The sequence below is a fragment of the Silurus aristotelis genome, assembly GCF_946808225.1.
Source record: "Silurus aristotelis genome assembly, chromosome: 1".
NCBI lineage: Eukaryota > Metazoa > Chordata > Actinopteri > Siluriformes > Siluridae > Silurus > Silurus aristotelis.
Window position 1 is genome coordinate 6,047,456 of NC_139574.1, and position 144,179 is coordinate 6,191,634.

The 144,179-nt window shown below is 38.8% G+C and overlaps 1 protein-coding gene across 1 annotated transcript; it reads left to right on the forward strand.

Annotated features, from left to right (window-relative positions):
- The first annotated feature begins 7,216 nt into the window (after nucleotides 1-7,216).
- dipk2ab (divergent protein kinase domain 2Ab) lies at nucleotides 7,217-61,204 on the forward strand. Its single transcript, XM_083547529.1, has 4 exons — nucleotides 7,217-7,755; nucleotides 20,113-20,992; nucleotides 50,964-51,267; nucleotides 59,150-61,204. Exons 2-4 carry the CDS (start codon nucleotides 20,339-20,341, stop codon nucleotides 59,479-59,481), a joined length of 1,290 nt encoding a protein of 429 aa, XP_083403655.1. The 5' UTR covers nucleotides 7,217-7,755; nucleotides 20,113-20,338; the 3' UTR covers nucleotides 59,482-61,204.
- The last annotated feature ends 82,975 nt before the right edge of the window (nucleotides 61,205-144,179 follow it).

A 144,179-nucleotide genomic window follows, 5' to 3' on the forward strand; every position in this document is an offset into this window, starting at 1 on the left:
TAAATGAGGCATCAGATGCACACATCTTATTACACCTATAAAGCTGTATCAAACCACCTTGTCCCATCACCCAGCAATGAAAATACCCATTTGTATTTCTATAAGTGTTTCTGGGATATTGTTTGAAAGTACCTCCGGGGGAAGTGAAGAGCATAGACGAATTCACAAAGAGCAAAGCCTTCCTTCTGAGAGTTTGTTCTATCAGGCATGCAAATTGCATCTGCTGCCAAAGCCCTTAATGGATCATATGATCATGTGAATGTTATTCACTTCAGCACAAATGACTTCCCGTTCTTGCATAAATCTGCATAGCAGGAGCACTTTTATGTTCGCTTCCTTTTCACCTTTCCACAAAACCTGCAAACCTCATAAAGACAGATTAACCCCAGAAAAGTGTAAGAAATACGTAAGTCTGCAGTTTAATTTGTATAACTACACATGATAAGGTGTAAGGAGAGACACCATGTGCTTTTGATTCTAATTATGTTTTCCAATGGAGCGATTTCAAATTTAATCAGAAAACACATTTCGGTTCTTTAACTGCTTCAACAGCTGGAGTACAGTGAACTTGCTAATGCTCATCTCAACCTGCTAGAACCTGCATGCACACAGTGTAAAGACCTGAAATTATCTTTTAAACAGAAGAGCCCTAAAAGCCTTATTTGTTGTCCTTGGTTATTAATTAAGTAGCAGGCCAGCTGTTCGTATGCACTGCAATAAAGCGATCCTATTAACAAATGTTCTGGAGAACAAACTAGGTTCATTGTTCAGCAGCGATGTCCTCATACGTGCCTGCAAAACACCAAATGGGGCGTGATAATGAACACAGAGGTTACAGACACAGAAAAGAAATGAACAGACCCTGTTTATAGATGTGATGTAACAGATCAGCTGTGAAAAAAAGAATCCAAAATACAGCACAATGTCTATTCAGAGTTCAGCTAGACGTCAGACAACACTAAACTCTATACTCACTAAGCATTTCTTGTGTACTTGACCTTGAACTTAAGTCTGGTTTGTCTTGCACAGTAATGAGCAGTGCAGTTTGAACATTTCTGCTAGTCTCAATTATATACTTTCTGCATGTAAACACACTCAAGAAATCTAAACCTAAAATGCGTATTATGTGCTGTAATAAGGCAGGTCATTGCTTCTTTGACAGATTCATACACGAAGGGTGAAAGAGAGCAAAAACGAGTTATTATACCTTAAGGCTACTTACAGTAAATTTCTTCTCACCAACAGCCTTATAGTTTATTGCAGCCTGGAAAAATATTATATTAGTCATGTTTATTACTGTTCAAAGTCATGTTTATTACTGTACTATTTGTTACCAGCTTTTCAGGCAAAGCAGTGTATTACAGACAGGATAAACAAATAATTACTCTTCAATAAAAAGAGGATTATGTTTTATGCAAACCCACCAGTCCACAATCACAATCTACCCCATCAATTCAATTCAATTCAATTCAAACCATTTTTATTTCTATAGCACTTTTATCAAAGTCTCAACGCTGTTTCACAGAGATAATATGGTGATAATTGAATGTATCATTGTGTTTCTTATAATTGTACACTTATCCCTAATGAGTGAGCTAGTGCCACCTGTGGCAATGAAAACTCCCTGAGATGGCATTAGAAAGAAAGGTTAAAAGGCACCAGAGATGCACAGCCTCTTGGCATGGCGTAAGATTGTGTTAAATACCCATTTTCAATGTGTGTTAATCTTTGCTCCCATTAAAACACAGATTCTCACAGATCTCCCACAGACACCCAAAAATTGTCAAAGATCACTCAGTGTCCATCAGCACAATGCCAAGGGCTTTAAAAAAGAAATGCTGAAGAGTCGTGGCTCACATTTTGTTGGATAAAAATATTTTGTGCATGACCTTGCTGTGTCTAGCCCTTTGATCTATGGTTCTTTGACCCTTGGTTTCTGACCAGATTGTGTATTGGGTATTGAATTTATTTGTTTGCTGTCTAAGAATGTTTTTTGACCCTGATTTGTTTGCCATTTGACTTAAGCATATGGGTTTCGAGAGCCCTTTTTATCATGTTTATCTTTATATTTGTTATCATGTTTATCTTTACCATTTTACATTTATAGCATTTGGCAAAAACCCTTATCCAGAGTGACTTACAACTGAGCACTTGAGGGTTAAGGGCCTTGCTCAAAGGCCCAGCATTGGCAGCTGGGTGGTGGATGGGATCTGAACTTGTGACCTTCCGATGCAGAGTCCAATGCCTAAACCATTGATCTACCACCTAGAGTTAAATACAGTTAGTATAGAAGTTATATATTTTTTTTATTAATCCTATCACTTGGTAAGGAAAAGAACCAACGTTTAAGACATGGACTAAAACAACAAATAACAATTTGTTATTTGCAGTTGAACTCAGTTCCATCACTTGAGTTCAAAGTCTAATGTCACTAATTAAACTTTACTTTTTTTCTAAACAATAATGTATTTTCCATTTCAAGGTACATTTAATAATAGGACTTACTGGAATGTCTTGACTTTCACTCCAATTCACACCAAGTGGCCATTAACCCTCAGCTACTCCACTGATTTAATGAGACAATGATAAGTACATTTTATAAAATTTTATCAGATTTAATTTCGTTTAGAAATGTTTGCAGGACATGATTCAACAGATAAGCTCCTGTAGATGAAAATGTTGAAGACGTAATGCTGTTTTTGCAGTAAAAAGCAGACAAACACAATATTATGCAGGTGGTCATAATGTTATTCCTGATCGGGAGACAAAACATTATTCCTCATTGGTGTAAATGACTATATAGTAATATAGACATATTAGGGAAGCCAGATTTTCCGTGTGGTCTTAAAACTATCACATGTGGTGTTAGCTGATGCTGGATCTGTGATGATCACAAATGTTGAGCTCAGGAGCTCCTACTTTTATACCAAAGACTGTTGAAAGAACATTTACTTATAATCTTATACTCCAGTGCTTATGTTAGTTCTCACTCTCCAGTGTTCTGTATTGTTGAAAGATTTATGATCAAACTCTTGATGTCACCCAAATGAGGATGGGTTCCCCTTTTGAGTCTGGTTCCTCTCAAGGTTTCTTCCTCATTACATCTAAGGGAGTTTTTCCTTGCCACAGTCGCCATGGCTGCTCATCAGGGATAAATACACACCATTCACCGTGACTGTTGATTTCTGTAAAGCTGCTTTGAGACAATGTCTGTTGTGAAAAGCGCTATAGAAATAAACTTGACTTGACTTGACTTGACTGGTGTTTATATAAAACCATCTCAGTGTAACATATTGGGCATTTAGATGAAGTATATTTTGAGTCCTGGAAATTTATTTAATTTCTCATTGTCCAAGAACAACCAGAAATGAGTTGATAATGAATCATTGCTATGGAAACAATTATGTATTAGACACAGTGCATTAATACTAACCCGTGGTTTGTAGCTGCACTACTGTCATAGTTGCTGCTTTTGAGAAATCATCAAAAAAAATTCCATTAGAAATGAAGTTTTGCATAATGTTAATAACTATCTGATATTTCTTTCTTAAACCTCAAATGAGAACGAAGAGAAGGAGATACGCTTCTTTCAATAATATCAAGTTCAGTAAAAGAGGTGATTGGACACAGGCCAAGGCCACAGACACAAAATCAATTGAAATTGTCCAGAGAGGCACCTCTGTGGAAAATAGATAAGAAAGAAGTAGTGACCCTACCCAGGAGAACAAAAAGATGGGACTTGGTATGGAAGAGAAACGAAATCGTTTCGACTTACCAAGGACGGAGTGCTGCAATGTTAGAGAGGGGGAAAAATACTTTATGGCTTTCTGTAATTTCGTCTGTAAATTTAATAAATATATAAAAAAAATAAAGCACAGAAAATAAAGTGCTGTTCCAGATATTGGGTTTGTATCAACAACAACAAAAAGTAAACTTTTTGGGAACCAAATGAGTCAACTGTTGTGATTCATTAAATATTTTTTCTTATTTAAGCAACGATCTGGGAGATTGTGACCAGAGTCAGGATTCTTTCTGACCATAACATTTTAAGGTGATCGGCGAAGGATCATGGGAGTTTAAATTTTTGTTTGAATTTTTGTTTGCGGAGTTTGTCCTGGGAACACGTGCCGGGTGTAAGTTGGGAAAACACGCTAAATAAGCACCATCTATACACACATTACTACTTAAAGCAATTTTGTGTAATTTGTGCACCTATTTAGACGTAGGGGGAAAACCAGAGACCAGGCAACCTTGCAGAAAACACTGAAACACAACATCAACAGCAATCAAAAACGTGAATCTAGAACAATGGAGCTTTGGGGCTAACTTGCTTTTTAATGGAATTTGTAAAATGTTTCTTCTATACTTACTACCTGCTATAATCATTATACTAGTAAAACAGTATTTAAATGAAATTGAACTGAAATGGATCGGACTGAATTATGACAAATCTTTTTAGAAGCATCATATGGTTTGTAGCATAGGACCAAATTATGTCTGAGGATCACCACAAAATCATAGCCTTTTATATAATCATAATTGTTTTATAATTTTGTTTTTCATAATTCTTTATATAGATTCTTTAACTTTTCATAATTCTTCATACACATATCATAAACGTATCGTACAGTTATACTGTGCACTTGGACGATGTACTTCAGTCAAACCCAAAATATCTCCTGAAAAAAAGAGTGGTCTATAATGAGACAATCAAATAACTATTTAAATGGAAAATAGAATATATTCTCTGAAGAATATTCGGGAATAAACAGAGCAAGGCAATGTTAAAATATTATAAATACTATTATACATTTTATAACTAGTGATGAAGTACTCTGAAAAAAAAAGGTACTAAACTTCTCACTTTTTCTTCTTTTTTTTTTTTACTAGGATATCCACATGTAGTTAAGTGTACTTTAAAATAAAAATTAAACAATAATCTATTTTGTAGAACAATTGTTATGATTTAAGAATTAAATGAATAGCACTGTTTTCCAGATTTAAGAGTAAAACAATGCATACTAACTATACAGAATGCATGTATGATTGGTGTTAAAATATGGTTTATGGATCTAAACTCAACCCTTTTTCCATTAGTGTTTTGGTTAATCATAGAACATATCTCCATACAACCTTTCACAATGTAATGCTTTAAATTTGACATATAAAGCAGTCGTTTGTTCAATAACGACAACGACAGGACATGGTAAAGGAAGTGGTAGCTCAACGGTTAAGACTGTTATTTGCTGATCGGAAGGTTGGGGGTTTAAGCCCCAGCATTGCCACACCTTTGAGCAAGTCCCTTTAACCTTTGTGCTCCAGGGTTGTTGTATCATGGCTGACCCTGTGCTCTGACTCCAGCTTCCTAACATCACAAGATATGTGATGAAAGAATTTCACAGTGCTGTAATGCACATGTGACAAGTTCTTTCTTTCTTTTCTTTCAATAAAAACACGTAGTTTACTTGATTTCCTCAACAAGTGTGCTGGGGAAGCTAAAGTTACAGTGCTCATGAGCAAACACACTTCAACACACACTTCTAACCTGGTGTGATGGAGACGGGCGTGAGTTAGAGAAGAAAAATCACTTCCCTGTATATGATTCAGGGCAAGCAGCAAAACTCATTCATTCATTGATTCATTCATTCATTCATCTTCTCCGCCTTATCCGTAATTCGGGTCGCGGGGGCAGCAGTCTAAGCAGATTCCCCAGACACTTCTCCGTGTCCAGGGATCCGGCTGTCAAGGCCCCCGCCTTCGACTGCTGCCCAATCCTCTCAGCACCGGTCCCTTACGGTCCCTCCTGCAGGTGGTGAGCCCACGGGAAGGCAGCCCCACATCGCTCCGACGTCACGGTCCTTGATTTTATTTTCTCGTAAGGGTCCCCTGGAGCATAGAGGGTTAAGGGCCTTGCGCAAGGGCCCAAGAGTGGCAGCTTGGCGATACCGGTGCTTGAACCCCAGACCTTCCAATTGGTAACCCAGCGCCTTAACCGCTGGAGCCACCACTCCCCCAGCAGCAAAACTGATTTACTGATAACAATGAGAAAAATAATCTCCCACTCCAAATGCAGCACTAGAGGGCAGCATATGCACACATTATACTAAACACACACACACACACACACACACACACACACACACACACACACACACACACAAACACACACACACACACACACACAGGATCAGAGTCACCTTTTAATGGCCAAGTATGCTAAAACATACAAGGCAGTAAAGGCAATACACAGCAATGCAGGTTTGAACAAGACATCGACTACTACAAACATGAGGACACATAACTAAACTATATGTCCAAGCATAGACGACAAAACACATAGAATATGACCAAAATGCTATGATTTTCGATTTGGTTAAAGAAGCATATTGATATACAAGACAAAGACTTATATGACTAGCATGATTACACATAACACATATATTGCACATGGGTTCGACTTTGTACAAAGGAGAGGAGATAGAGGAAGAGGGGAAAACACTCTGGGAGCAAGAGTTTACAAGATTTTCATAATATTTTCCTTGAAGAATGTGATATTATATCCTTTTTTTTACATGATATCCTCAATCTCCTCCATGCACAAAATCAGCCCATAAACACTGATGTGTGACCAACTACATTTTCACACTGATTTTCTTTTAATTCATGACATTGTGCTGTAAATGTGATTTATTGACAGTTTATGTCACATGAGCGGTTGTATTCTGTAAGGATTTTAAAGAATTAAGGAAATTACATGTTTTTTTTTTTAAAGTAGTAATTATTCTGGCAGAATTAAAACAACATTCGCACAGTCAGCTTTTTTTAAATTATTGTTATTATTATTTGTTGTTTAATTCAATTATTAAAATGATGATAGAGTTTACAGTACAGTGTGACTTTGTATCATTTCGCGTCTAAGTGGGCGGGGCTAAGCCCGTCTCTCTACACTACCCGAAGAGATCGACGTCACCATGCCAACTGAGAAACGACAGTTTTGCTCCGCTCATATTTCCCACCCGTTTTCGTAAAACTCCCCCGCCCCTCCCCCTTCCTGCGCTTCTATTGGACAGTCATAACCCTTCTCCGCCTCTAATTGGCTGAAACGTCGCACATCGGTGGGGCGCAGCCAATTATCGTCTAAGAGTTCGGCGGAAAGCAGGTGTGGCCGGGTGACCCAGGGAATCGTTAACGTAAAGCGTGCGGGAGGGTCGAAAAAAAGCCGTCGGACGGTGCTGAAAAAAATAAATAAATAAACAAGAAGAAGGAGCGTCGGTAGGAGAGTAGGAGGGGGAGTTGGCGCTTTTAGGACCCAGGGAGCGGAGAGGCACGGCGCTCTGAAACACCGCCTGTCCGAGCAAATCAGCCTGGAAAAAAAAGGGATATCGGTGCGGACGGCGCTTCTTGCAAGAGATCTTGAGACTCGGGTGTGAATGTGAGCTGCGGGAAATCCGCAGAGAGGAAGAGTGAAAGAAGAAAAGAAAGAGCAGAAAACAAAACCGACGGTGGTGTGTTTATTATTCCAGCCGGCTGGGAGGCTCGCGCTCTTTTTCAACGCTGATCTCCTTTTGAGTGTTAGAGATCCCCCGGTGCAGGTCAGGATGCACACCGTGATGGACTCCGATGTTTATTTGCGTGCATCAAGTAGATAAAGGTTTCATCTGCGGGGAGGAAAGGGGGAAAAAACAAGAAACAAATGATCCAGCGCGCGCGCGTGCGAGATACACTGTTTCAAAACTGAGTGGAGAAAAGTGTCAGGTTGGTATTAACCATTTCTCTCTCTCTCTCTCTCTCTCTCTCTCTCTCTCTCTCTCTCTCTCTCTCTTGCTCTCTTGCTCTCTCGCACATTGTGTCTTTCGTGTCTAAGTCAACATTGCATGCATGCGTTAATGCATTGCATGCAAGGGGATTATTCACTGTTTGTGCACGTGATGAACCCTAAATTTGTTTCTTTTTCTTTTCGAGGTCCAACTTTTTTTTGTTGCAAGATTGCAACCTGTCACTTTCTGCAGCAGCATTAAAAAATATATTTTTGATAGAAAAGTCTAACCTGAATAATCAGTGCAAACCTCCATCAGCCCATCATCATCATCATCATCATCATCATGAGCATCATAAGCACCATGATCAGGATCCATACATGCATGCATCTCAGCAAGAGGATAATTCGGTGCATTTAAGTTCTCTGTAGATTCCTTCAAAAAACAGATTGCTAGCTCAGACCCTAATCACACCTCCTTTGAAGCGATCGAAACCACCAAACCGTGCTCGATTCCTCTGCTGTGAGAAAGGTCACCAGTTCAGACACGGAGATCAGCATTGCATAAAAGCGCCGCACACGTTATTCCTAACCTTTTGCATTCCGAGATGCAAACATGTGCAAATTTATGCCCTCGACTTTCTTTGAAACCTGATTGCTTTGCATGCAATGAAGTCAGACAACACCTTCATGCAGGAGAGGAGCGTGTTGTTGGTTCGACTGTCTGAGATACAGGTTCGTATCTGATGCAGCACACTGACAAAGTACTGCTCATTTCTGCTTCTCTTCTTTATTTACATATAAAGTCATCTAGTGCAGGATTTAAGGTGCATACTTGAAAAAAGTCAGGTTTAAATCTACACTATAGACTCCTTTCTATGTAATACTTTTTCCACACTACTTTTTTTTCCTTCCCCGCAGAGAGGGTAGTATTGGTGAGAACTAAAACTAAGCATGCAGAAACCAGGACAGTAAACGGAAGCCATTAACAAAACTCAGCAGTTCCACACTTCCACTTTTTTTTTATTTTATTAATTAATTAATTAAATTATTATTTAAAGTGCAAACTCGTGCACCCCGCGCTTTTTTGAAAAGCCAGAACGCATTGCTTTGCATGTGAGCAAGAACACAACACAACACACAGAGCATATTAATAACCTTGAGTACATTTTGTCTAAGCATCAGCTTTAAGCTCGTAGGCTCACAAGGGCGAATGTCGAAGTCTCCGAAGTCATTATTCATCTCGGTTTATGCACAACGACGGCTCTGCTCACTTCTGACTTTGCGTCCATATCAATAGTGACACACGAGAACTACAGAAATGTAATTTGTGTGGAAAAAAAGAAAGCTCTTTCATGTGATTGAGCCTAATAATGCTAAAGTGTCCGTTTAATCCCTAATCTGAGTAATTAGACCCTTTCCTTTTTTCCTTTCAGTTCACAATAGAGAGATTGATTTGTCTCTTCTTTCCGTGTGTGTGTGTGTGTGTGTGTGTGGTTGCCACACTGAGACTCCTCAGCCCTGTTTCTGTGGTCTCACATTATTGACTCCCTCAGTCGATAACCTTGGCAACTGCAGCCAAAACACGCTCGGAGGTAACCCCGGACAGCGAACGCTCCGCTATTAAAAAAATAATAAATTCGATCCGGGCGTCTGAGAGCGGCGTCTGAGCTCGAAGTCCAGAATAAACCCTTAGTTACGAATGCACTTCCTCGCAGTTGAGAGCGATTACAGTGGAAATGCTGTTTGAAGATGAAGTAGGTAAAACAGGTCGAGCGAGGCGGCTTTAAAGCCGATGAGATTTTTGGACAGATCGATGAAGAGAAAATCTTCTACACGGCCACGTCGAACCGCTCCATCCTGTCATTTCTGTTTAGAGAACTCCTGTGCTTGAATAGTTTCTCTTTATATGAAATGTGTACTTGCTTACATGCAATCTACCAAATCGATCTCGTGAAGTAAAAGTCTTTTCCGTCATTGTCTTTTCACTCCACTCATCTCCTGACTTTAAATCCTTTTCCATCATCGTCGTATTATTACTCTCATCTCCTGAGGTAAAAGTCCTGTTTATCATTGTCTTTTCACTCCACTAATCTCTGTTCACACAAATACCAGTGTGGAAATAATCACTTACTTCTTCTGTTCTTCCATTCAACTTCTGATGGATGAAATTTCTAATTTCTTGTGTTGTGTTTTTTATTTTTTTATTCATGTACACTTGCAATGATCTCATTCATACAATTGAGCAGTTGAGGCTCTGGGCTTTGCTCAGGAGCCCAGTAGTGGAAGCTTTGTGGTCCTGGGATTGAACTTACAACCCTTCGAGCAGGCGTCTCGACCACTGAGCTATCACTTCCCGAGCCCCCTCAAACCCATCAAATATTGCGAATCATTCAATTATGAAAAAAAGAAACGGCCCCCCGGAGGACGGGTCGTTTTGTCAGCGCAGAACCTCAGATGATGCCGAATTTACTGCTCACTTATTAGGCAAAAGATGAATAAAGAGCGGTTTGGAGGATGAAAGCTGTAAATTGTTTCTGTTCGTCTTTGTAATGTTTTAACGCTGTGCAAGACTTCCAGCACACTGGCCGACGTATGTAAAAGAAAAAAAACTTTAATCACCTCACTGCTATTTTTAGTGTTCTTGATCGTCTGGGAACATATTTCTGTAGAGCTCTTTTTCTTCTTGGTTTTCTCGGTTTTCTCTTAAAGAAAAGGAAGTGGGAGCTCAGTGGTGGTGGTTCAGATGATTTGTACAGTATAGTGCTTTTCTCAATTGACCTTGTCTTTAATGTAAGAACAAGATTCACTTAGATGCAGTATCTCACAAAAGATCCTCAACCACTCCTCCATAATGACATCACGGAGCTGCTGGATATTAGACACCTGGCGCTTCTTCACCTTCCACTTGAGGATGTCCTACAGGTACTCAATAGGGTTTAGATCTGACTGAAGGCAAAACACAATTTTCTTGGTTCTGCTCAACAGGGCATCACACATGCTGAACATCATCTGAGCCCAACAAGTTTATCTTAGTCTCTTCAGTCCACAGGACATGGTTCCAGTAGTTCAAGCTGTTAGACAGGTTGTCTACAGAAAAATTTTTGTGGGCTTTCTTGTGAGTAGCTTCAGATGAGGCTTGCTATAGAAGACTGTAAATACCTTTTCACTTTTACTTCTGTCATTTGCTGGTCATTTCGTCGATGTGCCTTTGCCTTTTGAAGAGTTTTGTGGGCATCGCCGATTGCAAACCAGACGCATTGTACACTTTGTCATTTCTGGATGATCATCGTTCATCGACATGCGCACACAAGTACAAAGATTTTGAAATAACTTAGGAAAGTACTCAAGGCTGGTTTCTAAATACACTGCATACGTTTTTTTTGCTTCGTCCTTTCGTTGGTCTGAAAGGACTTATTGTTGTGCCCATCTTCTGCAGCAGTTCTAATAGTCTGTTGCAGCCATGCAGGTGTTACCCTATGTACAAGATAACAAAAGAACATTGTTGTTCAAAACAGATCATGAAAGTTTGTGTCGTGTTTAGTTTTTTTTCAGCTTCCTTGCACACCGAGCGGCTTTGTCGGATTTATCTGCCCCATCGTGCTGCGTTTATCTCCTGTCTGTGACCTCAGCTCTTTCAATTTGGCCAAGTTTAGATCTCCTGATTTAAAAAGGATAATGATCATGGGAGCGTTGTGTTCCAGGCGCTCTGCGGTAAAGTGTGGACTCAGCGTGAGCCTTTTTCTCTTCGGTCAGCGGCGCCGCGAATGCTCTGAGAGCCCAGGCAGGAGCGGGCTGACCAGCGGTGAGAGATGAGAGCAGCATGGGTAATCGAGCTGTAATTCAAACCAGAAGCAGTGAGCGAGAGAAAATTTCTGGAAATGAAAACCACTAAAAGGAAAGTGGGTGTATTTTGATGGAACACCATGAGCCTGTCAGGCATGGTTTTATTGTTCTGTTTATATACATGTACACAGCAGGGTGAAATGGAGCTTCTCCAGGATCCATGATGCAACACCAAAACTCTAAATCCGAGCCAGGCTGTAAAATTTTCCTGGAGTTATCGGCACAAGTTTGGAATAAAGCACGACATGGCACAGGTTGGTATGGGAAAATAATCAACGATGCAGGAAGTGAAGCTACTGTTTCCACTTGAGGAGGATGATTTTTCTAGAACACCACGCCTCTATAGAATGTGCTATTGCCCTTATACTTTTACAAAGCTAACTCTAAGCAATGTTGTTTTGTTACACATTGAGGCATTGCACTTTTTTTTTTTTTTAAATCCATTTATAGTTGCATTTATAATTGAGTTCATATCAATAAAATTACAGCAAATATAAACATCCAGGAGTCATGGTACAGTGCAGGCGCCACCAAAAATTGGGACCAGTAGCAGACCATGGATCATTTGGTATTGGGTCTCTCAAAAAGAATACAAACTTTGTAAATTAGATTTTTTTTCTATGCGTCGAAAAATTGAGTCCACTGGATCTGTATTATAGTGAGTTATATTAAAAATAAGTTACATATTCATTCTATATGTAAGAATTACATCTTATTATTGAAATAACATAATGTGAATAATAGTAATACAATATGCACATTATTATGTGTAGTTATAAGTGTCCATTGTGCAAAAAAGTTTGGGGACTGCTGTTAGTCTTCAATTCAATTTGAAATTTTATTTGTCACATACAGGTCAATAAGGGATGTGCATTTCCATAATTGAAGGCAATGGGATTCACATCTCAATGCATAACCAATGATGCAATAAAGATACATATGAAGGATCTATTGATACAATACACATCACCCCATTAAGCAGTGCAGTGCGATTCGCTTTTATTACTTTGGTTGACAGACAGCAAATCATACATTTACTTAAGAGCCTTCCGACTACTAACACAGGCCTTTGTAGTACAAAAAAAATAAAAAATAGATGAAATAAAACCAGACGTTTTTTCCTGTTCTGTCTCCAGGAAGATGCAGCTCTACCTCTGCCATGTTAATCTGTATTCTATGTGAATTGGGAGATAGAAGAAATCGAATATCAAATATTGGTCCCAAACTTTCGGTCACTTTCTAAATAATAAAAGTATGGCGCATCTACTAATAATTATATTTTTTTAAAAATGTAACAATGCGAATATGTTAAGAATGATGCATCGTGATACAAACGCCAACTTGAAGCGGTGAATCTTACCATCCCTAATATAAATGTATAACATGCAGTAAAATGCTGTATTATGACTGGTAAAAAATAAAATAAAAAAAAAACTTTTTGGCCAATCAGAGTTGAGAGTTCAGCAGCATTGGGGGGGGGAAAAATAGAGCAAATGTAAAAATAAATACGATTTAACCTCCGGATCTGGAGTCTCATCGTTCTGTTTCAGTCCGAGGTTTCAAATGTGTACAAAAAGCTGTTGTCCAAAATGCTAGTGGTTTTGCAAAACCAGATTTTTGTGCAGAGGCTCTAATCATATCTCAGCTGTTTCCTCAAACCGCAAGTGGTCCAAAATAATAGTCTCATTCCAGTAGTCTCATTCTAAACATCGATACAGCTGCTCGAGAGCCAAAAAAAAAAAAAACTATGCCAAACACAGGAATAAATATGGCCGGGATTGATTCCTATTTGAAAATGAGAACTCTTTAATGCAGTACCGTATAAGGCTGCAGCAACGGATTATTTCTTAAACAAAAAAAAACAAAAAAAAAGGCTATTAACACCCTAAATGTTCCCTACCCATTCAGGATGAGTCACTGTACCTTCCAATTTCAGTCTGTGATCCACCATATTTTTTTTTTTACCCTTTTTTAAACAGGAAATGACATTACACCAATGTTTAAGGCAATGCTTAAGTGCACTTTGTCAGACAGCAGTTTGCATTGCATTGTGCAGGTCTGACATCTTACACCGCTTATAAATGCTTTCACAGCGCAGAATGATAGCAGCATAGCGCTGATTAAACATGGCACACACTTTCACCTTCTGCTTGTTTCAGTTTAATTCCCCTTAGTTTCATCTTTGGTAAAGAAAATATGTAACTCCGGTTACGCTCCCAGATTATTTGACTTGACCAGGCAAGATCGCTGCACTTCATTTACATTTACAGCATCTGGTAGACGCTCTTCTTTCATTTATACAACTGAGCATTTGAGGGTTAAGGGCCTTGCTCACTGGCTCAGGAGTGGCAGCTTGGTGGGGCTGGGATTTGAACAACCTTCTGATCTGAAGTCCAACATCTTAACCACTGAGCTACCACCTCCCCCCAATTGAGCTTTAATTAATATATTCCACATTTTTTCATTAATCTCTTTGTTTATCCCTAATTAGTGAGCCAGCAGTGAAAATTGCAAAGGAAAAACTCCCTGAGATGGTATAAGGAAAAAACCTTAAGAGGAACCAGATTCCAAAAGAAACCCATCCTCATCTGGGTGGCTTCAAATGGCTCAAACGAATGTAAAACTGTTCATGGTGATTGTAGTCCTAAGCCTTTTATAACTGTTTATATTACAGTAATTACAGTCCAAATCCATCTTCATTGTTCTTGGAGTTGAACCCTCCACTTTAACCTCATGGATCTCGATTGTTTATGTGAAACCATCCTCAGAAGCACTGAGTGGTCTCGAATCGAAAAGAACTCCATCCAGACGTAGAGCAACAGGATGAATCATGCAGAAACAAAAAGAAGGGACAGGATCACTGGTTTTGAGCTCCTAGGTTTCTTGTTCTCATTAAAATGTTATTGGTTTGTTTGTTTACTTGTTCGCATAAATGTGCTTCTTATTTGCGCCCAGATTTTGGCCAGACATTGTTAATATCTCTTTTATAGTAAGTTGATAGAAAAAAAAAGTCTAGCTTTTTGTAGCTGTTTGAGTTACTCTATGCAATCTCTTCACTCTCACGACTTTTTGTCTTTGTTTGGGATTATAGAAATTATAGGAATTATAGAATTCTGTAGATGCATAATAAGTGTGTAGTAGTCTTTGTATTGTGGGTATGATCTTTTCAGTTCTATTTTGATAAATCATTCTGTTCTATTAAAATATTCCTCTGCTCTTTTACTTTATTCTATTCGATTCTCGTAGTTCCTTATTGTGAATTCAGTCTTCTAAACTATTCTTAACAAGTAAACCTCTGTCTTATTTAACTCTCTTTCCGTTGTATTCTATTTTGTAATTCATTTTAGATTCAGATAAATCTGTTCTGATAAGTTTTCTGTGTTTGAAATCAGTTCTATTCTGATAAAACTCTGTTCTAAAAGTTTTGTTCTTTTTCACTTGGTGTCTGAATCCAAGGCTGTTCTGTTCTGATAAAACTTTTGTTTCCATCAGATTTGTTTGCAACTAAGAAATTCATGTGATATTTTTACAGCATGTGCCCATAACTTCATATTAGCTACTGAATATTTTCCTCTATAGCCCTGTAGTGGCTGTCCTCTGCTGGTAATGAGATAACGGCATGCTCATGCTAACTGCAGCGAGTCAGTGATTGGCCAATTCGATTGACCCTGAAGTTTTTATTATAATTTTATAATCTTTTCGCATGATGTAATAAGGCGCACGATGGTGTAGCATTTTATTAAATTTTTTATTTTTATTGTTGGAAAAAAAAGTTTTTTTTATTCTAAATACATCCATATAGCAATTTATAAGCCTGTATGCAGCAGTCCTCCTACATTTATTCTGTGGGAGGTGATGGCAATATGTCTCATGTCCAAATGCTAAGAGTTTAATTAAAACATGTCACTACATAGCAGATAGTTACGCCCACATAAGCTTTTTGCTTAAACAGGAGCACAAATTGAACGAAAAGAGCAAGCACATGACAATTTATATTATACACAAAATGCGATTTGATACTATATAACAGTGTCTCAATATGATGTCTTTCAGTACAGCAGTAATGATTGTGGCCTAAAAATGTGGCTTTGTCCTTTGGGAAAAGATGCTAAACGCAGCAGAGTAATTTTGCTCTGTGTGTGTGTGTGGGAGCGATTGTGATCGCGAAAGAGTGCAGTTGCGTGGACATGTTTGTGGTATTTAACACTGGGGAACGATACACTTTTTCAGGAGATCTTCCACTCCAACTCATGCAAAGCATATTTTCATGGAATTGGCTTTGTGCACAGGGGCATTGTCACGCTAGAACATGTTTGGGTCTCCTAGTTCAGTGAAGGAATAATTTCATGCTACTGCATCCAAAGACACCTTTATACAATTGTGTGCTTTCAGCTTTGGGAAAGAACGAAATATGGCTGGGAAAGTCAGGTGTCCCAATACTTTAGTAAAATCTTTGGTAAGATCTTTGACTGCACTTGAACTGGCTGACAAACATGAACTGTAAGTATATTTTAGTTATATAAATCAAAATAAATTAAACATAGTTACATGCGAGTTGCATTACGTGCCACTGGTGATGAGTAGATTTCCACTCGCACATTTCTCACTCTCCTTTTCTTCTCTTCTCCGCACATTAGCACTTACCAGATGGTTAATGCTCGTTGCTTTGCAAGTCGGAGTAAGGCCAGGTTTGCTTTTCCGATTTAAGAATTATATTGGCACTATCAATAAATTTGCCCTGTCTGGGCCAATGAGCATTCACCAGAAGGTTGGTTGGGAATTTTGGAACGCCACGCTTATCAAAAACTTTTGTTCATAGCAGTAAAACTACACAAACTACACATTCAAACTTTACAGAAATATAAACCAGCTTTTCTGGAGTTTGATTGATGAGACTTTAGCTGAATGTAATATTAGACAGGCCTGCTGTTAATTTTTTTTCAGCAGTGTTTCCAAATCTGGACCCCCCCCCAAAAAAAAAAAAAACAAAAACAAAAAGAATTTCTTTGCTCAATGTTAACTTTGTGTGTAATGCATTTCAGGGTCACGCTGAGATCTACAGAGCCACACGTTCCCACTAATGCACAATATCTGCATGTCTCTCTGTAATTATGATTGGTGCTAACAGCTGCTGTTTACTGGACTACACCGAAGCCCCGACTATTTTTATTTTCTGTTGATCCACAGGACTCGGTTGCCTGGTATTTTTTTCCCCTCTCTTCTATTGTTTTGTCAGATAAACTGGCCCATTGTTCTCATCCAGTGAGACTTTGTTGGGAAACCTTTTCAAATTATCCAGCTGCCTGTAGCAATTTACCAATTACTTTGCTTGGTAGAACAGAAATTGCTTCGGAGAACACATCCGTCTTTCCATATATTGGCATAATCAAATTCAGTTTAAAGGATAATTCTAAGGGAAAATAGTAATGTGCATTTGCGCATTCTCAGTGGGAGTAGAGACACCAAGTTTGTTTCTAAGCCCATAAAAAAAAAAGAAAAAATAAATAAAAAAAACGTTTTGTGAAAAAGTCACACTTTTGCCTAGTAAGAGAACATGTTGAGCAAAATAAATGAATGGATTACAACATAATGGGCCTAGTTATCTTGCTCTAACGTTCATAATTCTATGACTTCATCACTCTTTTGTAAACACTGTATCCAGGGAGGGCAGGGCAGTTGGAGTTAGCAGGAATACGGGCTAGGCAATGGGAACACACCCTGGATTGGATGGTCCTAGCTTTATAGTTAAATATATACAGACCTGTTTGAAAACTACCTTTTACGGATTCAGCGTAAAAGAGTTATGGAAGATTTCACTAGTGGAAGAAAACTAGGAAATCCAGAGTCACACAAAACTCCGGATCAAACTGAGGACCTTAGAGCCTTATGGAAGAAATGCATGAGTTTGCATGTGCTTTTGTGTTCAGGGTCCTGGGCCTGGCCTGGGAATTCTTCCTTAGCTTGAGTCGATTGTAGTTGACTGGAGCACTTGCTGACTGACATCCTCTTTGAAGTGGTGCTCCTCATGTATGTCATCACCCTGCACTTCACAGAGGTAGATTAAAATTTGTAGAGAATATCTACATGCTCATTGATCACTGGTCTACTAACAGGCTATCTGAAAGACAGTGCTTTTTATATGCCTGACCTGTCCGAACAAAGTTATTGGAAATCATTTCCCTTTTAGAAAGAAGATAGCGACAGGTTATTGTACGGGTTTGGCTTCAGCAGTTGTTTTTCCGGGGCCACATTGTGTGATTTTTAATAGTCCTTTCTGATTTGTTGCTTGTCAGACTATGAACATGATCTCAATGTCACACTGTAGGATCTCAGTTGTCATAATCACACTGTATGATGTGGTTTCAATTTTTGAGACTAGCTCTGTTAACAAGAAAGTACTCTATATCTCTGTTTACACACAATCACCTTTAAAATAGTCCCCTTGGGTGCGGAAGTGAGATCATGTGAATTGTTCTTCGAGGATCGGCACGCACAAGTTGCCGAATAGTTTCGATAATTTTGAGGGTTAAGCGTGCTGAAGGTCTTCCAGTGATGTTCTTCCGCTCTTGACGCGCGTTTGTCACTCAAAAACACCTCGAAGGACTCTTTGCAGCATCAATGTATGTCAAGCGTATGTCATGTCAAACATCTCTGTGGCAGATTTACCCAGTTTCACAAGTTTGCGTTTTGTTTTAATTCGCTGTCCGATGATTGAACCACGAACGTGGTTTCGAACAATAGCACCATTCAGCACCATAAGTCTTGAAACCTTTTGATACCACCTCGTATAACAGTCTTCTTTCTTTCTTTCTTTCTTTCTTTCTTTCTTTCTTTCTTTCTTTCTTTCTTTCTTTCTTTCTTTCTTTCTTTCTTTCTTTCTTTCTTTCTTTCTTTCTTTCTTTCTTTCGGCTTCTTCATTAGGGGTCGCCACAGCGGATCATCCGCATGTTTTGATTTGGCACATGTTTTTACGCTAAATGCCCTTCCTAACGCAACCCTCCCCATTTATCCGGGCTTGGGACTGGCACTGAGAGTGCACTGGCTTGTGCAACCCTAATGGCTGGGGTTTGGTTCCCTGAACGGGGATTGAACCTGGGCCGCAGCGGTGAGCATGCCGCATCCTAACCACTAGACCACCAGGAAACCTGTATGACAGTCAAAAACTGCAAACACAATTAAACGACTTAATTTTATCCATGACATGCCTTGATAATAAAAACATGATACAAATACTCCTTTTCCCTCCATAACTAAATAAGTTTCTCTTCTTACTGTACTGTCCACCTGACTCGTTTGGCTATTTTCCCTGGGTGATTTGAAGTTGTCGGGCTAATTGCGTGCGTCATCTGGTTCAACGTTCCTATTGGTTCTTGGCTCGATGGTCGTCGTAGAAGTCGTCACACTGCAGGAAAGAGTCTGAAATCTGACGCTGCCAGAATTTAATCTGAGAGAAAAAAAAAAATTTTAACAGCCATTAATCAGCTGTCAGCAATCAAAGACTACAGATTTTAGTGTAGGATTATAGGAATCTTTTGGATTTTTCAAATTTGTCTCAGACAAGCAAATCGTGGCCAGAATCGCACAGTGTGCATCTGGCTTTAGATAGTAGGCCTGCATGAGCTCCCCAAACAGTATTTTTTGTGATTCCTAAAATACAAGTGCTGAGTTCTGCTTTCTCTCCGCAAGTCATTGACCCCATGCATGCATTAGACACATCCGTTTTAAATTGTGCTCGGTTTGGCTTCCCTTGTGACACACAACCGAACCTCTTCATTTCCAATTACAGTAAACTGATTAAAGGAAAAGTACTGCCTTCAGTGCTTTACACTTTGATGCAGGATGAGCGTATGGCAGGTTCTACTGCTGTAACAAAAATGGCTTTCTGATGGATCGTCACCGTCCAGATTTATTAATATCCAAGAGGTTGATGAACTGAAACAGAGTGCAGAGACTATTCTCATTCCTACAAGTGTGCTTCTTTTCGCTTCTTTTTGCTCACTTCGTCCGGCACCACCCTTCACTTACGAACCCGTGCACACGCCCACTGCCGCATACATATATACTGTAAAGTTTATACATTAGGGTCTTTTTAAAAAGCTCTGTTTTGTTAAATTATGTACTGTAATGTGATAATAATAATAATAATCACATTACAGTATACTACCCCATCCTGAAAGCCATCTTTTAAGACTCCTGGGTAAGGTAGGCCATGTCTCTACTTGTGATATTTTGAAGTTACGATGGTGTCACTGGAACGCTCCTCCATTGTAAGTCAGGAACTACCTGTATATGAATATAAATGGATTGCTGTGAATGACTGGCCTCTAATCCTGAGTAAATTCACACTTCTGTGTATAGGCTGTGGATCCACCCCCTGACAAAGTTGCAGCTACTGAAGATAAACGAAGGAATGAATGAAACATGCTTGTTCTGACAGGCTTGCAAATACAAAACTTGGCATCATTTGCTTCGTCTTATCTCTGACTCTGTTGCTTTTTGTTTCTTTACAGGATTGTTGGCATTGTATGGTGCAGTCCTAGCGGGATCCAACAGGATGTCTCCCAGCGTCTTGTCAGCGCTGCCTAAAGGGAGACTTTATCAGCATCCATTTCCTCTCTGGCAACTCTACATGAAGAATCGGCACACAATGATAAAGTACCAGTGATTCCTGCCTTTAGACATTCCTCATCTCCCTACCCCTCTACCTTACACCCCTTCCCAGTCGCAAGCCTGACCATGCTGCGTTTTCTACCCCCCAAACTGGGCCGAGTGTACCGCTGCCTAAAACTGCTCTTCGTTGTGGGACTGTTTGTCGTGCTTTTGATGAACACACACACACTTCTTGCCTCCTTCCAAAAGAACGAGCTAACAGACCGGCGCTTTATCCACCTTAACAAGTGTCCAGCTTGCTTCGGTACCAGTTGGTGTCGCAAGTTCATGAACGGCCAAGTATCCTTCGAGTCATGGGGTCGTCTGCGTTTTCTAGATGTCTTCAATGTAAAGAACGTTTTCTTTGCCCAGTATGGTGAGCCACGTGAAGGCACGCGCCGCATCGTCCTCAAACGCCTCGGCTCCAACCAGGAGCTGGCGGACATTGACCAGAAAATCTGCAAGAGGGCTACTGGTCGTCCTCGTTGTGATCTCACCCAGGCCATGTACAAGACTGAGTTTGCACGGCTTAATGGAGACGTTCGCCTCTTGACCCCTGATGTAGTGGAGGGCTGGTCTGACTTGGTCCATTGCCCCTCACAGAGACTGCTGGACCGGATAGTCAGAAGATATGCTGAGACTAAAGACTCTGGAAGCTTCCTTCTGAAAAATCTTAAAGACACAGAGCGGATGCAGCTTCTGATGACTCTGGCTTTCAACCCTGAGCCTTTGGTTCTGCAGGTGAGTCTTGACCTTAATAGTTGTCGACTCTTTTGTTATAGTTAATTCTGCGATTGTATAGTTCTTTAACTATGCCACTGAAAGGGTCTAATTGATTGTAAATGGTTAAATTAATAGCAATAATATCCTAAGATTAATGTGTAATGGGTGGACAAATCACTGGCCTCATTTCTGGGGACGACTTGCTGATTCTTTGTCAAGGTCCAGTGGTGGACAGTCAGGGAGTAAATGTAATTTGTTACTGTACGTAAGTAGCTTTTTTGCGCATCGGCACTCGATTGAAGCATTTCCATTACTTTAACTTCACTAGATATCTAATTTTCACTATGTTCCTTCTAATTTATAAGTGGATAAAAACGTTACTGGTAAATCAAGCAGCAAGGAAACAACAACATTTATTGTTTTATTGCACTTTATTTGGCAGATATTTGAAACCGATTGGGCAGGAATTTGTACTTGCCCAGTGGGGTAGCTGATCAATTTATGATTTGCCACCCCTGACATTCTATCACATTTGGCCAAACTTTTCAAACCTTCTTAAACATCTTAATTATTCTGTATCTATTTAAGGAATACAAATTATTTTACAAAATGTCCTGAAATATGCTGAGATGTTTATTATCTCAAAACAAAACAATATTTTGGCATTACTCATTACGGGAACATGCTCCGTTCTCGTGAACATCTCCAGGCCATTCTGGCAGAAACCTTTTTATCTGTAAGGTATGAGTTGTGAGGTTACAGGCTAAATCTAATGTTTGTGCTTGAATTGCCCTTGATAAGTCTCAAAGCAGAATGGAACCTGTCAATATGGCAGGGTGCAAATGGGCTCAAAATACATTGCTGCAAATTATAGGCTCTTTTTCCCCCTCATCCCTTTCTACCATTGGCCATAATTCTTGTCTTAGCCACAATTTGTTTTAAGCCCGAAATAGGCTTTCGTCTGTAATCTTAGTTGCTCTCTTTTCAAGGCTTTAATTGCAGCTTCTAACTGCACTTCGATGGGTTTGCCTGTAGCTGTGATGTGTGGGTTTTTTGTTTGTTCAATTATTTAAGCTAATGGTCAGTAGGTCTTGAATTCCAGAAAACTGCATTTATAAACCAGACATCCCAAGAAATAAGGCACAAAACTGAACTAGGAATACTCATCTGCTTTCTCGGGCTTCATGTCTGTCTGGATATTTTCATCCATCATATTGAACGTCTCGTGTCGAAGCGAAGGAAATGGATATTAAAGTCCATTATTGGCCGTGATTTCCCATTCTGATTAGACAATCAATTCCAATTTCAGCCGGCATTGATTGCGGCTCATGAAGATTCAGGACAACAAAAGAACAGCTTTGTGAAGACATTCGGTGTCAGAGCTGACCACTGATCTATCACAGATCCCTCATGCACCTGCAGGCAGTTGGACAGACAAAAGAGAGCTCAGCTCCTCAGAGGGTCCAGTCAATAAATTCTGATTAGTCGTGTGCTCACTCCCTCTCGCTTTCTCTTTTTTTTTTCTTTTCCCTTCGTTCTCTTTCTCATCTCATTTTTTTCATCCTTCGATATATATTTGTTTGCTTTCTTTTTCTTCCGAGATCCAGCAGTTAGCAGAAAATAAATTGGTAATAGTAAAAATAATTTAACTCTAAGGTCGTCGTAACTTTTTGGAATCGTATCAGGGACAGTGTTTAAATAAAACACAGTTTAAATAAAAAAAATCTAATATAATAAAATAGAAAAAAATCTAATGAATGTAATGCAATTTATTATATTGATTAAACTACGTAATCTATTAAATTGTCATTAAATTCATTTAATAAAATAAATACATGGAAAAATTAATAGTTCACATTTGTTAGACCCCAATTGTGTAATTCAGCTGTGTGTGTGTGTGTGTGTGTGTGTGTGTGTGTGTGTGTTTACAGTTAATATCTAATTTTCTAAAGATATAATACAACTTATTTCAGCATACTTTAACAATTTTTTTTTTATGCATACATTATTTATTTATTTTTATCCATTCAATTTATTTATTATAAATGAATGAATTCCTTCCATTATTTAAAAACAAAACAAAGATTGCATTCGGTGCACATGGCGAAAGTCCTGTATCGAAGCAGTTCGGTATGAATGTGTAGTGTTACACCCCCTATGTTTGAGAAGGATCGATCTTCAGTGTGGACCAGTGACCTCAAGTTTGGTTTTGATTCTGGGCGCTATAAATGAGCACTTTTTCATCGCCGACCATTTCACACAACCGGTGGGCTGTACACATGATCATTTACAGACAAAGCACACATACTTCACACTCTTTCACTTGGAGAGATGCCTGCCCAAGCTTGCCTAATCCCTAAATCTTCTAATTCACATGAATTAATGTGAGAGCTGTCTATTATGCAACTTTGTGGCTACAGATACAAGAAATGTTAGTGGAATATCAGTTTTGGACACGCAGGAGCAATCCGTCTGTTCTGTAAAGAGAACCGGAGGTACACCATTAAAGTCTTACTGCGGCTGAGCGTCTCATCGCCGTGCTGCGCTTGAAGTTTTCTGTAGACATCCACGGGTTTTCTTATCCGCCGTCTTGATTAAAGGTCTCGCGACCAGTGCGCCACCTATCAGTAATAGGACACACCAGCCACTACGCATAGTACTGCCACGCTAGCATTCTATTTTCATACCTGTAAAATGAAAAATTCCCGGTTCGACCTGAACTATAATCACGTAAAATAATTGGGCTAAATCACAAAAGCATGAAATGCGTACAGTTTCTAAACGATCACGTAAACGATGCCTCATTATTCTCGCATGCGCCACACAAATTGGATTTTTCTTCGCTTCTCTTTATTATTATTTTTATTTCTCTCGTTTCACTGCCAAAGGCATGGGCTCGGGCCCCCCATAAATAGTTAATTTTGCACTGAACTTGTGAACCTGACTCCTGCTCCTCAGGAGGAAAGTGTGTGGCTATAGATAAGCCTCGTGCTCAGAGCACTTGGCCGGCAGCTGCACCTGAGGCCCCGTCCCCTGCTCCCACTCTTCCGGCCTAAAAAAAAAAAAATGGGAGCGAAGGGAAGGAGGCGGAGTTTTCTATAGCAAAGAAAGTCTCCGAATGAATGCTTTCTGCCTGTGAAACACAGTTTGCATTGTGTGTGTGTGTTTGCAGTGTTTGATTAGTCCTGCTCCTCACACAGCTCCTGTTACCACACAAGGGACCCAACGTCTTACACAGCCGAGTATCCGACCTCAAACAAATTGAGCTGACTTGCTTAGACTAAATTGCAGAGTCTTAGTCAGGAAGCGTCTGCTTTGTTGAGTTGCTGAGCTGTGCGTTCTGCCTTTCGCACTATGGAAATTTGCTTCCTCGCCTTTCTTTTTTTTTTTTTACAGCGGTATTTTTCTCGTTGAAAAGCATAGCAGCAGCACTCCAGACCGGGCGTCCTGCTCCCCCCCAACCCCCCCACGCTCGGCTGTGTGAGAAACCAGACTCCGTCTTTGTCTCAGGAACACAATCCCAAGCGTTGTTACTTGTTTTGGCCCGCAGCAACAACAACGTGCCGTCCCTCTACAAGCCCACTGAAAAATGCAGCTCGCCAACAGCATTCCCACAAACGTGTCGGTCAGTTTGGCTTTATGGAATAAATGTTTTCTGAAGAAAAAAATAGGAGCAACAACACAAACTCTGAGATCTTCGGCTTTCTGTCTCACGCTGCTGGTGACTATTAATATATAATGATTTAAACTTTATGGGAGGTGCAGATATAGACAAATGAACAACAGGTGTGATCCAGTTTTTCTCGCATCTCCTTACGTCACTTCTTGCATCTTCTCTTATTTATCTTCTTATATCTTTACATCTTTTTTTGCATCTTCCCGCTTCTTTTTTCTCTTCTTGCTTTTTTTTCACCTCTTCTTACATCTTCTTTCATCTTCTCGCATCTTCTCATTATGCATCTTTTCTTCTTACATTTTCTCTTCTAGCATCTATTTTTCTTTTTTGTTCTCTCATGCTTTTTTAATCTTTTCTTCTATCTGTTCATATCACATTTTCTCTTCTTGCATCTTTTTTGTCTTCTCACATTTTCTCTTGTCCTGGCTTGTGTTGTTGTTGTTTTTTTTTGCATCTTCTCTTCTCTTCTCTTCTCTTCTCTTCTCTTCTCTTCTCTTCTCTTCTCTTCTCTTCTCTTCTCTTCTCTTATAATAGTGTTTTATTCCTCTTAGCAGTTTGCAGCATAATTAGTTAAGACATCATGCATTATAACTGTTTATAGTTGCATTAAATATTGAACTTGAGTTAATTCTCTCAGATTATAACTGCTATAAACTCTTTACTGTCTTTTAAAATAAATGGAATTGTTTGGTATAAAGACAAAAAACCTGCTCACTGATTCCAGAGACTCCTTCTGAGAAACATCTTAATACATTGTACAATTACACAAGTGTTATTTGTTCACAGTGAATGCAGTAGATTATTGTGTGTAGCCTACCCACCCCCCACGCACACACACACACACACACACACACCTTTACCATGTTAAACGTTCAAGCGTTGTCTTTTGTTTTTCGTTTCCTGCTAATTAGCCTAGCACGGGTTCTTCACATCTACAGGGCAGTAATGCAGTGACCCACATTCCTATCAAAGGTGTTTATTACGCTGCAGCTCAGTGCAGGTCAAAGTGCTCGTCTTTCAGCTTTTCCCCTTCGGAATTTCTCTCCACCTTTCAGCTTGTACTCATGTTTAATAGACTGATGTCCGGTTGGCCTGCCTTCTACTCCATCAGTCTCTGTTAGCCTGGAGCATGTGAGCAGCTATTACACACACACGCACACGCACGCACACACACACACACGTACACGCGTGCACACACACACACACACACACACACACACTGGCACAGGCAACATCTGCTCAGTCATCTAGACAACAGGAGATGACAAGCCTTGAGGTTAACCCAGGAACTGCTCTCATAGCTGCTGTTTCCTCTTTTCTTCTCTTCTCTTCTCTTCCCGCGTCTTCTCGCGTCTTCTCTTCTCGCATCTTCTCGCCTCGCATCTCCTTGCCTCTTCTCGCATCTTCTCTTCTCGCTTCTTCTTGCCTTTTCTCGCATCTTCTCTTCTCTTATCTTCTTATCTTCTCTTCTCTCATCGCATCTTCTTGTATCTTTTCACATTTTCGTCTTCTTGCATCTTCTCTTAACTTCTCTTCTCGAATTTTCTCTTGTCTTCTTGCATCTTGTCTTCCTGCATGACAGCCTTTCACCTATCTTTTCTTTGTCCTCTTGCATTTTCCCTTTTCTCTCATTTCTTCAGTTTTCTTCTCGCGTATTTATGCGCTTTTTCATCCTTATGCATTTTTTTGTGCATCTTCTTGCATTTTCTCTTTTCGAATCATCTCTTTTTGTATTTGCGTGACTCATTTCACATTTTTTTCTTTATCCAACCTTTTTTTTTTGGTGTTTTCACTTCTTACTACTTCTCCTCCTTGTTCATTTTCTTGTTGAAAATTTTTTAGTTTCTTCATTTTTCTTTCTCTTGTTGTGTCTAGCATCTTTTCATCTCTCAGCAAATCTCACTTTTTCCCCCTCATTTCTTTTTTATCCCCCCCCCCCCCTTTGCTGCTCTCATCCTTCTTTTTTTTTTTTTTTTTTTTAAACGCGTCAGGAGCAAGTCATTTATTTATGGAGTAGGTTGCAGAACAAAGGGAAGGAAAGCAAAACTAAAGGGAATGATAGCACCCGGTTGATCCTTTGCTTATCCTATAACTTGTGGGCGGCCAGCCGGAGGAAAAGTACACAGCGGCGAGTGTGTGAGCGAGCGCATGCCAGTGTTTGTTTTAAATGAAGCCTGGGCTGCTGTGTACTGAGTGGCTGACAAAAAGCAAGTCCCATAGCCAGTTAAACTTGTTCACAGACACATTGTTCTGCTCAAAGACTTTTAGTCGTCTGTGGGGTTTTTGTGTGTGTGTGGACAGATTTCGCTATTGTTCTTAAATATTTTGTCTAGAGCAACCTTATGTACTAAGAGAGGAGCATACTGATGTGAACAGAAACACACACTTCCTGTAAACTCCGCCGGCAAATCTTCTCATATTAGATTGAAAAAAAAAACATTATCATTGTAATTCAGCGTTCATCTTGTAGTATTATATATCGTAGGTCGACCGATTGTGGATTTTACCAATAGCTATGTTGGATCAACCTATAACCAATATAGCCTATAGCCAATAACCGATTAATCAACCGATACTAAATAAAAATCAGCATGCGGTGTCTGCGATTCGCCTCTAGGGGCTGCTCTCGTAATGACGGCAGACCTTTTCGGCTGCTCCAGCAACGGACACAAGCCGGAAAAACTATCGGTACAAATCTTTGCTGATTAGTTCCAGCCAACCTCTGATATTTATTTATATGTTTTTGTATTGTTTTCTTTCTCCAGTTTATCCGTTGGACTTTTCCCGGATGCAGCTGCTAAACTGTTTGCTCCTCCTCTTATTCTTCCTGCAAATTAAATGGGGGAAATGCTTGACTTCCTCTCTTGATAATGCAAATGCTTCCAGAAGGTTTTGAAATTGTATTTTTTTCCATTTGATTTTATTTTTATTTCCGGTATCCGTCACGTTATGTGCTTTACCCTTTCATTTGCGCTCTGACGGAGAGTCTGGTTTTCCCATCAGGCTTGCTTCATAGAAACGTTCCCGAGAAAATTTTTTATTTTTTTTTTAACTGGCGGGTCTTCAGTTAGCTCCTTGCTTTTGTTTGGGTCTGTGGATTTTGGGCGTTTTATACACAAGGAAGGCTTAACCCAGCTAAAGCCCTCTCATTGAGCACCTCAGACGCTCTTTCATTACAGTGGAGTAGTCATTGTGTCCAAGCTTCAATCCTGTTAGCGTAGGGCAGAGCAGAGATTTGGGACTCGCCTTCACCGGCTGGCGTCTGTAGATGAAGGGGAGTAAGAGAAGGGTGGCTGTCAGAACGAGGTGTGTGTGTGTGTGTGTGTGTGTGTGTGTGTGTGTGTGTCTCGCACACATTGTTACCCCTGAACAAGCTGGCCACGTGCAACCCTAATCCCCCACCCACGTGCTTCACATAAACAGCAGCTGTGTTTAGTTAAGTAAATGCCCCGTGGTGATTCAGTTCCTCACCAGGTTCCTCGCCCCCACTGCTTCTCGCTGTCATACTCTTGTGCCCACTGTGTTTATAATTTTGTTCTTGGCACACCTGCGCAGAACGCTTCGTCCAACAGGCATGTTAGTGAGCAGTGATTCGTGAACATGGCTGCTTTGGTGGACACGTCAGTGTGGGCTCCCTGTGAGACCAGGAGAATCAGGGATCATCATTTCATCTCCAGTGAGGAGAAATCCATCCACATCAGCCAGAGCAGGAGAACCTGATTTCACAAGACCTGCACATTCTTAAAGATCTTAAAGATTCTTTCTCTCTTTTATTGTCTCTGTATGTCTCTCTCTATCTTTCTGTATCTGTTCCTTTCTCTCTGTATGTATGCTTCTGTCTATTTTTCTTTCTCAATCCTGTCTCATTCTCTCTGTCTAAGTCTTGTTTATTTGCCTTCTCTCTCTCTCTCTCTCTCTCTCTCTCTCTCTCTCTCTCTCTCTCTCTCTCTCCCTCCTTTTCTTTGTGTGTCTCGCTTGTCTCTGTCTCTGCCTCTCTCTCTCTCTCTCTCTCTCTTACACATTGTCTCTGTGTGTCTCTCACTTTCTGTTACTCCTTTCTTTCTTATTCTGTCTATCTGCTCCTCTCTGTATCTCCCTTTTTCACTGTTGTTTCTTTCTCTCTCTCTCTTTCTGTTGCTCATTGTTTTTGTCTTTGTTTCACTTTCTTTCTGTTTCTCTCTGTCTGTCTCACTCACTTTCTCTATTATGCATTTGTCTTTCTTTTTATTCTTTATCTGTTTCACTCTCTCTATCTGCTGCTGTCTGAATCTCTGTTTCTATGTTGCTTCTTTTTCTTTGTCTCTTTCCCTTTGTCTCTACATCTTTCTTTCTTTCTTTCTCTCAAAATCTTGTCTGTCTGTCTGTCTGTCTGTCTGTCTGTCTGTCTGTCTCTCTCTCTCTCTCTCTCTCACACACACACACTCTGTCTCTTAATAGAAAAAATGTTAAACCTTCACTTTCTCAAACTAATGCAAACTGCTGTTCTTGTACACACGTGTGTGTGTGTGTGTGTGTGTGTGTGTGTGTGTGTGTGTGTGTGTGTGTGTGTGTTCGTCTATCCATTTTGATGGTGGCAGTTAATAATCGATTATTATGACCATGTTGTGTTTAGTGTTGTCCTCGGTGCAGCTGTAATGATGTGTGTGTGTGTGTGTGCGCGTGTGTGTGGGACTCCGCGTGACTCTGTCTCTCCCCAGTGAACTGGTTTGCTTTTAAACTTTAATAGGCAGTGAAATGCCAGACGGGCTATTCTCATGTCCCGCTGGGCATGTGTGTGTGTGTGTGTGTGCAGTTCTCTACTCATCTTTTGGTTTATTTGTCTTCTATAGAGACCCCCACTCACTCTGTGCTTTAAAGCAGTCTCTTAGGAGTGTTTGATGGGTTTCAGTGTGTCTGAGTGGACACTTGATCTCTGGGGGGTGTGTGTGTGTGTGTGTGTGTGTGTGTGTGTGTGTGTGTGTGTGTGTGTGTGTGTGTGTAGGTGTGTGTAGGTGTGTGTGTCTGCCTTGCCTGTCTGGACTTGTTCTCAGGAGACCTGAGGACTGGAGCAAGTCGCCACACCCAACTCTGTGCGCGGACACACAGAGAGTGTGTGTGTGTGTGTGTGTGTGTGTGTAAGGTCATCAAATGCTCATTAGCCACTGCTTTATTCTGACAAGTGATTAATAGCCGACAAATGTTATTTGCAAAACACAAACTCTATACAAACTCACAGGTACTGTAAACACTGGCTAGGTTTGCCACACACACACACGCACACACACACTGCATCCCTGAGGAGTGTGTTTGGAAGGACATGGCATTGTGAGCAGATGTGGGGTCGCAGGTGTGTTTTCGTGTGTGTGTGTGTGTGTGTGTGTGTGTGTGTGTGTGTGTGTGTGTGTGTGCGTGTGCATGTGCATGTGTGTTTTCACTTGCTTTATCCTTTCTTTCTCTCTCTCTCTCGCTCTCTCGCTCTCTCTCTCTCTGTAGTGTCTATTTTGTATCTAGAACAACTGTGACTGTTTTGTTTATTTATTTTTTTTTAAAGATCACAATAATCCCCACAGAAAGAAATGTCTTTAAATCTTAATTTATTTGCGTCTCTTGACAAATGATGTGAGATGTTTACTTACCTTTTCATATGTACACCATAAACAAAACAAGAATTCCTGGAACATGTAATGATAATTTTTAGGCTAATCAAAATTTTAATGCAGGGTAGTGCAGGAAAATGGGGATTTGGGAACTAGGAGATGGCAACCATGGGACATAGGTTATTGTTTGGAACTTTTATTAAAATTGTGAAAGTGTAAGGGGAATTCGCCGTCATTATCAAATATGATCGTGTCTCATTGAGATTTTGAAGAAACGTGTCTCGCTGATTTTGGAGAAATGGGTTCAGCCGTAAAAAAACGAAAAGTTCCCAGGTGGTGTTTTGAACGGCCCACACACCAGAGTATATCAAGGATGTTCAAGCCGCCATCGTGAGAAGCCCTCGTCGCATCATCACTGTGTTGAAAACCGTTTCTTTCTAAATGAAGCACACAACCATGACGTCACAATATGACTCCGAAATTCTCTTGACGCAGCATTCGCACTCTCACCATTCTTATGGTTGCAGTTGCCATTAACAGTGCTATTAGAACACAGTGAACAGGTGACAAGCGCAACAATTATGGAGCTGTTTTAAATGGACATTCGGTGGTGATGATGAGGAAGGGTTCAAATTTGAGTCTGGGTCTTCTCAAGGGCTCTCCCTATCTTGGGGGGGGTTTCCGCTGGCTCGGTCATTAGGGATAAACTCATAGAGACTTGTTTATGAATTTCAAATGTATATTTGTAATTCGTTTATTTATATCGAGCTGCTTTGGGACAAGAATTGTCAAAGGTACTAAAGATATCAAGCTGAACATTACTACTATTACTACCTTTACTACTACAACTACCAATCGGTTCATTTCAGCTTTATTTGTAAAGCGCTTTAAACAGTAGACGTTGTCCCTAGCAGCTTTTCAGAGAGCAGCTTTTCAGAGAGATATAGGTTAATTTGGAATGTATACGTTTAGTCCCTAGAAGTTTGTTCCTTTTAGTTTATCCCTAATGAGCAAGTCAGTGGAGACTGTGGAAAGGAAAAACTATTCTAAAAAGACTTCTATTATTATTACTTTCAAGATTTCTTCTTCTGCTATTAATATCATTATTTCTGTCATAACTCTCTCTGGAAGCCCTGGAACAACTCTTATGTAAAACTAACTTCAAATCCACACAGGTATTTTGGCTAATGCTAATGGCTAATGCGGTCTATCTCTCTCTCTCTCTCTCTCTCTCTCTGTCTCTGTCTCTCTGCAGCTTACTCTATCTCCCTGTTTGTGTTGTCTCTTGCTCTCTTTGTCTCTAAATCTTGCCTGTCTGTCTGTCTGTCTGTCTGTCTGTCTGTCTGTCTGTCTGTCTGTCTGTCTGTGTCTCTCTCTCTCTCTCTCTCTCTCTCTCTCTCTCTCTCTCTCTCTCTCTCTCTCTCTCTCTCTCTCTCTCACACTCTGTCTCTTTTAATAGAAAAAAATATAAAATCTTCACTTTCTCATAATCTTCACTTTCTCATAACTATTACTATTTTTACTACACCGGTTACTTCTGGGAAGCCCTGGAATAACTCTTATGGCTACTGCTGGATGTATTTGCACTGCAATGTATTTTTACAGTAGTGATGCTCCTGATAACCAGAAAATAGACACATTCACTGTTTATTTATTATACCTGGTCCAGAGTCCACCTCATCTCCACGTTTCGGAAATAAGTTTTATACAGAAAAAAACAAGGTTCTCACAACACTCACATTTGGACAGGTTGGATTTATTCACGCACATTAAAAATATTTATTAAAAGCTTCTTTTTTTTTTTTACATTTATGTTTACATCATTATCATAATAGGCTGTATATTAACTTCTCTGAAAAAACTGGTAGTTTTATGTGAAATCAGACATTGGGCACCCCCATGTAATCAAAATGGCGCGATCCTCGTTTCATAACACCTCTGCGAAGATTTGACTGCGAGATTGGTAGTCTATTCAGGCTCTTCCTATCGAAGAACCTCTAACACACACACACACACACACACACTCATTTAATCAGGTTTCTTTGGAAAAAAATCCCTCCGAATGATTTCCACTGTCTGGCTCATGCCGTGTTTTCTCCAGGACAGTGTGCTGGACTAACCAACCTGCTTCCCAAATGAATTCAAATCGACTCTTTCATTCTCACGCCGACGCGACACGTTTTTCTATCTCATACGAAGCGCATACAAAAAAGAAGAAGCCCGATTCATTCGCTTTTATCCCTTTCGCTGATAGATCTGCCGTGTTCTGCATTATTACTGTCAGTATTTCCTCAAAGCTGGAGTGAAAGCTATAAAACACTCAGGTCTTGTCTTGCCTGCAGCATCATCCCTTTCAGATGCCTATCTCATGAGATCAGATCGAATTACCCGCAACTCTGAACTGTAACAAAGCATTTGTTCCACGAGGATGAATCCAAAAAAAAGGGGGGGTTTGGGGGAACCACAGTAAATCACAATAAATTGTAGATACTATATTTTTCCGAAGCCTTTAACTCCCTTGTGGGCAATACACTGGATATAAAGTTGCTCCGAGTCTTTCTAGTTTTACTGCAATCGCTCGCTCTAACAGTCCTAAACTCTTGAGACGTACAGCGACTTAAAGAAAAAAGTGTGTGTGAGAGAGAGAGAGAGACAGAGAGAGAGAGGACGGAATGGAAATTTCCCTCAGATCACTTCGAGACGCTGCTTTATCGGTTCACACACTCTCAGCAATTCAGCACCGTGAGCATTTCAAGGAGAAAGAGAGAGGGAAAGAAGGAGACAGATAGAAAGAGTTATAGATTAGATTAGATTAGATTAGATGAGTTTTAATATGTATATACATACGTATTAGGTGCAAAGGTACAGTATATATATCACAAATAATACTGTATGAGGTGCAAATTATCCGCTATGGCGACCCCTAATGGGAGAAGCTGAAAAAGTGTGTGTGTGTGTGTGTATGTATGTGTATATATATATATATATATATATTCTTTCAGACAGACTTTCATCTATCAACCGTAGTCTATGGAGCACGTTCAAGCGTGCCTTCTAATTTATCCCACCACTTGGACGCCTCATCGGCGGCATTAATGACTTCTGCGGGGTTGCTGTTTAAAGTGCACAGTTTGCTAATGCCTTAAATGTAAACGGAACACACAAACACTTGCCATTCCTGCCACTTGTCATGTAACTTCATTTGACCGGAGGATTGCAGTAATACTTCGAAACTCGAGGGCTGCAGAACCTGTTACGTTATGACGACTATAAATGATTCGCATGGAACCCGATACCTGTCTTACGGCAACAGCTGCCTGAAGAGTCGCATAAACAGTGCCATAGCTTTTTCTTTTGTGCTTTCTGTCCAGTTTGAGCCTAAATCATGGGTCCTAAAGAGGTTACAACTAGAGGTTGACTGATTTATTGATATTGATAGCTGGGTTGTATCGTACTTGCCAATAAGCGACTAATTAACCTATAGTTTTAAAATGGATACTGGATAAAAAACAAACACTCCATGTAAAATATTTCTGAACTTTATTACTAAATAAAAAAAAAACAGTACTTAATCATGAAAATGAAATAAATAGAAATATATGAATTAATAAATATAATTATATAATGAATACATTATAAATAGAATATAGCACTCTCCGTGCAGCACGCAGTCTTGTGCAAAAGCAAACAGCACGAAGCATCAGTGATTCGCCGTTTAGAGGCCGCTCTCGTAAAGGCAGCAGACCTTTTTAGCCGCTCCAACTACGAACACTAACCTGTATGGATTTTTTGCCGATAGCCAATCGTTCCAGCAATCAACTGTTGGTGCCGATTAATCAGAAAACCCAGGGAATTGGTCGACCTATACTTACAAATGCTGCTTTGCTCAGCATTTCTGTATTTTAATGATAGTGTGGCTTTGTGAAATCAGGACATTCAAAAGCTACACGAATCTCTTCGTAATGATTGCGGCGGGTGTAAGCTCTGTTTGAATGCCAAGTACAGACTACTGCCACCTGCTGGTATGGGAGAGTTTGTTCTCTCACACAAGCGCAGAGCGTACAGGCTAGTCGGCTGTAGTCTCTCTGGTATGTTGAAGTGCGACATTTTCCCCAGAAACAGTTGATGCAGGTCAACGCCACAGTCATCTTTCCTTAGAGCTACTTCTTTGGCGTCGATTTGGCGTGTCCCTACCTTAAACGTACAAGAGCGCGCTGTTGTTTTTGCAGCACAGAGAGCGTGGAAGTATGCAGATTATGATGAAGATCAATGCATCTTCAGAGTGGGTGTGGATGACAGGAAGAAAAAGCCCGAGCAGTCCCACACATTTGCACTACATAGTTGCCAGCCGTGCATTTTCATATCAATATAATTGCTCGCGTCGTCACGGCTTCAATGTGCACGACTCGAAATGCTTCCCAAGACCTTCATTTATTTTTCTTTTCTTTCCCCTCCGTCTGTAATGAATAATACCCTGTTGTTGTGATGGGTTCACAACAATGTAATTACACATAAAAAAAAAATGGCATAGAAGTGCCTGAAATTTCACAGTCAAGAAATCTGGAAGACATGAATATGCAAATATGGAAATTAGGACCACCGAGGTTCACATGCGATGGAGGTTCATACAGAAGTAAACTTGAGCAAATCTGCTTCGTGTTTATTTATTTTTAATTAAAAAATAAATAATTGTGTGTGTGTGTGTGTGTGTGTGTGTGTGTGTGTGTGTGTGTGTGTGTCAGTCCAGTCCCTTTCAAATCAATTCAAATTTAAATTAAAATTTTATGTCACACACACATTCATACAGAGTATAACATACTGTATAGTCAAACACTTTTTACGATTGTCCGACTTGTAAACATGAAAGAAATACAATATAAGATAAAAAAAATTTATAAAAAAGAATTTGTGACACATTCTGGCTGTAAAAGCCCCTAATGCTTTGGATAAAGAGTGTGTGTTCAGATGTTACATTTATGTTTACATTTGTGGCATTTGGCAGATGCCCTTGTATAGGTATGAAGGAAAGGGAACAGAGGTAAGTGAAGGGAGGAAGAAAAGGGAACAAAGGAAGAGAAAGGGAACGGCTATTGTTTATTGATGTACATTATCGAACAGTAAAATTCTTCTCATATCCCACCTTGTTATAAAGCTAGGGTCAGCCATTATACAGCACCCCTGGAGCACAGAAGGTTACGGGCCCAACAGTGGCAGCTTGGCAATACAGGGTCTTGAACCCCCAACCTTCCAAGCAGTAACCCAGAGCCTTGGCCACTGGGCTGCCATGCTCCATTAACTGTATGAGTATTTAGGAGCTGTGAATGGTCATGAAAACCCTAGGTTATACTGCAAGTATATTTTACTTTATTTTACCGGAGTGACTCACAAACGAGTTTTTAAGTCTCTATCAATAAATACATTATGATACACATTTAAAAGAACACAGATTAAGAATACGATCAGGCTGTAAGATGTTTCGGAGGGAATGTGGTTAGAAAATAAAATTCTATAAGCAGACGTTCTGCTGAAAGACCTAGGTCTTTAAATGCCATTTGTTCGGACATCAAGTAGATTATTGATTGAAATTGATCTCGACCACCTTAGTGCCAGAACAGAGAATACCCTTGAAGCAGGTCTTTCTTGTCCCCTCGGAGATAGTAGGACCAGTCGAGCAGTGGCGGATCAGGAGGGAGGCAGTGTGGTGCAGTGCAGAGCGAGGGAGTTTGAAATATTATATACAACCTGGACTGATGTATAAATGGGTTTAGAAATGAATGCTCAAGGTAGAATTTAGCATTCCTATTGCACAAACATCGAGTTAATAACATCTGGCATTTCGGGTAGCCTGCTCACAATCCTCGACTGCACAATCATTAGGCTCTCAGGCAGGTGGAAAAATGCGACGTTTTCAAAAGTAGACTAACTAATTACCACATTTACACATTTGACAATAACTTTTATTCAAAGAGACAAAATATTTATTGAGAGCTTTTTTCCTGCCATATAGATTGTGTCAGCAGCTTTTCAGACATTTGTTTTGTTTGTTTGTTTGTTGTTTGATGAGGTGCTTGGGAGACTTAAAATCAAGAGTTTTTGTGCTTTCTGAGTGTTAGATCCCAGATCATTTGGGTCCCAGGATGGCAGGCCTTCCTACAAGATATTAGAAGTGTGAGGCCTAAGAATGAAGGAGGAACAGAAGTCTTTTGGGGTGTAGGATGGTTGTTGCAAGAGGATGCATGTGGATACCATGATGGCTGGAGGAGGAATTAGAGTTTACTGTGGCCTTGGGCCAAAAGAGCTCTAACTTGCTGACCTCAGGTTATCAATTACTTTTTGATCTTTGAATTTTAGGAATTTTTAGGATGATTAAAGCAGAGCAAGAGTTTGTAGTCCTCAGGGTGCCAAGAGTAGGAGTTTGTGGGCATCAGGGTGGCAAGATCAGGGGTTTGTGGGCCTCAGAATGGCAAGAGTTGGAGTTTGTGGGCCTAAAGAGTGGCAAGAGCAGGAGTTTGTAGAAAGAGCCAGAGCTTGCTGACCTCAAGGAAATTGGTTTGGTATAGCAGATGCAGAAGGTGTGATTATGGCAAGAGGTAATGGGTCTTGGGAAACCGGCATCTGTATGCTTTCAGAATAATGAATACCGGAGCATGTGGACACTCAGAGCAGGACTGTGTGGAGTTCAGGATGAGCTTAGAGGTCTCCGAATCAGAAAAGGTGCTTGTGGGCATTGTAATGTCAACACTTTGTGGGTCTCAGGAAGATAGTTGAAGGAACTGTGGGTCATAAGTGGCAAGCACTTGTGAGGGAATTAGATGGTAGGTACAATAACATTTTGATCTTTGAATTTTAGGAACTTTTAGGTCTCAGGATGATGAAAGCAGTAGTTTGTGGCCCTATTGGTGGCAAGAGCAAGATGATGTGAGCCTCAGGGTTTCAAAAGGAGGAGTTTGTGAACCTAAGCATGGTAGGATGAGTAGTTTGTGGGCCTCAGAATGCTAAAACGAGTAGTTTCTGGTCCTTCAGGGTGGCAAGAGCAGGAGTTTGTTGGCCTCAAGATGGCAAGAGCGGGAGTTTATGGGCCTCAGGATTGCAAGAGCATGAGGTTGTGAGCCTCAAGATGGCAAGAGCAGGCGTTTGTGAGCCTCAGGATGGCAAGAGCAGGAGGATGTGAGCCTCAGGATGGCAAGAGCAGGCGTTTGTGAGCCTCAGGATGCAAGAAACAGAGTTGGGCCTTTGTAGTCTTTCTTGTATGCTGTTAATTTTCTGTTATTTGTGACTGTTTATCATTAATATTGGTCTCCTGTTGATCCTTGGATGGAAATAGTCAGTAAACAAACAAACAGGGGGAAAAAAATGAATTAATGCTATGCATTTCAGTCAAGTGAGCAGAAGCCTAGAAACCCCCCACCTATTGATCCAGTCCTCCGAGAGAGCACTGACTAATCCCTGCTCACTCACACACTCCCCCTCTCCACACTTTCCCATTCATTCACTTACTCCTCCATCTTCTTCCTTCCTTTGCTTTGCCTCATGCTGATTTCTAATTAATCATGTTACACTGTTCTGAGCTTTTAAGTGTCTCAGAGCTAATTTGGTAGAACTGAACTCTGGGAAAAGCGAGAAAGTGAAACAGAGTTGTGTGCACAGGGTGTCTTGGGTAGTGATGGGGGTTTGTACTCTTTCAATCTTATCTCTGTTTGGCTCCATCCTATTTCAGAGCCCTCAGATAAAGGCTTAAACAGCTGATCTGTCTTGCTTCAGTGCACTTCAGAGACAAAGGGAAGAGACTGAGAGAGACAAGATATTGTTATCTTGTATATAGATCAGTGCTTAAAAATAATATGTTACCCAGTCAATACATGCTGAAAAGCTGAAAATAAAATCCTTATATGAACGTAACATTTACACACATACACATTAGGGGTGTAATGTAACACTAAATTCACGAAATGCAAAACACAAAATTGCTTGTCGTTTTTTTTTTTTTTTTTTTTTTACTAACCTCATTTATTATTATTACAATTTGTAAACATCAACAGTTTGCATATTTTAAAACAATTTTAAATAAAATGGCTGCTTGGCTTAAATAAAATATACACAAATCAAATCAGATCAAATTAATTCAATACTTTTTTTTAATTATATTTATTGAATTAAATAATCAATTAAATAGGCACTAAATAAATTGACTAAATTAAATAAATGGAAACATTTAATTAGTTTACATTTGTTAGACCCTATTTAGCTAATTAGTGTGTGTGTGTGTGTGTGTGTGTGTGTGTGTGTGTGTTACATTGAATATTTAATTTTCTAAAAATATTATCTACTTATGATCTATATATTCAGCATACTTAAACAAATGTCTTTATTTAAGAAACACGTTATTTATTTATCCATTCAATTTATTTCTGCATAAATCATTCTTTTCTTTTATCCTACCTTCATTCATTCACTCCTTCAATATATGGATATTTTAGGATTTTCTCCTTTTAAGAGAAATTCTTGAAGCTGGACATAATATACAAAAGAATCTATGGAGCTGAACTGTTGTTAAAAACGTTAAATATGAAAGGAAGTGGCAGCGATTTCATGCATGCGCAGTACAAATTGTGTTTCCGGTATGGATCGAGTTGCCACGGTGACTTAACTCCGTTCTGCATGGAAAAACATGGATTGCATTCAGTACACATGTGTACCATACTGAAAGTTCTGTAAAAGAAACCATTACACCCTAAGCTAAAAAAAAAGTATAGGTACACCTAACCAGTGATACATGTGAAAAAATATTATTACTATAAAATATTACAGACATATTATTTAGGCACCCGATTGTGAATGTGCTCTGTCTTATTTGCATGAACCTTTTTACTGGACATTTCAATGTAAGGTCTCAAATTTCAAGTGTTTAAATATATGGGTAGGGGTAGCTTAATGGTTAATGTGTTGGACTTTTGGTCATTAGGTTTTGAGTTCAAATCCAACCAATCAGTAAGCTGCCATGACTGGGCCCTTGTGCAAGGCCCTTAACCCTCGACTGCTCGTTTGTATGAATGACATAAGTGGAGCTCTGGATAAGGACGTCCGCAAAATGCCTTAAATGTAAAATGTGAGAAGTGGTAACGGTTTAAGTTCAATTCAGTTTAATTTATCTTTATTTGTATAGCACATTTAACAATGGACATTGTCTCAATGCAGCTTTACATTGATATAGAGGTTTTAAAATTGTATAAAAGATTGTATAAGTTAATTCCTAAGTTTGTTCGTTATAATTGTCTCTAATAAGATAGCCAGTGAAACCTTGAGAGGAAAGGGACCCAAATACAAAAGGGAACCCATTCTTATCTGGGTATCACTAAATCTCCATTTGTTACAGTTCCATCATTGTTGAGGTGTACTGTTCAGTGCTTAAGTGCTGAACTGTTCATGCAAACTGTGGTCCTGAGCCACTGTAGTAGATTGTTAATATTAATTAAAGTCCAAATCCATCCTCAAAGTTCTTGAGTTGCTCAGTAACTTCATGGATCTTTAGTTGAAATGGAAATTGAAGAGAACTCCATCCAGAGGCAGGGTGTCAGGAATACCTGGGCAGAAGAGAAAAAAGGATAGGAACACCGGTCACTGCATTTTTAACTTAACAGAGAGAAAGAGACAGATAGAGAGGATAGAAGAGGGTTGACAGGGAGAGGGATGACAGTTTAAATCCCAGAACTTGCAAGCTTTCACTGCTGGGCCCTTGAGCAAGTTTCTTTACCCTCAACTGTTCAGCTCTATAAATGAGATCATTGTTAGTCACTCCGGATAAAGGCATCGTCCAAATGCTGTCAATGTAAATGTGAAAATATGTGAAATACACTGTATGAATCGGACAAATTATGACACCATATATGAATTGTGTATATATGCGATTGTCGCATTGCTGTGAAACAAATTATTTGATGGTGTGTGTGTGTGTGTGTGTGTGTGTGTGTGTGTGTGTGTGTGTGTATAATATATATAATCACACACACACTGCATTCTTACAGTCTTGTGGCTCCAACATTCAGAAGCTGAAATAAATTTTCCTGTCAGAAATTAGAAATGGAGTTGTGATTTGATTGAATAAAGCTGACCATGTTGCCCGAGGGCTCGCCATTCTGCCAGATTAATGTTGTTTTCCATCTGTTTTGCTCTAATTTGTGGGGCTTTTTTTTCTCATGCATCTAATTGCCTTTGCTCCTTCACATTGAAATCGAGAGCTTAAAAAATACCGAACTGAAATATAATGAAATATAAACACTCAGAGTTCCGGAGGTTCAGCACACTTACTGCAGTTTGTGTATGGGTAATAGGTTTGAGCTGACAGTTTTGAATCCAAAACTTTCCCAATTTCCATTAGAATTTATATTTGCTTCATGACAACAAATATTGCTGCTATAAATCACATGGGGAAATTAGTGCTCAGAATTGTAATTCTAAAATGATCTAGAATGTTCTCAAATATTTATTTATTATTATTATTTTTATTATTTTTTTTTACTGTGATTTGTGAGTTGTGAAGCCATTTTAGGAGGTTTTATTATTTATCATTTGAATTTGAAATATACTTTTATATGACTAATAAGGGTTCAGATCACATCACTGCTCCAGTAATTACATAATCCATGTTTAAAAAAAAAAAAAACAACACTTTCTATACTTTTACCTGATGATCGAAAGTTTCTATAGGTTTATTTTGTTCAGGAATATAAACTAAATGTAATCAAGAAATTTTCTTCGAGATACAACTGTATATTTTTAGTGCCCTTTTAAAGTTGAAGTTATAGTCATGGCTGAAACAGGTTTTCCACTCATGCTGAGTTCTAAGTAAAATGTCAGAAATGTATTTGGCCTGGTCTGGGGTTCAAGCCCCGGTATCGCCAAGCTGCCACTCTTGGGCCCTTGAGCAAGGCCCTTAACCCTCTATGCTCCGGGGGTCCCTTACGAGGGAAATATCAAGGTCCGTGACGTCGGAGTGACGTGGGGCCGCCTTCCTGTGGGCTCACCACCTGCAAGAGGGACCGTAAGGGACGGTGCTGTGAGGATTGGGCAGCAGTCGAAGGCGGGGGCCTGCTTAGACTGCTGCCCCCGCGACCCGAATTACGGATAAGCGGGAGAAAATGAATGAATGAATGAATGTATTTGGCTGAAAGAGATCATGGTTATGTTGGGTAAAATTTCATTTTTGTCATATATCACAATATCTGAGTAAAAGATAACTAACTAATAATAAAACTATTGGTGTTTTTTTTATATTATTATATCTGCTTCTTACAATCTTTGAAAGTAGCAATAAGTTAAATACATACACAAATCTACACAAATCTGTTATTTAGTGCATACTTAATCATACACAGGACAACATGTAGTGAAATGCTTTTAAAAACTGAATAACTAAAATGAAATAAAAATCAATACATAAAATAAAAAAAAATAATTAAAAGAAATTGCAGTGTACAATGAAACACATAGAGAATTACAGACACACAAATGAGGCAAAAATAAATAAATAATTAAATAAAAAAAAATTTTTTTCATTTACAAGTGAAAAGCAAAATGTGATTACGACTTCTTTGCCCCTTAATTTATTTTCAATTGAAGGCAAAAGAAAAGACACACAAAAAGAAACAAATGACTTCTGTATTCTTTTAATCGCACACAAGATCTAACAATAGCAAACATAATCAATAAATGGCACATTAATTTTGATCTAACATTCAATCCTAATCTGGAGGTCAAAGGGAATTTCACTGGTGGGTTTTTTTTTGTTTGTTTTTTGGGAAAAAATGTCCATTCTGTGTCCATTTGTCCAAGTTATTAATAATATAATACAAACTAGGGACGATATTCAGAGATTACAGGTATTCTAGTAGAACGTGGAGTAGGGTTGTTCTGCAATGAGTGTCCTTGGGTTTTGTGTACATGCTGTTAAAAAAAGGACATAGTGCTCCATATGGATCAAAACCAAAATGAGTTTTGGGGAAAATGGAATGTTTGGTGTCAATAGGCAGTTGGATCTCAAAACAGAGGGCAACTTCACTAAATACAGGAAACAGCTAAATACAGACTGTGCCTTCTGTGTATAATCCGTCATCGTTGGACGAAGCCACTGGTAGATGATGACTGATGGTTGATCGGTTATTTTACATCCGGGTTGTTCAAGAAACCCACAAACCCAAATAACTCCTAATAAAATATGTCAAGGAGCTTTTATAGAGCCCTTATTTACATCTTGAGCAAAATAGTTTTTATACATGGTCAAGCTGTGTTGTATGCACAAACCTTACATCATCATGAGAATATTAAATAACAATTTTGTGAAAATATCTTCACTTTTAAGGCCATGGGTTCAAATCCCAACACCAACAAGCAGCCACTGTTAGACTTTTGAGCAAGGCCCTTAACCCTTTATTGCTCAGCTGAATAACTGAGATAACTGTTAGTCGCTTGGGATAAGGGGCTTTGCTAAATGCCGTAAATGCAATGCTATAAAAAATGCATTTGACACACAGTCTTTCTAAAAGATTTCAGTGAGGAGGAAAACGTGAGGGATTTAGAGCTCCACGATGAGAAGGCCTTCCCTCCGTTTATATGAGAGAGTCTTATATCAGAAACAAAATGAGGTGCATGTATGACACGCTTTAACCCTACAAGTCGGCTTTACTAACGTTAATTATTGCCGAATTCGGTTTTTCTTTTCCTTTATCTTCATAATGCACGTTGATTTTCATTTCAACACCCCCCATCCCATCCCATCCCATCCTATCCTCTGAGCCTTTCAGTCTGAAAAGAAATTGGAAATTAGAAAAGCCTAAATCAAACACTGGGGCAGGAAATGATGCACAGAAAACTTAAAATCATGCTGTTTATGTAGCAAAGAAATAGTAATGAGTAATATGTGCATGGTTGAGGGGGGGTTCAAAATGGCAAATTGGAATAGGAAAAGATATGTGAATGACACAGAGGGCAATAGAAAGAGAAAATGGTCATTTCTGATGTGCAATAAAAAATGAGGAAGGAAATCTCAACAGTGAGGTGGATCATAAGTAATATGGTACTGTATAATACTACTTCTTTTAATATTTACCCTACTTTTTTATAAAAACTCAAACATTCAAGAATCTTCTTAGGTTCACATAGCTGCCAAAATACATCAAATGAACAATGATTTGTGCTTTTAGAATATCTCGTTCCACATTCAGTCCATATTTGCTGTTATAAGAACCTCCGCTCTTCTGGGAAAATGTTCCACCAGATTTTGGAGTGTGCTTGTGGAGATTTTGGATTATTCAGACACATTAGAAAAGTCAGGTACTGATGTAGGTGAGGTGAGGAGGCCTGGGCTGCAGTCAGTGTTCACATACATCTGCACATTCAGCAGGGTTGAGGCTCAGAGCTGTGTGGCAGGAGATCTTTCACTGCAACCCATGTAAAGCACATCTTCATGAAGCTGCCATTGTCATGCTGGAACAGGTTTGGGTCTACTAGTGTTCTAAGTGAAGGGAAAATGAAAGTCTTCCACATCCAAAGACGTCCTATACAATTATGCACCTCCAACTTTGTGGTAAGAGTTTGAGGAAGAACCACATACGGGTGGGAAATTCAGGTGTCCCAATACTTTTATCCATGTAGTGTATCTCCTATGCAATCCTTTACTCATCAGTAGACATCCTAGCTGCGTGTCTAGCTGTGTGTACTTTTGTGTACCTGCGTTTCTACCTGCGTCTCTACCTGTTTGTGTACTTGTGTCTTCCTGCGTGTCTACCTGTTTGTGTATTTGAATGTCTACTTGCATGTCTACCTGTTTGTGTACTTGTGTGTCTTCCTGCGTGTCTATGTTTGTGTACTTGTGTGTCTTCCTGCGTGTCTATGTTTGTGTACTTCTGTGTCTTCCTGCGTGTCTGTTTGTGTACTTGTGTGTCTTCCTGCGTGTCTATGTTTGTGTACTTGTGTGTCTTCCTGCGTGTCTGTTTGTGTACTGTGTGTCTTCCTGCGTGTCTACCTGTTTGTGTACTTGTGTGTCTACTTGCGTGTCTATGTTTGTGTACTTGTGTGTCTTCCTGCGTGTCTATGTTTGTGTACTTGTGTGTCTTCCTGCGTGTCTATGTTTGTGTACTGTGTGTCTTCCTGCGTGTCTACCTGTTTGTGTACTTGCGTGTTTACCTGTGTGTACTTGTGTGTCTACTTGCGTGTTTACCTGTGTGTACTTGTGTGTCTACTTGCGTGTTTACCTGTGTACTTGTGTGTATGTGCCTGTATGTCTACTTCCATGTCTACCTGTGTGTGTACATGCGTGTCTACCTGTGTCTACTTGCGTGTGTACCTGTATGTCTACCTGTGTGTGTGTGTGTGTGTGTGTGTGTGTGTGTGTGTGTACCTGTATGTCTACGTGTGTGTGTACCTGTATGCACATGCCTGTCTGTGCGTGTCTGTCTGTGCCTGCACCTCTGTATGTGTGTGTGTGTGTGTGTGTGTGTGGGTGTGGGTGTGGGTGTGTGTGTGTGTGTGTGTGTGTGTGTGTGTGTGTGTGTGTGTGTGTGTGTGTGTGAAAACATTTTGACAAGCTCTCTGTAAATGCTGTTTGTGTGTGAGGTGTGAATGCATGACACATTTTGAAACCCAGTTTGTAGTAATAATAAATCATGTGCTCAGAAAACCTTATTTTGTTCACCTGCAGAGACATTCTGAGAACCTTTTTTTTTTTTTGCTCTGTCCTTAGCCAGGCTCATGGAAATGAGGTTATGTATATTTAATACCTGCCTGTTAGTCATATTATACTACAGAATCATATTAATAAGCTTTCCTACACAGCACTGGTTTATTGCATGATAATTCATCAAATAGATTACAAAAAACATAGCTAACTGACTCGATGGTCATTTCTCGTATTATTAGTAATGTTAGTTTAATAAATGAAACATTGTGCCCTCCATTAATATTGGCACCTTTGGTAAATTGTTTTCATTGTTTAACATTTTGATTGTTTTAAAAAAAAAAACACAACAAAAAAATGTTGGGGTCGGATCTGAATCATTGTAAAATATTTGTGTGCCACAATTATTGGCACCCTTATAAATTCATATTATGTATGTGAATTATAAAGTCGTGTATATTTGAAGATATTTTGTATTTTGTTTAAGTACACCTGGGTGAAGTAAATGTTCAACCATAACGTTTTGCAGGGATATAATTATAAGGTAACATATAACTTAGTCATTCATCATGATGGGTAAGACCGATGTGATATATCAAAAGGTTGTTGAGCTTTAGGAAATAGAAAAAATGGACACCTGAACAGCCTAACGATCCATTAAGTTACTAAGAACCTCAAGAACTTTGAGGATGGATTTGGACTGTAATTAATAGCAACAATCTGCTCCAGTGGCTTAAGACCACAGGTTGCATGAACATTTCTGTGCTTAAGGACTATCACTGAACAGTGCACCTCAAAACTGATGGAACTGTAATAAATGGGCATTCGGTGTTGAGGATGAGGTTCCCTTTTAAATCTGTTTCCTCCCAAGGTTTCTTCATCATATCATCTCAGGGAGTTTTTTTTCTTCACCACCATCATCTCTGGCTCACTCATTAGCAATAAACTAACAGGGACTCATTTATGAATTTAAAATGTTTATTTATAATCTGCTTATTCCTGTAAAGCTGCTTTGGGATAATGTTATGTTAAAGGCGTTCTAGAAATCAGGTTGAATTGAACTGAACACAATCTGAAAATTAATTGAACATGTTTCCCTTACACTAGTTTTGTAATCCGGTATAAAAATAAACATCTTTTTCTGACGTCCTTAGCTTCACTCGTCCGTTCTGCCAAACGGATAAAGCCGTGATCTAGTCGCGTCTTCACTTTCAAAATATTGAGTGTGTTATCAGGGCGACTTTTTCACACACATACCGAACAAAAACATCCCTGCCAGTACAGTTATATAAACAGAGTGTCTGGAAAAATCAGAGAGCAATGATTATATATCTATATATCGAGTTTGCTCAACAAATTTCCATTGCTTTCTGACTTCTTTGCCATCTGTATCTTTATAATGATGTTAATAACTTAAGTTCATAAAAAATGCTGGGTTTTTTTTATTGATGGCTATTTTTCAACAAAAAGTCTTGAAAAACTCTACACTTTTTAACTTTATTTTTGATCATCTTTTGACTTTTTTGCCTGATAAATTTGCTGTAAATAATAAAAAAAAATATATATATATATATATATATATATATATATATATATATATATATATATATATAATATTAGGGATATGCGATATGATTCCTATTAGGATGCAGTGCGATCCAATTTAGATTTTCATTCAGCACACTGCAAAACGATGTGAAATGATGCAATGGAAAAAAAAACGATGCAATGCAATTCAATACGGTACAAATAGTTCGTTTTTATTACTTTGGCCCAGACAGACAGCAAGTCATCAAACAGTTTAACGAGGAGAACTCGATCTGCGTGTTAAATATCGCTCACAAATTATTGTTCACTCTTTAGATAATAAAAGTCAAGAAATGCAAACATGTTAAATATGTTAAAACCGTGCATCGTGATACAAACAACAACTTGTATGTATATATATATATATATATATATATATATATATATATATATTTTTTTTTTTTTTTTTTTTTATGTATTCTGAATAATTCCCTTTTTTTTTTATTCAGTGTCTTTTTGTTGTTGTTGTTGTTGTTAATTATTCCTCACCCTTTTCCTGTTACTGTGAAGCTTTTTTACACTATTTAATTTTAGTAGTGTAGTAGTAGTCCACACACACACACACACACACACACACACACACACACACACACACACACACACATTTTTTCATGTGAGTTTCAGTTTTTATTTTTCAAATCAACAATTTTCTGACTAGTTTTTGACCATTTGACATATTTTGCTTCAATAAAATAGCTGGTTTTAATGATTTCTTTATATTTTCACTGCAAGAGTAGGTGCTCGGCATTGCCGGCCTTGTAATGGGATATTGATAAAAAAAGAAAAACTCATTAAAACATCTACAGCTGATCAGCAACCAGCTACTGGTGTTTTTGTTTATTTACTTATTTATTCCTGCTGTAATGATCAGTTGTACATGCAACACACGTTATTTATATCCGGATTGTTCGGAATCTTTACGCTGTTGTTCGGTTCGGCTGCAGTGTCTGTGTTAACGTACATCTTCAATCATTCATTTATTGATATATTTGATTGTTTGTTTGTTTTACAAGATCAATCTTAAGCCAATTACAGATGTACCCATGTAAAGCATATCTTCATGAAACTCAGGGTTTGCATTGTTTTGTGGTTTGTGTCTAATAGGTGAAGTGAAGGGAAATTGTCATGCTATACAATCCTGTGCCTTCAGCTTCGTGTTTTCTTGGTGAAGAACCACATATAGCTGTAAAAGTCAGTTTGATGTATATTTTTTGTCACCTGACCCATTTGACTCAAAGATCTTGGGTTAATTGCAGCAACAATTTCAAAGCCTCGTCCAACATTTTAAAAAGATTTTTTAAAGAATTGAGTGAGAATATAATTGTTTAAGAGAGAGGGTGTGATTGATTATTGGTGTTAAAAAACAAATTGAAGATTGTAGATTATAGCTAATCACTGTTGTGGATTATTTTCCATTTACTGCACATCCCCAAGTGTTATTCCTCTTCATATTTCTGTTGACATGTTGTTTTTTTCCCCTACATTTGATACTTACCCTGGTTGAAGCTTGTGCAGGTGTTTATCCAAGTAAATTTAGTAAGATTTATATGGAATTGTCTTCGTATTCAGCATATTTTGAAACCGATTTAAACAGGGTCAAGGTGAAATGGTTGATGTTTTTTTTTACATATTTTAGGAAGCTTATTGTAAACCCTTTCCCAAATTGATTACAAAACAAAGTAACACAAAAACAAACAAATAACTGAAAATAAAACTATTTCAAAATAATACATTTGAAAAACCCTGTTTTTGTAGCTTAGTTTGAACGGAGAAAAAACATATATATATATATATATATATATATATATATATATATATATATATATATATATATATATATATATATATATATATATAAATTATTATTATTATTAAACAATTTTCTATTAGGTTTTTTTTATTTTTATTTTTATTTTAGAAAGATAAGCTTCAGTTAAACATCAACAATTCAGATTCTTTGTCTGATAAGTGAAAGAAAATGTGTACATGGCCCATTAGTAGACTGATTAATAAATGTATCTATTTACTCTTTGCTTTCTGTCCGCTCTTTTAATTTTAATAAATATAAAACGTTCTCATCAGTCTAAATCTGGCAACCCTACAAAGCTTTTGAAATAAACGGGACGCTAAGCTGCTCATTGATGCAGGAAAAAGCGGCAGAACTGAAGAGTACAACATTACAGTCGGAGTTCAAAAGCAGGAAGTGCCTTTAATCGATCAGAACGTCATATCATTGTTTTTTTTCTTGTTTCAAACATTTTATTATCCCTCTTTTCTAATGCAAGTCCTAGAAAGTTTGTCTGAAAGCAGCAAGACCCAAATAACGTGTCATGGAGACGATCAGTTTGCGCTACCTGTCACCCTACATGTGTTTGTGTTTAAATGAAGCATGTGGCGTGTGAACAGGACTATGCAGATTTTTGCTGCATCATTCACAAATAGATGACACATTCGACAAGAAATAAAACCTTAAATAGGTAGCAAAAGAAAAGAACTGGTCCACAGGTAAATGAGACGAATCGCACAAAATCATTACAAATATTACAAAAAATTTAAATGTGTTAAGGTAAATTTTTCAAGTTCCTATCTTCTTCAAACTTTATTTACAAATTTAACAAAGATAAATATTCTGAGGATTTGAGGATTTCTTTTTACAGCTCAAGTGATTGTTTTGTTACATCATGCAGATATTTTTGTTAAATAGATAAATAAATTAGAAAAAAAAGTAAGTAACTAAATGCATATAAATGTAAATAAATGTTAATTACGTAGGTTTAAAATGAATATATTCAAATACATTTGAATAATTCCAATACCTAAAAAGTAAAATAAATAATTACATTAAAATATTGATTTAATGAAATAGGTTAAAATAAATGGTATAGATTAAAATAGAAATGAATTAATACAAATAACATAATTTTAAACGAATAAATCAATGAATTTAATATATTAAGATTAATTCATTTTAATAGTTCAAAATAAATAAGTATATAAATGAATTCATATATGTACATTGAAATTAAGTTCGCTAATTAGAATAACGAGTAAAAATAATTGTTTTTCTATTTTAATTAATGAATTAAATACTTTAAATTAAATGCATAAATCAATAACCGAATTAAAATAAATTTGTCGATGAATAAGGACGATAAATAAGATGGATATTTCTGTATAATTTGTGAACGAGTCCGCATCAGGCCCGAGGTTTATTTGCTGAAAGAGCTGGACAGGGGGAGTGACCGCTCCGGGGCTGAGGCATGGGGCATCTGTAGCAGGTGCGACCACACACATTTAAACGGTTCAAGATGTTCTTTACGATCGTGTTCACATCCAAGAATTGTGCCCTTGAGTACAGCAATTAACCTCCGTGTGTTTCCCTTCGGCTGGCCATATGTTCAGCTACATCTTCAGCGTTTTTTACTCAGACGTTAACCAGTGCCCCTTTATTTCATCTTTATTCCACAGCTTCGTTCAAGCCTTCTTTTTTCTACAACTGTAGCTCTGATGTTAACACAGACTCAAATTATGTTAATCCTTTCTGTTGAGAAACGATAACATTTCCATAGTAACTATTATACAAGGACCTGTAAATTTAGGACTAATAATAAACAGATTCATTTAAACCTGTTGAACGAAATACAGCATGTAATTGTGTATTTTCTAACAGTCAGCAGTGTTTTCAGAAATGAGTGCTGTTTGAAGTTTCCATGTAACCTGACATGCCGTGTTGTGTGGAGTTTTTTGTTTGTTTTTTTTTATATTATGATCTTTATGTGAAAGAGAAAACGCCTGAGAACAGGATCTTGTATCGTGGGATATTCAGCGAAATTAAATTGAACTATAAACAGATAAAAATTAGAATGTGTCGTCGAAAAGGTCAAAAGTACTAAACATTAGCTTGCTTCTTGTTTACTATAGAAATACACTGCAGTGTATTAAGAAAATATGGATCTTAAAAGCCGTATGTGGTTCTTCTCCAAACTGTTGCTCCAAAGTTGAAGGCACACAAATGATGCAGTAGCATGATTTTATTACCCAAACCTGTTCAAGCAGAACAGTGCCCCTGATAGTTTTATGAAGATCTGCTTTACATGAACTGGAGTGGAAGATCTCCTGCTATAGAGCTCTGGATCCTATTGAACACATTTAGGAGGAATGTAAACGCTGACTGCACTACAGGCCTCCTCACCTCATCTACATCACTATCTGACTTTACATGCTTGTTGCTGAATGATCACAAATCTCCACAAAATCTAGTAGATTATCTTCCCAGGAGATTGGAGGTTATTATAAGAGGAAATGCGGACCGAATGTGGAATGGGATGTTCAAAAAAGACAATGGATCATCAAACTTTTCCTTATATAGTGTGTTATGAGTATTTCAGGGGCCTATTAGTAACACAGTGGACTAGACTTGTTGGAATGTGAACATTGTTTGTAACTGTAGCACTTTGTTTTTGTGGTCTGTTCTTGTTCCAGAGTTTCCCGTCAGATGAAGGCTGGCCGTTTGCCAAGTACCTGGGTGCGTGCGGCCGCGTGGTAGCCGTGAACTACGTGGGTGAGGAGCTGTGGAGCTTTTACGAAGCGCCGTGGGAGAAGCGCGTGGACCTGGCCAAGCAGCTGCTGGAAATCGCCGAGCAGCTCACCAACAACGACTTCGACTTCGCCCTCTACCTTCTCGACGTCAGCTTCGACAACTTCGCCGTGGGCCCCCGAGACGGCAAGGTCATCGTAGTGGACGCCGAGAATGTGCTGGTGGCCGACAAGAGGCTCATCAAACAGAGTGAGAGCGCGTTTTCTTTTTCCTCCCCTCTTTTCGGTCCGATTTGCTCCTCGACTCGTCTCTTCAAACGAGCCGAGCTGCAGCCCGAGGCTGTGTTTTAGAGGCGCGATCAATCACTCTGGTCTGATTTAGTTTTTCTCAGGAGCGCACCAGCACAGCACACGGCAATCTATTCGATACCAAATATCCGCCCGAGCCGAGGGCCGATACCCGCTAACGTCTTACTCTCACGGATGTAAACAAGCCGGAGGCGTTATCCTTTATTTTTCGTTCTTGATTCTGATTGGTCGGGATCGCAGCAGCAAGGCACAGGGTTTTTATATTAATAATGCACTCGTTATTAAATATTACAGTTTCTATAGTAGAGGATCGAAATCTCTTTACTCTACTTTAGACTGTCTGTATGGGCATGTGTAGCGTACGATTCATGGAAGTAGCCTCCAGGGTCAGAGATTTGTAACAGTGTAAGGTAAAGCTGGACTTTAAACGGTAAGATGTTTAACCTCTGTTTAGGATGGTCATGAGTTCAAATCACAGCTGGGCCCTTAAAGACCTTCTCAGGTATATAAATTATATAATTGTACGTCGCTCAGGATAAGGGCATCTGCCAAATCCCAAGAATGGGTATGAAGTTTGGTCACAATTCTCAGGAACGAGACAAGCTCAGATTTTACGCCTTTTTTTTGTTCTAATAACAATTTCCAGCTCGAGAAAAGAAAGAGGTTGGTGAGGAGATTTAAGCAGCTATAGCCTTCACCATGTTTACTGCTTGGTTAACTCTTAAAGAAGTGTTTAACAGGAAAAACATTCCTTTTATATAATATTCAGTGCAGTACATCTCTACAGAACATCTCCCACCTTTCACTATTAACACCATTACCACCTCAACTATGATAAAACTGTAGTGATTGGACATTTGCCACCCAGATGAGGATAAGCTCACTTTTAATTCAGGGTTCAAATGTTGTAAATGGGGAGGGGGTGGCTTTGTTGTAAATGTACTGGTTTACTGATCAGAAGGTCAGGGGTTTATAATATTACCAAGCTGCTGCTCTTGGGGCCCTTGAGAGAGGCCCTTAACCCTCTGTGTTCCAGGGGCTCTGTAACTCCCAAACATCACAGGGATATGCAAAGGAATAATCATCTTCCTGTGGGATAAATAAAATATTCTAAAAATGGAAGGATGGGTGGATAGATGGATGGATGGATGGGCCGATGGGCAGACAGGTGGTCGAGGAAGTCTGCTGTTGTCCAATGCTGACATCTCTGATATCTGAAATGTTTTTTGACCTGAAGCTCGTCTGATTCCTTCGTGTCCGATTTAAATATCCACAGGTTGGTCCCTGAAGCAGGAAGGTGATTTTTCTCCAGATGAAGAAATCAGACAAGAGATGAGATTTTTTTTTTACCCGGTTGCTTCTTTTCTCTCTCTCTATATATATCTCTCTCTCTTTTTCTCTCTTCAGCGTGGGTGCCAAGTTTCATGCTGAGTTCCGCTTCCTAAACATTTGCCACCTATTTTTCCACACCAGATATGCGTGTTCCCCCGGAGGCCTGTGCTCCATTCCAGACGTGTAATTCAGCAGCCGAGGCTTTGATACGGCCCGAGCTGTGGATCTGTGCTAAAGATGTGTAGTGTAGGTGTGAGTGGTGAGCGCAGGATTTCTTGTGTGCGTGAGTGAGCGCGTGCGTGCGTGCGCGCGTTTGTGTGTGTGCGTGTTGCAGAGCTAGTTTTTCTAATTTTATTCCGGAAACCGCTCACTGTTACAGCTTCATGCCTCTAAATCTAAAATTTACACCCCAATAAGTCGTTTTTTTCAAAAGCAGAAGAGACATTAGGCAATGCTGCACTCAATGAGAGGTTCTGTGTGTGAATCTGAGGGAGGGAGGGAGGGAGGGAGGGAGGTGGAGAGAGAGAGAGAGAAAAAGAGAGAGAGAGAGAGAGAGATCTCTGCATGGTTCAGAGTGACAGATGGAGATATACTTTGTACAGTAGTCAGAGTGCTAGGGTGTGTGTGTATTTCTGTGCATTAATGAAGCATGTTAGCTGTGTGTACGAGAGAGAGAGTGTATGTGTGTGTTTGAGTGTGTGCGCGTGTGTATGTTCTTATCTGAGCGCACGTGCAGTTGTGTGACGAGAGCGAAATTTTGTGTCTGTAAAAGTGAGAAAGTTAGCAAGCCGGTCATCTGTTAGGGTGTGCGTGCGTGTTTGTGTGAGCGTGTGCGTGTGTGTGTGTGTATGAAGCATGTTAGCTGTGTGTGTGTAAGAGAGATAGTGTGTGTGTGTGTGTGTGTGTGTGTGTGTGTGTGTGTGTGTGTGTGTGTGTGTGTGTGTGTGTGTGTGTATGTTTTATGTGAGGGTACATGTGCAGTTGTGTGAGAAGAGTGAAAATTGTGAGTGTGTGTATGTCTATGATTTAAGCATGTCAACTGTGTGTGAGTGAGAAAGTGTGTGAGAGCGAGTGAACATGTGCATGTGCAGTTCTGTGACCAGAGCGAAATTGTGTGTTTGTGAGATTGAGAGAGTGAGAATGTCAGTCATCTGAGTGTCTGTGTCTGTGTGTGTGTGTGTGTGTGTGTGTGTGTGTGTGTGTGTGTGTGTGTGTGTGTGTGTGTGTGTGTGTGTGTGTGTGTGTGTGTGTGAGAGAGAAACGTGTAGACTCGGTGTCGGTGTCCTGAGTGCAGGCTTGTCCCACTGCCAGCAGTCTAACAGAAGCAGCTCTGTATTTCCAGCTCACAGGATGTGGAGAGAGTTCACTCACAAGGACATGTCCTCTTTCCACAACTCCTCTTCCTCGTCATCATCATCATCATCATCTTTCCCTCTCTCCCAGAGAGAGCAGCACTTCAGCACCTCCAACCCCATCACCTGTACTGCAGCTATCGCTTTATTAACTACCCACGCAGTGTTTATCCTCATTATAAAGACTTGTGCTGTGTTTCATGATGATGACATCAGCGAACCCTCTTTTCTAAACAAAACACTCTCCTATTCTTCTACCATATCAGATCAATAACAGCAGCTCTGACACGCAATACAGGTTCACCTTTTACCTTTTCTTCAAGGGAAAGAACCAAGCGAGACTTCTGTGGAAACGACTGTTTAACGTTGCTGTAACAGGAACTAATTGTCTCACAGGTTCCACATCATTATAAATAACTACAATTCAATTCACTCCCGTTTTATTTAACTGTGGACATCAGCTTTACTGATGTAAAGAATCACTTAAGCTGAAATGCCATCCATCCATCCATCTTCTCCCGCTTATCCGATGCCGGGTCGCGGGGGCAGCAGTCTAAGCAAAGATGCCCAGACTTCCCTCTCTCTTGACACTTCTTCCAGCTCTTCCGGGGGGACACCAAGGCGTTCCCAGGCCAGCCGGGAGACATAGTCTCTCCAGCGTGTCCTAGGTCTTCCCCGGGGTCTCCTCCCAGTGGGACATGCCCGGAACACCTTCCCAGGAAGGCGTCCAGGAGGCATCCGGAACAGATGCCCGAGCCACCTCAGCTGACCCCTCTCGATGTGGAGGAGCAGCGGATCTACTCTGAGCTCCTCCCGAGTGACTGAGCTTCTCACCTATCTCTAAGGGATCGCCCAGCCACCCTGCGGAAAAAGCACATTTCGGCCGCCTGTATCCGGGATCTTGTCCTTTCGGTCATGACCCAGAGCTCATGACCATAGGTGAGAGTAGGAACGTAGATTGACCGGTAAATCGAGAGTTTCGCCTTGCGGCTCAGCTCCTTCTTCACCACGACAGACCGGTACATTGACCGCATTACTGCAGAAGCTGCACCGATCTGTCTGTCAATCTCCCGTTCCACCCTTCCCTCACTCGTGAACAAAACCCCAAGATACTTAAACTCCTCCACTTGCGGCAGGAACTCCCCACCAACCTAAAGTGGGCAAGCCACCCTTTTCCGACTGAGGACCATGGCCTCGGATTTGGAGGTGCTGATTCTCATCCCAGCCGCTTCACACTCGGCTGCAAACCGTCCCAGTGCATGCTGAAGGCCCTGGTCTGATGAAGCCAACACGACAACATCATCTGCAAAGAGCAAAGACGAAATCGTGTCGTCACCAAACCGGACACCCTCCGACCCCTGGCTGCGCCTAGAAATTCTGTCCATAAAAATTATGAACAGAACCGGTGACAAAGGGCAGCCCTTTATATCTCCGGCCTCCCTCGGGATCTGGTCAAAGCTCCGCCGGAGGTGGGAGTTGAAGATCTCTCTGACAGGAGGCTCGGCCAAACGTTCCCAGCAGACCCTCACAGTACGCTTGGGTCTGCCGAGTCTGTCCAGCTTCCTCCCCCGCCATCGGATCCAACTCACCACCAGGTGGTGATCAGTTGACAGCTCCGCCCCTCTCTTTACCCGAGTGTCCAAGACATACGGCCGCAGGTCAGATGAAACGACCACAAAGTCGATCATCGACCTACGGCCTAGGGTGTCCTGGTGCCACGTGTACTGATGGACACCCTTATGCTTGAACATGGTGTTCGTTATGGACAAACTGTAACTAGCACAGAAGTCCAATAACTGAACACCGCTCGGGTTCAGATCAGGGGGGCCGTTCCTCCCAATCACGCCCCTCCAGGTGTCACTGTCGCTGCCCACGTGTGCATTGAAGTCTCCCAGTAGAACGACGGAGTCCCCAGTCGGAGCACTGTCCAGCACCCCTCCCAGAGACCCCAAGAAGGCCGGGTACTCTATACTGCCGTTTGGCCCGTAGGCACACACGACAGTGAGAGACCTATCCCCGACCCGTAGTCGCAGGGAAACGACCCTCTCCTTCACCGGGGTAAACTCCAACACATGGCGGCTGAGCTGGGGGGCTATAAGCAAACCCACACCAGCCCGACGCCTTTCCCCATGTGCAGCTCCAGAGTTGTAAAGAGTCCATCCTCTCTCGAGGAGTGTGGTTCCAGAGCCCAGGCCGTGCGTAGAGGTGATCCCGACTATCTCTAGTCGGAACCTCTCAACCTCACGCACAATCTCAGGCTCCTTCCCCGCCAGCGAGGTGACATTCCACGTCCCTAGAGCTAGCTTCCGTGTCCAGGGATCGGGTTGTCGAGGCCTCCGCCTTCGACTGCTGCCCGATCCTCCTAGCACCGGCCCCTTACGGTCCCTCCTGCAGGTGGTGAGCCCACTGGAAGGCGGCCCCACGTCGCTCCTTCGGGCTGAGCCCGGCCGGACCCTGTGGGGGAAGGCCCGGCCACCAGGCGCTCGCATATGAGCCCCAACCCCGGGCCTGGCTCCAGGGTGGGGCCCCGGCTGCGCCATACCGGGCAACGTCACGGTCCCTGATGTAGTATCTCTCGTAAGGGGTTTTGAACCGCTCTTAGTCTGACCCGTCGCCCAGGACCTGTTTGCCTTGGGAGACCCTACCAGGGGCATATAGCCCCGGACAACATAGCTCCTAGGGTCATTCGGGTACTCAAACCCCTCCACCACGTTAAGGTGGCAGTTCAAGGAGAGGTAAGCTGAAATATATACGTTTAATGCTTATAAGTTGTGTCCCTGATGAGTGAGCACGTGGCAGCTGTGGAAAAGATAAAAAACTCCCTGAGATGGTATGAGAGAAACCATAAGAGGATTCACACTCAAAAGGGGACCCATCTTCATCTTCAACACCGAATGTCCTTTCATTAAAGTTCCATCATTGTTCAGCTGTTTGGTTCAGTGTTCATGCATACTGTGGTCCTGAGCAATTCTAACAGACAGGTGCTGTGCATTGTGCACCAAACATCTCCACTTTGGTCCTATCTGTCTGGGACAGATGAAGTGGTTCAGGCAATTGAGCTTTGGATTTGTAAGTTTGTTAGTACAAATCCCAGCCAAGGTTTCATTCCTGGGCCCCTGAGAAAGGCCCTTAACCCCATAGCAGCTCAGTTGTATGATAAATGAGATGAAATCTTGCTCTGGATAAATGCAAATGCCATAAATGGTGATATGACTCGGAGCTCAGTATTCTTTTGCTGCACCTATACGAGATTGCCGCCAGTGTTCATGGTCTTTCAAAACAGCATATTTGTGTAACTCGTTCAAGCCGTGACTACATTTAGCCCTGGAAAAATATGAAAACGACGCCTCCCCTTCAGTCCGTCACTTTAGAACGATTAGAAGCACAAAAACCTGATAAAACAGGGCCTGGAGAGTGTGTGTGTGTGTGTGTGTGTGTGTGTGTTTGTGTTTAGAATGTGCCTGGAATATTGGCTGTGATTGTGTCCGACACTGGCTCTTGTTTAAATTGGAAATCAGCAAATTTGGGTTGCAAAATTTACTTGGAGGACGATTTAAGTACCGCTGGTGTTGTTTGGTTTGAGAAAATTGCAGATTTTAGTTTCAGTCCTGATTATTAAACTTGAGGACGTACACACACACACACACATACACACAGACAGGCACAGCAGTAGGTCTGAGGCTAATGAAGCAGATTTGTGGGCCTGGCATGTGAGATACAGAAAGTCCGGCTGTGGAGGAATTGGCAGCACACCGTCTACACTATCATGGTCTCGGCTTTCTGGCAAGATGGAGAGATTGATTGATAAAGAAAGAAAGAGAGAGAGAGAGAGGATCTTCAGTGCATTACAGGCTTTTAGGCTCATCAATCTTATCGATTTACCTGGAACCACAAGTTTTTCTTTTATGAAAAAATGTGATTTCTTTGCGCTCATGGCTCAGGCTGTTTAAACTCACATTTGGAATCGATCCAAGGTAATGTCCAGGGGCAAGCGTTGAATTGTTCCAGCTCCAGTATGATCCCACCTCATGAAAGATTACGGTCCTTCAAAGAGAAGATTACGACCCCTTGAGGATCCTGAGGCATCTGAAGATGTTTCAGTTGGATCCCACCTCATGAAGGTTTCAGATCTTCAAAGACACGACGCTGACCCAGCAAGGATCTCAAGAGATCTAGAGATGTACCAGCTCCAGTTGTGTCCCACTTCATGAAGATTTCAGACTTTCAAGGAGAAAATGCAGACCCCGCGAGGATCCCGAGCCATATAGAAATGTACCAGATTGAAAAACATTTGTAGATGGTTATTTTCATGAAATCTTCATTAAGCGGCATCAAAATAAATCATTGAATTTTTAAAGGCTCTGTTATTGAGCTGGTGTTGAATCGATAACGATCTCAGATTTTAAGCTAATTTATAAGTTTCTGGTTCCGCAACTTCGACTGACTGTAGCAGACTATAAAAAGGACATTCTGCATAATCACACACTTCGGTGCTCATGATATTTCTCCCTCTCTGGTGTTTGTAATGTTTTAATGATTTATAATCACACTTCTAGAGCTGTTTAATATAATGCAGTGGTTCTCAATCACCCCCCCCCATCCCCACTTTAGAGGGGTGGATTTTCAAGCCTCACCTGTCCTCTATCATCCCCAGAAACGGCAATGAAATACTTCATTGTTTAAAAATTTCTTTTGAATATCAAGTTCTGAATCGAAGATAGCATTAAAAAACCGAGAAAATAGAAGTGTAGTTTTGTTCTGCACTCTAGCTGATGTTAATTTAATTTACTTGCATTAATGACCTAATTGTTTGTTTGTGGTTGCTTTAAATCTGTGAACTGTACAAATCATAAACGAAGAATAATAAACACAGAAGAAAAAAAACAATATAAATCCTGCCCGTTGATTGCGCCCCACCTGCCATGTCTTTAATAACCAGTAGAGGGGTGTGCCCCACACATTGAGAACTGCTGATGCAATGTAAGGTGAACCCTAAATATGCATATTACTAGCATCATTACAACAGCTAGCATGGGGGTCCTTCCATGGGTTTAATGTCATAGAGGTACAAGAGCAATGAAACGTCTTTACAATTAATTTCGTTGATTACTGACTCCTGTTTCTTCTCCCTCTTCACAGATAAGCCGGAGAACTATGACACGTGGTACGAGAGCCGCTTCGAGGAGTGCGATAAAGAGGCTTGCCTTTCATTCTCCAAAGACGCTCTGTGCTCACGGGTCACCGTTGACCACAACTACTACGCCATCTGTCAGAACCTGCTGTCTCGTTATGCCACCTGGAGGGGAAGCACCGGAGGCTTGCTGCACGATCCGCCGCCCAGTGTGGACAAAGACGGCCATCTCGACGCCCTGCTGGAGGAGTGTGTCAAGCCCAAGATGCGGTACGGTCGCTTTGCCGCCGCGAAAGAGCTCCGGCAGTATCTCACCGAGCTGAGCGGCACGGCAAGGTAATGACCGAGAGGACTCTCGGGGAGCGGGCACTGACACTCTAACAGCTTCTTTCGCTCTTCGGGTCGGCGGAGGAGCTGTTTCGGAGCAGCGGAGGAAAATTTCCGCAAGCTCCGAGATCCGGCTTAATGTTCCACCCTGCTGACTTTTCGAAATTGTGTTTCTCTTTAAAGCGTGAGGAGCTAAATGAAGATCTCTATATGATGGTAAAGAAAGAACACGTTCCCCCGCGCTTTACTCAAGATCAAACATCCATGATCGTTGATGGATTCATGTTTCGGTCCCAGTGTCAGCTCTGAAAGTTCAGGCACATCATTCGATCATATCTGAGGATTCTTTAAAGGTAGAAGCAGCAGCGGCTGCTATCGTACTTTTCTTCCAAAGAGTCGCTCGGAGAGACGCGGACACGTTCAAAAAGGCAGCTGAAGAGTTCGGAACGTAGCAGCTCAGGAGGAAACCCATCTAGGCCTCTTCACGCAACCTCTAGACTTCCAGTGAGCTGGTGTTTGGCAATCAAGCAAAGCGAAGGGTTTGGGGGGTGTTCAGGACGAAATAATAAAACAAACCCACAAAAAAACACAGCTGTTTTTGCTTTCGCATATACCAAAGATTATGGCTATATGTTGCTCCTGATCTCTGTACATTTCAGCATCCTGAACTGATTACCCCAAAGCCTGAGGCCTGGGGGCATGGCAAAACAGACACAGTTTTTTCTTAGTGTGTGTGTTTATCAAGCAGAAAGGACTGAAACTGTATCCAGGGTCATTCTCTGATCTGAATAAATAACCACCAGGTCCAACTCAAACCTCGACTTTGAAAGCGGACACACTGAAATGGTGGAGTGTTTCAGTCCAACCATCCAAATTCGAATTCCTCAGCTCTGAAATTGATTTTATCGCAATTTAATCACGCGCCTCTGACAATTAACATCAGTTAACCTTCAGCTATCAATCTGCCATTTCTTTTCTTTTTTTTATTTTTTTTTTTTTTTATTATTTTTTTTTTTTTTAACAAATTAGCACATTAGGTTTGATTTTACACTTGGTGTACCAGTGAATTAGAATTAGTGTGTGTGTGTGTGTGTGTGTGTGTGTGTGTGTGTGTGTGTGTGTGTGTGTGTGTGTGTGAGACTGATGCAAATCATAATTTCCTTAAGCTTTGGGAATGGGCTGGAATCTGGATAATCACGAACATCCGAACATTTCATACAATAAGAATGTTGCTTCGTTCCTGGAGATCTGAAGATCTACACCCTGGCAGAACCCGCTTCCTCTCCCTGATCAAATCTCCGACTCAAGCCCTGCTGTAATCTAATTTAACCTCGGACTCGCATTCAAAACCGGCGCGAACCGGGATAGACCTCGATTACATACAGTATGTCAGGCATTAGGTTAGGGTAGGATTCAGGTTCCACATGGTTCTATAGGGTTTCCACATCACCTCGAACGTTCTAACGTGGAAAAGCAATAAGTGTTGTTCCTCCACTGTCCTACCCTGGACTGTTTCGCACTTCTTAAGCAGCAGGTGGTGAGCGATTTGTAATTGTTTAGTTTTTTTTTTTTAAAGAAGAAGAAAAAGAAACATCCCTGTCTGTTTGTGCTGTAATTATTTTTCATTGCGTATTCTATCAGCAGTGTCTGATTTTACTGTGCCTTTCATTCTAAATCTATCCACAACTTTTCAGTGGGTTTAATGATTAAATAAATCAATCAATATATCTATTTCATATATTAGCTTCTGGGTTTTTTTCTTGGTTATTTTTTTCATTACACATTTAAAATCAACCACAAACGGATCCCTGGGAAACCTGAGATTTGGTTTCTTACACATCAACTTGATCATCATTACTGCTTTGCTTTAAAGAATATTCCACTTTCATGCATGACATTAAAAGTGGAAAAGTGGTGGCTCCTTGGTCTTCTATGGTCATGAGTGCAAATCCGAGCACCACTAAGCTGCTTTAACCCCCAAAGGCCATAAATGTGAATGCCATGCATTATGTTGACACAAGAATTGGGACACCTTCCAGCCATATGTGGTTCTTCCCCAAAATGTTACCACAAAGTCGGAGGCCCACAATTGTATAGATTGCCTTTGGATCCAAATCCAGCTTAATGAAGAGATGCTTCACATGGGTTGGAGTGGAAGATCTCCTGCTATAGAGCTCTGACCTCAACCCTATTGAACACCTTTGAGATGAATGTGAATGCTGACTGCACCACAGACCTCCTCACCTCACCTACATCACTACCTGAATTTACACCCTTACGTCTGAATGAGCACAAATCTTCAGAAACACGCTCCAAAATCTAGTGGAACATCTTCCCAGAAAAGTGGAGTTTATTCTACAGCAAACTGGGACTAAATGTGCAATGGGATTTCCACAGAGTTGTGTCCAAAGATTATGCAGGTTATGAGGTTCATTACTTTTACATGTTGTCTAGCAACAAAGCACACACACACACACACATTATATATATATATATATATATATATATATATATATATATATATATATATATATCCGTTAAAGCCAATTCTACACAATTGTGTACATTTTATTTTAACTGATAGCAGCTTGCAGCAGTACATCTTTGTTGGTGTCCTCATGGACTCTTAAACCATTAGTGAAATTCTTACTTTGCGAATTCTCCCAGCAACCTCTGACATCAATAATAAAGGGCATAACAACAAACACCAGGCCTAAATTACAAAACTTATAACATGACAGTAGTGCAAAAAAGTAAGAAGGAGAAGGAAAAATAATACAGTAATCCCTCTGTATACTGTACTGTATACATATTAGGTTGACACTTCCCGGATTTTCACTTCCCGGATTGATCTGGAACGTAGCCCCGGCGATAGGCGAAAATCCGGGAAGTGGCAACCTAATATGTATACAGTACAGTATATAGAATACCTGTATATCTTAAGCCTTTATAAACCATCCTGACACTCTTATAAACCTTGACTTTGCTCTTAAACACTTTCAATATTCTTAAACCTATGTCATTTTAATATAAAAATTTCTATATGGTTACTCACCAGTGAAGATATGAAGATGATGAAAATGATGAATTAAGTGTGCAGTACTAATGTTGATGAAGGTGATGACGATGAAATGAATGTACTGCATACCCAAGAACAGCATTACAGCTCTTCTGAAAGCGGCACTTCATCAGGTGTTGCAGTATTTTCGCCCTTGTCCATAAGACGATTACTGAACCAGTCAAAAGCTGAGCCAAGCAAAATCTCGCGATACAGCCGGAAAAAACGAAATTAGTTGTAAAAACCCGCGTACAATGAGACCGCGAAAGCTGAACCATGGTGTGATGAGGGATTACTGTACAGAACCTTCCAGAAGGTTCATTAATATGACTTTACTTTTTTTATTTAGAGAGCAAACATTTATCTGGAGTGTTAGCTAGCAACGGCTTGCCCAGTCACCGCACCTAAATCCTATTGAACCGCTCTGGGATCACAAGAAAGAAATCTTCAACTAGTGAAGAACATCTTTAGCAAGTTTAACATGATGCATGGCAAAGTATTTCAGCTGAAATGAACTGTACTGTCTAAAGCTGTTGTTCATGCTAAGGGAGAGTTTTTTTTTCAATGAAAATAAAGTGGAACATCTGGACATGTATATATTTATTTGGTCAAAGTAATTCTTCGTTCCATGAAATTAACGATTTCCTGGCATAGAAAAGGAACATGCGTGTGTGTTTAAAAACCATAAAAGTTTAGGTGTTTCCAAACTTCTTACAGGCACTGGGCGTGTATATAAAGTGAACTGTATGCATTGTAAACATAGTACGCATACATGTGCAAAGTCCTCCAGAGGTAAGAAATAGGTAAAAAAAAAATGGCACCATTTGGTCATGGTAGCTGCTTATCCTGACCTTTATGAAAGTCCAATTGTCGACCGATGAGAAGAAAAAAGAACGTGTGAACCAGTGAGTGAAAGCTGTGACTGAATAAAAAATTATTTCGAATGCAAGCTTCGAGTGACGATAAACAAATACGTCCTGAAATTCCTCATGGAAAACGAATGGAAACATCCCGATTGCATGTGACGTAAGAAAATAAATGTGTGAACCGAATGAAAGAAGCGATGAGTCAGAAACTCAAATCTCGCCACTGACGCATTTCACACTCGCTGTGTGTTTATCAAAACTACAGTGTAGAAGGGAAATGATTATTTAATCACAAGATATCACTGCGTTCTTTGTAAATTTGGGAGGATGTGCTAATTTTTTCCACAATATTCCTGCTAATAGTGTTTGATCCCAAATGGTAATTGTTTTTGCTTTGGATTTTAGAGAAACCTGTACATTCATATTCCAGGTGAGCCGGCATTCATGGCAAATGGAGCTACAGTATCTCGTGCTACAGGGATGTAAGAATTTAATACCTACACCTTTAACCCTCAACTGCTCAGTTAGTAAGGTGTTCTGGATAAGGGCATAAATGAATATATTATATACATATATATAATGAATGAATATCCAGATGTCACCCAGATGAGCATGACGTTTCCTTTTAGAGTCCTCCCAAAGTTTCTTCCTCATATCAGGGAAGTGGAAGCTCGGTGGGTAAGATCGAAAAGGTGCATGTTCAAATCCCAGCACCGCCGAGCTCCCGCTGCTGGGGTCCTTAAAACAAGACCTTTAGCCTGCGCCTACTTAGTTGTATAAATGAGGAAAACACATCATTTCGTTTGGATAAGATTGTCTGGGAATGTAAATAGTCTCTTAGGGTTTGTCCTCACCATCACCACCACTGGCTCGCTCATTAGGGATTCATTTCTGAATTTAACATTTATCTTCCTAATCTGTTTATTTCTATAAAGCTGCTTTGTGACCACGTCCAAAGTAAAAAATGCTTCACAAATAGAAATACATTTCATTGAATTAATATTTATATAGATTGTTATTGGTTAAAGCAGAACAGGACTTTTTGTTAAAACGTTGTTTTTTTTATTTATTTTTAATGTATATGATTAGAGGCTCTGTTTTGAGAGCGTGTTCCTTTAAAACACAAAAATTATTTAAAAAAAAATTATAACCAATTGATCAATGCTCAACAGTGCATTTTCTTTATTTCTATCTTCTAGCATTCTTAATTCAATGGTTTCATCCTAAAAGGAAAACAGCGTAAGTGCATCTTTATACATTTACCCAATGTGACAAACCAAAAGAAAAAAGAAAAACCATCAGGGGTCGCCGGGGTGTGAACAGGCGTAATGAGGGGTAAGAGCAAAAACATAAAAGTACAAAAGGATCTAGAAAAGACTTTATCCTACTTTCCTGAATAACCTCAAGGGCACTTCATTTGATCTTCTCCACTGGTATGAGTGTGTGCCCATTTACGGCACTTCCTGATCATTCTTTGCACATAGTGCACTACATCACAGAGTCTCTCCTGGAAGGCCACTTAGCCGAGGTTTATAACATATTGGGGCACTCTAGAGGGCATTTCATCAGCTCTTTTTTTCCCACTTGGTGGTCAGCCATTAGGGGGATTTCATCATGTTTTTTACAATATGGGGCGACCGTACTTTGTTTCACATTTGATTAATTAAGGGAGCAGTGTATAGACGGTGCATTATGGTAAAATATTTGTAGATTTATTTTAAAGAAGATCTTAATTCACGAACTTTTGTGAGACAGCAAGCATAGCAAGACATAGCGCGCGTGTGTGTGTGTGTGTGTGTGTGTGTGTGTGTGTGTGTGTGTGTGTGTGTGTGTGTGTGTGTGTGTGTGTGTGTGAAAAAGTGAAAGTGTTACTTCATTCATAAAGGTAAAACTTCTGAGTTGAAAGGAAGTGGGCTGTGCTTGGCTGAATGCTCACAGAAAATTATAGCTTTTTTGGAGGTGTGTGCATGTGTGCGCATGTGTGTGCGTGTGTGTCTGTGTGTGTGTTTTCTAGAACCAGAATAGTATCCTTGCCTCCAGCTCCTACTCTATAATTATGGCTTTGTGTTTCACCACACCCAGCAGTTTGCCAGAAACATTATTAAGCAATAATCCACACATGCATGCAGACACATGGTACATATTGTGTTCTGCTTCTGAGCTTTGTCACATTAATCCCACTGTCTAAAAGGAAAGAGGGGAAAGGGGAGTCGCGGAAAACTATTTCATCTCTCCAGAGACCTCGTCTGTGCCTGTCAGAATAAATAAACACAAATCTGATCCAACCCGAGAGGATTTTATCAAGAGTGTCGGATGGGAGCGGACGGAAGTTGATTAGGGTACCAAAAAAACATGTCCACCGTTTGCCTCTGAAAATGGAGCTCCTGTACAATGTCCTGAAGAGGGTATGGGTTAAACTACTTCCAAACATTCTTCAAAAACAATACTCCTCCAGAGTTCTCCAGATGGTGGTTCACCTGGAACCTTTAATGAAAATGAATACTCTCTTTTTCTATGTTATGCTCAGACATGAAGTGATTTTTATTACTGTGAGTTTGTCAGGAAGCATTCCTACCACTGGATGTCATAGTAGTTTTTATCAGTGGGTGGTATAGCTAAACTTTCTTTCGGCTTCTCCCATTAGGGGTCGCCACAGCAGATGATCAGTATTCATGATCCAGATGTTTAATTTGGCACATGTTTTTACGCTGGATGCACTTCCTAACACAACCCTCCCCATTTATCCAGAGTGCACTGGTTTGTGCAACCCTAATGGCTGGGGTTGGTTCCCTGACCGGGGATTGAACCCAGGCCGCAGTGGTAAAAGCGCCGCCTCCTGACCACTAGACCACCAGGGAGTGGTATAGCTAGCATTCTACAAATCATGAGACGGGTCACGTGCACCGACTTCACTTCTCCAAATCTCTCCATATATGATTTACAAAAACTTCGACTTGTCACTACACATGAGTTTTTCCTGTATCTGAAATATTTCCGTTTTCATTTTACTTTACTACATAAACTGACAGTCAAATATCTGATTTCTTACTCAACTACATTTTGTGAAATCAGTCATCATTTATTTATAAGTGTAAAAACTGGTCAAGCCCGCAGCAAGCCACCAATCAGGCTAGAGCGCACGCTCTGATTTGAACTTGTTTTAATCTACTAATCACGAACACAGTTCAGCCTCAGTTCAACAGCAAGCAGAACATTTTGAGGATAATAAACGATGGAGGAAACTCCTGAATCGATCTCACCACAATGCCTGTGTCCTGTGATTTTATTTGTTTATTTTTTTTAAGTAGTTTTGGGCTCGTGATAATTATAATAGAAATCAATCATTGTTTAACTCATTAATATCATATTATTAATAGATCAGTGTGCTGAGAGTCACAGAGTCTTTTCACATAAACTGCGATTAAGCAAAGAGTTTTGCGACAAAAATGATAATAGGAACATTATAGTCATAATAATTCATAGTACTTTGGGTACTCGAGTGCATTTGAAGGCAAATACTTTTGTACTTTTACTGTAGTGAAAGTATAATGGGAGCACTGTTAAACTTTTAAAATATTTTTAAAATACTTTTAGAAATATTTTACCTTGTGTATCTCTACCTTAACTCAATATATGGTTGTGTCCACCACTGGCGAGTAATGGGCGCTGTCATGTTGCAGGAAGTCGCAAGCTCTCTCTGCAAACAAACCAATCGCTTTGTCTAGCGAGTCTCTGAACAGCACTTTAGACATCTTTCATGTTAGAGTTCTCTCTCGAAGAAAAAAACCTCAAGTATAGGTTTGTACATTCTCCAGCATGGGAAAAGGCTGGCAAAGGGGAAGGAGCAAAAAAAAACGTCCCGATCACCTATTTTGTGGCACTACTTCATTTACAATTCTTGAACCCGAAGCCTATTGAGCACTTCCTCTTATTTTTTCCATTGGCATGGGACCCATTGGGGTACTTCAAATCCATTACTTATCCATAGGGGATCCCTGCAGTGTACTGCATCACATAATGTCAACTGGAAGGACACATCCACAAATAGAGGGCATTTCATCCCTTTCATTTTTTATTTCAAGGGCAGCCATGAGGGCACATTTTCTCTGCTATAGGGTAAACCTAAAGGGGACTTCATATCATAGTTTACTATGGTGCATTGTACATTTTTTATATTTGTATACATGCATATAAATACTTACTAGATTTTGTGAGAAAATTTCACAAGGCATGTCTGTATAACTGATATATAAATAAGTAAGTAAGTAAGCAAGTATGTAAGTAAATAAATACGCCTGTAACCTAAAAGCTCTGGTGGAGGATTTATATATATATATATATATATATATATATATATATATATATATATATATATATATATATATATATATATATATATATATATATATATATAAAATCCTTCCTTTGCCTATTCCTATGGGCTGTTTAAATATTTAACTCTGCATAATTATATAACCTAAAAACAGTTAAGCACACAGGCTGCCTAAAATGATAATAAATATAAAATATCCTAAAAATATTAGTAAAAAAAAATACAACTCAGAATAAAAATGTAATTTGAAATAAACACATACTAATATCTATACCTTTTTAGACATGCATTTCAGTGAGATGAATTCAGTTGTGTTTAAATTCCATTAGGATTTCAATGACTTTTAACATCTTTACAAACATTTTATAAATGAGAACGCTGCTCTGAGTAAGAACACCACTGCTTTCTTTTGAATCTTTTTTTTTTTCAGTTCTCTGATGAGCAGTTTTTCTTGAGACAAATGTTTCTATACAAGCGTTCTTTTGCCATTGTTTAGATTAAAAAGAGCCTTCAGGTGTTTGAGACAGCTCGAGACAGCTGGAGTAATTGTTTGACGTGTTGTCTGATTATACCTTGGTCCTCTGAGCAGACAGAGCACCATTTAAAATGTCCTCTTAGCTGTCAGCAAAACATGCTTTAAATAAGAAATATGTGGGTCGCGGTGCCACTGTTCTGTGCTACATGATCTAAATCTGAACATGAGTGTGGCCTCGCTTGTCAGATAGCTGACTTCCTGAAAAAGACCCAGATATCTTATTTAGGCCAGACACGGAAAAGCCCTCTGTGGCTTCTTCACTTTAAGTGAAAGAGGGGGGAAAAAAGCAACAGAAACAAAAGCCAAAAAGGTCTGTGTGATTCCAAGAATAAAAAGTGCCAAAGGAAGCTTTTGTTTTATACCACAGTATAAAAGTTGAATTCATGATTCTGATTAAACAGATTGCGTCAGTTCATTTTCTCTCACTGTTGTTCTGGTTTGTGGAAACAAAGGCAATTCTGTAGTAACAAATCAACAATTCATTGATAAATAAAAAAAAGTATGAATTTTTTATATAGGGACATTTTCTGTGAAGTCAGAGGTAAAGCTTTAAATGTACTTCTCTTCATGGGGCTCATGAGGGAACCATTGATTATCACACAACTCTTTTTGATGATTTTTCTAAAACTGCATCCCCAATACTTAATGAATTCTCTCTGTTCCTGTCTCTCACCAAATTCCTCGAAGCTGTTATTCATTCATTTTCTCCCGCTTATCCGTAATTCGGGTCGCGGGGGCAGCAGTCTAAGCAGGCCCCCGCCTTCGACTGCTGCCCGATCCTCACAGCACCGTCCCTTATGGTCCCTCCTGCAGGTGGTGAGCCCACAGGCTGCCCCCCACATCACTCCGACGTCACAGACCTTGATATTTCCCTCGTAAGGGACCCCCGGAGCATAGAGGGTTAAGGGCCTTGCTCAAGGGCCCAAGAGTGGCAGCTTGGCGATACCGGGGCTTGAACCCCAGACCTTCCGATCGGCAACCCAGCGCCTTAACCGCTGGAGCCACCACTCCCCCTTTGAAGCTGTTATTTACATGAAATTCCTATTCACTAAAATATACAGTACATTACGGAAATATACATTACACATACATAAAGCATAAGCAAACTCGCCACAGGTTCGCTCATCAGGGACAAACTTCAATATGTTCATTGTTAAAAACGCTATACAAATTGACTTTTCGACCCAAATTCCGTTTAATTCAATTTTATTCGGTAGACCACATTTAACAATAGGCATTTTCCCAAAGCAGTTTTAAAGAGATAAGACAGTTATAAAGTTGGAATGTACGTACACCAATCAGGCAAAACATTATGACATTGTAACATTATGAGCAGTGAAGTGAGTAACACTGATTATCTCTTCATCATGGCACCTGTTAGTGGGTGGATTTATTCATTAGGCAGCAAGTGAACATTTTCTCCTTTAAAAGTTTGCGTTTTAGAAGCAGGAAAAATGGGCAAATGTAAAGATTTGAGCGAGTTTGACAAGAACCTGGATTGATGTCTAGACGATTGGGTCAGAGATTCTCCAAAACTGCAGCTCTTGTGGGGTGTACCCGGTCTGCAATATCAGTATCTATAAAAAAGTGGTTCAAGGAAGGAACAGAGATGAACTGGTGACAGGTTCATGGGTGGTCCAGGCACAATGATGCAGGTGGGGGGCAAAGGATGGCATCATTGAATAGACGAAGTTGCTAAAGAAGTTAATGCTGTTTATGCTCGACAGGTCAGTACTGTTTTGGCAGAAAAAGGGGAACCAACACAATATTAGGGAGGTGGGGATAATGTTATGCCTGATTGGTGTTTTGTGCCTATAGATTTGTTCCTTATAAGATTATCCCTACTGAGCAAACCAGTGGCCACAGTAACATTAAAGAACTCATTGAGACTTCACGAGGAGCAAACCTTTAGAGGAAACAGACGCAAAAACCATCCTCATCCTCAACGCTGAATGTCCATTTATCCACTCATTCAAGATGGCGACGAATAGAGCGGCTGGTGCTATGGTGCAATCAGAACAAACTAGAGCTAAACACGCTCAAAACCGTGCAGTTAATAGTGGACTTCTGGAAACACCCCTCAACACTGCTCCCTATCACAATATCCAACAGCCCTGTGTCATCTGTGGAGGCCTTTAAGTTTTTGAGAACTACCATTTCCCAAGACCTGAAATGGGAATCTAATATAAACTCCATTCTCAAAAAGGCCCAGCAGAGGATATCCTCTCTACACCAATTAGGAAAGTACGGTCTGCCACAGAAGCTGTTGATACAGTTCAACACTGCAGTCATTGAATTAGTCCTGTGCACATCCATCACATCTGGTTTGGAGCAACAACAAAACAGTACAGGAACAGACTGCAGCAAACAGTAAAAACAGCAGAAAGAAAATCATTGGTGGTCCCATGCCACCAGGAAACAAGTAGGAAAAATCACTACTGGCCATTTGCCCCTTAAACACAACTTCTTTCAACTCAGAACTTTGTTCACCAAAACTGCCAGACACAGGAACACTATCCTCAGGCAATCACATTCAGTAACAACTGACCTTAGTTATATGCCTTTATATTTTACTGAAGGCTGTAAAGTTGCCGCACTCTCACACTTTATGTGCATTACTGATTTGTCATATACTCTGTATATTGTGTTCTTATATAATCTGTATTGTCTATATAGTTTAGTATTGTCTATAATGTATTAAATAGTCTGTTTTGTCTTGTACAGTCCAAGCTAAATGTACAGTGTTATTTATGTCTGCACTTTGAAGAGTCAACAACAGCTGGAACCAAATTGTTTGTGTGTGTCATCTCACTTGGCCAAAAAACCTGATTCTGATTTACTACAGTTTCATCACTGTTAAGGTTCACTGATCAGTGGTAGGCTCTTAAATGCAAATGATGGTCCTGAGCCATTGTAGCAGACTGTTAATATTAATTACAGTCTAAATCCTCCCTCAAAATTCTTTAGTTGCTTAGTAACTTCATGGATCTTTAGGCTGTTGATGTGGAACCATCCCAAGCTGATGTCCCAAAGTGTCTCCAATTGTAGATAACTTCATCCAGAGGTAGAACATCAGGATGAATCACGCAGAAAGAGAGAGAGAGAGAGAGAGAGAGAGAGAGAGAGAGAGAGAGAGAGAGAGAGAGAGAGAGAGAGAGATGCATGCAAGGTAATTGAGTGCAAAAGTTTGCACACCCTTAGAAACCACAAGTAATGTATGAACTATTACGTTCAGTTTCAGACAGAAGGTCCTTCAATATTCTGTAACAATCAGAGAAGAATTTGTGATTTCTGTTTATCAGTGTGATATAAATACTTTATAACTTTCTTCTTTCTCTTGTCCACATTTTGTCTTTATAAATGTATCTGATGTCTTTTCTATCTTCTAATCCCTTATTTCTTTTATTTTTTTTCCTAAATTGTCTAGTCTAAATCGAACAAATTGTTCAGCAAGACTGCTTATTCTTTCTGACCTCTGGGTTACAGCCCTGCAACACACTGCTTTCTTCCAATCGTCTCTGGAGACCAATGGGGTCATGATGATTTGACTTTTTCCTTTTGATTTTGCTGCTGTTTCACAGCAGATACACCCACATGTCATTTATGTAGCTAAATTGTGAAAAACAGAAGTGCAAATTTAGTACCAGTAGGGATCCCAGATTTTGGCACATTTAATACAACAGTTCTATATATAATGACTGCATCTAAATTTGGGTGTGTTGTTATTTCTTTCTGTGTGTGTGTGTGTGTGTGTGTGTGTGTGTGTGTGTGTGTGTGTGTGTGTGTGTGTGTGTGTGTGTGTTGAGTTAGAGCATAGACAGTGTTTAGCACTTCACTGTGTGGGAATGTGCAACTCTGGTTTAGACAGATTGCTCAAGCTTTCTGATAGGGTCAAAGTTCATTCCAACCTGCAAAAAGCTAAGAAAAACAAAAGAAAAAGCGATCTGTTTTCGCCCTGTGGACACTGAAGTGAAACCGAGCATGTAAAACATTATATTGAAAAGCCATCTTCAAAAAGCAGGCAGGACAAGGTTGCAGCTTGTGGTGAATTTTTTAACAAGTGCTTTATCTTCACTGATGAAAAATGGTGGAGGTGGAACAGGAATACACACACACACACACACACACACACACACACACACACACACACACACACACACACACACACACACACACACACACACACACACACACACACACACACACACACACACACACACGTCCCCTACCCCCATTAGCGGAACAGATAGAATAGCTTGGCTTGACTGGAAATAAGATTTCTTTTCCTCCTCCATACTCCAGCAATCCCATTACCCAGCGTGTTTAAACCAACATCATCATGGGCCCTGTGGGGGAGGCTGGTAGGGGGGTCGGATAGACGGATGATTGGTGCTTCCCATCCTGCTAGTTACCTCCTCTGGTTTTGTATCTTATCTCTCCTGGCGTGTCTACACGCGCACACACTGCCGTGATTACAAGCACCATTTATTCTGCTCATGCACCGTTGGAAAACAGTGTGCCGTGGCTCACTGCCGTAGCTCTTGTGCCATTGGAAACTCTGCGTTATGTATTTTATTGAAATTGTTAAAAGAATAAAAAAATTAAGACATGAAAGACTTTAGATTTATGCATGGACCATGAGCTTTCAAGGTGGTCCGGCAGCAATAATGAAGAAAAGTTCATGCTCTAATCGAAAAGCTAATGTCAATCTAGTGAAAAAGTTTTATTTCTAAACAGCATTGATTAAATGTGTGTTCCAATAAACAGAGCTGGTAGAATAAGTGCATTATTTATCTCTCATTCAGTCTTAAATCTTACCAATGAACGTTTGTACAGTACATAAACAAACATTTGTGGAGACCTGACTATTAGATCGTGTGCTTTTTGACCATTCCATTCCACATCTAGTCCCCATTTGCTGTTATAATAAACTCCAATCTGCTGGGAAGTTGTTTCACTGGATTTTAATGTATTTGTAAGGATTTGTTTAAGATTCATTCAGCCATAAAGGCATTAGTGATGTAGGTTAGGTGAGGAAACCTGGGATGCAGTCAGCATTCCAATTTATCTCAAAGGTTTTCAGTAGGGTTGAGGGCACATATAAACCATATCTTCCACATCTAAGGACATCCTATAAAATTGTATTCCTCCAGCTTCGTTCTAGCCTTTTGGTGAGGAACCACATATGCACGGAAGTGCACAGAATGCTATAAAAATGTTTTCTTTTTACCCCAGACAGTACATTTACAGTATTTGGCAGATGCCATTATACATAGGGACTAACAATGATCTCATTGATGCACCTAAACAGAGGAGGGTTAAGGGCCTTGCTTAAGGCAGCTTGGAGCTTGGAAATTCAAACTTCAGAAGTCTGAGAGTTTAACTACTGACCTACCACCTTGCCTATAGATTAATAGCTAGATAAAGCTAACTGCCTTCCGCATGATGTACTTAAAAAAGAAGGTACCGCAAATAAATGCATGAACCATCATCCAATTAATGTACAGATTCTACCAAATGACAGCTGTCACAACCAGATATTTTTTGTCTTCAAACAAACCAGCATTTCCAAACTAATAGTATTGCTTCAATTTAATTTGGTGTGCTAAAGTGTGCGTATATAATAGTTTTATTGTTAGAATGGGAACCCATACAATAAAACTGAACTCAAAAGGCTTCATAATATTAACACTGAATTGCAGGTGCATGGTCGATTTTTTTTCCATTCCTATTCAAAATCATGGCCAGCTATTGGCACTATTCAGGTGCAGGTTTTAAAAGAGTTCTCAAAAGGCAGAAGGACATTTGCAAAACTCGATATTTACAAAGACATTGTTAGCATCCTGAAAGAACTGTTTTTTTTTTTTTTTTTTTTAAAGGGGAAAATAAATAAATAAATAATAAAAATAATTTTATATATATATATATACAAATGGTTTTTTTTAATCATAAAATTTAATCTCTTACTTTTTTTTTTTTTTATCTAACATCAGCTTGGACATTATATCCAGTGCTGCTTCTCTGTGAGACACACCTTCAATTTTTTCTTATATTAAAAATCAATATTTCTCTCTCTCTCTCTCTCTCTCTCTCTCTCTCTCTCTCTCTCTCTCTCTCTCTCTCTCTCTCTCTCTCTCTCTTTCTCTCTCACTCTCTCTCTCTCTCTCTCTCTCTCTCTCTCTCTCTCTCTCTTTCTCTCTCACTCTCTCTCTCTCTCTCTCTCTCTCTCTGTATATATATATATATATATATATATATATATATATATATATATATATATATATATATATATATTCCTTTTTTTTTTTTTTTAAACATTTCTTTAAGGATGCTAACAATGTCTTTGTAATGGGGTGTTACATATATTAGGCATTCACATTTTTTTAAGTACAGGCTTTCAGCAATATCGTGAGAAAGAGACAACAGGGACAGGGACTAATTTGGGTGTGTGGAAATCAGAATTCTTACTGGTTGGTAGGGGATCGAATACTAATTTCACTAGATCAAATACAAATGAATTTATATATAATATATGTATAATTTCTCTTCCTGTTATCTCTCTCTCTCTCTCTCTCTCTCTCTCTCTCTCTCTCTATATATATATATATATATATATATATATATATATATATATATATATATATATATATATATATATATATATATATATATATATATATAGAGAGAGAGAGAGAGAGAGAGAGAGAGAGAGAGAGAGAGAGAGAGAGAGAGAGAGCGCATGAGCTAAAGTCATACTGATTATCCTTTATCCTTTCCATGCCCTCATTCAATGCTCTCCCAGAACCCCCCGCATTCACATTCCTCTCAGGCAGCATTTGCACCACAGATCCCTGGATGTCAAATGGGGCAAAAAACAGCAACTGGTTCAAAAAGCACTAAGAGACCCTTGGAATTTGGGACCATTTTAATCAAACTGAGAGCTACATTTAAAGCATTTGGGAGACACCCAACTAAGCAGTTGTAGGCTAAGGGCCTTGCTCAAGGGCCCAGCAGTGGCAGCTTGACGGTGCAGGGATTTGAACTTGCAACCTTCAGATTTAAAGTACACTGTCTTAACCACTGAGCTACCACCTCCCCTGAATTAGAGCCTATATAAATCACTATAAAGTGAAGAATAATGGTTCTTTGTCAGTTCCCACCAATTATCTACCTGCCTCATCTCACACAACAGGTTGTGCAGAATAAAGAACATTTTTTTAACACAGAAACAGAATTTATAAAGGAGAAACAGGAATCCTCCTGAAACTGCAAGATTTATGGAAAAAGCCAATGAATACCACTGCAATTGTCAGTATCAGCATCACCCATCATTCCTCTTTGACTTGAAGACTCCCCAGCTTCCTGTTCATGGCAGCCATTAACACGTTAGCACAACACCAGGAAAGTAGGACATGTGCTAAGTGGTCTGAAAGGTTCGATTAAAAGCCCTGGTTGCTCATGTCAATCCCAGTTGGAGAGAGATATGAACTGTCTGGCTGGAGGTGTGAAGTTCACACTGAGTAGGAGCACAAACGTAACGAACACAACACTGATGATGCTCCAAGATGGTGTGGGCTCCTGCCATGCTGTGACTACTCTCTCTGACATCAGATGACAAGCGATAAATTTAGACTCTTCCTTTACTCAACGTACTCCATCTTGACAGCTCGTGTGTAGGCCGGTGTCGCACACGTCTCCTGTTCCTGTCTTGAGCCGGAACGTGTGTTCGGCAGAAGTGTGTCACAATCTCGGCTTGTGTCACTTCCTTCACCGTCAGCATGGCATCAAACGTAGCCCACTTGCACCTCAGAGGGATTCTTTTGTCAGGAATGAACCAGCTAGCTCTAATGCCTCTATGATGGAGTGAAAGGACTCTGTGATGCTTCACAAAGCACCAAAAAATACAAAACATGAATATTTTGTACTCTTGCTGTTTTTTTTTTATTCCTTATGTTTTTGAGTTCAGGATTCTGTTTGGTCAAAATCAATTGATTATTTTTTTCCATAATGGCAAATCTGTAATTCTTTGCTTAAGGCAAATCATAATAATGGATTTGTTCTAATACTTTCTATCGTTTCTATATTAACAACTCATTCACAGGGTCTCGCATGACAGACATTCCACATATAAATTGTCATGGTGAAGTATTTTGTAAAGGAAATGTTTGTATGAGAGGAGTGTCCAGTGTTTTCTGACTTTATCAGGACAGAGGAGCAGTGGTGGACAAACTACACAGACCATGTACTTGAGTTAAAGTAGCGATACACCAGGTAAAATATTACTCCAGTAAAAGTGCTCCCTTTATAATTTTCACTTGAGTAAATGTATTTGCCTTCAAATGTACTTAGCATTGAAAGTACTAATATTTATTGTGGCTATAATGTTCCTATAAAAATCTTTAGCACAAGATTTAGCATTTGCTTAATCAACTATTAATTTGCACAAGTGTGAACATTTACATTGTGTAAATAAGGCCATGGGTGTTGTGTCGAGTTTGAGTCTGGAGTTTCTTCGATCATTTATTGCTCTCTAAATGGTTCTCTTGCTGTTCTCAAATTAAAAGGAACGACTGATTTTGCAAAATGTAGTTGAGTTGAACATATTTGAATTGAACATATTTGACTAGTGAAGTAAAGTAAATTAAGTTCAAGTAAATCTCCCCAAATGTAAATACATCAGTAAAGTACAGATAAAAAGCTACTTAAGTAAAACTTTCTTTTGGCTTCTCCCATTAGGGGTCGCCACAGCGGACCATCCGCATGTTTGATTTGGCACATGTTTTTATGCTGGATGTCCTTCCTAACGCAACCCTCTTTATTCATCCGGGCTTTCGGACCGGCACTAAGGCTTGTGCAACCCTAATGGCTGGGGTTGGTTCCTTGACCGGGGATCGAACCCGGGCTGCAGCGGTGAGAGCGCCGTATCCTAACCACTAGACCACCATGGAACTCATAAAAAAAAAAAAGCTACTTAAGTACAGTAACAAATTACATTTACTCTCTTACTGTCCACCACTGCAGAGGAGTCTGCAATTCCCAGGTTCTCTGTACCAATCTGTGTTTTATAATGTAACGAACGTTTATAACTGTTATAAGTTACTGTTATAATTATAGATTTCTTGTTTTTCAGATGTTCCTCAACCTGAAATGTGACTATAAATGGATCAGTATATTTAGTGGAAGTGCACACAGATAAAAGTAAGAACATCTACTGTTAATTTCATAGTATGGTGAATGGGGGGGTGGTAGCTTAGTGGTTATTGGACTCAACTACACCTGGAGCTCTCAGCAAGACCCTTAACCCTATAGCTGCTAAATTGCATGAATGAGATACATGTAAGTCACTCTGTATAAGAGCATTTGCCATAATGACATACATGTAAATGTAATTGTAAATGAATGGAGACTTGCAGTCTTTATAAACTTTAAATTAGCATCAAACAATTCACTAAATAGAAGCTTACAGCATGTAAGTCTGATGTTATAGTAATTCTGCACCATTATAATCTTTGGTAGCATGTTCTCAGCACACCGTTAAACACACTCAGAACTAGCTTGTGCAGTTTTCTTTTGTTGGACTTGCAATGATTGAGTTGGTGCTAGGTTAACAGTGCATGACGTGTTTTATACTTTACACACCATGCCTTACACTCGTCACGTTGCAGACAGGAATAGATCAATGCTGTTTTCTTGTCCAGTTGGAAAGTTTTTATTTAAAAATGCGTATTTGAAACATGAAGAAATATGGATTCCTGATGAAAGCTATGCGATTTAGTGCTGGCCGTGTTTTCGCAATGAGAAATTCAATCAAATGCAGTATTTATTTTTTTTTACCAGGGTGATTTATATTTATTTATTCCACAGCCTAGTTTTATCTGAAGCAGTATACAATTGAGCTCTACAATTCAGGTGCTGATCAAAAGCCCAGCAGTGGTTCTCTGATCGTCTTGGGATTGAAGCTTATAATCATGTTGAGCGTTGGTGCTGTATGCAGCATTGACGCCGAACAGCTCCAGGGTCCCTGCTTCGATCCTGAGCTTGGTTTACTGTCTTGAAAGGAGTCTGACACATTCTTTCAACATCTTTAGATTCTTTAGTTTCATTCGATCTGACAAAAAAACAAACTGTGGCTGTAGGTGGATTGATGGAAATTACTGATGGAAATTGGGGGCAAGGTATGAGGCACTGGTGTGAAGGTTGTGATGAGGTGGATGTGTGTGTCATCCAGAGTGCATTCCAGCCAACAGTTTTCCTAGGATAAGCTTTAAATCCATGACTATATACAGGATAATGTGTGGACAGAGGCTGTAGTTGGTTGATTAGTTGGATGAATGGCTCTGGATGGATAGATAGATAGATTTGAATGGATCCTTGACCTCTGAGCTGCCTATCACCATTGCACTCTGCAGTTGCCATACATTTCTAAATGGTAAAGGCAACACTTAAAAAAAATAGTGGTTATTTATTTTAGAGGTGGTACAATTGGCCAACACTGCAAGGCACCAAAGAAGCTGCTGTCCTTAAATAAGTAGTAACTGGATTTTGTATTGGAGTGAGGCCACAAATAGATACAAAAAAATGTCAGACTGTATTCATGTCAAGATAATGGACTCATCCCTGAAGTGCGAAACCTTTTCCCCTCAGGTTAATTGGACTGGGCCATGTGTTTTTTTAGTTAGGATCGCTCCTATTGCAAGTGTATATCTACAACTGAGCTATGTCACATTTAATGCAAAAAAAGATATAATAATAATAATAATAATAATAATAATAATAATAATAATAATAATAATAATTTTCTATTTTCTACCTCAACTGCTCGTAGACACTTACAATTCTCTATCTGTCCTCTTGTCGACAACATGCAAAAATTCTATAACACAATTATTTGAATTTCCAACATTTAGTTTACAGTAGCCATTTTTTCCTTTAATTTCCCGTTAGCACTTCCTCCTTCCTCTCCCGACATTTTGGAATTTGTTGGTGAATTTAGCGATGATAGCATGTGGTGCGCCACTTATTCTGGGAGATGTGGTTTATTTTGGCCTGTCTGATGTTATTTATAATGTAAATACTACTTGTGTAGTGAAACTGCTGGAATTAGTAAAATTGGCCAGTTTATTTCCTTTAAAACCTAAACATATATTTGTTTTTTCAAAATTTCTGAAAACATATGGACAGCTGTATATAGCTCTAGTCGTGTATTTCTAGCGAACGTGTGTGTGTGTGTATGTGTGTGTTCATTTTGAGCATGCGAGCAGACAAGATGCTCAGGATAAGAGGTGCTCACAGATCTCTGAAACAAAGGCATTAGCTGAAAATACAATTTAGGTCACACATGGCTGTGGGTGAAAGCAGGATACAGCTCATTTAACTCCCTCAGTGAAGATCATAGTCAATGGGGGTTAAGCTGTTGACCTAAGGAGACTCAAGCTGGGTTTTTACACACATACACATACAATGAATGCAGACAGAATTTGGTGGAGAACCCAGACCAAAGGTTTTATTTCAAGTTTATTTGATTAAGTTTATTTCTATAGCGCTTTTCACGACAGACATTGTCTCAAAGCAGAGTTTTATTTGTTTTGTTGTTTTTTTCCTTCTTTTACATGGTTCTTTGTGTTGTAGATTTCGGATCAATGCATGAACAGAAGCAGGACTTTTTTATTGCGCCCACAGGCCCGATACAATTCTCTACAAAGATTATTGTGTCTCCAAACTGCAGGGATCTTGCAATAATATTTCTCGTGGATACTCTGGCTGATAAGTTTTTTATTACAATAGCAGGAGGAAAAACAGCTAAAGCTTCACTGATAAAGAGCCAAACGCACAGGAAATCGTCTCCCACCGCCACTTAGTCCGACATGATCAGCTATGTGGTGTTGTGCACTTGACCCACACTACAACACCAGCTCAGACAGAAGTCCTCTTACACAGCACGGCTAAATAGCAGCTGTTACAACACCAACCAGCCTTTCGATGAGGTGCAGTTTAAACAGAGCACTAAGTGATGCCACACTCATCACCCGAGACTATCGCCACTGTAATTATCCCATCCGCTGCTGCTAATGGATTCCAAAATGAAGTAGAGGTAGGGACGATGATGGTTATTGCAGTATCTTCAAAAGAAGATTATACTGCTTAAATTTATGTCGGAAGCCTTGAGGGTCAGGGTTGGTCGAATATGATTACTTACACAAGCTGAACCATTTGAAGAGCCTGCATTTTGCATTGCTTAGAAGAAGGTCATCTACAGTGAGGAAAATAAGTATTTGAACACCCTGCTATTTTGCAAGTTCTCCCACTTACAAATCATGGAGAGGTCTGAAATTGTCATCGTAGGTGCATGTCCACTGTGAGAGACATAATCTAAAAAAAAAATCCAGAAATCACAATATATGATTTTTAAACAATTTATTTGTATGATACAGCTGCAAATAAGTATTTGAACACCTGTCTATCAGCTAGAATTCTGACCCTCAAAGACCTGTTAGTCTGCCTTTAAAATGTCCACCTCCACTATATTTATTATCCTAAATTAGATGCACCCGTTTAAGGTCGTTAGCTGCATAAAGACACCTGTCCACCCCATACAATCAGTAAGAATCCAACTACTAACATGGCCAAGACCAAAGAGCTGTCCAAAGACACTAGAGACAAAATTGTACACCTCCACAAGGCTGGAAAGGGCTACGGGGAAATTGCCAAGCAGCTTGGTGAAAAAAGGTCCACTGTTGGAGCAATCTTTAGAAAATGGAAGAAGCTAAACATGACTGTCAATCTCCCTCGGACTGGTCTCAATGATCCTAAGGAAGGTGAGAAATCAGCCCAGAACTACACGGGAGGAGCTGGTCAATGACCTGAAAAGAGCTGGGACCACCGTTTCCAAGGTTACTGTTGGTAATACACTACGACGTCATGGTTTGAAATCATGCATGGCACAGAAGGTTCCCCTGCTTAAACCAGCACATGTCCAGGCACGTCTTAAGTTTGCCAGTGACCATTTGGATGATCCAGAGGAGTCATGGGAGAAAGTCATGTGGTCAGATGAGACCAAAATAGAACTTTTGGGTCATAATTCCACTAAACGTGTTTGGAGGAAGAAGAATGATGAGTACCATCCCAAGAACACCATCCCTACTGTGAAGCATGGGGGGTGGTAGCATCATGCTTTGGGGGTGTTTTCCTGCACATGGGACAGGGCGACTGCACTGTATTAAGGAGAGAATGACCGGGGCCATGTATTGCGAGATTTTGGGGACCAAACCTCCTTCCCTCAGTTAGAGCATTGAAGATGGGTCGAGGCTGGGTCTTCCAACATGACAATGACCCAAAGTACACAGCCAGGATAACCAAGGAGTGGCTCTGTAAGAAGTATATCAAGGTTCTGGCGTGGCCTAGCCAGTCTCCAGACCTAAACCCAATAGAGAATCTTTGGAGGGAGCTCAAACTCTGTGTTTCTCAGCGACAGGCCAGAAACCTGACTGGTCTAGAGAAAATCTGTGTGGAGGAGTGGGCCAAAATCCCTCCAGCAGTGTGTGCAAACCTGGTGAAAAACTACAGGAAACGTTTGACCTCTGTAAATGCAAACAAAGGCTACTGTACCAAATATTAACATTGACTTTCTCAGGTGTTCAAATACTTATTTGCAGCTGTATCATACAAATAAATAGTTAAAAAATCATACATTGTGATTTCTGTTTTTTTTTTTTTAGATTATGTCTCTCACAGTGGACATGCACCTACGATGACAATTTCAGACCCCTCCATGATTTCTAAGTGGGAGAACTTGCAAAATAGCAGGGTGTTCAAATACTTATTTTCCTCACTGTAAGTAGAGTTTGGCTGTTCCTCACCCAGTTTAAAGCTCCTACTCAGCTGTTTCTGTTTCAGTTAATGACTGTGTTTACACCTACATATGATATATATATAAACTTTTGTAAAACTTTTAATTGAGCCAACTTATAATGGTCACATTATAAGTTGCATAGAAGCTCTTCATCAAAGCAAGCTTTTCTTTCTCATCCATACAAACATGCATGCAGTCCTCATGGACTTCAACTGCAAATGCATAAGGTCAATAACGAGTCAATATTTACGTCAAATAACCGTGACATATGAGGCGTCCCATCTGATTCCTGTTTTAGAGGGCTGTATGACGGCTGAGCTGGTGCAGCTGCAGATGTGACACAAATGTCAGGTCTCACATGGCCTGAGAGCAGGGACAGAATAAGACAAAAGATGCTGGTTTAAGCAGTCATAAGGTACAGACTGACAAACAAGAGCCTCAGGAATTGTAGAAAAAAAAAAAAACAGAAGCATATAGTGGGATAGTAGCTGACATACTGGATGATAATTTTATACTGGATAGACAGTAGTGAGAGCGTTGGAAGCATTTCCAGCATAAACAGCATTTTGATTATGAGTCCTGAGATGAGCACAGGACAGCCTTTAATATTACAGCAGGAAGTATTAGGGTTAGGGATGTGAAAACCCATTGTGTGCCCATTCACAGCAAAGAAAAATAGATTCACAGCCAGAGAAAGATTAGGGTTAGTGTGAAGTTAGTGTTTCAGTTCATCCCAAAGGTGTTCAGTGGGGTTGAGGAGGTAAGGGCTCCAAGAAGGACACTTAACATCTTCCACTTCAAACTTAATAAACCATGTCTTCATGCTGGAAGTGTGTTGGAAACATTTTTAGAAAAGAACGACATATGGTTGTGATGATCGGGAGTTAAACTTTTTAGCTATTATAGTGCATGTTACCTGGGGTTGTTTTTACTGTTTATTTTATCTTCTTCTTCTTCTTCTTCTTTTGGCTTCTTCCATTAGGGGGCGCCACAGCGGATCATCCATCTCCATACCCCCCTGTCCTCTACATCTGACTCTTTCAACCAAAATAACTGCATGTCTTCCCTCACCACATCCATAAATCTCCTTGTTTTTTTTTTATCTATTTATTTTTTTTATTTACCGTATTTTTCGGACTATAAGCCGCTACATTTTTCCCACGTTTTGAACCCCACGGCTTAAACAATGAAGCGGCTAATTTATGGATTTTTCCTGGGTTTTTCCCGGTTTCACAAACTTTAAGCAAAAAAACTGAGCCTCATAACATTAGACCAATGAAATTTCCGAACGGAAATAAAAAAACGCACCTCACCCGTGTTCTGAGCTGCACGGCATCGGCATGGCCATTTTTAAACGCACGACAATGCCAAAAGATAAACTCTCGAGAGAAATAGTTGTGAAAGGAAGGAGGAAGACAGTGAACAATGACTTTCTTGGTAGGCTACTGTTTAGATACAAGCCGTTGTAACGCGTTGAGTCAGGGTGAAGGGAGAGCTCGCTTACTCCAGTTACAACAGACATCATATAAGCACAGACAGGTTTCCAAAACTCGTGCTTTTTTATTTTTCTTGGCAACAGCGTTACGGGTTAGTCAAAGAAACTTAGAAATGAGCATCAGAAAATAATAAGGACATAATCCTCGGTCTTGCACACATGCAGTAATAGGGGAAAAATGCTGCGGAAGGCTATTCCCAAAATACCAGTCTGCTCTTAAAGGAGCCACAACATTTTTTACCCGTTACACCGTGTAACAGACACTGTCTTTCGTTAAAGCCTGTGTAAAGTTCATTAGTTTCAGTGTTTATAGCTTATAGACAGGTGCGGCTTATTTATGTTCAAAATAAAAATCTTTGTAACATTCAGTGGGTGCGGCTTTTACAAGTGCACCCACTGCGCTTTATAGTCCGGAAATTATGGTATATATACTTTATAAAAAATAAATGTCAATTTTTCTATCTGCATTATTGTTCTAAGGATTGATGTATCTTGTATAGGTACAGTATGTATACATACACACATATAAACGATGTTGAGGTGCAGTGATGGTGATCAGAAGCAAACTGTAGTCCTGAGTCAATGTAGCAGACTGTTGACATTAACTACAGTCCAAATCCATCCTCAAAGAGAGAGAGAGAGAGAGTAAGAGAGATGGGGAGTGACATGAAGAGAAGGATATGGATTATTATGTGTTCTTATTGTTGTATGAAAGTTAATGTCACTGTGCAGTTTGGACTCCAGCAAGACTCGCTCTGTCAGGGATCTCTGGGATAAGAGACGACCCACCACACCACCGTCAACAAACCTGAGTGAACCTGTGAGAGTGAGGGGATTGTTTGCGGTACCAACAAATAGCCTGCACCGTTTGATCTAAGTAGGCACTCTCCTCCTCCTATTAATTCTCCTCATGTAAACAGAATCTCATGTGAATAAGGTGGATGTGGATTATTTATTTTACATAAATTTTTTTATTGATAGAATTAATAGTTTGGTAATATAATATTTTTTTTTTATATCCTTTTGATATGTTTCTTTCAGGAAGCTCCTGCATCAACTAGCACATCACATCCTAGTAAAAATAATACAGTTACAAGGGGAGAAAATGAATAAAGAACGAAAAAAGGAAGTAATTAAAAGAAAAAAAAAAAAAAATATATATATATATATATATATATATATATATATATATATATATATATATATATATATATATATATATAGTTGAGGCAGGAGCTTCCTGAAAAAACATATCCTGTTAGGTAGATGTCATAGATAGAGTGTGATAGAGTAGAACTAGCTCCTGAATAAGAATCCAACAGTGATTAAATTGAAAGTACAATAACTTACTAAAAAAATAAAATCTCTGCCAAAAGCTCAAAGCATACAATCTCATCCATTTGTACTCATGATGATGATGAAAGCACTGCACAATAATGTAACATGCCTCGGTTTAACATAATACATTATGAATCCAGGCTGGTGGAGAATAAGACTGAGGCGGGCCCCCGAGCAAGTGTACCAAATGAAATCATCCTTAGTCACTTACAGTGTAGAACTGCACTCACATCCACCAGTGTATTATACACTCAGTGTCTGACCTGAAGCAGTCTTCACCTCAGCACTAATAAACAACTCCTGTATCTACAAATTTGGGTATGCGTGAAAGAAAATAGTAGGTCTTTCAGCTTGTGCTGCTCCTTGATGTGGACTGCAGGTATTTCTGAGATCAGGTGTATTGTTCTGTGTCCTGGATCTCGTCCCCTCTGGGCCAGGAAAGCTGTCCAACAGTGGAACTGAATTGATGTGAACCCCAGAGGCTTTTCACATACCAGTGAAGTGTGTGTGTGTGTGTGTGTGTGTGTGTGTGTGTGTGTGTGTGTGTGTGTGTGTGTGTGTACAGAATGCTATAGAAATGTCCTAATAGCAAATCAGTGTACTTTATATTATAGTTCTGACAGTATTCATATTCTAGATTATATTGTAATATTGTATAAATACTATTTCTATAGTAACAGACAATTTACAGATTTACTGTGAATTATAATAGATTATGACATAGCAGATTAAAATGTGTGTAATTTGACACATTTATTATATAATTATCCTTTATTCTATCTAATCTAAGTAAATTTAGTGGGGAATTGGGCAAACGTGATGTATTGTTAACATTATAAGATGGAAATTGTCTTGTTTTATCTCTCTTGCCAGTTTCAGACATTACCTCATCATTCATTTTTAAAAGAGGACTTAATTCCATATAAGAAGATTCATTCAGTGCACATTTTAGATACATTGGTAAAGAAAGTCTGTTAGATTGCTCTAAACGATTTCATTGGGAAAAGAAAATTGTGACTTACTTATAAGTTATTTGTAAGTTATTTACCAACACCAATGCTACACACAGTGAGAATTCAAATTTACCCAAGACCTCAAAGACTAAACTGAGTGTTATAACCTTAAAGAGGTGTAAATTGAAGTCTTCCTAGAAGGTGCTAGGTTACACACATGCCTTGATTCGTTCTGTGGTGTTTAGAGACTTCGGGTGTATCCACTCAAGAGGTGGACTTGTTAGTTCGTTGAAGCAAAAGGAGAAAGAATAATTGTATGCTAATATTGCCAGCCAAAGCATAGCTCAGTTCGTGTTCTTCCTTAGCCAATTGGCTTTAGCGGCTAGTCAGGTTTACTTCAAAAACAGTGATCTTTAAGATGATGTACCATGTAATTAGAACCAAGCATTAGCCCTATTGTATTAAATGGTGGCCCTTATGCTAGCTAAACTTTGGCAAAATGTAATATTATAGAAAACAGCAACTATGGTCGCTAACGAGCAAAGTAACATTTACATTTCCAGCATTTACATTTACATTAAGTGCTCAGCAGACATGACCATAGATATATTCATCCACAAGGATTTTCATTTAAGCAGAGTTTACAATTCCAGATTGTGAGCAATTTAAGATGTGGTCTGTTAAAGCACAAGGAAACCTATAATATTAATAATGTTATGCTAATCTTGCCAGCCAAAGCATAGTTTAGCTAATGTTCATTCTAAGCTAATTCTTTTTCGGCTGATAGTATACTCAGGCTCACTAGAAAATCAATAATCTTTAAAATGCTGTACCATTAAAATCAAGCTGTAGCACTATTGTGTTACATGGTTGCTAAATTCCCATTAAGTTAGCTAACCTTAGGCTAGCTAACCATAACAGAAAGTGGTAAGGCTAAAAAAAGATAAATCTTACAATGTCTTTAGGTTGTAGCAGTTTATGCATCAAAAGGAAAAAATTGATTAAGGGGCAGAGTCTTTATTGGTGAAGTTATACAGATGGTACACAATATTAAATGGAACATGCAAAGAAATAAAATGCAATACATATATCAGTGTTTAATAAATAAATTAAAAAAGCATTTGTTGTGCTATAATGGAAATAAAACAGGACATTCTGGACATGGTGATGTAGGAAAATAGGTAAACAGTAATTCAGCAAAACATTGTTGTTTGTTTTCCAGAAACAGCATGCCCCCAAAGTGTGTTATTCTTTATACACTAATATAAATTTTTTGCATTAGTCTTTAAAAGAATTGAAAAAGTTGAAAAAGTTGAATTCTTCCAAACAAAAGATTGATTCAAAGAAAAATAACCAGAGGTGAAAAAGAGAAATGTCAGATGTAATAAACTTAAGCCTTTTTCCTTCATTTGAAATTGGTTGCTGTGCGAGTACATTCCATTAGATTACTGTTTATAATAAAAACATGATTTTTACCCCCCTTCTATAAAAGATCACTGGCAGAATCAGAAAAAGTGATTTCAAAGCTGTATGGAGCTGAAAGGCCCGGGGTGTTGGTTAAGCAATCTGCTTTAATTTGTTCAGCACTGTGTATTTTCAGACCAAACGATACGAGGGAATGTGATTTGAGTGAGTGCGAGTGCGAACTACTTTCATTTCAGGGCTCCTCTTGTTCACAGCCATGATTGGTGACTTGTTATCAAGTGCAGAATTATTGCAGTATAATGGATTTAAGCCAGGCTGAGATTTTGAGCTATGAAAGACTGACACGTTTTAATAAAGAAAAGCAGCTTGGCTCTTCAGTTTCGTCCCTCACCAAGGCTGCCTTGTATTACTAAGCTCTGCTTCAAAAGGTCAAGGCCTGGATTTTTTAAACAGCATGTTCGATTAAAATGATGGATAGGGTTGTTTCAAGAAAACAACATGTTGAGAAGATTGGAAAACGTGGAGCAGATTGGCCTCAGAAAGAGAGCATTTATGATTTAATTGTCCACAATTATTCGGTTAGATTCACTTCAATTATACATAGAGCCATGAATGTATTGTATATGTGTAATTTTACATTTTCACTGCATAATTCAGCTCATTTATATGGCAATTCTGCATTACATGGGACATAATGTTAATTCAGTACAATTTTTATCACCATTTTAAATATTAATTATAGTTACCTTAACTTGATCGTATTATTACGTTTGTTTCTTTATATATATTACTGCAATATTTAAATTGCATCCTTGGCAAAACATTTCTAATTTATATAAATTGACTAATAACTAGTTTTAGCCTCGCAGCTTACCTATTTGCACACTTATATATCTAAATTAGCTACTTTTTTTGTTAATATAACCAGCCAAAGCATAGCTTATATAATGTTTCTTCTAAGCTTTTTGTCTTCAGATGTTTGTCAAACTCACTAGAAAAGCAGAATTCGTTAAAATGCCATACCATGTAATTAGTGCTGAATATTAGCTATATTGTGTTACAATGTGGCTAAACTTCCCTTAATCTAGCTAACCTTAGGCTCAGTGTAATATTCTAGAAAACAGTAACTAAGGTTGTTAATATGCAAAGTAACAGTTGACAGCATGCTCAGAAGTGATTAGCAGACACTGCCAGTGACATATTTTTACCCTAGTATTTAGAATTAATTGTTGTATAAGCTTTTTAATATAAAATTAACAATAGGGTTTAGAATTTCAGAAAAATATGGAGGAAAATGTTACACACATACAGTAGCTTGGAATGGAAAATCTTGTATGCCCTGCTATAGAGCTTTGAAATCAAAACTATTAAACACCTTTTGGAGTAATTGGAATGCTGACTGCACCCCAGGCCTCCTCACCTCACCTACATCAGTACCTGACTTTACTTACACCTTTGTGGCTAAATAAGTAATACTCTTAATAAGCACACTCCAAAATCAAGTGGAACATCTTCCCAGAAATGTGGAGGGTATTATAACAGCAAATGAGAACTAAATGTGGAATAAGATGAGCACATACCAATTATATAGTGATGTGTCCACAAATTCTGTCCATATTTTGTATGCTGCAATGTTTTATGGCCACTGAACAGGCATAACATTATGACCACCTGCCTTATATTGTGTTGGTCCCCCTTTTGCTGCCAAAACAATTCTGATCCATCGAGTATTGACAGTATTAACTTTTTCAGCAATTTGAGCCACAGTTGCTCGTCTGTTGGATCAGACCACACGGGCCATTCTTCGCCCCCTATGTGCATCAGTGAGCCTCGGCAGCCCACGACCCAGTCGCTGGTTCACCGCTGTTCCTTCCTTGGACCACTGCAGACCAGGAACAGCCCACAAGAGTTGCAGTTTTGAAGATGCTCTGACCCAGTCGTCTAGACATCACAATTCGGCCCTTGTCACACTTGCTCACATCCTTATGCTTGCCCATTTTTCCAGTTTCTAACACATAAACTTTGAGGACAAAATGTTCAAAAGCTGCCTACTATATCCGACTCTCTAACAGGAGCCATTATGAAGAGGTAATCAGTGTTATTCACTTCACTGCTCATAATGTTATAATGTCATAATGCCTGAACGGTGTATATTAAAATATGACATAATAAATGTAAAAAGTAAACTTCCATCCAGATGTATGTATAAAGAACACCTAGTCTTTTTTGTTTTTGAGAGCCACATACATATTCCTTTGGTTTATTTACAAAAAACTAAGCTATTTAATGTTATGGAGCTTTGCTTTGCTCAAACAAATATATGAAATGTACAGATGTACACTTTATTTTAATGAAAGCATTTTTTTCATAAAAACATTTCGTTTCTCCAAACATTTAACTGAAATACTTTCCCATGCCTTATATTAAACTTGTCAAATGTGTTCTTCACTAGTTGGAGATTTCTTTCTTGTAATCCAGTTCATCCCAGAGTAGTTCAATAGGATTTAGGTGCAGTGACTAGAAAGTACATTGTTTGAGAGGTAACACTCCAGACAACTCTTTGTTCTCTAAATAACACTTGGACATACTATTCAGCTCATTGTCTTGTTGTATGGTGAAGTCGGTTCCAATGAGCCGCAGTACAGATGGAATTGCATGGTTTAGAAGTATGGAATGGTTGCCATGTTGGTTCCTTTCACCCAGAATAAGTCTCCAACGTTTTTTGCTCCAAAACAACCCCAAACCAAACTAGATTCCACCTCAATGTTTGACTGTGGGGGTGAGACAGTCTGCTAACATGTTCTCTCCTGTTCTTTGGCGTACACAAATTCTCCAGTTAGAGCCAACATTTTCTAATTCTCAGGACTCATCTGTCCACAGAACTCACTTATTTTGTCCACAGAAGTTCACTGTCCAATTCTTGTCTATTTTTTGCCTTTTACCCGGATTGTTGTATTTAAACAAAAGGAGCATGCATGTGTCATAAACCATAAAAAATGTGTTTCCAAGCGTTTGACAGGACCTGTGTTTATGCCTATAAAGCACATTTGTTCAAAACATTCACTTACTCTGGGAACTGCTATATACAGAGAGAAAATATATATAGAGAGGGCTCTCACACATCTCTAGTTGAAGCCAATTATGAACTGGCGTGATTAAGCCGAGGTCGGGGAACCTCAGACAGAGCTGGAATTCACACCCCATGCTGACACTGCTTTTTTCTCTATACTCTTTGCCTATCAAAAAGCTTTATTTTTTCCGGAAAACAACTAAAAAACAAGATATTTTAGGTCCAAAAATACACACTGCCAATTTTCACTGCTGGAAAATGTGAAAGGTCATGCATTAACTTGTGTAGCATTTGGAACCTGGAATTTTCCACTTGTAAATATAAGTTTGTCCGATGTTCGAGTGCAATTTCTAAAAAGGAAAACTGGCATTTCTGGATTTTCCAAACACCACCCAGATTGCAGCATAACTATGGGGTGGAAACTTGGAATGAGTGAGTTAGAAAGCAAATAGCTTCTGTCTTTCTATGCTCATTGTGGTGCAAAAAATATTATTCCAGCCAATTTACATTCATGTTTTAAACTATTTTTAGCATGTATTTTTCTGTTTGCTGTATGAAGCCACTCCAGAGTGTGGCCTCCGACTGCAGATATTAGAAGCCCACAGTGTTACACACAGTAAACACCATTAACATCAAGACCCTTTCTTCATGTGTACTGTTTATAATGCTGCAATGTTTCACTAAACTACACCGCCGCAGTCACTGTACTGCTTATTACTGAAGAAGTTTAATGGTAGGTGTTATCGGTAAAAACAGCACAGGAGAAGTAGGTGCCCTTAATTTGCAGTCCCCTGAGAGATGTAATGAGTTTAATAAGGCCGTTTGTGCAAACAGACCCCTCCTTCCCTCTTCCTGGCTCTGTAGGGAACCTATAAAGTCCCGGACTAACGTTTTCCACTGCTGCTCTTTTGTCCATTAATGAGAAAGAAATCCACATAGAGATACATACATAAGAAAGTGAATCAAGTTTTTGAAAAATTAACAAGGCTTTCACTGCTACAGCAATTTCTGTATCAGCACGTTAGAATGAATCACTTTAGGGCTATGAATAGTTTTTTTCAAAAATATACCCGCCTTGAGAAAAGCGCGAATCGATTAATTAATGAAGCAGGTGGTGAAAGTGTAGCGCTCGAACGTACAATTTATCACACAGCCACAATGCGTATTGACAAGGGTCATTAACTTAGTAAATGAGATTATTTCATCAATTGCATCCACATACATACACTTAGCTCACAGTGTATAAATCAACATGTTGCTTAAGACAAATTAGATGAGTGAAAAATGGGAATTGGACCAAGTTGTTCTCAGAGAGAGGTTTTTAACTGGAGGCGATACCCAGCAATCAGAATGATCCTAATGCCAACAGACTGATGGATCTAAATCACAAACCTGTTCATTATATTATCCTTTTGCTTTTTTTTCCCCTCCACATTTTCTCTACCCTCTGTTCTGTACCCTTGTTTTCCACCTGAATCTTGCTGTGAGTAAGATGTATTTGTGCTTGACCCACCAGCCCTGGTTAAGTGGTTCTGGCAGATTTCTTCACTGGTGCCCAATCGTCCATGTCAAGAGGACAAGGAATTTTTTTGGTGGCTCTTTTCTGAGCCACCTTCCACTCACGGGGGCCTGCAGCGCCACTGAGGTTGATAGATGGTGTTGAAGTTGACTGTGTAATAGTGTTGGGAGGATAATGGAGCGCAGATGATAAGAAGCTTACTGCAGACTCTGAGATGTGGGAGGTGGATGACAAAATGGATGCAGGAGTCAAAGGAAGAAACAACAAGCCCTGGGGAAATGTGCAGCCTGGTGATGGGAAAGAGCTGGTCACAAGATGTCTCAATTTGGCACAATGTATCAGGAGATTCAAGGTTGCAGTTGAAATGTCCTTTTTTTTTTTTATTACTGATGCAATTGTGGTACTTAAACCTGGTCAAGACTTACAGTGAAGAGGCTGTGTACGTCTTTTCTTTTCCAGAATATATAACAATTGGGCTTAAATTAAAAAATAGGGAAATCAACCATAAGGTTTTGCCCCAAATGGACCAATGCTTTTCCATAACAACTTCTGTAACATAAAGTCTCTTTATAATAGCATGAAACATCAGTTCTGGGATATGAACAAACCTAACTACAAAATCATGTCAGCAGGGTAAGTCCCTTTTGTGGGATTAACAGTACACAAGAAAAGCTAGATTCAATAAAATAAGTAGATTTAGTGCTTGTGAAGAACTATTTTCTTTTTACTGCTTTTCCATTTAAAATACATTCTACATTAAGTCATTTTGGCAGATGCCTTTATCCAGAGCAACTAGCAGTTTAGGGTTTAGGGCCTTGCTCAAAAGCCCAGAAGTGGCAGCTTGGTGGTGCTGGGATTTAAATTTGTAACCATCTGAGCCAGAGTCCACTGCCTTAACCACTGAGTATCCTCATCAGGCATTGCTGGGATTTGACCCAGGATTTCCTGTTTACTAGGCACTTTAACAAACTAATACATTCTTCATCCTGGTCAGGTTCATGGTGGTTTATTTTTATTTTTATTTGCAGAAATGGATCCAGCATAGATTACGGTATGTAAAACTACTGTGGATAGGATAAGATGAACTGTATATTTATATTCGTATTGTTTATTTCATATTGTTAATTCATCTGTCATTATTTATATCTGTCATATATCATAGCCTTACCAGCCTGTAAATATTTTACACTGCTACCAATGCACTTCAGGTTAGATGCTAAATCCATTTTGTAACCTTGTACCGTAACTTGTATACAATAAAGTTAAAATTAATCAAATCAAATCTAATAAAATGGGGTGTGAGCTTGACCAAGCTTTCAGAGGGAGTGGATGGGGTTGGTCAAACTTTCTGTGAGAGTGGATGGAGTTGGTCAAACTTTCTGTAGGATTAAATAGGTTTTTTTGTACTTTCTGTGGGAGTTTGACCAATCGCATCCAATCCCAAAAAGTTTGGATAGAATTGCTCAAACTTTCTGCAGGAGTAGATGTGGTTGCTCAATTTTCGGAGGGAGTGGATGGGATTAGTAAAATTTTCTGTGGGAGTGGATGTGATTGGCTAAACCTTCTGATGGAGTGGATGTGATTGGTTAACTTTCTGTTGGATTGAAACTTCTGTGGGTGTGATTGGGCTTGGTCAAATTTTTTGTAGGAGTGGATGGGATTAGTCGAAGTTTCTGTGAGAGTGCATGGGTTTGGTCAAACCTTTTGTGATGGTGGATTGGATTGGATTGGTCATTCCTCCTGTAAAAATGAGTGGGAGTGTCAGTGCACTTGAGTGCAGGTAAGATTTGGCAAATTTTCTGAGATAATATAGGAACTGTTAAACATTCTGCAGGTGCAGGTAGGACTGGAAAAAGTTTGTGGGACTGCTTACATTTTTTTTTTAAAGAATTGGTTCTGAAAAGAATTCAGCAATATTGGGTTTGAAGTGTTAAAATGTCTGTGAGGGCAGGTTAAATTGATTCAACTTTCTAGTGGGAGCGGGTGGGATTTGGCCAATGTTCTGCAGATGTGGGTGGGATTAGTCAAACTTTCTGCTAAATGTAGGATTGGTCAAACTTTCTCTGCCCAAGGTGGAATTAGTGAAGAGAATTGAAAAGAAATCACACACATAAAACTTCAACCATGTACATATTTTGTTATCATAGTAAGGCAGGATCACCCATGTTGCCATGCTTTTTCAATTATAAATGACTCTGTGAGAGCATCCTGTCTGTAGGTCCTGTTACCTTGGTTGTGAAGAGCCAGTAAGAGGCTCTCAGTGGACCTGCACTCATTGTGAGCTCTAATGAAACCCTCAGAGGTGAGACAGCCCTTGTTTATTGAGATAGATAGCATTTTCTCTTCTCCTAACTGCTGTTTTTTGGGCCAAATTGACAAAGTATTTTAACAGACCTGGAGGAAGAGGTACAGAGCAAGATCTAGCTTCAAGCATGCGAATATTTGCTCAGATTAAGAAATAAGTCTGACAGAGAAATAAATCATTCTCAAAGAGGACTCATATATAGAAACGTTTCCATCTGAGTTATGACTGTTTCGTTTTTATTGACATTTACCATATAGTGGAGACAAGAATTTCTAATGTCAGTCGTTTAGTCATAGCACTTACCATTTTGGACCTTTTGCTGTGGTGATAGAACAGATAACGCCATAGCAGACCATTTATGGATCATTAAAAAGACCCTTCTCTGAAGGAGAAATGACACAAGATGCTCATTAGGGCTTTAGTAGTTTTGGTAGTAAAAGTCAACAATTCTCAGTTCTGTGAAACAATAGGAAACACAAAGTAGGAGCTGTGCATTTTGGCTGTTAGCTTAGTGCCATCTCAGTTAATTAAGATGTACTAAAGTGGTAAATTCTATGAAAGTCTTAAGAGACCATGAATTAAAAAAAATAAATTTCTTTTTTGTTTTCTTGCATTGATGACTTAATTATTAGTACTTCTTTGTGTTTTTGACATACAAGCATTTTATAGAGGCAGCCTCATGGATAATAACCATAACCATCCAAGCGTCCACATTTTTGTTATTTCGAGATCAGGAGAAAACAACTTCTGTTATGGTGAGAAAATTATGCCATGAAAAAGAACTTTTTTTATGTCGAGATCACGAGAAAATTAAGTCGTGATCACAAAAACTACAACTTGTAACGTCGAGATCACACGAAAATTAGGTGATGATCATGAGAAAGCAAGAAAGAAAAACATATTATAATGCATGGCCTCTTAGGACTTCTGTAAATTTCACCTTTTTATTTGTTTAATTTTTCTAATACTTCCCGTGGGCTCACCACCTGCAGGAGGGACCGTAAGGGACGGTGCTGTGAGGATTGGGCAGCAGTCGAAGGCTTAGACTGCTGCCCCCGCGACCCGAATTACGGCTAAGTGGGAGAAAAGGAATGAATGAATGAATTTTTCTAATATGGAAACTTGGCAATAGTAATGTTACAAACTGTGCTATAACCATTGGAGTTCTAGCGTTTTTAGAAAGCTGAGGCCGCTTAGGGACATGTTTAAGCTCCAGAAGCAGTGAATGAGATTTCTGGGTTATCAAAAGCTTTTGGAAAGAAACAGCACTGCTTAGACATTATTAAATAGCAGCTCCAATGGTTTCTGCTTCTAGGTAAACTGTAGATGAACATTTCCCCACAGTTCTATTTGCTTTGTTTTAACTCAACCAGAAAGTCCAGAAATTGACTTTTTGCCTCGACTGGCATTGAAACCTACTGTAGGACTGAAGAAAAATCATTATGGATCACTGACAAAAATGTCAAATGTCAGTTTGGAAACTTGAATATAAAGGGAAAAGGCCAATTTCTTCATTGTTTTCCATTTAGTCAGCCTTTCTGGACGGCAAAAAAAAAGACTTTAGAGCTGCGTGTGGTCGAAAAATGTTAAATGGAAATGAACTGTTTATATGAAATAACAAGGGTGGTCAGAATATTGTTAAAAGCTAAATTAAAAGAACTTCATTTACATCATCTTGTGAGGCAAAAGCCATGACCATTTGCAGCTGGACAAAGGCTCTTGTCACATGATTTGCTGATCCATAGCCAGTAGTACAGCATCTGTTTATTTCAGATAAATCTTGTCAGTGCTTACCAGCAGCTGTTCTTCTGAATTCATGCTAAGCAAACAAAGAAATTACTGTTTGGAGGATTCCCCCAACAATATTTTTTCATTCTTTAAGTTTATAAAGGATAATTCAATTTATTAGAAATATTTTACACGATTGACATGCCTAAGCTTAAGGGTGTGGAGAGAGCAGCACTCCTATACAGTCAGTTGCCATTCTGTGGTATGTGGTTACAGACAGTTGGGCTTAGAATCATCCCCATTTTCAATAAACTTTCCCTATTCTTTATAAACATAGTTTTGTTCCGGATGAGAAGATGTGATTAGCAATGGAGTGATAGAAAAAAAATGAAGTAGCCTGGTGATCTCTCTGGCTAAAAAAAAGGAGAATATGTCTAGGATGGGGTGGCCGAGACGGTGACACACTTCTCGCTTAGCTTAAAGAACAAAGCTCCAAAGAGGATCGATATCAATTTACTCAGGTTTCTTGAGCTGCCTAGGCTTTCTCTATTAATCCAGTTTGCTGCTTGTTAAGCCTCTTGAAGGAAAACTTTTTCATTATAGTGGTTTCTGAGCTTATTCTACCCTAAGCTAGGATTCCTGATTATGTGAAGATTACTCTGTCAGACCTTTGCTTGAATATGCAGAACAGGTTCACAGGTTAAGAAAGTCCAACAAACAAATAGCTTGGTAATGGTGTGGATTAGTGCCCTGTAATGGTAAATAAAAAAAAAATGGATGTGGTTGTTTAGTGGTTAAGGCATTTACCTTTGGTTCAGGAGGTTGTGACTTTTAATCCCAGCCACACCAAGCTACAACTTTTGGGCCCCTGAGTAAGACCCTTATCCCTATAGCTGCTCAGTTGTATGAATGAGAAGTCACTCTGGAAAGACATCTGCCAAATGACAAATATAATGTTACTTTTGCATTACAATTAATATTTAAAAGAGTATCAGTGTTTTAGGTTTGATCCAGATAATCTTCTTTGATTGTACAAGTAAAGCTAATAACTAGTTATCATTGAGGATAGTCTAAGTTAAAATAATTTTTTTTATAATGTAAAACTGTAGCAAACTCAAATTCATGTCCCCTCATGAACCCAGCCACCCCATGATGAACTCGTCTGTGAGGTGATTTATTTTTTATTTTTTTGTCTGCTCATGCAATAGCAGGGAAATCAAAATGAGAAAGAGGGGGAATAGTTTTAAATAAATACAGCCCTGCTGCAGTCTTCCTGGCTCTTCTCAGCTCATGTTCACAGTTTCAGATTACTGCTCATAGAGAGAAATCGAAAGAGAGGGAGAAAAAGAAATCTCAAGCTATTTTCCTATTATGGAAGCCTTATAATAAAATGACAGCATGTGCAAATCAGGCAATTCTGACAGGCCCCGTGTTTTGCAGAACTATAATGCAATTGTTCGCAGAGCGCTATATCGTTATTAGGCATAAATTTTTAGAGCAGAAAATCACAGAAAAAGGAACAAAACAGCCAATTAACACCTCATATTTCCTCCCACAGGATAGATTGCGCATGAGACGGACTTCCTTACACCAATTACACAGAAAACAGTAACACATTACATCAGGCCCTTAACTTTATATTTATTTGTTGCAAAAACATGAACGGCCAAATAATACTTAGTGAAATGTTTGAGACTTTTTTATTTACTCAAACAAACAAACAAACTTTTTTTGCTATGTCAATATGGGGGATACATTTTTAGTTATAACCAGACGTGACAATGTCGGGGGGGAAATTTCATGTGACTTAATAAAAATAAACGAGAGGAACCAGACTCTAAAGGGAACCCATTCCAATCTGAATGACATTTGGTACAACATTTTGCACTAGGTTGCACATGAAGCACTTCATGCGGCTAGAACAACTTTTTAGTCCTTTAGCTCTGTGTTCTATTATGTAGCTGTATGTTGTTTTTTGTAGAACCAGGGTTCTGGAGAAACACTTTTTGACTTGACTTGCCAGTTGAATTGACTTGTTGGCATCAACATTCTACTGATAGAGAGTGCAAAATTATTTGTAGTATTGTATTCCTAAGCCATTGTAGAAGAACTTGTTTGTGTCAATTACATTCTCAGCAAAGTTTAGTAGTTTTGTTAGCTCCTGTCTCTGTCAGATCAGAACCAAATCATGGGTCTGTTATATATAAACCCAATATGTTCAACTGTCTTATAGCATTGCGCAAGTGGCAGCTCAGTGCAATAAGATAAAATGGCTTGTCCTGAGAAAGCATGGTCGGCTTCAGGCGACGAAAACTAAACCTGACATAATGTCACTCAGAATCTACAACTGGCTCATCTCAGGTGACAGAGAAACACCAATCTTCTAAACCCACACACGAATCATCTCCATTCGGCTTCAGCAGAGGACAATGACAACGTTGTCATCATCATTAATCTTATCTAACTGCAGCTCTACCAGGACCTCCATGACATGGAACAGCACAATAACACTGCTGCATGGCGAAACTCAATGAGGTCTGACATAATGATCACAATCTCACCCATTCATAACTTTACTCATTACAGTGCCATGAACATTGGGACCTCGAACATAATCTTAAAGTTCAGTTTTATGAAAAAGTCACAGCCAGAAAACTGGTAATTAATGGAGTACGAACCTAATGACGGAACATTTTAATCAATAGAGTGCAAAGGAGAATGCATAATAATCAGCCAACCCATGCAGATGCACCGGTGCACGGCTCTCATTAATAAATCTGGGAGTAATGCTCATCAGAGAGTTTATTACTGATTAATCTCACCATCTGTCTGTTTCTGTCTCTCCAGCCTGGGTCATAAAATATAGTGCTTGTGTTTTTTATTGTTTAAATATGTAGGTGAAGGATTAGAGAAGTGGCCTGCTACAGAGATCAGTTATACAGGTAACCACTGCACTGGATTTAGCATTTAAATATCCAAATAGAAACAGAGCCAGTATTTTTCATGGTTTTTGAATTGAATTTTTGAATGAAAACGATATGTTGCAGAAAAGATTGTAATGGTGGATCAAAAAGGAAAAAAATAGACAAAAACAAAAAACAAAACAAGCTGCACATGTAACTTTTGGTGACCATAAATTCGAAAGACGCTATACACTATTGAAATGATGTTTTAATTTTTATGCTCATGCTCATTAAAAGAGGCCTTATTAACTGCTCAATAAGTGGCCTTCCTTGGATGGACAATGCTGACTATAGAAGTTACAGAGAACTTTTTACAAGATGACAATGTCATTGGAGTTATCCTACTATTTTTATAGATCTGAGCTGTTTTTGAGGTCTTCCTAGTGTCTTTTTTTACAACGATAATGACTACACAAATGTTATGCTGTGCTGTGTGTACAATCCACTCTCATTATAACTATGTGTTTAGCTTGTGTTTGCTTCTTCTCTGAATAGTCCCATAACCAATGAAAAACATAATCAGTCCTATTTTACACCAGCCCTCCTTTGGCAAAGTATTACAAAGGTAATTTGGAGAGATACAGAGTGAGTCACAATTCTCATGTAACACAAATGCTCAAACACAGAAACACAAACACAACTCACGTCTATTGTTTGTCACTATGTTTTTTTTTAATGTGACAAAGAAAATTGAGTGGTGAGCATCTTTCACTCTGTTTCCCTGTCTTTTGGCAGAGTTAAATTTAATATGGGATACAGATAGATGTCACTGACTGGCAACTTTCCCCCAATCAATGATGGTTGGTGGGGATGCAGTCCAACACAATGCAGCGTTAATGTAAGCAAACATAAATAGATGATTGTCCAATTATTGCAGTATAAAGTTAAAGCAGCTATAAATCATCATTCTCTTACCAGCCTCATTGCTTTTCTCCTAGTTTCTCTTGAAATGAATAAGACAAACAAACCCTCCAGTATTTTATGTAAATGGACAGAAATGGACTGTGTCAGAAAGAAAAGGTGGACATTTTTTTGCAAAAGACAAAATAGGCTCAAAATATAGACAATATCTAGGATACTGATATCTAGGATAGGATATTGATAGCTTATTTACCTAAGCAATTACATAACATTGAAATTATTATTTTTTCACCTATTATCACCCAAGACACTGAAGCCCGAGTACAAGATTAGCTTTAATACAAGGGTTAAAGTGCATAGGCAGCCTGTAGTCAGACATGTAGGTCCAGCCAATCCAACTGGTCATGATGCCATTATACTTAGGTTGGAGTCATCACAATCATCCTCATGATATCAGGGTCAGTGTGAAGGGTCAGGCAAGGGTCAGTGCAGGGGTTCAGCTATGATACTGAAGTCTGTCTCAGGTTCAGGCATGTTACTTAGAGCATAGTCAGGTTCAACCATGGTACTAGTGTATGAGTGCAGGGTCAACCATGATATTTAGGTAAAAGTCATCCCCTGGCATGGTATTAGTGTAAGATTCAGGATCAGCTATGATACTCATAACCATGGTAAAATCCGTATTTACTGTATTGTACTGTAATTAATGATTTTTTTTGTACAGTAACTTTTAATATAGTTTTTAAATTGTGTAATTTTACTTTTACTTCAGTATGTTTTTTTTTTTTTTAAGTATTGCACTTAACTACATTTTAAATCAGATCCATTACTGAGTAAAAAAATAATCCAAAAAATAATGGAAGAGGAAAAAAAATTGGCCACTGAAACCACTGCACTGATTGATGATGGCGGGAGAACAAATGCGCTAAACTCACAAGAAAGATAGATGAAGAAGGACAGAGGCCTCTGAAGCAGACCCAGCCAGATATGGGAAGTAACAAAATACAAATACTTTGTTACTGTAGTAGATTTTTCTGGTATTGGTACTTTACTTCACTGTTTATTTTTCAGACAACTTTTTACTTTCACTGATTAAATGTTTTACACAAATATCTGTACTTTCTTACATTTTTAAACCACGCTTGTTACTTTAGCAGCCTATTTCTTGGCATTGTGCAGCTTATTCAACCTATCACTAGTGCATCATTTTCTGGCTATCATGCACCACAGATGTAGGCTAGCCTATGATGCTAACAACAACAAAGCAGAAGGCACTAAGAAGTCTGGGGTTAACGTGGATGAGACAGAAGGAGTCAGTGATGTAAACATGACTGAGAAAAGACACATTCCTGATCACCTGATCATCATCATCTTTTCTCTGCTTGTGTTTTATATGGTGGATGATCAGCTGGAATACATTCATTAGAGAACAAAATGTTAGATTTATATGTATAATTGTATGCATATGATGTGAGGTCTAGTGGTCAGTGTGGCACTAAAACAGATCGTAATAATGGCTACTTTTTACTTAATTACATGTCAGAGCCCAAACTTCTTTACTTTAACTTGGGTAAAAAAAATAAAGGCAGTATTTGAACTTTTACCAGAGTCTTTTAAAACATGAGTATCTGTACTTTTACTTGAGTAAAGGTTGACAGCTGAAAGTGAATTAAAAGTTGTTCAATGCATGCGCCCACTGTCTGAATTCTGAATCTGCATTTTCTTGCATTATCACAAATGACATTATACGATTTTTTTTCTGGCTGCAAAGGAGCATAACTCACATTGGACTAAAGTCATAGTAGGTTTGTAGTGGGTTTGTTGTGGATTTTTTATAAAAACATTTTTTGTTGTTGTTGATATTGCCCTTGTAAAGGTGAACAACTAGTTCACCTGTAAAAACAACTAGTTTGAACTACAGTAAAATCCCCCACCTCACCGACTAATGTTAAAAAAAATAAATCGCTGAATTTGAGTTCATTTTAAATGAGCTACTGTACTTTTTTAGTTTAACTTGAGTAGATTTTTTGACTAGTAACTTTACTTGCTCTCAAGTAATATTTAATTGAATAAAAGTATTTTTACTTGAGTAGAATATTTTATTTCGCTTTCCACCTCTGGCTAAAAGTGAGTTTCAGGTATGGTATTAGTGTAAGGTTCAGGATCAGTCATGATACTCAGGTGAGACTCAGAATCAGTCATGCTCCTGGTGTGAGAGTGAAAGATTAGGTCACCCGCAAAGACCACATAAGTCGCCCACGGGCCTTTTCTAAAAATAGCTCACCACAGCGCCACTTACCAGTGAGCTGCATTAATTAATTTATTTTTTTGCTATTCTTTTTTAAATCACACTTGCATAGTGTAAATTTGAAAATGACATAAAAAAAACTCAAAAAAATGTTTCATATTAGATTAGAGCTAGCTGGTCTCCAAGTTGATTTTTGTATGTTACATAATTTATAATCTGTACTATTTGTCAAATCAAGTCAAGTCAAGTTTATTTCTATAGCGCTTTTCACAACAGACATTGTCTCAAAGCAGCTTTACAGAAATCTACAGTTAAGGTGAATGGTGTGTATTTATCCTGATGAGCAGCCATGGCAACTGTGGCAAGGAAAAACTCCATTAGATGTTATGATGAAGAAACCCTGAGAGGACCAGACTCAAAAGGGGAACCCATCCTCATTTGTTAAAAATTGTTAGTGACTAGTGAAAATATTGTAGAAGAGATCATTTGAAAATGTAAATACTTGCAGAGATTTATAGAAATAAAGTTTTGCATATTGATATTTATCTGTTCCTCACCGTGTTAAATCATTGTTGATAATTATTGTGAGAAAGCATTAACATGATCTGCATAAGCTGCACAAGATGAATAGCATTCATTATTAATAATAACATATAATTAAAGGTCAATTAAGCAAATTAGTTATTTCAGAAGTGTGTATCAAACTGGTAGCCCTTCACATTAATCGGTATCCAAGAAGAAGCTCTCAGTTTCAAAAAGTTTGGTGACCCCTGGTTTAGACACTGGGGTCAATTTGCAGAGTCAGCCAAGTTCAGAAAGCCAAGGAGTAGCATCATGGTAAAACTTTGCACAAACTTACAACATGGTGCAACAACAAGGCTTAATAGTATCTTACTTTGTTTATAAAAGAGGTTGATGTGTTTCAAAAGTCGTATAACTAGCCAGCCTTATAAGTTTAAAAGTCTAATTTAATAGCAAAATTTAATATAAATACAATGCTTTCAGCTCCAGACTTCAGATGAAGCCGGTTGAACTATACAAATTGGAACGGACAAGAACGATGTTGTTAAGAAAAAAAAAAAAAAAGTCTCTACAGAGTGTAAGTGCAGATGAGGGCACTTCAAAATCAGGCCTCATTGAGGAAGAGAGGAGTGTGCATTCCCTCCTTCTCTCATCAGTGGGGTGTTATCAGAGCTGACAGCACCGGGTGCATGCTGGTGCTGCCAGATTCTCTTTGTAGTATTCTTTCTCCCTGTACACACCACCATGCTCCATGCTCCACACACACACACACACACACACACACACACACACACACACACACACACACACACACACACACACACACACACAGGCTCTGAAATGTTAATGCTGCCCTCTGAAAAGCATCAACCTGACGCATATCCACCCCCTGTTTATGATAATATATACATGTGGAAGGATCGGAGTTGGGGAAGAAAACAGAATGAAGAAAGACAACACAGAAAAAAATGGAAGTAAAGGAAATAAATGTATTTCAGGAGAGGATTTACAGAGGAAAGGAGTGCAGGAACAAGACAGAGGGCAAGGGCAAGCCTTTGGGGAGATAATTATTATGAACAAAGCAAACTAGTACAAGCTAGAAAAGTATTAAAAATCTTTTAGGTATCTTTCTTTCTACAGTAACTAGCATTGGTTTTCTTGACATTTCAGGTATTAGATGCGGCATTCATTACAACCAATATAAACAAAGTCATCAAAATTGTTTTCATCAGTATTGATGTCAGGTTGTTACGATGCCAAAGTCATTAATGGTTTGATTCTGACATAAATCTGTATTGTTGCCACTTTTTAGACTGTTTTAGGCTGTTCATCCCTGGCGGTGCATCCCCATGTTAAAATATTCTAATCTCTCTGGACAACTCTTAGATCAGACAATCTGTCACTAAATGCAACGTTGGAGTAGACAACCAACTCTACTTCAGGTTTCTCTTTTACTACATGAGAAGAATCTGGCTATTGTAATACATAAAGGCCACTCAGGTGCTTGTTCAGTTCCTGGTCCAGATTACTGCCTCTGGCTTCTGGCAAGTTTGCAACTGCATGCCATCTATTCTCTACAGATGATTGCGATTATACAACTGCTACTTCTTTAAACCTCCCATAGTTTCTCTAACACCATCCAATTTTAACACTCATTCAACTTGTTCCCAGTAGCTGGTGGTAAAAAAGTAAAGTTAAATTCTGTCATGATAAGGTGCCTCTGGAGCACAGAGGGTTAAGGGCCTTGCTCAAGGCTTGGCGATGCTGGTGCATGAAACCTCAACCTTCTGATCAGTAACCACTGAGCTACCGCATCCCTTAAATCATAACATTTATCACTATCAGACATTATGCAGTTGCAAAGGTCAGCACAGGCAAATTGCAACGACTGAGCATCCCTTTGGACAACCCACCTTCCTGCTTATAGTATTGCCCCTGCCAGGAAAGGTATTGCCTCTGCTTGTTAGGGCATGCTTACAAAGCTATTATCTGGTTAGTGCCTTCCTAATATACATTATATATGACATCCATCCCTGCATTATATTATATACATATATTTGCATTGCTTTAAGCCACAATCTCTCAGACAAGTAAATATATAAACATGGAATCGAACATGGAACATCTATTACCTCTCTTTTATTTTCATCTATCACACTAACCCACCCATTTGAGCATATACAGTATAAGATCTCTTCATTTCTGCATGTATCCTGACTGTACCTTGTGTCTATATATCTCTTTTTTGTATATATGTATATACTGTTCTAATCTAATAGATTCATTCACAAAGACAGATTCCTTGTCTGTTAGCACAGTTAGCAATAAAACAAATGTACCTTTCGACCAAAGGAAGTTGAAAGGGAAATTTTGTCCATAGATTAAACAAATAACATGCAACATGCTACCGGCAGCATGCTTCACAATCTCGCTAGTGTTTTTTAAGAAGATGAATATAAAAAATAACACAATATAAAACCTACTATTGACCTTTTAACCTACTATTGATCTTTAAAATACAGCAGGCATTTTGGTGCTACTGCTGTAATGTTGTACTGCAGACAAAAAATATGAAACTATCCTGCCAAGTGCACTTCCATCCCAAGATAGCATCTTCAGATTTCAGATTACTTCAGATTTGCTGAAACTGATGCGGAAAGGAAGGAGAATTGCTATGCTCTAGCTAGCACGGATTCTATTATGAACGTTAGGCTTTGTAGCATGTCTCCCTCCCCTTTTCATTCCCTGCACAATCTTATTTTCTTCTACCTCCCTCTATTAGGCACAGAGAAGAAGGCTATGTAGCAACCTATCCGGCCTGATGCGGATTAGTACTGAAATCTCCCACACCTTATTTAATGCTCTGTTTGAATTCCAAAGGCTTGTTAGATTTAATTGTGTGTGATTGTAAATTTGTTTCCACATGTGTTCCTGTACACTGTAGCAGGCTATGCGAGAGCAAGCACAGATGAAAAAAACAAACAATTATGGTTAAGGTGCTATTCACGAGTATTGTTAACATTTGTTGTTAACCATTGCCATAAGGTGCAGTATATGAACAAAAGTTTGTCGACACCTGATTATACACGTTTTTGTACATGCATACATTAGTTCCAATTTGTCATTAAAATAACCTCCACTCTTCTGGGAAAATGTTACACTAGATTTTGCAGTGTGCTTGTTGAAATTTGTGCTTATTCAGTCACAATAGCATTAATAAGGTCAGCTACAGTACTGATGTAGATGAGGTGAGGAGGCCTGGAGTACATCAACATTCACAATCCCAAAGGTTTTCAATAGGGTTCAGGTCAGATCTCTATAGCAGGAGACCTTTCATTCAAACCCATTAAACTGGCTTTTTGCATAGGGGCATAGTCATGCTGGAACAGGTCTGGGTCTCCCAATTCCAATTGAAGGAAAATTCTAATTCTACCACTTCCAGAGACATCCTATACAATTGTCTGCCTCCAACATTGTGGAAACAGTTTGTGGAAGAACCATATATGGCTAGAAAAATCAGGCGTCCTAATACTTCTGTCAATATATTTTAGATAATTTTGGACCTGGAACACACCACTACCCTAAAGAAACTATTTCACTCTAGTAAAGAATTGAGGCCAAGGCTGATTTCTGGGAAACTGTGATATTTCTCAGACACATGCATAACACATCAGCAGCAGATGACAAGCCGCATGTGAAATATAACAAAGCATGGCATGTTTACTCCTTCATTGTTTTCTTCTGTGAAAATACGTTAACTACAAATTATACAACCGAGACAAAGTACAGAACCTTTTTATTGCTTCTGTTTAACATCTTTTTTTATATGGAGAAAACACCACATGAATCAAATAAAGCAGTGAGGCTTTGTAAATACTTGAAAACAATTATAAATAAAAAATGCAGCTGCCTACAAGTGTGAATGCATAAGTGTGTTTGTGTGTTTATTACATATATCCTCAGTGAGAAGTCATTAGGTTTCATGCATTGCTGAATCCACTTTGCATCAGACAGCATCGCACCATACTATTATTGATTATTATAACACCACATCCCATTGTGATTTATTTCTTGCAAAACATAAAAAAAAAACTAACCCAGCCCAATGTTACCTAATCTAACCTAACATAGCCCTATCTTACCTAACCTTACCTTACATTTACCTAATGTAACCCAACCTTACCTAAGATTACTTAACTGATCCTAACTAATATTACCCAAGGCTGTTTTTTTTTTTCAGCCCTGCTTGAACCTTGTTTTTTAACCCTGCACTCAACCTGTTTCTTTGATGGGCACAGAATACATAAAAGCAAAAGCTGGTGATAAACAAAAAATAATAAAAAATAGGGATCAGACAGGATAACCTAACCTTACTGTACCTAACTCAAACTTACCTGACCTTACTTAACCTAACATAACTTGATCCAACCTAACCCAAACGTACCTTAGCTAACCTAACCTAAGCTAACCTTACCAAACCTAAATGAACAAAACATAGCAGTATCTTGCATTACCTGTTTTTACCTAACTTAACATAACCTAACTTAACCTAAATTAAGCTACCATACCTAACCCAAACGTACCTTATCTAACCTAACCTTACCGTACCTAAACAAACCTAGCCATATCTTAATTTACCTGACTCTACCTAACCTAACCAACCTAACCTAGCATGACTTAACCTAACCTAAATTAACTTTACCTTACCTAACCCAAGCATACTTTATTTAACCTAACCTTACCGTACCAAACCTAGCCCTATCTTATCTTACCTTACCATACCTAACCTAATGTAACCCAACCTTACCTAAGCTTACTTAACTGATTATAACTAACATAACCCAAAGCTGTTTTTCTTTAGTCCTGGTTGAACTTTGCTGCACATCCATGAAAGCAAAAGCTGATGATAACTGAAAATGAAAAGTGGGGATAAGACAGGATGCTTTCTGTATCAGGTATAAGTTTTTATATGATTTCAGGTCTCTTGTTTTTGTAGTTAATGTCAGCATTATGAATATTCTTTATAGTGCTCTTCCACACTTCTTCAGATAAAACCAAAAAAGAAAATCCATCAACATTCGTCGCTTGAAGTGATTGGAATTCCTCATGAGATTAGGCTTAGCAAACATCTAGTGCCAGGCTTTCGTTATGTCAGTTTATATTTATAGAATAGTCAAGATATGTATTACAAACAGACACACACACACACACACACACACACACACACACACACACACACACACACACACACACACACACACACACACACACACACATATCCAAGCTGAAAGAGATGCATTTCGGATAAACCAGCATGCAGTGTGTCTGAGCAGGCCTGTGGGGATCTTGGTAAGACTGTCATCCTTGGAAAGAAAGGATCTAAATAAGTGTGTTAGCAGCAGACAGGCAGCGCTGGATGACAGCAGTCATATGACAAGTGTCACATGGCACCGAAATCGAAAAGTGGAATGGTTCTGACTGCTGTCGATTCTTCAGGGCTTGTCACTGGATCATTCAGAACTACAAAGGTAATTATGGTGTTATCTTTCATCATAGAGACAGTGTGATATTTTTTTTGCCAGTACCAATGAATCCAATGAATGGCATGATTTTCTTGTTTACCGGGTCTTAAATAAGAACAGGATTTTACAAGGAACATTTTTATTAATCTATGTCCAGTATATTAAAAAAAAGAAAAAAAAACACTGTCTCTGGATTTGTGTTAAAAATGAACATCATGCAGTCAGATATTAAAATATTCAGATCATCAAATAATTTACTGCTATAGTTAAACTATCAATACACAGCATAAATAATACAGTAGATTTCAGAATTGAAGGTACATGCAATTTTCAATTCAATTCCATTTTATTTGTATAGCATTTTAACAATGGACATTGTCCCAAAGAAGCTTTACAGTTATAAACAGGTTATACAATTTCAAATTATATGTTAGTGCAAATAAGTTTTATGCAACAGTGTCAAGGAAAAACCTCCTGGGATGATATTAGGAAGAAACTATGATCTTTGAAACTTTGAACCTTTATCTGGAGGCATCAAATGTCCATTTATTATAATTACACGTAATTAACGAAAATTCATTCATTTATTTTCTCCCGCTTATCCATAATCCGGGTCGTGGGGGCAGCAGTCTAAGCAGGCCCCCGCCTTTAACTGCTGCCCAATCCTCACAGCACCGTCCCTTACGGTCCCTGTGAGCCCACGGGAAGGCGCCCCGACGTCACGGACCTTGATATTTCCCTCGTAAGGGACCCCCGGAGCATAGAGGGTTAAGGGCCTTGCTCAAGGGCCCAAGAGTGGCATCTTGGCGATACCGGGGCTTGAACCCCAGACCTTCCGATCGGCAACCCAGCGCCTTAACTGCTGGAGCCACCACTCCCCCTAACAAAAATGTATTGTAAAATAAATAATTAAAGATAAACCCTATTAATACAGTAATAGTTTCATGTGAGGAGGATCACAAAGCATTTCTGATTTTATTACAGTTCTAACTGTACTGACACTAAGTATGTAGGGGTTAAGACTCTATTTCCCCTTCTATATAATGACTAGTATTGTATAGAATGTGTTTGTATGCAGTAAATTTCTCTTCACCTTAACTAGGAAACCCAAACCTGTTCCAACATGACAATGCCCCCCTGTGCACAAAGTCAGCTCTATGAGAACCTGGTGTGGTAAGGTGTGCTGAAAATACCCAAGTGTCCTGCACAGAGCACTGATGTTCTCAGGATTAAACACTGGGTACATTTGGAATGATCTGGAACACTGACTGAACCCCTAAACTCCTCACCACTTTAGCATCACTACCTGATCTCACTAATGTCCTTGTAGCTGAATGATCACAAATCTTCATGTTGATGCTTCAAAATCTAGTGAAAAGCCTTCCCTGATTAGTGGAGCTTATTAAAACAGTGGAGTGAGATGTTCAGAAGGCAAATTTGTGTGTGTAAAGAGCAGGTGTCTACAAACAGTGGGCTTTATAGATTGATGTATTATTATTATTATTATTATTATTATTATTATTATTATAATTAATGTTTTTGACACTTTATTATATCCAGCAGAATGTTTTTATGCTTAAAGCTTTTTCAGGAGATTCAAACAAATTTCTTACTTGTGTTTAATTGAAGTATATAAGTTCTCACAAATCTTTATATGATATATATATATATATATATATATATATATATATATATATAGTGAGGAAAATAAGTATTTGAACAGCCTGCTATTTTGCAAGTTCTCCCACTTAGAAATCATGGAGGGGTCTGAAATTGTCATCGTAGGTGCATGTCCACTGTGAGAGACATAATCTAAAAAAAAAAATCCAGAAATCACAATATATGATTTTTTAACTATTTATTTGTCCTACTAATTTAGGATAATAAATGTAGTGGAGGTGGACATTTTAAAGGCAGACTAACAGGTCTTTGAGGGTCAGAATTCTAGCTGATAGACAGGTGTTCAAATACTTATTTGCAGCTGTATCATACAAATAAATAGTTAAAAAATTTATATATTGTGATTTCTGGAATTTTTTTTTTAGATTATGTCTCTTACAGTGGACATGCACCTACGATGACCATTTCAGACCCCTTCATGATTTCTAAGTGGGAGAACTTGCAAAATAGCAGGGTGTTCAAATACTTATTTTCCTCACTATATATATATATATATATATATATATATATATATATATATATATATATATATATATATTATAATTAAATATATAAATTATAAATTATTTAATATAAAAGAGGCAATATTAAAACCACTGGGAAAAAAATTGTAATCACTAAACATTGGTTTTACTGATGCGCCAAATCACAAATCAAGCGCCAAAGTCCCCCATGATGCACATACCGGCAATTAAAAACGTCCGTGTGGAAATACAGCAAAAGTTCGGTTTGTGTCCTGATGATTTACGTAAAATAAAAAACCACAATATTAAAACATAATTCCTTTCAAACATTTACAAGAATATTTTGTGTTCATGCACTAATAATGAACATACATTTGCATAAAGTATTAAAGGGATTAATTACTAGTTAACTCATGACAATCATGTGATTAATTGTGATTAAATATTTTAATCGACTGACAGCCCTAGTATATATATATATATATATATATATATATATATATATATATATATATATATATATATATATATATATATATATATATATATATAAAAAACCTTTTTCAACATGGCACTGTCCCTGTGCACAAAGCCATGTCTTGAGTGTCCTGCTACAGAGGTCTGACCATAACACTTTACATCATTACATGACTTTACTAACACCCAAATCTCCAGAAGCGTGCTCTAAAAATCTAGTGGAACAAGTGACAAGTGGAGGTTATTATACAGCCATTGGGAACTGAATGTGGAAATGTGGAACATAATCTATAACCAAATGTCCACAAACTGTTGTAAATATAGTGCATATTATAACTTGAAAGTATAGCAAAGTATGTCCTCTTGATGTACATTTGTATGCTTGATAGTGTATTATCAAGAATAAACCTGACACAAAAATCACTTTGGCAGATGTGGGAACAGTATGAGATGAAAAGAAAATTTTCAGGAAATTACTGTTCAGTCTTCTGTTAGTTTCAGTTGAACTCTCTTTCTATGTAACTCTTATTTCTTCATATATATTTTTTTCATTTATGGCACATTATAAAATTTTCTTCAATTATAAAAAGTTAGGAGCGTTAGGTATAGGGTTAGCATTTGTACTTTTTTTTACTTGTGATTGAATTAATATGAACTCTAACCAGCTCCGACCCCATCAGCCTTGCTCGATCGAATTCACATTAATCTTTCATGAACCGAGAGAGTGTGTTGGGTGAGGTATGGAGAGATAGAATAGGAAGAAAAAAAACGAGAAGCAAAAAGACAGACGGAGAAATTGGAAAATAAAGAAAGAGATACACACATATATATATATATATATATATATATATATATATATATATATATATATATATATATATATATATATATATATAAAGAGTATGTGTGTGTGTGTGTGTAAGTGTGTGTGTGTGAGAGAGAAAGAAGTAGAGAAAGAGATGAATAGATGACGTCGTTTCCTAAGTTGATGTTTTCATTTGGGATCTGTATAAGGCTAAAACTTAAGTGAGATTTATTATTTCTCCACTATCACACCTCCGCTCTAAGGCCTTGCTTTCAATTATGGAAGGAGCAGGGGACTGGAGTAGGAGAGAAAGCATAAAGAAAAGTCTTTTTTCCGAAGGTGTGGACATGAGCGCACACTCATACTTCTCAATATGCGTCTCCACATGTCACAATCTTTGCATCCGAATCCAAGTAAGGCGGCACGGTGTAATTCACGAAAACAGTTCCTTGCAGATAATTAAACACATTAGCACACCTTCTGTTGTGTTAGCACTCATTGAGGAGAAGTTATGCTGAAGAAAAGCTAAACCAAAACAATAGAAGCAGCTGTATCTAAAGCTGCTGTCACTTTAGTGAAGGTAATCCTGTTTTTTTCTGCCTTTGTGTCAAATGCACATGCAGGGAACACATAGTTTAGCCTATGAGAGAGATGGGAAAAAGCTCTAATTCAAGTCAATTCCATTTAATACTGACATTTGATCACTTTTACACATATAAATACATTCAATATATACATTTTAAATTCATAAGTTGTCTGTACGAGGAAGAAACCTATGGAGAAAAAAGACTCAAAAGGGAAGCTGATTTAGTGACATCCATACTGTATGTCCACTTATTAATTCAGTTCAATATAGAGCTTTTAACAATGGACGTTGAAGTGTGCAGTGATGGTGATCAAATGCAAACTGTAGTCCTGAGTCAGTGTAGCAGACTGTTGACATGGATCCCTAGGCTTTTGATGAGAAACCATTCTCAGCAGAGACAGAAGGTAACAGACATGAGGGATCTCTGGTATAAGAGACGGCCCACCGCAGTACGATGAGGTGACAAGAGTGAGGGGACGACAACATACAAATATCCCAGTTCACCAATCTTACGTAACTCCTATCTTAAGTAAGGTCAAGAATCTTTAATTGTCATTTCAACCATATATAGTTGACTCAGTAAACAGTGAAATGAGAGAACGTTTCTCCAGGACCCTGGTGCTACATAAAACAACAATATTCTCCTTTACCTAAAAAAAAATTCAATTAAAGACTCGACTAAAAAAATATGTTTTTAGCCTCGACTTGAACACTGAGACTGTGTCTGGGTCCCAAACACTGATTGGAAGGGTGTTTTATAACTGTGGTGTTTATAAGAGAAAGATCTGCCCCCTGCTGTAGATTTTATTATTTAAGGTACTAACAAATAGCCTGCCCCTTTTGATCTAAGTAGGCGTGGAGGATCATAATGGTACAGAAGTTCACTCAGATACTGGGGCATGAGACCGTTAAGTGCTTTATACGTCAGTAGTAGTATTTTATAATCAATGTGAGATTCAATTGGGAGCAGTGTAGACTGATTGAAACAGGGGGTGATGTGGTCATATTTCCTAGATCTAGTGAGGACTCTTGCTGCTGCATTCTGGACTAACTAAAGCTTATTTATGCACTTACTCAAACAACACATGACATATAACACCACACAATAATATGCATACCACAAAACACACATAGGTCAAATTCACTGATCCCACAAGTGTAAAATCAAAACCTTATGTCCTTAATTTGTCAAGAAAAAACAAATAAAATAAATAGAAATAAGCATATATACAGTACAGACCAAAAGTTATATATATATATATATATATATATATATATATATATATATATATATATATATATATATATATATATATATATATATACAAAAACACGTGCATGCACATTCTCATTTATTAACGTACATCATGTACATAAAGAAATTTTCATGCACGTTAATATATTACCGCCATTTTGATTTTCGTTTATCTCGATCATCGGTTACCTCGATGCTTTTTGGCGACCCCCTAGGACATCGACATAACCGGGTTCCACTGTGTATATATATATATATATATATATATATATATAGTAACAGTCACACAGACACATCCTTCTTCTCCTTCAGTTTTCCTTTAATTTAATTATTTTTAACATTGTATTATACAATAATACTGAAGCCATTCAAGCTATGAAAAAACAACACATATGGAATGTAGTATAGAAAAAAGTGTTAGAGAATCCAAAGTATGTTTTATAGTTTAGATTGTCCAAATTAGCTCCATTAAACTGTAATGAAAGCTTGGCAAACTTATTACATTCTTTCATCAGATTAATGAGGTAGTCACCTGGAATGGTTTTCAATTCACAGGTGTCCGTTGACAAGGGTTTATTTGTGACTGTGATTTCTTGCCTTCTTAATGTGCTTTAGACTATCAACTGTGTTGTGCAAAGAAAAGGGTGAGTACACAGTCAATAGTCAATTTGTGCTATCCTTTTTTGTTTGCACCAAATGTTGCAGATGTTTACTTTATGTTGTTAGTTGTTAGTTTTGATTCTTGTTTAGAAATCAAAGATCAAATAAAAAAAATAAATAAATAAAAAAAAAAAAAATAAAAAAAAAGGTTTAGGTCCGAGTTTCTTTGTTATATTATTTTGTCTGATATAGCGTCTTGATTCTGGGGAACGTTGTTTCGTTTTACTGTGTACTGCACTGTATATTGTTGAAATAACAAATAAAAACCTACTTGACTTGACTTGCTAATACAACTACTGTACACATCCATATTATGCCAAGAAAGTGAGGAGAAAATCAGCACAATTACTATAAGAAATGTCAATCTGAAAAATCTACATGGCAACAAAGAACAGAATGCAGAAGTCCACTAGCACTGCATAAAGGTGAAGGTGCTTTTTACTTGTCACATATAGATTACAGCACAGTAAATTCTTTCTTCGCATAATCCAGCGATGTTAGGAAGCTGGGGTCAGAGTTCAGGGTCAGTCATTATTTGTAGCCTATAGAGCACAGAAGGTTGAGGGCCTTGCTTATGGGCCTAAGAGTGGCCATTTGGCGATACTGGGGCTTGAACCCCCCAAGCTTCCAATCAGTAACCCAATTAAAATTATACAATTTGAAGTCAATTGATTGAGGATCAGATTAGTGCACCTACTCAATATCCAGAAATGTAAAAGTGTGTGGAAGAGAAAAAAAAAAAAAAAAACGTTTTTTTTTTTACAAACTAACTACATATCTTCATTTTCTGATTCATGACAAAAACATTAAAAAGTGTTGTCTAATTAAAACTGAATCTAATTCAAGGTAAAATCCCTCAGAGGTTTTTTCCTTTTTTTTTTTGGAATGTGCTCCAAGTAGTAACTCATTTCGGAAGCTTTGAAGCTTTACAAAAACCATCGATGAATTTTTTATTTTATGAATAATTATACAAGTCAACACTGGGGAGGATGTAAACATTTTCTCTGGCTTTTTTGTCACTCTTTCTTCCGCTTAGCAGTTTCTTAAATCTTTTTTTCTCTCTCTTACTTTTTTATCCAACCTCCTCTTTCTATTTCACTCCCTTTCTCTCTCTTTTGCACTCTTTCTTCAGCTTGATCCCTCTGTTGTTTCTCTCTGTATCTCTAGCGCTCTCACGGCTGTCAATCATCGCCCCCGCTCTGCGACTAAAAGGGAAAAGAAGAGGTCACACTGCAGTCCAGAGATTTGGCTTCATAAACATGACACGTTATCAATCTAAAATGTTCCCACCGCAATGAGGACGCATTAATTTATTTATTTAGCTGCACAGTAATTAGTTTAAGAGCTCAGGAGAGGCCTGTGTGGGCTGCTGTGCAATGGATTCATTTTTTTTTCCATAATATATATTTATATCTTCCCCCCTCCCCAAGTCTTTTAAGAGCGTTCGCTTTCCTCCGACACAGAAAGAGCTAATGTGACAAAAGCAAAGAGTCATGAGTAGCCCGCCATTAAAAAAAAAAAATGAGCTAATGCGTTTGAATTCTGTGCAGCCGCTTGACGTTTGGTTATTTTAGAGAGTAAGTGGTATAGTTAGGACGAATAAATTACGTCTAAAAAGCCTTTTTACAAAGCCAAGCCGCTCGCACGGCGCAGAGGCGATACGCAATTGTGCTCCTTCTTTGGAAACAGATCAATAGATGGGGATGAGATTAAAAAAAATAGAGAGAAAGAGAGAGAGAAAGAACACCAGAGATTCTGAGTCATGCATTGAATAAGTTGCCTGTTCATTTATCCAGACTTAGACACACTCCTCTAATGCTTTGTGATAGGAAAGAATCTTTACTAATGGCACATATGAGTCATGATTGCTGACTGCGCCGGTATCAGAACTACACCGCTGTCACTCATAATGACTTCGCGCGAAGGCAAGCTAGAGTTTCACTCAAACAAAACAGAATGTACCTTTCTGTAAGATTTACAGTTATATATTATAGGGACCATTGCAGATGGAAACAGCAGCTTTGAGCAGCTAAAGAAGTTGAATATTCATCGGTTTTCAACAGCTTTTTGTTCTGAGTGACCGAAGTAGTCGATCACTGCGTGTAAGGAGATAAACTGAGGAAGATACCTTTTGGTTTTATATCTATAACACTACATTTTCTCAGTTGTTTTTAAGTCATTCTCGAATCATCATTAATATTTGTAAGCCAGAAAATGCATTTCTCAAAACAATTAGTACAAACAGAATTGGATTTCTTGTAAAAGTCTGTACCTTTCTCAAAAACCTTACTTGATCTCTTTAATGTAAGTATTTGTGTCAATGAACATCTTATAATAATAAGACCTTTTGTCCAAAATCGTCCATATGGTTAGTCATGTTGTCAGTATAATGGCACACGCTTTCAGTATTTCCTGATATAAACTACAAGAATTGAAAATTTGTTGTTTTGAGTATTTCATTTCTGACTTGAGAAATGCTCCAAAGCAAATGAGAAAACTGTAATTGAAGACATTGTACATTTTGATCTCTGTAAAGGTGCACTGTGACAATGTTTTGTAGACTCCCCCAAATCTGTGTAGTGTACTGTCTGTTACGTGTCTGTTCTGTTTTCTGTTTTCTCCCACCGCTTGTGGCTGCTCTGCCTCTGGCTCTCTGCTGTCATATAAGTGGAGTCACCTGTTAATTGTAGCGAAGGCCTGGAAAAACGGGACCTATAAAGAGCAAGAACCTGAACAGAGGAGGCAGAGCCTAAGATTTAAAAGCAGCAACTTGAAGCCCTGCCTGGGAGACAGAGGAGGAAAGGAAGATTTTTTATAGCTGCGCTGTCTGCTAGCTCACTTGGTTTGAGAACACTTTAGAATGTGAGTGTGTAGTGGTCGTTGTTCTGCGATGTGTGTTTTTGATGATCTGCACTGATAGCAAAGACATTCACACCAATTGGATTCTGCCTTTTTTTTTTCTTCTCCTGCCTCTTCTCTGTAATGGCGCTGCTGAGTTTCACCCAGCTACAACTTCAACACCATCCATATACTTACAAAATGTAAGTAACTGTAAAAACTATGAAGCCGTGTATATATATATATATATATATATATATATATATATATATATATATATATATATATATATATATATATATATATATATATATATATTATAGTGTAAGTGTGCACTACCATTTTGTGGCACAGAAGAATGTATAACAACTTTTACTAACTTCATTAAATTTTTACTAAATAATTGGATTTAATTATGAATAAGACAACAGTCAACAATGCAATATTTAACTACCCAGCCTAGAAATTGCTTGAAACAATATTCTAATAGCTGGAGCACAAAGACAAAAATCTCACCTCTGCTCTGTAATAGCTCTGCTGAAACAGGTTGAGTTTCACCCAGCTACAACTCTAATCCATCCTAGCCTACATGACATCAGCCAATGGGCGCGCTGCAACCATTACCACCAACTAATTGCTTAAACATAAAAAAAAACTAATCAATGAAAAAAACACAATACAATAAATAACACAATAAAAAATATCAATAATAATAATAATAATCTGGTGTAAAAACATCTGTCTGCTACACGTGCACCTATATTCCTAGTCACCTATATATAGTTATGTAGGTATCATATAGACACCCTTGATTAGCAGGCACGTGACACCGCTTGTATTTTTCTGATGGAGTAGCATACTGTAATCTTCTTGTTTGTTGCTGTTTGCTAGTTAGGTAAGCCTTCAAAATACAGCCTAGAGTATCTTTTTTTTCCATATTCATTTCTGTCCATGTTCTCTTGCCTGTGTGAGTCTAGTTTTTTTGTCAATCTTTAACTACGTTTGTTAACCACTTTTGCACTTGACCATTCAAAGCAATAACCACTCTAACTCCTTTTCCTTCTATTTTTATCCAAACAATCAACTGTTGATCCTACACTCCCCTGGGTTTAGCCAAGGTGGGGATGTAACATTGACGAGGGAAAGTACTGTAGTAGCTCAGTTTTTAAAGCATTCGCCCTTGGATTGGAAGCTAATGAGTTCTGACCACAAAACTACCAACATAACACTGCTGGGTTCTTGAGCGAGGGCCTTAACCCTTAACAGAAAAGGGCATCTGCCAAATGCTGTAAATAATGGTGGGCTGGCTGGCCACTATAAGTCCCAGGGTAGCCTCATGTCTGGGCTTCTGGCTCTCCTTCGTTATGATGTCATTGCCATTTGTGCTGTTGTCTCTGTTGCCAATTATCTTTAACTATTACATGACAATATGCATGCCTAATGTTCTCTCTCTGTCAACTTACACATGCTCCTGAGATCCAACTGATCCTGACACCAGATGCTTTCAGAACCTAAAATATTCCTAAGCCTGTGTGATCCATCTTACTGGCCTTATAGAGAGCTAATCATCTGGAATCCACTTCCGGCTGTTGAGGATGGCTCTACATAAACAGCATAAATATCCATTAAATTATTAAGTGTTACCACTCAGAAATAAATAGCTTTGGACTGCAATTAATATGAACAGTTTTGCTTCTGTGATTTATAAATACAACTGCCTAGATCCATTAGTGAACAGATCAGCAATGAATGAATGAATATCTGGATGTCACCCAGAGGAGGTATGGTTCCTCTCAAGGTTTCTTCCTTATTGTATCCATCTTAATGGGTCTGATCAGGGATAGAATAATAGGGATACATTTATGAATGAAAATGTATTATTAATCTAATTATTTCTATAAAGCTGATGTGACAATGTCCATTGCCCAAGTGTTCTTAAAAAAAAAAGAAAAAGATTCTGATGCAATCCTGTCTCTGCACTTTTAACTCACTTTCTTTTATGTCATGGCTTGGTTTTTGCTCTGATATTCATTAAATCCATCTCCAAATTCAATCCACTTCCAGCTCCACCTCCTGTCTTTTGTCAATGCCAGTGTCGCTAAACCATACAACATAGCAGCTTTTACCACAGTCGTAAAAACTTTATGGTTCACTCCTCCAGATACCCTTTTATCCTTAATCACTCCTCCCACCCTTTAAAACTGCACTCTTTTCTTCAATTCTCTAACACACCTCCACCACCTCTACTCCTTGCAACTGCACCACTCCGCCACCCTCCCTTTCAGTCACGCACATGTCCAAACTCCTGAAATGCTCTGATGTGTAAAAAAATCGCTGGGTTAGGGTAAGGGGTTAGGGTTAGGGTTAGCCCCCCAGCCAGAACATAAAGGGATTATGAAACTACAGCCTCACAGCATGGACAAACCAATCACACAGAGCATTATACTAGTCATCCAGACAACTACCCATCTGGTTGGACTACACACACTCACACAAACCCCTCTACATCCCTATAATTTGTCTGCACTGGGAGAAAGCAGCTGCCTCACCTCCGGTCCTCCTTAGAACTAAATGCTCCACAGGCTCTGGCTTCCTGCAGCTATCAATTTGTCAGTACGATGGAGAAAGAAAGAAACAGAGAGGGAAGGTTAGACAGGCAGAAAGAGAGAGACAGTTGAGCTCTTAGCCAGACCCCTTGCAGAGATGACAGATTCAGCTTTGCATGCACTTACCAGTACTTCACTCCAGATCTCCAAAACACCACATTACCCCATCTACAGCCTCTGTCAAGGGAAGTATGACCGTTTCCACAGTCACCTTGAGCTGAACAGGGGAAGTTCAACAGGGAAATAAATCAAAAATCAAATGCAGACCAAGAAGTTTATATATTACCTCTCTTTTATAACAGTTTTTATACTGTTTAAAAAAATAAAATCTAAATATCTCTGAAAATCCAAATTAAAACCAATCCAGTGGAGTACACAATTATGTTTGATATCTGTTGATCTGAAATAATTTATGTTTGCAAATCTGAGATCTTTTGCCGGAAAAAAGCATTGCTAAATGTATGCAAAACTGTATGTAGCATTAAAAAAAATCGGTTTTATATCTTAGGAAATGACAATAAAATAGAGCCCAGAGTATGTGACATTTCCCAAAGTATATAATTGGTTAGGTATTATTGGTGCCTGAAATAGGCACATTTCAACTCCTTGACAATTTCAAGTTTGAAATGACTGAAGTGTCTGGAAATAAATGTAATAGCATAATAATATTAAAATTCATTTTATAGCATGGAACTTTTAATATAATATAATAATTACTAATATAATGTAACTGTATCTGAAGTATATAAATTACCAGGCATAACATTATGGCCACCTTCCTGATATTGTATTGGTTCCCCTTTTGCTGCCAAAACAGTTCTGACCCATCGACCAATAACAGCATTAACTTTTTTCAGCAATTTCAACAACAGGAGCTCATCAATTGGATCAGACCACAGGGGTCCTTCCCCGCATAAATCATACATGCATATGCTTTGACCCCGTTGCCGGTTCAGCACCGTTCCTTCCTTGGACCACTTTTGTATGCACACGTATGTACGAATGCTGTTCATAGACTTCAGCTCAGCATTCAACACAATCATCCATTAGCACCTGATTAAGAAGCGGAGCCTACTGGGCCTGAACACCTCCCTCTGCAACTGGATCCTGGACTTCCTGACTAAGAGACCTCAGTCAGTCGGATTGGGAACAGCATCTCCAGCACCACCACAATGAGCACTGGGGCCCCTCAGGGCTGTGTGCTCAGCCTACTGCTGTTCACTCTGCTGACTCATGACTGTGTAGCAATGCTCATCAGCAAGAACGACGAGTCAGCATACAGAGAGAAGGTCCACCATTTAACAGCCTAGTGTGGAGCCAACAACCTGTCTCTGAATGTTGACAAAACTAAAGAGATGGTTGTGAACTTCAGGAGAGCGGCCATTTTCCACTGATCATCAATGGATCCTCAGTGGAGATCATCAAGACCACCAAATTCCTTGGTGTTCATCCGGCGGATAACCTCACCTGGTCACTCAACAACAGCTCTATCAGCAAGAAAGCCCAGCAGAGTCTCAGCTTCCTGAGAAGGCTGAGGAAAGCTCATCTCCCTCCCCCAATCCTGACCATGTTTTACCAAGGGACCATGGAGAGCATCCTGAGCAGCTACATCACTGCCTGTTTGGGAACTGCACCGTCTCGGATCGCAAGACCCTACAGAGGATATTGAGGACAGCTGAGAAGATCATCGGAGTCTCTTTCCCCTCTATCATGGACATTTACACCACATGCTGCATCCGCAAAGCCAATAGCATTGTGGACGACCTCACATACCCCTCACACACACTCTTCACCATCCTGCCATCAGGGAAGTGGTTCCGAAGCATTCACACACACACACACACACACACACACACACACACACACACACACACACACACACACACACACACACACACACTGTACAACCTGAACTTAACACACACTCCCTAATTATTAATCTTAATCCATTCCACCACCATTTATTTATTTATTATTTATACTTAACCATATTACACTGTTTACATGCTGGTTTTTTGCACCTCTCAACTGCTACTGCTGTTTTTGCACTTCATTGTGTTTGTTTACATATACTCTTGGTCATAGTCTTTATTGTTCTCTTTGCACAGTACTGTATATTTAGAGTATACAGTAGGTTTACTGGTCGGCACTGTCTTTTATTATGTGTATTGTCTTGTGTTGTCTGTCTGTCTGTCTGTCTGTCTGTCTGTCTGTCTGTCTGTCTGTCTGTCTGTCTGCACTGTCTGTCTGTACTGTTTTTTGTCTGCACTGTTTCCACTCGGTTGCACTCGAAGCACTGTATGTAGCTTTGTGTTGTGTTGTAGCTCTATGTGGTTTAGTGTAGCACCAGGGTTCTGGAGGAATGTTGTCTCGTTTTTACTGTGTACTGTGTACCACTGTGTATAGTACAAATGACAACAAAAGCCTCTTGACTTGACTTGACTTGACTTTTGATAGACACAGACAACTGCAAACCAGGAACATCCCAAAAGAGCTGCAGTTTTGGAGATGCTCTAACACAGTCATCTAGCAAAAACAATTTGGCCCTGTCAAGCTCAAATCCTTGCACTTACCCATTTTTCCCTGCTTCTAACACATCAAATTTGGGGACAAAATGTTTACTTGCTGCCTAATATATACCACCCATGTACAGGTGCCATGATGAAGAGATAATGTGTTTTTTTTTTTACTTCAACAGTTATATTGTTATAATGTCATAATGTTATGCCTGGTAGGTGTGTATACTATACAGATGTTTCCCGAGTTATGATTGTTCCACTTATGGTTTTTTTAACTTAAGATGACAATAAAAATATGGCATTTAAGTTACAAAATATTTAAATGTTTTGCGTTACAGGCAAATGTAGCAGCATTTATGTGGTGGCTTTGGGATGCTGCCAGGATGTATACTTCTCCTGCCTTGTGAGTGGTCAACAGAGCTCAGTTGAATCTTTTATTTCCTGTGTTTTTGGTGTTTTAAAGCCCAACTTTAGCTTTTGTCTTTCTCCTTTTTTATCTCATCAGCTACAGGTGTGCTTCTTAGCACTTGTTTTGTCCAGCTCCACTCTTAAACGGGGGCTTGTCCTGGTGCCCGCTGCCACACATATATATCTTCTTCTTCTTTCGGCTTCTCCAATTAGGGGTCGCCACAGCAGATCATCCGTCTTTATACCCCTCTGTCCTCTACATCTGCCTCCTGTCGGCTCTATTCTCTAGCTTTTTAGCTGTCTCCCTTATCACTACTGCAGTAGTTGCCAAATCATCCAGCACCTCTTCACCACCACCGAGCCTCTGTCTGACCTCCTTCAGTTTCCACCATCTTATTCAGTCTCCTCCTCTTGAGCTTTACCTCCAAAACCATCCTACAGACCAACATCCGATACCACCATACACTGCCCCTGTCAACAACCTACAGTCTCCAATTTCCTTTAGGTTGCATCTCCTACATAGACCATAGCCCACCTGTGTGCTCCTTCCTCTGCTCTAATATGTCTCCCTATGATCCTCCTTCTTCCTAAAATAAGTATTTACCACTGCCATTTCCATCCTTTTAGCAAATTCTACCACCATCTGCTCTTCCACATTCCTCTCCTTAAGGCCATACCTACCATCACCTCCTCATCACCTCTGGTCCCTTCATCTACATGCCACCAACCTTTCTCCGTTACATCATATTTGCTCTCTCTCTCTCTCTCTCTCTCTCTCTCTCTCTCTCTCTCTCTCTCTCTCTCTCTCTCTCTTTCTCTCTCTCTCTCTCTCTCTCTCTCTCTCTTCTCTCTCTCTCTCTCTCTCTCTCTCTCTCTCCCTTTACCAGTCATAGTAGCAACATTTAATGTACCAACTCTAACCTTCACTCTTCTACACTTCTCCTTTCACTGTTGTCTCTGTAGACGTCTTCCTCCTTTTCTTCTTCTGCCAACAGTAGCTCAGTTTCCACTTGTACCCTGTTAGCTAACAATACCCAGGCCTAGACCGATTCGGTATGAATTTCTGATTCGTGATCCACTCATGTGGCACATGTTTTACGCTGGATGCCCTTTCTAACGCAACCCTCCCCATTTATCCGGGCTTGTGACCGGCACTGGCTTGTGCAACCCTAATGGCTGGGTTGCCACATACATATACAGGTAGTCCTCTATTTACAATGGAGATACGTTATGACGACCCCATGGTAAGTCTAAATTATTGTAAGTCGAACATGGTACTATGACTGTGTCACCCTTTCCTGCTTCATGCTAATTTATAATTTTTTTATTCTGCTTTAAACTGATGGATTTTCTCGTCTTATTTTCACTACAAGCAGGAGACATACTTGGGCACTTGAAAGACATGCTTTTATAACTAAAATTGCTGTTTGAGAACATTTGAAACAGAAAAAAAAGGCATCACACAGGGCAAGAGATACGCTCATCCCAGCTGCATGTACAACCTATCGCACATCATACGCTGCTGCCTATGCCTGTTGCTTGAAATATTTTATATTTTTTTAAATGTTCTTGTATCGCTATCGTCATCGTAAGATCGAAAAATCGTAAGTCGAACCATTGTAACTCTGGGACCATCTGTATACTTCTGTGTATGTATATGTATATATATATATATATATATATATATATATATATATATATATATATATATATATATATATATATATATATATATATATACACATACAGTATCTCATAAAAGTGAATACGCCCGTCACATTTTAGCAACCACTTAATTATAATTTTTCAAGAGACAATTTTATAGAATTGAAATTGCCCATCCTCTCCTCACTATGTCTAGCTTTTCTTGAAAATGGATTTTTAATTATGTCTGAGACCAAATCAATTTCTCTTCCTCTGTCAGCTATTGTGGCCACAAAAAAGTCTAACTCTGATGTATTAATATGTGCAGATCTACAGACATGTTTTGCTAGTTGAACTTGGCTGTAAAAGTTTCCCTCTGACCAACCAATCAGAGGACCGAAAAATGCTGACGCTATTCTGGGCCAGCTAGCTGGCCCTGTGAGGCTAATTTCGAATCTGATTGGTTAAAGAAACAGATTTATTTATTATAGAGACTAAGGTTAAAAGGCCAGCAGTACTGGCTTTGAAGGCCCTTGGCAGATTCGATTGAAATGGCAGCACAAAGAGGCTAAAATCTGATTAGACAAAAAAAATATAACATCCACATACATGTTCTGGAACCAGTGCAGCCAAGAGTAATGCTATGAGATGAAGAGAAGAGACTGTTGGGAATAAATAATAACATTTTATTTTCATTATCACCACTGCTAAGTGATAACAGCTGTACATAATTTAATCATGCAAAGCCACATGTCCCATTCTTAATGTTCATGTTTTTGTCTGCTAGACAGGACTATAAAAAGTTGTGCATCTTGTATTAAATCAGTTAAAATTTGATGCTTTGAGTACAATTTCATTATACTGACCACTGGATGTTTAACATGGCACCTCAGGGTCTGGAGCTGCATGAGTGCGGCTGGCACTGGGAATCTGCGGTTCATTGAGAGAAACATGGATTCCAACATCTACTGTGACATTCTAAGGCAGATCATGATGACCACCTTTTAGAAACTGGGCAAAATGCAGTTTTGTAACTAAATAATGATCCCAAACACAACCCCAAGATGACAATTGCCTTGGAAAGAAGGTGAAGGTTATAGAGTGGCCAAGTATGTCTCCAGGCCTGAGCACCTGCGGGGCAAGAAGAAGGTGAAGATGCTTCATATGTCTAACATCCAGCAGCTCTGGGATGTCATTATGTAGGAGTGGTATATACAGTGAGGAAAATAAGTATTAGAACACCCTGCTATTTTGCAAGTTCTCCCACTTAGAAATCATGGAGGGGTCTGAAATTGTCATCGTAGGTGCATGTCCACTGTGAGAGACAATCTAAAAAAAAAAAGTCCAGAAATCACAATGTATGATTTTTTAAACTATTTATTTGTATGATACAGCTGCAAATAAGTATTTGAACACCTGAGAAAGTCAATGTTAATATTTGGTACAGTAGCCTTTGTTTGCAATTACAGAGGTCAAACGTTTCCTGTAGTTTTTCACCAGGTTTGCACACACTGCAGGAGGGATTTTGGCCCACTTCTCCACACAGATCTTCTCTAGATCAGTCAGGTTTCTGGCCTGTCGCTGAGAAACACGGAGTTTGAGCTCCCTCCAAAGATTCTCTATTGGGTTTAGGTCTGGAGACTGGCTAGGCCATGCCAGAACCTTGATATGCTTCTTACAGAGCCACTCCTTGGTTATCCTGGCTGTGTGCTTCGGGTCATTGTCATGTTGGAAGACCCAGCCTCGACCTATCTTCAATGCTCTAACTGAGGGAAGGAGGTTGTTCCCCAAAATCTCGCAATACATGGCCCCGATCATCCTCTTCTTAATACAGTGCAGTCGCCCTGTCCCATGTGCAGAGAAACACCCCCAAAACATGATGCTACTACCCCCATGCTTCACAGTAGGGATGGTGTTCTTTGGATGGTACTCATCATTCTTCTTATCATACAAATAAATATTTAAAAAATCATGTGATTTCTGGATTTTTTTTTCCTTTCTCTCACAGTGGACATGCACCTATGATGACAATTTCAGACCCCTCCATGATTTCTAAGTGGGAGAACTTGCAAAATAGCAGGGTGTTCAAATACTTATTTTACTCACTGTATATATATTTATGTTTAATAACTATATCTGATTTATATTTAATAACTATATCTAATGTCATAACATTTAGGACATCATCCAGTCGGAGGTAACTCCAGAACTTCCTCAACATCTTCAGGAAGATTTGTGGTTTTCTGCTGTTGTGGCAAGCTTTTTCCCCCTCAAGTTAATTCAAGAGGCTTTTATTTCTATTCCAGCCATACAGTGAAATGATGCCGTGTTCCCCCAGGACCAAAGTTCTGCACAAATCTAACTAAAACACTACATAAAGTAAACATGTGCAAACAACATTTCATGTAAACAAACAACACAATTACACAATAAAATCTCATTGTGTCACACAGTGACAGTGTAGCACTGATCAGTACAGATGTATGTAAAAGCAAATAAATTGTCCATATAATAAGAAATACTGTATATGTATACTTTGGTAGTTCAGCAGCAGTTATTTGTGCCTTTATGTTGTTTTCCGGGTGGATTTTATATTAAAATAGTGTCTGTATAAATGTCTGGTGATGGTACACATGAACACTGGTTATCCCGCTGTCAATATTTTGTGTAAATGAGACTACAAAACAACAATAGCACCATTTTGGATCCAGAGCGGTTGCTGCGAGCTACTGCCATGCCACCATCTTCGTGAATTGTGAATAGCTTTTATTCTTGGCATATTATAACATTAAATCTAACTACAAATAGTGAGAAATGCATTTATTAAAAAAATAGATGAACAAACATAAGCAGTTTCATAGTGTTAACACTAACAGAATCTGCTATTAATTAATGATATTTACTAACTTTTTTTGTACTAAATCTTTCATTTGTATGTGCCGAAAAAAAATTCCCACATATTAATTTTGGCAGAATTTTTGTCATATGTAAATATTTCAAATTTAAAATATTTTTACATATTTTTTCGAAAATGTGAACCTGATTTAATAATATTTTTTCTTTATAGAATCACCTCTGCTAATCTAGTAGAAATGCCAGTGGTCTCAGCTGGTTTTCTATTTTTGATTAAATTGAGGCCTTTATTTAATAATTTATGGCTTGATTAAATGATTGTGGAGGTAGCTGGTACATCATTTCTAGATTTGCTTCTAGATAGGAATTGTTGCCACCTTTCCTGGTTTTCTGGAATAGATTTTAAATCCATGTTGATCTACACTGGCATACAGCTCTTCCCGAAATTTGTTTTAGTCCAGTCTAGGGTTAGACCACCTAGAATAAGTTAAGAAATGTATATTGTATAATAATGAAATACATTTTATAAAAATGTATATAATATGAAAAAACCCTCACCAATCAATACGACAGGTATAGGTCACAACCTGAATACAGAGTCACAGAGTTTTGAGAATAGAACTGGATAATAAAATCACAAAACTATAATTTAGCCTCAGCAACGTTACTTGGACTCTGGATTGGAGGGTCACATGTTTAAACCCCAGCACAGCCAAGCTGTCATTGTTAGGCCCTTGAGGAAGGCCCTTAATCCCCAACTGCTAAATTGTTACTCGCTCTGCGTAAGGGTGTCTGCCAAACGACGTAAACGTAGTATCTGGTCGCCCTTTAGTGGTATCATCATACCCCTTAGTGACATCATACTGGGGGAGAAGTGGCATCACTAGGCTTTGGAATGTGTTATTCTGTGTTATACCAGACACATGAAAGGTTTTAAGTAGATAAATGAATGAATGAATGCAACAACAAACCAAAGTTTGTGGCAAATGTTTTAGATAGAAAATTTATATATGCATATAATTTATGCTTTGTAGTTTATTTATAATTCCATAGGTCCCCTGGTGGTCTAGTGGTTAGGATGCCTGGTCAGGGAACCAACCCCAGCCACTCTTAGTGCCGGCCCCAAGCCCGGATAAATGGGTAGGGTTGTGTTAGGAAGGGCATCCAGCGTAAAAACATGTGCCAAATCAAACATGCGGATCATGAATACGGATGATCTGCTGTGGCGACCCCTGATGGGAAAGGCCGAAAGAAAGTTTAGTTTATTTATAATTCCATAAGCTTACTTCCTAATATTATATTAGAGAAATGGTACATTATCCATCTTTTTTTTGTGGTCTATTAAGCTTTGCATTCATCTCTAATTCTCTAAGTGAAAGAAGCCAAAGCAGATGGAAAGAAAGAAGATTGTGGTGATATAAACAGGAGAAAAAAAGAGCAGTGTGAAAATTGATTGTTATGGTGAATTTTATATGATGCGCTGAGGATGCACAAGCGGTTCGGGTCCAGATCTTCAAATTTAAAGCAGACTTTTAATGTTTCCTGCCATATGCTGATGCTTTTTTTGGAGTCAATATTTGCGCAAGGTGATGCTTTAAACACATGGAAGCTGGCTGGAGGCAGCGGAGAAAATGAAGATCCACAAGAACATGAGAAGAGCCAATTAATCTGGTGCCTGCATGCGAAACGAGCTGAGGTTGAATCCTCTGGGTCTCTAATTAAAAAAGCTTCTGGACTCGGCCTTCTTTACTACAGTACAGCACGCAGAAGCTGCGCTGTAGCAGAGATACAACACGCAATGAAAGTGAACACACTTTTTTTTCCTCATTAAAATGACTGCTTTGCACCTGCTTTACACTCCTTTAACCGATAGTAGGGATTGGTTAAATACAACCAGCAGCACACTACACTGATTATAATAGTACTGTCAAATTCTAAGCTTCGATTGTCTTGGTTCATCATAGCTTTACTTTACTTATTTTTCATGTGGTGGTATTTTTATAGTAACAATTAAGTCAGGGAAAAGGACATGTAGAGCAGACACTACAAATAATTAAAAACTATGCGGTTAATTCACAAGGAAAATAATTATGTTTATAATATAATATAATATAATATAATATAATATAATATAATATAATATAATATAATATAATATAATATAATATAATATAATATAATATAATATCTTCTTCCACTTCTTCTGTCGGCTTCTCCCATTAGGAGTCACCACAGCTGATTATCTGTCTCCATACCCATCTGTCCTCTACATCTGCCTCTTTTACACCAACTACCTGCATGTCTTCCCTCACCACATCCATTAAACCTCCTTCTTGGTCTTCCTCTTTTCCTCCTTCCTGGTGGCTCCATCCTCAGCATTATCCTACCGATATACTCCATTTTCCTACTCGGCACAAACCTTCCTAATACTGTCCAAAACGTCCCAATCTCGCCTCCCTCACCTTGTCTCTAAAACGTCCTACATGCGCTGTCCCTCTAATAAACTCATTTCTAATTCTGTCCATCGTCACTCTCAACGAAAACCTCAGCATCTTCAGCTCTGCTACCTCCAGCTCCACCTCTTGTCTTTTACTCAATGCCACTGTCTCTAAACCATACAACATCTCAGGTCTCACCACAGTCCTATAAACTTTCCCTTTCACTCTTGCAGATACTCTTCTATCACAAATCACTCCTGCTATCACTCTTCTCCACCCACTCCACCCTGCCTGCACTCTTTTCTTCATTTCTCTAACACACTCTCCATTACTTTGCACTGTTGACCCCAGGTACCTGAACTCCTCCACCTTCTCCACCTCTTCTCCCTGCAACTGCACCACTCCACTGCCCTCCCTCTCATTCACACACATGTACATGTTTCACTCCTACTGACTTTCATTCCCCTTCTCTCCAGCGCATACCTCCACCTCTCCAGGCTCTTCTCAACCTGTTCACTACTCTCACCACAAATCACAATATCATCCGCAAACATTATAGTCCAGGGAGACTCCTGTCTGACCTCGTTTGTCAACCTGTCCATCACCACTGCAAACAGAAAAGGGCTCAGAGCCGATCCTTGATGCAGTCCAACCTTTACCTTGAACCAGTCTGTCGTTCCTACTGCACACTTCACTGATGTCAGACTGTCCTCATACATGTCCTGCACCACCCTAATATACTTCTCTGACATACCAGACTTTAATAAACCTGACCTCATACAATACCACAACTCCTCTCTCGGCACTCTGTCGTACGCTTTCTCTAAATTCACAAAGATAAGATAAGATAAGATAAGATAAGATAAGATAAGATAAGATAAGATAAGATAAGATAAGATAAGATAAGATAGGATAAGATAAGATAAGACAAGACAAGACAAGACAAGATATACCTTTATTCGTCCCACAGTGGGGAAATTTCTCTGTTACAGCAGCAAAAAAAAAAAAAAATGCAAATATAAAAAAGAATAAGACAAACTTATGTACTTATGTAAATGTATGTACTTTATACAGTATATACACAACACTATGTATAAATACAAAGAAGAAGAACAAAAAAAAAGAGACCACCAGTAAGTAGTTATGCTAACAGACATATTGCACACAGATAATATTACACAGTTTTAACATTTCTGTTATTGCACATGTTGTTAAAAATCCTTTGTTATTGTTATAATTGTAGTTAAACAGTAATAACAGTGTGCATTATGGTGACTGGTTCACTGGGAGAAGCTTTGATTGTAATGTCTAATAGCAGCAGGGAGAAAAGACCGTCTGTATTTCTCCTTCAGACACTTAGGATGTAACAGTCTGTCACTGAAGGAGCTGCTCAGAGATTAAACTGTTAAAACACACAATGCAACTCCTTCTGTCCTTCTCTATACTTCTCCATCAACATTCTGAAAGCAAGTCATGCGTCTGTGGTGCGCTTCCTCTGCATGAAACCATTCTGTTGCCCACAGATGGTCACCTCTTCTCTCAGCCCAGCTTTCATTACTCTTTCCCATAACTTCATGGTGTGACTGATCAACTTAATTCCCCTGTAGTTACTGCAGGTCTGCACATCTCCCTTATGCTTAAAGATCGGTACCAAAACACTCCTTCTCCATTCCTCAGGCATCCTCTCACCTTCCAGAATCTTGTTAAACAATCTGGTTAAAAACTCCACTGCCATCTCTCCTAAACATCTAAATGCTTCTATTGGTATGTCATCTGGTCCAACCGACTTTCCACTCTTCATCCTCTTAATCGCTGCTCTCACTTCCTATCCACTTCCTGCTTCACCATCTCCACACCATTCAACCTTCTTTTTCTCTAATTTTCTCATTCATCAGCTGCTCAAAATACTCCCTCCATCTTCTCGACACACTCTCCTCACTAGTCAACACATTTTCAGCTCCATCCTTTACTGCTCTAACTTGCAGAACATCTGTCAATCCCAATTCTGTTTTGCCAACCTATTTCTCCTTCTGCTGTCCTGCACTTCCTCATTCCACCACCAGGTCTCTTTGTCTTCCTTTAATATAATATAATATAATATAATATAATATAATATAATATAATATAATATAATATAATATAATATAATATAATATAATATAATATATAATGTTACATGAAATACATTATAATTAATTGTGCAGACTTAATGGTGGTTTTACATATAATATAAATATAATCATCCATATGCTGATTTACTTTCTGTGAGAAAACTTATTTCGATAATAACAGATAAAGTTTTTGATATTTCAAAGATGGGCATTTTTTTTCTGTAAGTGTGTCATTTGATCTTTTTCACTTCTAAAGAAAAAATAAAAACAAGGTCCTATTGAACATGGGCGTAAATTTCATTTAACAGTAGGGGGGAACAATAAATATAAACTTTTCTCATGAGCAAGTTTTGAAGGGGACACAAATAATAATCAAATTGTACTTATAAAGATATGGTTTAGGTGCACTGAAAAATGATCTTATGTCCATTTTCCCATTCTCCGTCATGTTATCTAGTCTATGACACTACAAGGCAAGGTAATTTATACTGTAGCACATTTCATACACAATGGTAATTTAAAGTGCTTTACATAAAGAAAGTAAAACTGTCATAAAAAAATTATCACAACAATAAAAACAAGAAATAAAAAAAAAGTTAAACAATTTTATTTAAAATTAATTAATACACTTAAGAACAGAATAGAAATTGATTATAAAAATACAGTGGGGTCAGTTTGGATGTAGCACAGTGCTCATTTAGTAAATGCACAGATAAACAATATGCTAATTGTGTGTTAATGTTAAGTAAATATTATACCAAGTCGTCCCAAATAAAACATTAGTTGCAGTGTTCTTGCAGTGCACTAGTACATTAGCTGCAGTGTTCTTGCAGTGCACTAGTACATTAGTTGCAGTGTTCTTGCAGTGCACTAGTACATTAGTTGCAGTGTTAGCTGCAGTGCACTAGTACATTAGTTGCAGTGTTCTTGCAGTGCACTAGTACATTAGTTGCAGTGTTAGCTGCAGTGCACTAGTACATTAGTTGCAGTGTTCTTGCAGTGCACTAGTACATTAGTTGCAGTGTTAGCTGCAGTGCACTAGTACATTAGTTGCAGTGTTCTTGCAGTGCCTAGTACATTAGTTGCAGTGTTAGCTGCAGTGCACTAGTACATTAATTGCAGTGTTAGCTGCAGTGCACTAGTACATTAGTTGCAGTGTTAGCTGCAGTGCACTATGCTACAAGCTATTGTAAACAAGCTAACGTTAACTAGATAAGTCATATTTTAATCGCTAATAGAGCAGATTCATGGAAAATTACACCGGTAATCAGCATTTTTGCCGCAACTAATTTATGAATGAGTAACTAGATTAAAGAGAATCGCTTAATTTAAAGTGAATAAAATCCCCTAGTTAATGGAGTTGAACATTAATTGAGCCGCAGACACACACCTGACTCGTGTGTGTAGAGTAGGTGAGATGAATTGGGAAAGCAGGCAGTGGGTCAAACCACTGTGAGGAAGGGGGGGGGGGGTGTTTAACAGTCAAGTATGCCACAACCTTACACATATCTATAACTGGAAAGAAACAGCTGTGGAAAATTAGAGAAGGACATGTGGTTATGAAGGTGTATTCAACTTTTTCACTGCACAGTAATATGAGACTTGATGCAAGAACATAAACTCTGCATCAGTTGTATTCATTAACTTAAACCATCGTGAGAGTTTGCGATTTTACAAACCTGACAGAATTAAAATGCTTGAACAACTTAAAAAAAAAAAAAAAAAAACGATTGCACAAAATTCACAGATCAAGCAAATGGTGGAAGAGCGGTGACAACAAAATCAGAAACAAAAAAAAAACTAAACTGTGGTGCATGTTGCCATGGGAGCTGAGTTGAAAACAGGGAATCCGTAACAAATTCAGCGTGGGAACAGTAACTCATCTGCTTCACACCACCCTGTTGTTGATTATTTTCTTATACCAGTGTGCCTGGAAAATTTTATTTCCAAGACTGTCCCTGTATTACATTTATGTTTAGCTAGTTCTCAGTGTCCCACGCCACCTTGGCCCTTATATTACTCTTTTTTAACTAAATAATAACCATACGATTCACGATAAAGAGCATCTGTGGTGAGCTAAGGCTGCATTTTCCTATGATTTATTTTCTACTCGTTACAGCAAATCTAATGCTGGGGCTTTCCTGCTCCACATTGTTTCCTTTTTTCTATCCAGTGCATTTTCAGTAGCGTTTTTCCCTTCAAGCCAAGCAAAGTTGCAAAAGATCTGAGAGAGATTTATGTCTGTTTCCTATCTCATCAGCTCCCCATCTGCAGGGCCTCCACTGATTCACTGCCTATGAGATCAAACAGCTGTGTGTTTACAGCAACCAACTGCGAAGGTGTTTAATCATCCAGGTCAACTTGAACTGTCCTGGATAAGTAAGTCAATGCAAATAGCTCTGTTTTTCCAGATATAGCATGGAGGTTGAATAATCACTGGCATTTCACAAGATGATGAGCAGTTCACAGGTAGAGCAGTGTGTATGTGTTCAGTAGCATGCAACCACTGGTGGAATATTATAAAACATGTAGGATGTGGTGCTCTCACCGCTGCGGCCCGGGTTCGATTCCCGGTCAGGGAACCGACCCCAGCCATTAGGGTTGCACAAGCCAGTGCACTCTTAGTGCTGGTCCCAAGCCCTGGATAAATAGGGAGGGTTGCGTTAGGAAGGGCATCAGCGTAAAAACATGTGCCAAATCAAACATGTGGATCATGAATACAGATGATCTGCTGTGGCGACCCCTAATGGGAGAAGCTGAAAGATAAGTGAACGTAGATATATCACACATGGATACTGAACATTCAGCAGGCCAGCTATAAATGTTAGATTCTGGAAGTTTTGCCAAGCTTGAGTTACATGTAAATGATGTTGGAGCTGAAAATTAGCTTGTAATTGACTAGAAATGCAATGGTGCAAAATATATGGTTTATATATTGACCCATCAGCTGTTACTCTATGTGATCCTTAAAATGACTATCAGACTGAATAAAATAGACTTCACCCTGCAAATAAACAACAATTCACTGAAGGAGCAAGGACATTTCTGTATTTATCTTTTACCCTGTTTTTTCTGAATCTTTGTTTGCTTACTGTTGGTTAGTGTACAACTGGAGAAAAAATGACTCCTTCACTTATATACACTACCATTTGTGTTCTACTTTTTTTTTCCATTCTCCTGATAGTATTTTCTAGTAAGCAATGTTTCTAGAAAATGCACGCTTAAATGTGAAGAAAAAGCCAGAACTTTGATGGGAAAGATGATGATGGAAATGTTTGTCCTGTAGAGTGCTGATTCACATTTAAGGCTTTTAATACTTTAGGCATGCTGGATAATGCTGCTCTTACACTACAGTTTTTATTCCACTGATCTCCATTCATACTTATGCGAAGGTTGGAAACCCAAAATATCATTTCCCTTTTTTGTTATAAAACAGCTTTAAAAGAATAAAAGAAAAGAAGCTTTTAATCTTTTAAATTGGCACGTGGTGTCATTTTCTGGTTGCTGCTTTTACAAACAATTCTATGCCTATTAGTAAAGAAAGAAAATAGTCTGGTCTCTCTATCTACACTACATGAGGGAAATGCTGTGGACATCTTATAAAATTCGTATGTGCTTTTTATAAAAAAAAAAAATATATATAATTCCATATTTAGTTCTCATTTGCTATTATATTAATAATATTATTAATATTTCTGTAAGATGTTCCACTAGATTTTGGAGTGTGCTTGTGGAGATTTGTGCTCATTCAGCTACAAGAGTGTTAGTAAAGTCAGGTCCTAATGTATGTGAGGTGAGGAGGCCTGGGATGCAGTCAGCATTCACATTCATCCCAAAGGTGTTCAAAAGGGTTTTATAGCTTTATAGCAGGAGATCTTCCACTCCAACCCATGGAAAGCATATCTTCATGGAGCTTGTTTTGTGCACAAGCGCATTGTCTTGCTTGTTCATGGTAACAGTTTGGGGAAGAACCACGTTTAAACCTGGAAAATGTAAAAGTATTCCAAGATTTTGTCTGTCTGTCAATAAAATTTGACACTTTTTGCTTTCCTTTCTGAAAGAACTCCACATCTAATCGAAATGCATGACCAGATTAAGTATATAAAATTGGTATCCCAGAATCTTGTTTTATTTTGTCAGTTTGATCATCTAAATCCATGACTTTAAATCCAGATCTGTTTACAATTTTCTTTTACTTTACCTTCCAATAGCTTACATTGTGGGTGGCACTGAATAACTTTTTTTTCCAAGACAGTTCTGAGAATATTACATTGATCTCGCTGTTAGAAGTTACTGTCTGAATGTGTCTTTTTATGGTATCTTTTTTTGCACAATGGCTGTAATGTGTCATTTTCTACTGTGAAAGCAATTGCTTTGTTCTTGTGTCACCTCCCTTCTTCTGGGTCAACAAACAACGCTGTTTGACAAATCTGGCCAGAATTGCTGCTGGATCAAACTCTATTGTTACAACTTTGATGGTCCATTTAATACAGCTTTAGTCCTTAGCTGAGCCTTTATGGATCTGTCTTGCTCACCTACGGGACTCTGTGACATATTTGCAGATGAATGTTGGGCAAGTCAAGTCATGTTGCAACAGCATGCTGAGTGAAATTGCTGCAATTTGAAAAAAAAAGCCAAGTGCACCCAGGTAAGGCAATCGATTTCAGCTCACTATGGAGTTCAGGACAGCGATTCATGTCAAACATGTTCAAAAATGAATTCTTTACTGAGCATCAATTGTTGTGAGGAGCGAGGAGCGAAGGTGGGGTGTGGAAGAAGTTCAGCTGAGCAAAGTCAATACAAGTCTGTCAGGCAGCTGCCAATGGCCTGGCTCAGTGGAGGTTGCCAATTAGCATGCCCCCTTTACACCGCCCACAGAGAGCTGTGGAAAAAACCCGATACACCTGTCAATATTTACTGTTCCAACCAGATGCATAATTCGCCGCCATCTGTTCAAGGTCTACGTGCACTCAGGGATCTAAGATGGTGACAGTTATAATCACCCCATTCTGATGGGCATAATCAATTCATAGGTTGTGTGGAGCTCAAAGCAGCCGTTCATAATCATTCTACACCCTGACTTTGGTAGAAGCCTTGGGGATACTGAATTTTAATAAACCATGGAGCCATACTATTCCAGATGTTACCACCTGCTGGAAGGATTGTGGGCTACAGCACATTTATTGATGTATAATAGGCAATGTATTGATGTTGATATAGTGCATACAATGCAATTGTCTGCAGGGAATGTCTAAAGGCTTATTTGGACTTGATTTGCTTTAATGTATTTCTTAAATTGTATTGAAGTGGCCTGTAAATGGTCATTAATGGAAATATTATGATGTATTTTACCATTCTTTAAACTGACTAGAACAAATAATGGCAGGTAACATAGTGTATCATATTGACATATTGGTAAAAATTTTGTTTTGCATTTTGTTTTTCCTTTGGAATAGAAACAGTGCAAGACGTTCTCGGTTTATTCTCATTAATCTCCTGCCGAAACAGTTTAGGGTTCAAACTCAAAACAATGTGGAATATAAAAGTTCAAAATGCTGTTAGAAATTCAGGAAGTCCCATATAGAGTACATGAAAATACTGTGGATGGTTCCTTTCAAGAACCATGAAGACGATTTTTTGATTTTTGGGGATTTGTGCTTATTCAGGATATACTAGATGTGAGTAAAGTCAGGTCTTGATGTAGGCGAGGAGGCCTGTGGTGGATTTAGCATTCCAATTCATCCCTAAGGTATTCAGTAGGGTTGAGGCCAGAGCTCTAAATCAAGCCACTTAAGATCTTCCACTCCTAACTATGTAAAGCATATCTTCATGGAGCTGGTTTTGTGCACAGGGACAATATCCTGCCGGAACAGGTTTGGGTCTCCAAAAAGACATCCTGTACATTTGTGTGCCTCCAACTTTGTGGTAACAGTTTGGGGAAGAACCTCATATTGCTTGTTGGAAACATATATGGCTTTTGCCTTATTTGACTAAAATAGGATTTAAAATAGGACATACCAGATACATTTGACTGGAGTTAGGTTTATATATATTTGCAGTGTGAAGTTAGACTACAATAAGTACCGTAATAAGTACCGTAATAATAATATTGCAGAGGTTATGTTCAGGTCATTCAGCCCAGAATACAGATGGTAGATTCAAAAATTGTAATAGTTAGATATCAGTGAACTCCAACTGCTTCTTGACAGAATAAAACAAATCTAGGTGAATTGCCTTGGCTATGTTAGGCACATTCCCCATGGTATTAGAAGTGATTTTTGTGTCTTTCCTGTTCCACAAAATCACAGATCTATTCAAGGTTGATCATTTCGAATATCATTTTGTGTCTCAGCTGGAAAACATCGATACAACCCGTGAGCAGTACACAAGGTTAACAAACATAGGGCTGAACATTTTATCCATTCTTAAAAAGATGTCAGTATCAGTTCAACACTGGACCCAGTGGCTATTACAGCTTTACTGCTTCTCCCCATCATCTGTTGCATAAATGTTCTGGGTTCATACTGTCATCTCTGTTGATTTTCAAGGTGCACAACCCAGGTACTTCAAAGAAGCCAGTGATCCCTCCACATAAACCTCATGAAGTAAAAAAAAAAGAAAAATTTCAGCTGTGGTCATTTCCTAGTGAAAGATCTTTGGTAATGATCTAAAGGAGAGTGTTGTTTGGCTAACCTGTATGCCATTATATTTTCAACAACTCTGTTATCTGAAGTGCTTTCTAAAGTACCTGCAGCCTGGATAAAAAAAGATTAAAGTAGACCTCTCTAATAATGCCTTAACACTGCAGTGCATCACTGATATATAGAAATACTTCAAAGGTCTTGCTTGCTCTGGTAAATCTCCAACAGAACATCAAAACCATGCCCTAAGTGCACATTCAACATTTATAATAGCGACTCTCCAGATTTTTCATCTTGGGTTTAATGTAAGTTTTGTAATGGAGGTTGTGTGGAAAGGTAAACATCCAGGGGATTAGTGCTTGTATAATGTGTTGTATTTATCTAAACGCACACATCCTTACATCCATTTTTATTTTTATTTATTTGTTTATTTTTACATTTAAGATTTCTAATGTATTCATTACATTTGTGGATTTATTTTCAGTAACGACCAGATTGTAGAAGAGATCCAAAGCCTGAAATGGGAATACATCCTAAAAAAGACACCCATGCTCACATGCTAATTTAAACCTATGGGAAATTTGGACACCAATCCACTGACCGGCATGTACGTTTGGTGGAATCGACAGGAAACCATTTTGCAGTTTCAGAGAGAACACATGAACCCCCAAATAGGCAATAATCTAAATTAAGCATCAACCCAGGAACCTTGAAGCAATGCTTTAGGCTTATTTACATTACAGCTCTTCCATAACTCAGACGGGCTCTGTTAAATAGTTCCTAGAAATTGTATTTTAATAAATGTATTAATCTATTATCACAAATGTTCAGTACATATGGGATTCTGTGAGTCTGTTTGATAACCTAGGTGGAGAGGTGGGATTAGTATAATCCCTTAAAGCTAGTGTCTATTTCATTCATCCATTTATGCATTCATTCATTGTGAACATATACTATAGGTACTAGTCAGGCTTGGAGTGCACTTGGAGTCTATCCAAGGGCAGTGAATTCCCTCCGTTTGTTTCAGGATACCGTTTGTTTACATTTAAGGCAATTTAGAGCAAAGAAAGATGTTTTTGGCAGGGGAAGAAAACTGAAGAACTTGAAGCCTTAAGGTCTTTCTGAATTACAATGCATAATATATCTCTGTAGAACATGCTCACATTGACCAATTTACCACCTTTTACCAAGGTGAATTGTTCTAATTGGCTGGAAAGACAGACAATGCCACCCATCCCAGTCCAGAGCACAGGACTTATGGAAATTGATGGCTGTGGCATCACCATGCTTTATATACCAGAGAAATAAAACAAATTCTGCCATTAACTTCTTGCTTTCTATGAGGCTTCCATCTACTGCAAATCGTGGTGAATTCTTGCCACTCTCATTGTTTATCTTGTTTGATAATTGTTTATCGGAAAAGTTGTAACTCATTGGTTAAGATATTGCACTTCTGAACAGGTTGTGAGTTCAAAGCCAAGTAATTCCAAGCTGCCATAAGCTTCAAGTGATCTCTGCCTGCATGTGTATATCTTGATTTAGAGTTTATTATTGCTTGATAACAGGTGAATCCTTCTAAATCTTCAATCTTCTGAGTTTATAGTTGGAAAAACTTTTCTTTTCTTTTCTTATCTTTTCTTTTCTTTTCTTTTCTTTTCTTTTCTTTTCTTTTCTTTTTTTTTTTTATAATCCTTGCAAAAGCTTACAACACTACAATTCAAAATGTCCATAAATAACGAAATATTGTCGGTGCATTCAAAGGCATCTGTCGCATCTCTTCTGATAGTTATTCTAACTAGCATTTCCATCAGCATGATTTCGATTTCATCTAATTTTTTTTGGAACATTCATATCTTTTTGTTACTTGTGATCAGTTGTGATGCATGCACTTCAAAAAGACATATTTCAATGACACACTCCCACACATCATCCACAGCAGTCAGTGCACATCCGGTAGAACGAAATGTCTGCAGAATGAAATGTGTCTCTCATACGGACATATGGAATCAGAGAAAGAAACAAAAACACTCAGTTTCTTCAAGACTAACTGTATTATAATTACAGCTGGCCTAGGCTTCAGACTTTCCACCACATTCCATGAAGCGTGCACGCAGCAACATTTTTAATTTCTTGCAAGTTACAGTCTAATTGGCCATTTAGTCTTCTGTGTATACACACTTCTGTACTCCAGTGTGAGACAAACCCTGTCACACAATGTGCTTTTCCAAGCAAGACCAAAGTTTATTTTGGACAATAAAGAATAAGACAAGAAAAAAAGTTTTAGGTATAATTTCTTTTTAAAAGAAAAAAGTTTTCTTTAAAAGATAAGTGAGTGTGATGTCACTGTTCTTCTCCGAAAGAACAGACAGTTTCTGGCCATGCTTAATGATAAAACACAGCAGACTCTCTAGAGACAGCTAGCGCACAGTAGCTCGAGTCCCACTGATAAGCAGTCAGTAAACAGAAATGAAATGGAAATGGACTTCAATTTGATTTTCAAAGTATTTTTATATTACATGCTTTTTTTTTTTAGAGATTCTTTTGAGGAAAATCTGTAAGATGTAGCTGTGGCTGAAGTCTGGAATACAGACAACAAATTATACTTTTTTTTTTTTTTTTGTCTGCCAGTGATTTTTTTTATGGTTGTATTGGGAAAACAAATATATTTTCCCAAATGATATTATGCTATGTTAAACTTCTCATTCCTTGTGTTTCCCTCTAAAGAAAAAGATGACTGAGGCAATACATTTTTAATTGCATCTTTTTATATATATATATATATATATATATATATATATATATATATATATATATATATATATATATATATATATATATATATATATATATATATATGTATATTTTGTGCAGCGACAACAGAGTTTTTAATGACTCTCTGCCAAGTGGATGATTTTAAAAATGACATTTTTGTCTTGTAGTTTGCACTAAGAAAATGGATGCATTCAAAATCACATTTTTTGTTATTATTTAAATAATGAAAATCAGCAATTGTTTGGACCGAGTAAGAGGTTGTTTAAAACCCCTTGCCATTAGTTATAATGGCGCAGTAAAGTGATGTGCAACAAGCATTCACTGTAAAACCTTTTATAAGTATAGTGACAGTGTGAGTGCTGCGCAAACGGATCTTTTGTGTCATTACCAGTTAGGATGTCATGATTGTATTCCGTCTGCTAATTTCAAAGAAATGTGATCAGTCTTAAAATATGTCCCAAGGTGGTGTTTGAATATAGTAGCCTGCACAGCGGAAAATATGAAGGCTGTTTGAGCTGCCATCGTGAGGAGATCTCGCCGCTCTGTTCCATGTTGTAATCGCATGAGCAGACGGCACACAATCATGACGTCCTAACTGATTTTAAATCCGAATTTCCCTTTGCGCTGTTTTTACGCTGGATGCCCTTCCTAACGCAACCCTCCCCATTTATCCGGGCTTGGGAATGGCACTAAGAGTGGCTGGGGTTGGCTCGCTGACCGAGGATCGAACCCGGGCTGCAGCGGTGAGAGCGCCGCATCCTAACCACTAGACCACCAGGGAAAAGATGGAAAACCAATAAACAACTAAAAGGAATGACGTAGAAAGAAGCTTACATTTTAACATCGTAAGCATTTTCCCGATCGCTCAGTTGGACAAGCAGTTTTTGTAAAATGTTGATGGACAGCATTTATCCTGATCTATATTTGTGTTCATGTGCCCCTAACTGAAAAAAGTGTAATTATGTCAGACTGTAAATGTTACACTTGAATCACACACTGTTACATCAATATAAAACAGAGCACAGTACACACTCTGCTTTTATATATACATTTACACAACAGAAATTAGTAAATGACTCACTAAACACTTTTTTCTCTACTGACGTCATGATGAACTGAGATGAGTGAAGGAAAAGACGATGATGAAGCTGGTGTTTAAATGGCATCAGATGATGAGACAGAGACTGATGTAGTACAGAAAATGATGCTGATAAACAAAATGAGAACTCATTTCACATTCTAAACATAAAGTCTTGGCAACGAGTTTGTTTTTCCATCAGTTGATTAGGTTGTAAATGTAGAGGTACAATAAAGTAGGTACGCCGTCGTTCTGAGAATCTTTGGAATAAAATCTTTAAATGCAAAATGTCTCGCTGTTCACCTTTAACTTGAGTTTCAAATGCTTTATTTTACTTCTGAAACATTAGCTACACACACGAAAAAAGCATTTCAGCTCAGAAAACTGTTCTAAAATTTTATTTTTTAGATCTATATTGTAGAAAGTGTCAATATTTAGCCATAAAAATTTTCAAGGCTGTTACACATTTCATTAACTTGAACTGAATAGCATGTGTAAGCAAGATAGAAATGTAATTAGGAAGAATCCTAATGAATTTATGATCTAAGTTGCTTTCCAGTGGGTTATTTTGATTTATCAATACCTTGCAGAGAGCAGTGTGTGTGTGTGTGTGTGTGTGTGTGTGTGTGTGTGTGTGTGTGTGTGTGTGTGTGTGAGTGTGATGCATGTTACATCCTCTGGGAGTTTCCACTTGACAAATGAGACAACAATAGGATAGTTCACAAAGCACAGAATACATACAGACCTTGACCTTGAACCTGTATTATAGTCATGTACACACACACACACACACGCACACGCACACGCACACGCACACGCACACGCACACACACACACACACACACACACACACACACACACAGATAGAGTAACACCAGACAGATGAATGAGGATGAGGTTATGTCCTTCAACTGGTGTTTGATTTCATCCTTTATCCACCTCTAATCCATCATCTTCCACTCATTCATTACAGTCAACTAGCTTTTGGGAAGTATACACACTATAAAGCACACCATCTGCACACACCTTTTTACTTTGACATATTACAGATCATATAGTATTGTTTAAATTGTAGGCTCTGACTGCTGCATTTGGAGTAGGGTTGCCAGATTTGTTTGACAAGATGTCAAAGCCTATAATGTGCAACTCCTAAAGCACATACACTGCTTTCCAAATCCATCAGCATCCATCTGTTTAATATATATAACATACATATAACAAAGCAGTGTAGAGATTGTTAAACGTTTTAATATTCATGAGTGTGGCCTGATTAATTATGACTCTGATCTCATTTAATGTACGTTGCCCCTAAATATTATGTGACAACATCAATATTTAATAAACTTTAGTTCTCTTTTAGTTGGGCTACACATGCTCCTGGAATACCAGTAATACTGACCCATTTACATTTTCAGCATACACGCTTGTCCAGAGCAACTTACAATTATCTAATATTACAATTTATATAATTAAACAGTTACGGGGTTAAGTGCCATGGTGTGGCTGGTATTAGAACCCATGACATTTGAATCCAAAAGACCAATGCCTTAACCACTAATCTACCACCTCCCTTATTATCTTTAGATTTGCCTGGTCCAACTTAATTTGAAAACCACTTCCCACTCTCATAATGTTCCACATATTCAGCCCCGCCAAAAAAGAGATCACTTTTGATCACGCTCCCTGAGATCTCAAAACTCTGGGCTTCTAGTAGTTCCTAGAATAGCAAAGTCCACTAAAGGCGGTAGAGCATTTTCACATTTAGCTCCTAAACTCTGGAATAGTCTTCCTGACAGTGTTCGGGGTTCAGATACACTCTCCCAGTTTAAGTGTAGATTAAAAACATATCTTTTTAGCAAAGCCTACACATAACACACATCACACACATCACATCACAACCTTGTGCTCCAGAACATCTGATCACATGCACATTATCAACTTGTGCTGTTAATATCATGAACAGCAGCTACGCTAATTCCTCTCCACTGCTTCTCTTTCTCTCCCCATCCCGAGGCATCCTGAGGTTTGGCCAGCTCCAGTCACGTCCCACCTCGTGAAGATTATGGACCTATGGATGATCATGGAGAAGTAGATGCCGAGTGTTTAAAGGCCCTGGCATGGAGAAGCTGATGCTGGATCGATGATGATCACAAATTGTTCTGTATTGTTGAAAGATTTATGACCAAACTCTTGATGTCACCCATATGAGGATGGGTTCCCCTTTGAGTCTGGTTCCTCTCAAGGTTTCTTCCTCATATCATCTAAGGGAGTTTTCCTTGCCACTGT

Excerpts from the sequence above, each read along its gene's own strand:
- dipk2ab (XM_083547529.1), top strand. The coding sequence starts at position 20,339 with ATGCTGCGTTTTCTACCCCCCAAACTGGGCCGAGTGTACCGCTGCCTA. Across the intron at positions 20,993-50,963 it reads CTGAGCCTTTGGTTCTGCAG|AGTTTCCCGTCAGATGAAGG; the intron begins GTGAGTCTTGAC and ends TTCTTGTTCCAG. Across the intron at positions 51,268-59,149 it reads CAAGAGGCTCATCAAACAGA|ATAAGCCGGAGAACTATGAC; the intron begins GTGAGAGCGCGT and ends CCCTCTTCACAG.